At 43.7% G+C, this 144,179-nt stretch overlaps 1 protein-coding gene across 3 annotated transcripts; it reads right to left on the reverse strand.

Moving 5' to 3' along the window:
• Positions 1-6,225: 6,225 nt before the first annotated feature.
• On the reverse strand, positions 6,226-101,932 carry ripor2 (RHO family interacting cell polarization regulator 2). 3 transcript variants are annotated; one of them, XM_078539227.1, is made up of 23 exons: positions 101,853-101,932; positions 73,811-73,934; positions 70,493-70,648; positions 69,974-70,052; positions 64,194-64,217; positions 63,016-63,069; positions 58,845-58,994; positions 54,948-55,011; positions 52,453-52,496; positions 51,996-52,121; positions 49,311-49,459; positions 48,844-48,973; positions 45,335-45,481; positions 41,817-42,509; positions 37,099-37,265; positions 32,619-32,781; positions 25,105-25,240; positions 23,673-23,834; positions 21,124-21,279; positions 19,168-19,370; positions 14,946-15,029; positions 11,814-11,904; positions 6,226-7,366 (listed from the first exon to the last, which is right to left on the reverse strand). In XM_078539227.1, exons 2-23 carry the CDS (start codon positions 73,906-73,908, stop codon positions 7,266-7,268), a joined length of 3,177 nt encoding a protein of 1,058 aa, XP_078395353.1. In that variant the 5' UTR covers positions 73,909-73,934; positions 101,853-101,932; the 3' UTR covers positions 6,226-7,265. The 3 variants fall into 3 exon arrangements, with proteins under 3 accessions (XP_078395353.1, XP_078395354.1, XP_078395355.1); XM_078539228.1 differs by lacking the exon at positions 101,853-101,932 and adding an exon at positions 87,309-87,587; XM_078539229.1 differs by lacking the exon at positions 45,335-45,481.
• Between the last annotated feature and the right edge of the window lie 42,247 nt (positions 101,933-144,179).

The raw sequence follows: 144,179 nt of genomic DNA on the forward strand, positions 1-144,179 counted from the left end.
GTGTAACCAGATACTGTGTGCCCCAAATGGAGCATGTGTTAGTTTGCCTTCCATATTGTAGGGGTGTTGAGGGGTGAATTGTGTTGACTCTAGTCACCATGGTATAGAACAGCTAATTCAGCAGAGGGATCAAACCCAGAACCTTCAATGTTTGAATTCTCCGAGCCATCAAGAATGCTGTAAAATCTTGCTAATTCTTAATTAAACTGTTTTATATATTTCAATTGATCAATGTATATGACTTTGGAGTTTGGTTATTTTATTAAAACAAAACTCCGAAACATTATTATGTGTATACAAATTACGGCAGAAGTGACAAAATTGCAGTTAAATGTGTAGAACTCTTAAGTAGAATAGGATTGATGTTATGGATGTTCTCTTCCACGTTTTATTGTCTGCTGGTCGTATGCAAAATAAACCAAGTGGGTCCCAAATTCATTTTAAAATATTCATCATGGTTTTGAAGATTTGGTGTGACAGTGAGTCACCCAGCCAAGGGCTCAGTGGCACAATGTTCAGAGTTTTCTGAGACAACAGAATTGCCTTGACTTTGAATGCATATCTACTGGCTCTTGTTTTTCTCAATGTTCCTGCTCCTAATTTCCCATATGTTTAAAGGTAGGTATCTTTAGCCCCTCAGCTAATACCTTAGTCATGCTCCAACAGCTGCCCAGAGGGCAAGGGAAATTTGCCAGCAGTGCAAAATGCTGGATTTTATTTCTCATTCCCTTCTAAGAACATAATGACATAAAGAATGGGAGTTGGAGTGGGCCATTTGGCCCTTTGAACTTGCTCCATCTTCAACAAGATCATGACTGATCTTATAGCTCAGCTCTACCTTTTGGCATTAGCCCTATATTCTTTAATTCTGTTAGTATCTTGGAGCTCATCCAAGCATTCATCATGAGGACATCTGACAAAACAGATGTTTGCCTAACTGTTCAGCCTGCTCCTTTTGATACAGTTGCCAGATGGCCTCATTATGAATGTTGGCTGAGATAAGAATGGCTATTGGACTCAGCTCCACGAGGGTTTTATTTACATAGTTGCAAAGGGGCCTATTTGTTTTGTTTGACAGCTTTTTTACCTTGTAATAATTTGATTTTTGTTTGAAAGGATTTTTCAATGCCTTTGTGTTTATTTAGAATAGATTAAAGGTTCCTTCAATAGGAATTTCATTGGCTATGTTTGATTGTCAGTTTTATGTGAAAGTAAGAGGGGGACATTTCTTCAAAGCGAATGATGAATACCTGATTGTATTTTTTAACTTCATGAGCATGTTAGAACATTGCCAGTGTTATTATATGACTCGTGAATTCTGTACCTAGTAGATACTGGGTGAATGGACATGGAGAATACATGGGGCATGGAGGATACATGGGGAGACGAAGGGAGTATGAGGGCATGGAGTGGGCATAGGAAATATAGCAGACCATGGTGGGGTCATTGGAGATATGAGAGGGAAACGAAGGGGTAAGGGAGGGTTGGAGGAGGCATGGGAGATATGTCAGGGCAAGGGAGGTATGAGGGGGCAAGGAGAGGGTAACAGAGGTTTGGGTGGGGGGGTGATGCGAGAGCTAGAGGGCCCAGCAACCATGAATTGAATTGGCTGTTGTCCCAGTAAACAGAGCCAGGTCATCTAACTGCCAGCCTCACCTTCCACTCCCCTCTGTTGCTTGCTCATGCCTGCCTCAGGTAGTGGCGGCTTCAACTCTAGCCACGGCAGACACCCAGAGACCAAAATACTGGGTGACTGGGCTGACTTTTAGAAGTCGGAGCGCTGATGTCAGGAAATGACTTGACTCACGGTGCCTGAACTGAACATGAAAATCCATCCTTGTATCTCTGGAAAGGGATTGGATTGGTTGCTACAGTTGAGCCTGTTCCACCTCTCGTTGTGCACTCGCACCTGCATATTTATAGCAGTAGCCCCTGAACGGCAATAGAAAGTTTAAACCCTTATTGATTTTCCTTTCTCTAAAGCAGGAACAACATTTTCAGTTGTAGCCTGAAATAATTAGGCTCCACAGAGACTAAGGGCTGATTTTTCCCAGAATTGCACTAAGTGCGTTAGCGGGTGGGTAAAATGGAGTCCTACCCGCCGATGAAAATGACGGGTTTTCACGCCGCATCTTCCCAAGCCCCCCTCATTATATATTCACTCCCGCGAAACACGTTGTTTCCATGGCAGGTGGGCTCTCATTCACCCATTCGCCATCACCCCGCTGTTGCATCATGCCAGCCGCCATCTTTAAAAGGCAGCCGCCAGCAAAGCGCTCATCGCCACCAGCTCACCACCACTGCCTGGGAGACATGGCCAGCAAAGGAAAAAAGACTGCAGCCCCCGCTTCAATGACGGGTCCCTCGAGCGACTGCTGGATGCCGTGGAGGCCCAACGGGATGTGCTCTACCCCTGCTCTGGCTGCAGGATGGGTAGCAAAGTCACCAACCCGGCTTGGGAGGCAGTGGCAGCGGTGGTCAGCGCCAACGCCATGCAGAGGAGGACAGCTACCCAGTGTCGCAAAAGGATGAATGATCTCCTCCGTTCCGCCAGGGTAAGTCACTCTTTTCATCACTCCCAACTCACACACTCACAAACCCATCACATACCCACAGGGCCCTCGCTCACTGCCAGTGCAAGGGACATCACCATTCACTCTTTCACACACACCGTCATTGTCCTCGTCCCATCCATGGGACCACTCACCAGGTCCAGGACATCGCTCCTGCCCTGCTGCTCGGGCTCAATTCCATCGCTGATGTCATAGTTGGCCTCCAACAGTGTGTACACGAGAGGGGTGCTGGGCAGCTCGATCTTACTCCAGCTACCCCTTCCCCACACGGAGTCAGCCAGGGGCCCTCGGGCACCCATAGGGAGGAGGATCAGCAGGTGCACACTCCGGGGCCATCCACCCAGGTGACTCTGGGAGTGACCGGCCTATCTGATTCCCCTCTTCCTGTGACCTCTGCAGATCCAGCTTCACGGGCTGAGGAGGGTGCCACTGCCACACAGCAGGATCCCAAAAGCAGGCCGGGGCTCTCCAAGCCTTGACCCACCAGAGGACGTCTGCCAAAGTCATCACAGACAGGGAGCCACAGTCAGCAGGCTGCCTCCACCTCCACTGTCCGGGGAGCACCAAGACGTAGCAGCAGCTTAGGAAAGTTAAGGAGAATTATCTCTTTTGAGTCAATCAAATAAACTAAATTAACAAAATGAGGGACAAAGTAAAAGCAGCCGCTAAATTAGGAAACTGCAAAAACAAAGACAAAATTTAAAGAAAACTTACAAACGTTAAACCAAAATGTGACTAAAGGGATCGATAAAACACCCCAGTCCCCGTGGTGCCCACCGGGCACGGAAGGCCTTGATGGTGCCGGCAGACACCGCATGCTCCCTCTCCAGGGACACCCGGCTGTGAACATAGCCGCGGAAGAGGGGCAGACAGTCGGGTCAGACAACCCCCTTGATCTCCCACTGCCTGAATTAGTTACACAGCCTGGGGATGGGTGTTAATCACTTGTACATAATGTTCACTATTGTCAATAAACTCCCAAGAGAGTCCTCACTGCATGTTGTCATCATCCTAGTGTGATCGAGCGACTATTAGAACCTCCACTGCATCTCCATGACAGGAACATTCTCACGGAAATGGTATTGATGCTGAGATAAGCCAGACTGGAGTCAAACGTTCACAACTGCGATGTGAGGATCTATGGGGGCACTTCACTGCATGTCGTCCATCATCCTCCTCAAATCTGGCAGCTATGAGGGCCTCCCAAATGCGCCTGCGTCGTCTAGCCTGTGCGAAAGCCTTATCCCCATTGTCGTCACCTCCGAGGACAACCTCACCCTCATCCCCGACAGTGTCCTCCTTATCGGAGGAGACCTCCATCTCTTCCTCAGCCAGCTCATCTCCCCATTGCAGCACCAGGTTGTAAAGGGTGCAGCGGATGATGACGATGTGTGACACACTCAGCGGACTGTATTGCAGGACTCCACCAGACCAGTCCAGGCACCAGAACCGCACCTTCAGCATCCCGATGGTCTGCTCCACCAAGTTGTGAGCTGCTGCATGAGCCTGGAAACTGTGCACATACCTGCAGGATGCATTTCTGGTGGTTGCATACCAGCTATAAGTTCAGTGAGTGGAAGCCCTTGCGCTTGATGAAGTCCACTGAGTGTAGCGATGGAGACCTGAGCATCACATGAGTGCAGTTAATTGCACCCTGCAGCTGTGGGAATCCCGAGATCCAGGAGAATCCAATGGCCCTTGCATCCTGGCTGTCCCGGTCCCGGGCAAAATGCACAAAGTTGTGTGCCATGGAGAAGATGGCATCTGTGACCTCATGGATGCATTTGTGGGTGGTGGGTTGTGAAATCCCACAGAGGTCACCTGTGGAGCCCTGAAAGGAGCCACTGGCATAGAAATTGAGCACCATAGTCACTTTCACAGCCACTGGCAGTGGGTGCCCTCCATGTTCCCTTGGCGCCAAGTCCTGCAGTAAGTGGCAGATGTGAACCACCAGGTCCCTAGACATGTGCAGTCATCGGCTGCACTGGTTCTCAGTCATCTGCAGGAATGGCAGGCGGCGCCTATAGACCCTGGGTGTCGCTAGGCACCTACCAGCCATGGCTCGCTATCGCTCCTGGGCAATGTGTGCGGGAGACCCTGCTGCCCCTTCTTCATGAGGTTGCTGCTCCTGCCTTTGCGCAGCCAGGAGCCTCAGTCGCTCTCTCCTCCCATTTCTACTGTCTCTGTAGGTCACCAGGATCTGTGTGACCACCACGTAATGCTTCCCGGAGAGTGCTGGTCACCCCTCAGATGGCCAGAGATGAGTGCGCTGCATGGCTGCCCTGTCAACCTGTGACATGGGGAAACTGGTCCAAACCGGGATGCTGAGATTGCAAGGGGCTGTGAGCACCTCCAGCAGTGACTGTTACATGGCCAGTGTTGGTGAGGAGATTGTACAACGTGTGCAGTCCAACTGCTCCACATTCCAATAAAGTGATGGCGAACTCGAAGTCGGTGCCGGGGTGGGGTGGGGGGCCAGGGCTGGGGTAAGGTACGGAGTGCTTGGTGGCCCTTTGGTGCCTATGTGTTGCTTGTATGGGCGGGCAGGCTAGGAGCCTGACTCCAATCATATCACTGTGGCGGCGCCTGATCTGTCTCAGTTGCTGAGGCCTGGTCAGTTTATACAGGTGTCCCTAATGTGTGGCCACTCCCCTCACTTACCCTGACCTCCCACCCCCACCTCGACTGCCTGTGCGTGGGATGCAGCGGCAGGGCAGCAATTGACCCCCCCGTCCTCAGCAGGCGCCTCCGAGGCTGGCCAGCACTTGCCCCCAAACACCCCCCACCCCTCAGCAGTCACCTGCGGGGCCCCACCCCCCAGAGGCCTGTAAACAATGGGTGAGCTGTGGTGAACACTGCTGCTCACTCACCTCAGTTCCCCCAAAGTGAAGGCCGCCAAGTGCATGTCGCCTGCATGCTGTTGGTGTGCTTTCCTGCTGACATGGGCTGATGATACGGCGAGGTTCCAAGAACCTGGCGGGATGGCCTTTTAATTATATGCTAACGTATTACAATTAGCTCTCCGCCGACCAATGGTGGGAAACGCAGCCCGCTGTTGGCGGGCTGAGTGGAAGATCGCGACCTGCCTTCACACTGTCGTGAAGCAGGTCCCGCCATATGTTCCGCGCACGCCACCTATCATGTCCGCCACCAGCGGGCTCGGAAAATTCCGCCCTAAATTTAAACTTTGCATGACAGAAAATGAAATGTGCTGTTCCCATTTTTTGGAAGGTAAAATAGGTACAAATCATGCCAATCTTGCAGTGCTGATCCATTGCTAAAACATGGGCGTCATTTCAACAAGTGTTATGTCCCTTGAAGGTGTCAGTGAGGAGCCTAATGGCTGTTGAAAGAACCTTTTTCAAAGTTACATCCCGATGAAAAGGATTGTTTAGCGACATCATGGCAAGCAACAAAACGTAAATTGGAAGCAATTTTTGAAAAGAGACTCTTCCTATAGAGCCACAAGTGCTTGGCTGACTTTGAGATTACCCCTTCCTTCTCAGTGCCACAGAAAGCAGCGTGTTTCCTCCAATAAATCACTAAAGGAACCAAAGTTAATTTGTTAAGTTCATCATTTTTACCTCAGGTCAGCATCTGACATGAATGTTCAATATTCATTATGGAAAGGTGTAGTAATAAGGACAAAATACATACTTGAAATTTTATTTTAAAAATGACATTTAGGTAAACAAAGAATTTGCTGCATTTTCCTCCAAAAGACAAGGCAAAGAAATGGAATTTGAATCAAATTATTTAATTATACAATAGAGTATCTGAGCCAGGAAAATCCTTTAACAACTGCACCTATTCATTTGTAGGCATTGTCGTCCTCAGTTTATGTCCATTCTGACATTCCACAGGTAAACTCTGCCTCATAATATTTTATAAATTAATTCCCCAGTCTCACACTCCTAAACCTGTTGTCTCCGACATATGTTGAGCTCCATGTGCAACATATTTAGAGGCCAGATCATGCCTTATAGGAAGGGTATTTTAAGCATGTTACACATACAATATCCCAGGTCCTGCATTATTCACATGATGATTGTCATCTTCTGTGGAATTTTTTTGATTCTAAATCCTAGTGGCTGAAACACAGCATCTGATATGGATGCAAACTTCAAAGGACCAATCCCAATTGCACTGCACTCTCCCTTTCACATAGGCCCTAGTCCATTTGGCTTTTGTTTCACCCATATGGCCAAATCAAGGCTATGGGACACCAGAAAGCTAATAAGAATACATTAACTGGAGATGCAATATATACATTATGTACCCTGATAACCCAAGTCAAAAATGTGCAAATTAAAAAAAAGTAATGCCAGTGTGATCTCAAAAAGAATGATAAGAAATAGTTAATTCAGTAGTTAAACATTTCAATGAATTCTAAATAAATTAACACAAAATAAAGTGATACCAATGGAGTTTGAATAACTTTGGTAAAACATTTGAATGAAATGATTCACTGATTCATTCGCTTCCTCTTTGGATGGTGTCATTATGCGCGTTGTGGTTCGAGTATTGTTGGGGGAGGCAGCTTTTGCCTGGTGAAAGGCATTGTTCTGGTGAGCAGTCTTGCTTCTCTTCGATCTGTCGCTATGCCACATCTTTCACCCTCAGCACAGAATTTGTGCAGCTTCCATTCACGTGGGCAGACTGTAATACTGAGTTGCGTTACAGAGTTCCCTTTTAGAAGGCAGTACTGACCGCATTTCCTCGTCTTCCTGCAAGTTGCACCAGTTCCTGAGGGACCTTATCCAGCTGCTCATAAGCCAAGCAACCTTCTTCTCCTAGGAAAGGCAGAATTGTGGGATATGACTTTGTAATTGGGTTGTGACTGTGATTTGCACATATTTTCAATACATTAAACATTACAACGACCTCCCTTTACATGTGGTGGGTTTATGGTGGATCATAGTATCATTGAATTTTAGAAGAAGGCCATTTGGCCATTGAGTTCTATGAAAGAGCTACACAGCTAGTTCCATTCCCAGTTCCTTCCCCATGTTGTTTAATTTTTTCCTTTTCGGATATTTATCCACTTTCCTTTCAACTGTTGTTATGGATTCTGATTCCCTTATTTTTTATTTTAGAGTGTCCCACATACTAACAACCCTCTGCATAAAAGAAAATTTCCTAACCATTCCCCTTGGTGATTATTTTAAATTTTTGCTCAGACCAGTGGCAATAGATTTTTCTGGACTTAATTATAATTTTGAACACCTCTATCGGGTCTCCGCTTAATCTTTCCTGTGAAAATCTTTGTGAAAAGCACTATACTCTCTCTAGCCTTCCATTGTTTCTCTACTCACTCCATGGCTTTGACATCCTTCCTAAAGCAGGGAAGTATGCATAATAGGGTGGAAATTCCTTTAGGCCCATTTTCAGGACTGAAGTGGGTGCTGTTCATTGGAGCAACTCGGTGACTTGAAACCAGTCAAAAATTAGCCTCAGACTTCAACACTATTATCTGGGCAAGCTCATGGTGCCTGTTGCACCTCCACAGGCAGTTCACTTATTTCAAGATGAATATCGGCTGCTTGACTCACCAGCAGCTTCTCAAAGGTAAGACCCAGAGGGAAACTGGAGCATCAATGGGAGTACGAGGTTGGTTGGAAATACCATAGTGTCAAGAATAGGAAGCAGCAGTCCTGCTCCTCCTGGAACCACAGAAATTTTTTATTTTAAAATACGTACCTTTTGATGGTGGTCACTCCTAGGCTGCAGTGGACACTGAGGAATCTTCAGTCAAGTAGGTCTGGCTCCTGTTCTGTTTATCACTAACTCGCTTCCCAGAGATGGCCTAAAATAGGCAATAAGCTCCTTATTTACATACGGAAGAGCCTAATACCTGTTTTAGACAGTCTCCATGGATGCTTGAAATATGACTCGAACTAATATCGAGTTGGACATGTTTCAGGTGTATAGCATGGGGCGTAGGTCTCCGAAATTGACCCTCGTGCCCATTTTACATCCGTAAAACAGGCATAATGAGGTTCAATTACTATCCCAATATTCCAACTGCAGTCTAACAATAATTTGTATATTTTCAGCATTATCACTTTGATTTTCCACTCCTTGCCCCTATTTATAAAACCCCTAATCCCCTCTGAAAATAGGTGGAGAAGATGAGAAAACAAAGATTTGTGTATTTGCACCTCTATGGCCCTCTGCTCCTCTACTGCAATGAAACTGAGATGTACAAGCATGGCTTAACCTGATTCTGCACAATTTCTAAATTGTGCCCACAAACCATGGTGTCAATTCAGGAACATTTAAATATATGAATGTCAGTCAAACAATCCCCAAGGCTGTTTTTCTTCAGTGTTGATAAAGGTTTTACTAGTTCTGTTCAAATACGACAATTAAAAAATAACACAAATTACACTGAAGAAACACAAATAAAACAGATCCGGGTTCTACGTGACTAATGACAGTACCCTAGAGCTGAATAAGCAGTGCTGTTCTTCAGGGAAGATATATAGTCAGATTTGATCTTACAATACCTCTGCCTCCAATCATCTTCCTCCCACTGGGGCATTAAGCCAGAAATGCCCACCCCCATCAATCCATTCACATACAATGGAGCACCCTGATGGTGCCCTAGTGATGTCACCTGGAGAGGCAATTAAGAAACCTTGCAAGGTTGTAAAAATCAGTCAGCACTTGGTGGAAAATTCAGCTGCTGCACCAGCAACAGTGCTGCTTTCTACTCCCACAGATGGAAGAAGGCACCCACCATCTCCAAAAATCTGATTGACTATTGATACTTAGCTTTGTTCAAATTAAAGCTCCCCTTGCATAGTGCACAATGCCCAACTTCCAAATAAAGAGACCTGTCCTTAGTTTGCAATCCAGTGCCTCAATTGTGATGAATTCCATCCTTGTTTTAATGGTTGTATCCTATTCAGCAGCAAGAATCCCCCTGCTGGTTACTCACCCTGGTGACAGTCACAGGGAGTAATCTGCAGCCACAATTTGAAATAGGCTGAATAGAGTGACCCCACAAGTGCCAGTTAGGATGGAGATTATTGGGTACTACCCCCATTAATCACACCCGGAGATCGCACTGCTGAATGTAACTGGGATCGATGTTATGCACATAATTTGTGACCATGTGACTATCTTCCACTCACTGCATTTTGCTAGAGGAATAATCCTACCGTTCTCAGGTTGGACAGGTTGGGCTTGAATCCCTTGGAGTTTTGAAGAATGTGAGGTAATCTTATTGAAACATATAAGGTTCTGAGGGACTTGACAGGGTAGATGCTGATTGGATTGTTTCTCCTTGCGGGAGAGACTAGAAGTAGGGGACATAGTTTAAAATAAGGGGTCTCCCATTTAAGATGGAGATGAGGAGAATTTTTTTTCACAAAGGGTCATAAGTATGTGTAATTTTCTTCCCCAGAGAGCAATGAAGGCAGGGTCACTGAATATTTTTAAGGTTGCGTTGGATAGATTCTTGACTGATAAGGGAGTCAAAAGATATAGCGGGTAGACAGGAAACTGGTGTCACAATCAGGTCAGCCATGATCTTATCAAATGGAGTAGGCTTGAGGGGGCCAAATGGCCTACTCCTGCTCCAAATTTGTATGTTCGTATAGTTGCTGTAGTTCTGGGTGAGAGCTTGAAGACTCTATAAATTATAACCACAAGTCCCAGCCCTGCTTGCAACCTGTCTGCAATCATTCTCATATACCAGTCTCAGGGATCTATTTCATTCATTTGTGTGTGGGAGAAAGGACAGTGAAAGGACGATGCAAAAAAGAAGCCAAAAAAGAATCCTGCTGCACTGGAAGATATGACGAAGATGTTGCTGATCTATACATCATGTTTCACCTTACACCTATTAGCATATATGAATGTACATACTGTGGCAGAATAGATCCAACTCAAAAATGTAAGGTGGAACTTTCCCTCCCGGGACTAAGTCCCCTGTCAGGGGTAGGGGCTGAGTGTTTTCTGCTGCAGGGACCCCTGGGAATTCACGACCCTGGCCTCAAAAAATATGCATTGGGGGCCTTTGTGATGTTTCGCACGGCGGGGTGGGCTAGATGGCTCATGCCCCGCCATCATGTCCGGGCGTCATTTTAAAAGGCACCCAGACATAACTGGCCCACCATTGAAGGAAGAAGATGGACCTCCTGAAGAGAAAAGATGGACCCCCAGGAACACTCTGAAGCTGGAAGATAGAAGTGCCGATATGTACAAGCCACGTTAGTCCAGACGTGTTATGGACAGGCATGATTTCCCACTGGCCACACAGACAATCAGGCAGGGGCTGGAAGGGGTTGGTGGCGATTCTGGTTGGGCCTTCAGCTGCATTCCATTAGTGGGATGCAAATTGGTTTCATGCTGGTCTCTGGTGGGAATTGTGACCTGTCATGGCAGGCGGGAGTGGAAGCAGAAAATCCTGCCATCATTTTACGCTGGTGTGAAACTGATTTGTGGAGCTCCTGCTGCATTGTTTCCCCTCCCCCACCCCTGCCCACCGTTAAGCCTGTCACCGGGGGCACAGGAAAATTCCGCCCATAGAAGTAATTCCACAATTCCCCAAGGTACAATCTTAATTTGGTTTTAATTTCACTCAGTGAAAACAAAGTTATAAATAAAATGTGGAGAGAAAGAAGTCCTGGTCATTTGAGTGTTAATAGCTCACTGCAATCCATTTCTCAATGCCCAATAGAAAAAAGGACATTTTGCAATGTTGAACACACTACCTCAGTTGAATGCAGTTTTTGTGCTACTCTATGTCTGCATGGAGAAGGCAATAGAATAGTTAAGCATCGGGGTCCTCTGTGTTGGATTCATATCACAATAAAACATCGGCCGCTTTCTGCATGACCCCCGTCCACCTCTTGTCATTGTGAGGAGGTTTGCATTAAAAGCAGTATAGTCTTCAAAAAGAAATGGGTAGGTTTTACAGTTTAATGCTCATGGATCCTGATCTCTGCATGATAAGAGCACCAAATGTAATAACAGGCATTACCACACTTGACTCCTAGCCCGCCTGCCTGATCTTGCATCCATTAATTTCCATGACCAAATAATCAACTGGGTTGTTAATCCACTGCACTGATCTCTGTGGCCAACATTCCAGCTGTTGCTACAACACGAGAAACCTGAGAGCCAGAGCATTGATTGTAAAAATATAGCCCAAACTGTTACCAAAAATTAATGAAATGCTGAGCATGGATCTATGTACTGTGTGGCTCACCCACATGGTGGAGCACTCACCAAGTGAAAGAAGTGATTCAGCAGCGGCTTGCCGGAGAAGTTCTCCATCAGATTGGCACAGACTCACCAGTATGTCAATGCTTTCACAAGCCTGTGGGAAATACATTGAATATTTGGAATTAGTTAAATCAGTATTGTTAAATAACCAACTCTTCATTGAAGGACTTATTATTCTGCATGTAACATCATAATATTCAATTAGAGTTTAATGATCCATGAAGGAACATAGATTTGGTAGCTATGCCCTCAGATGCCATAGATCCCACTTGTGATATCTTTGCAGGGCAGAAACACTGGAGTACACACATGGAGTTCTAATAGTCTACTAGACTGGTTTATTCCAGTTTGATTTTTATATACATATATGTATGTATTATATATTATATATTATATATATATATATACATACACACACAAACGGCCACAAAGAGGGTACTATGAGACACCTCCCTCCTTGATGAAAAAGTTACACAATGTTCAAAATTTCATACAACTTATTTAGATTTTGTGTTTTTCATTTATTTATAAATCCAACTTATCCACTGGTTTCCTATTTCTAAGAGGATACCTCCTTTCTTGACCCAAACTTTCAGGACTTAGGGAAGGACTTCAACCCATCTGGGCCTGAGTGTAAGGTGAAGTTTTCTCCAACAGGAACTGATTTTGCCCTTGACCTTCTATTTAATTTTCCACTTCATATGTCTGTCTGACTCTGACTGGAATTAGTTTCAAGCACCACTTCTGCTGGAACAACTACCGGTAATCTCTTCATATCCCAACTATCCAATTCATCAGGTTCATTAGTACCAACTTCCTTCTTCTTCACGAACCTCTGAAAGTAAGACATGATCTACATGTACAAATCTAACCTTTTCACTACCAAACATCTTGACCAAATATGTGCGATGGCCACATATTTTTACAAGTCTTCCTGGTAACCACTTCAACCACATCACTTACAATAATGTTCTTTCACCTTAACCTTGTGGTTCAACCTCAGACTTCTTTCTCTCACTCTACCCCTATCATGACTCTCTTTCTGCCTGGATTATTTCTGTTCTACTGACTGTGGCTTCAGCAATAAAAACTCGGTCTAGGCCAATTCTAATTTAGCTGCCATTCTGCCAGTGGTGGTGTGAGGTGTGTTATACTGAATAAACAAAAAAATTTGATTCAATGACAACTAATGTTCTTCCAATTTGTATCTAGCGACAAGCACACTTAACAATTTGCACTACGCACTTTGCTGCTCCATTTGAAGCAGAATGATATGATGGAACTAGAGTGTGTTTTACCCCTTTCATTCTAATGAATTTTACAATCTCTTCTGAAGAAAACTAAGGTCTGTTGTCAGACATAATGTCCTCTGGAAATCCATGAGCAGCAAACTACACAAAATATTTAGATTTTTGTTAGTTGTTCAATTCATCGGAAACCCCTCAGCCCACTTTGAATGGCTGTCTATCACATTGAATAGACATTGCCCTTCAAGTTCAGAAAAATCTATGTGCAGCCTCTGCCACACTCTAGCTGGACATTTCCACGGTTGCAAAAATACCGATGGTGGCTTCTTTTCTACTGCTTGGTAAGCTCTACATTGTTTCACTGTCTTCTATGCCCTTAGCTAACCCTGGCCACCAAAGACAGCTTCTTGCTAGACTCTTTGTCAAGCTCATCCCTAAGTAGTCGCTGGTAATACAGAACTTGAGTATTGCTGAAAAAAGAGACATGTCTAAGCTTTACATCTTACATCCATCAGGACGCTCGCAAGAATACCAATATAAGGGGAAAACAACAATTTATACTCTATGTGAAGAGAGTGCTAATTGGTTGGAAAATGGCGTTGCCATGGAGAATGCACCACTGTTGGTGACTGACAGTTAGCTGTCAAACATTATTTGAAATAAGTCATGTGGTATATAAATTTCAATGCCAGTGTGATGTAGGTATGTAGGCCATGTGTCCCAAAGACTGTCAGATCATATCAAACAGCATGTCCCAGCTGCTGTTCACAATGGGCAGGGTACAGACCATACTCAACCAGCCCATGCTTGTAAAATTCTAAACACAATGACCAACATTAGATGTGATTCCATGATTGGACAACATTTGCTAAATAATCCTCTGAGCTAAGAATCATGCTGACAACCAATTTAAGATTGTCAGTCCAACTTGAAATGTGGCACATTTGCGTGTACTGGAAGCTACAAGTATTAATACAAAGGGCTCTGTTCTTTGCAGACAGAAAGAACATGTACATTGCGCCTGTTTCAGATAAACAAAATAAGTGACAGCCATTCGCTGACTCATTCCTCAGGACAATGCCTTGACCAATCAGGGTCAAGCTGCCTGGTTTAAATTTCAAACAATGCTTCAAATAATACTTATCCCTAAGTGTTGATCATGAAGATCACATAACTGCGATCTGTACCTTTCAGGAATTACAACCCTGGCTCCCCACATAACACAACCTTTATCAATAGGCAACTTATTCCTACGTATGAAAAATGGCTTGATTTCTAAATCTAGTATCTGTGTTGGCCACCTGTTTGTGATATAGTCATATACCCTAGCCAACATGACAGGATCTGTACGATTTGTTCTACCAATGGCAACTGCTGTGGCTGGCATCTCACCTACGTGTGAAAAGAAAAATATATCTTCCCTGTTGTGCTCTACCTGGGATGAGGATGGTAATCTAGACATGACAGTAGCATTATAATCTTCCGATCGTCTGTATTTATTAATGTCGTACTGATAAGCACATAAAAATCAAAGTCCATTTTTGCACTCGAGCTGCAGCCAAAGTGGGTACTGGAGACTTTGGATTCAAAACAACCATCAGTGGCCAGACAATGAAAATTATCCTTTCCTATGACGCTATCAAAACTCTTCCAAAAACCTCTATTAAATCTCCTCTTTGTCTTCTCTCCTCCAGTGGAAATAGTCTCATCGTTCAAAAGGGAATTGGATAAGCATATGCAAGGCAACAACATATATAACGATGCAGGGAGTGGTCAAGGAAGTAGAGATGAATAACTCCAACTGAAGATCTGGCATAGCTATAATTATCAAAATGTGCTGTAACTCCTATTATTATTATACTGTGGATTTTTTAAAAGTTGTACATACTTTGATGCATTTCAGTGCAGTGCAAGCTGCCGTTTGGATCTTTATATTGCGTTGGGTCAGTGCCTTGGTGTAGTAAAGCAAAGCCTGTGAAAGAAAGAAAAGCATTCTTTCAAATATACACTTAGTGGTTTTTCTCTTAAGAAAGTACATATGCAATTTTACATCAGATCAAGAGAAAACAATGGGCTGGATTTTACAGGGGGCGGTCTGCTCTCCCCCAGCCCCCAGAAGAAAAGTTAGACCCACACAGACCAACTCCTGCCCCACAGCAATAACACTCTGGGGCCAATCAGGTTGAGGGTCTGACTTCCGCCCCTGAGTGGAAAGGAAGTCACATGCTCATGAGTTGCCAGCCAATCTAATTGGCCAGCAGCTTTAGCAGTCCCAGCAGTGCCACAACTCAGTAGTGGGCACTGCTAGGACTACAAGGAGGTGCATGAAGAAGATCATGGCAACCAGAGACAGGTAAGTCCCAGGTTTTTAATGTGGGGTGTGATCGGAGAGCCTAGAAAGTGGGGGTCTGGGTTTTGGAAAGCAGGCAGGGAAGAATAAAGTTGTTGGGAACATTACATCAGGGGGTTGTGTGCCCTGAGGTGCACAAGGCACCCCCAGATTGAAGTGCCCCCCCTTCCTTCCCGCCTTTTCCCACCGAATTCGCTTCCTGCTCGTAATATGCAGCCCCTAGTGCCTTATTGTCAAATCTGTGATCTATCCCCTGTTGAACTAAGAACCCATCAACTCCTTTAATGTTTTAATAAAATCAGCATTCACAGCACTAGATGGTCTTTTGTTCCATAAACTAACGGCTTTGTAAAATGTTTACCCATTGTTATGTTCAAGGTGTCAGCTGTGGCTCAGTGGGCAGTACTCTCACCTCTGAGTCAGACAGTTGTGGATTCAAGTTCCATCCCTGTAATCTGAGGGCAAAATGTAAACTGACACTCCATACAGTACCAAGGGAGTGTTGGACAGTCTCAGGTGCTATCATTTAATGCAATGTTGAAGTAAGACCCCATCTACACACTCAAGTGAACATACAAAATCCAATGGCACTATCTGTGGAAGAGCGCAATAATTCTCTCTAGAGTCCTAGCCAATTATTATCGCTCAATCAACTTCACGAAAACAGATTATCTGATCATTTATCTCATTGTTGTTAGTGCTTCTATATTTCCTATATCGTAACAATAACTATACTTCAAGACTAGTTCATTGGCTATGAAGCATTTTCAGATGTCTGTTTACTCTGTAAATTGTTATATAAATGCAAATTCTTTCTTTCCAATCGGTTCTATTTCTGGTGAACTCACAGATATTCAACAAGCTGGAGGATATTCATGTAGAGAAAAGGAACATGTTCCCAATTTCTAATGAAAGCATTAAGTACTCAGATCAGGTCTGGTAGGATGTAAAAGAACTCTGCATTTTTCTACTTTTCTGATGTTGTCTCTGAATGGCTGAATGACTCATTGAGTCGCCCATTGCTGCCAAAACATTTAGTCAGAAAGATACTAGTTTCATGTGGAGTGACAAGAGAGACTGGGATTATTCTCAAGAGTGGAGAAGCTTACATGAAAATTTAAAAGAGGTGTTCAAATTTATGTGGGGTTTTGATAGAATGAATAGGGAGAAAACGTTTTCAGTAGAACAAGGGTCAAGAATCAGAGGACACAAAATTAAAATAATTGGCAAAAAACACCCACAGGGAAAATGTAATTTTTTTTAGGTGAAGAGTTGCTATGATCTGGAATGCATTAATTGAAAGGGTGATAGAAGTAGATTCAATAGTAACTTTCAAAAGGGATTTGAATATGGGCATAAACAAGGAAAACATTTGCAGGGCTTTGAAGAAAGGGATGTAGGGACTAATTACTTGGCTCTTTCAAAGAGCTGGTACAGGCACAATAGACCAAACAGTCTCCTTCTGTACTGTTTGATTCCATGATCCTATGATATGTGACAAAATAATGAGGCTGTTTTCTGGGCACTTTCAGCTGGAAGCTTCACCTACCAAAGTAAACTTAAAGGATAGAAAATTATGGACAGTACACCAGATATTCTGAGATCTGAACATTTGTCAACAATGTTAAAAGAAAAAGCCAACTATGAATCCAATGTCATCTTAAGGTTAACTTAAAGACTATTTGAGTTAATTTGCTGTAAATGCAGAGGCTTACGCATTGTTATCCAATATTACCTCTGACTCATTAGAACTACTTCAGCATTCAAGTAACAAGCCTGCGCTTGCACGCAGATATGTTGAAACATGAGAAACATAAGAAATAGGAACAGGAGTAGACCATTCGGCCCCTCGAGCCTGCTCCGTCACTGATTAAGATTATGGCTGATCTGCTTGTATTTCGAATTCCACATTCCCATCTAACCCTGATAACCTTTAATTCCCTTGCCTAACAAGAATCTATCAAGCTCTGCCTTAAAAATATTCAATGACCCCACCTCCACCACCTTCTGAGGCAGAAAGTTCCAAAGTCATACAACCCTTGAAGAAAAATTTCTCCTCATCTCTTTCCTAAAAGGGCGAACCCTAATTTTAAAACAGTGCCCCCTAGTTCTGGACTCGCCCACAAGAGGAAACATCCTTTCCACATCCATCTTGTTGAGGCCATTCAGGATCTTGTATACTTCAATCAAGTCACCCCTCGCTCTTCTAAACTCCAGTGGAAACAAGCCCAATGTGTCCAACCTTTCCTCATAATACAACCCACTCATTCCAGGTATCAATCTAATAAACCTCCTCTGAACTGCCTCCAATGCATTTACATCCTTCCTTAAATAAGGAGACCAAAACTGTACACAGTATTCAAGGTGTAGTCTCAGCAATGCCCTGTATAACTGAAGCAGAACATCCTTACTTTTATGTTAAATTCCTCTCGTAATAAGGGATAGCATCCCATTAGTCTTCTTAATTATTTGCTGGACCTGCATACTAACTTTTTGTGACTCATGTACTAGAACACCTAGATCCCTCTGCACCTCAGAATTATGCAGCCATTCTCCATTTAAGTAATACACTGTTTTTTTAATTTTTCCTGCCAAAGTGAACAACTTCACATTTTCCCACATTAAACTCCATTTGCCAGATCTTTGCCCACTCACTCAACCTATCTATATCTGTCTGCAACCTCCTCAAGTCCTCTTCACAACATACTTTCCTGCCTATCTTTGTGTCATCTGTAAATTTAGCTACCATGTCTTCACTCCCCTCATCTAAGTAACTGATGTAAATCGTAAAAAGTTGAGACCCCTGTACAGACCCCTGTGGGACTCCACTTGTCACATCCTGCCAACCAGAAAAAGACCCATTTATGCATGCTCTCTGCTTTCTGCCAGCCAGCCAATCCTCTATCTAGGCTAATGAGTTATCCCCTACACCATGAGCTTTTACTTCCCGCAATAACCTTTGATGTGGCAGCTTATCAAATGCCTTCTGGAAATCCAAGTGCAGTGTGTCTACAGGCTCCCCTTTATGCACTGTGCATGTAACTCCTTCAAAAAACTCCAGTAAGTTGGTTAAACATGATTTTCCTTTCACAAAACCATGCTGACTCTTCCCAATTACTTTGAGTTTCTCTAAGTGTCCAGCTTTAACCTCCTTAATGATCGATTCCAACACCTTCCCCACGACAGACATCAAGCTAACCGGCCTATAGTTTCCTGTTTTCTGCCTCCCTCCCTTCTTGAATAGAGAGGTTATATTTGCTACTTTCCAGTTTCATGGAACCTTTTCAGAATCTAGCAAATTTTGGAAAATTATCACCAGCGCATTGACTACCTCATTAGCCACCTCTTTTAAGACCCTAGAATGTAGTCCATCAGTACCCGAGACTTGTCAGCCTGCAGCTCTATCAGTTTGCTGAGTACCATTTCCCTAGTGATTTCAATTTCACCAAGTTCCTTTCTCCCATTCATCTCCTGATTTGCTGCTATTACTGAAATTTTTTTTGTATTCCCTATAGTGAACACAGAGGCAAAAATATTTGTTCACTTCTTCCGCCATTTCCTTATTATCTACTATTAACTCCCCACTGTCACTCTCTAGCGGACCAACACTCACTTTACTTACTAGTGCTAGTTAATAGATTATGCATTAAATATAACAGCATGTAGACAATTCATATACTGTTATACATTGTAGTGATTAGGAATTGAACTATACGCTATAAAATTAAAATATCTCTCAATATTGTATTAGAGTTTATACCTTTTCTCTGAAATTGTTGTTTGTTGAAGCCGAAGCAAGGAAGGAAGTTGCAGCCTGCACTAGATCACTGTTAGTTTCCAATAGAAGGAAAGCTATTGCCTTTAAGGTCTCCTCTAAAGGTTGAAGATTATGGATTGGCTGCTCTTCCAGTGTTTGTAACGTCTTTTCCGGCTGCAAAGACGGAATAGTCTGCAGCAGCACAACTACATTTAAAAACAAAGAGATGGTTTTTAATCATCGGCCTTCATTGCATCTCAAAAGTGTAGATTAAAAAAACTATATGGAACAAAGAAAGATGTCACAAAGTGTTTCACAGCCAATTAAGTACTTTTAAAAGTTTAATTACTGCTCTAATGTGGGAAAATTTTCAGCCAATTTACACTTGACAAACATCAATGCGATAAATGATAGTTAATCTGTGTCAGTAATGTTGGTGTTCATGGATAATTGTTGAGCAGGACACTGGGAAGGACTACTATGCTCTTTTTCAAATAGTTCTGTGGGGTCTTTTATGCCCACCTGAGAGGGCTGATTAGGCCTCAGTTTAAAGGCTCATCTGAATGAAGGCACCTCCGCCAGTGCAGAACTCACTCAGAATTGCACTGTGGTTGTCAACTAAGATTTTGTGCTCAAATCTCCGGATTAGGGCTGAAACTACCACTTTCTCACTCAGAGTGAAATTGTTATTTTCGAGCCATCTTTAATTACCACTACATTAACAATTAATCTTTATCTTTTATCATTTTTAAAATTTTATGATAGCATGCTCTTGGTCTGTAGCATTGTTGACTAGGAGTGTATAGGTATTAGAAAAATCACACGGAGGGTGCCTTTGTGAAACTCAGTGAGAAATTCATTTGTAGAGCAATGCTTCTAGTGGTGTTATGCAGCCTGACATCGATTCCCCAGGAGAATACAGCACAAATGACATGTGGTAATCTGTGCAAAAACATGTACACCATGCCCATGTTGCTGAGTCTAGTGAGAAATGTACACAACAATAGCAGCAATTTTTGCTTGCTGTCTACATGATGTGCTTCTCAGGTGTTGCCTGTTTAGTTGGACATAAAAGGTACCATTACACTCTTTCAAAGAATAACAGGTGAGTTCTCCTGGTTATCTGTCCAATGCCAGCAAAATTAACTGATCATTCAGCCCACTGCTGTTTGTGGGACCTTGCTTTGTACAAATTGGTTGCCATGTTACCACACAGTGACCACACTTCAAAAATAATTAATTGACTGTGAAAGATGCCAAATGAAGTCAAATTCTTTCTTCCTTCTTTGTTGGTTCAGACTGTGCATTGGCAATGTAACATCCAAACAGAGCCATAATCGATTTGATGTTGTACTAGCAGACTTGAAAAAGCTGGAAAGAGATGCAGGGAATGATTTTAATCTAACCCACCCAGAGAGAACGGAGGGAGTCCAAGTCAGATAATCATTTTATACCCTACCCAATTATACTCTCCACTGTATTGGGTATAAAAAAAGAAACTGACTTGTATGGGTTAGGTTAAAATTGCCTCTATGGGGCAGATTTAATGAGTTAGCATTCCTGGGGCAGAGCTTCATGCAACAAGAGCACAAGTCGTGATTTCAGGCACAAAGCATAGCTCATCTTACATGACTTTCCAACTGGTAAAGTTTTGTACATTCATAAAATCAACCCTTTAATGTGCTGCACAAAAGACAGAAAATTATCTCAGATAAGGGCTGGATATGCAAATATTTGAAGGCATCAGAAAAATAGAGGGATGAGTCAAAATAGAAAGAAAAATAATGGAGCATTAATGATATTGGAAGAATCCTGTAAACAAAGAGCAGAAACAGCAAAGGTCTGAAGTATGATGAAGTCAGGGTTAAAATAACTTGGCATTGCACACAAGAAGCTGCCCACTTCAGTTTCTTGAGTGTGCACATTGTAAAACAAGCAGCTAAAACCATCATATTGTACCTTCATTTGCCAGCTGTGTCAGGTGATCTCCAAAGTCAGATATGTTGTGACTAGTCAGATAGTTAGCAAACTGGCAGATGGTTATCACTTCCTGTGCATCAGGGGCAGTGAACAACTCTGATTTATCGAGCATCTGATTCACGAGGGTTCGAAAGACTGGGGATCAGAATAATGCATTAATGCATAAAAAAATCAGAAGAGGTGTACACATGATTAGGCTTTTCTTTTCCCTTCCTAGACTCTGGTGCTGTCCATTTGATTCAGTTATGGCTCTCATTCTGAATTAGAAGTTTATCACAAATGCAGAAGTGGAGATATTTGCTGACGATTACTGTATATAGTGGTCAGCTCAATTTTCGATTCCCCTGATAATGAAACAGTCCACGCCTACATGCAACAAGACCTGGACAGCAGCCATAGTTGGGCTAATATGTGGCAAGTAACGTTTGTGCCATACAAGTGTCAGAAAATGAACACCTCTAACAAGAGAGATGCAGGGAATGATTTTAATCTAACCCACCCAGAGAGATTCTAACCACCATTGCCAATTCCCCCACCAGCAACATCCTGGGGTTGGGGGGGTGGTTGAGGGTGGGAGGTGGTATTGGGGGAAGGGAGGTGGACGGGGGTATTGCCATTGACCAAATCACAGAATCACAGAGTGCAGAAGAGCCCCTTTGGCCCATTGTGTCTGCACCGACACGTGAGAAACACCTGACCCACCTACCTCATCCCATTTACCAGCACTTGGCCCATAGCCTTGAATGTTACGACGTGCCAAGTGCTCATCCAGGTACTTTTTAAAGGATGTGAGGCAACCTGCCTCCACCACCCTCCCGGGCAGTGCACTCCAGACCGTCACCACCCTCTGGGTAAAAATGTTTTTCCTCACATCCCCCCTAAACCTCCTACCCCTCACCTTGAACTTATGTCCCCTTGTGACTGACCCTTCAACTAAGGTGAACAGCTGCTCCCTATCCACCCTGTCATGCCCCTCATAACCTTGTACACTTCGATCAGATCGCCCCTCAGTCTTCTTTGCTCCAACGAAAACAACTCAAGTCTATCCAACCTCTCTTCATAACTTAAATGTTTCATCCCAGGCAACATCCTGATGAATCTCCTCTGCACCCCCTCCAGTACAATCACATCCTTCCTATAATGTGGTGGCCAGAACTGCACACAGTACTCCAGCTGTGGCCAAATACTTAACTAGAACCAGCCACGTAAATTCTGTGACAAATAGAATAGGTCAGAGGCTGGGAATTCTGCAGGGAGGGGCTCATTTCCTAACTCCCCAAAGCTTTTCCACCACATACAAGACACAAACCAAGTGTGTGATGGAATACTTTTCACCAGCCTGGATAAGAGCTGTCCTAACAGTCTAGGAACTCAACACCATCAAGGGCAAATCAGCCTGCTTGATGAGCATCCCATTTACCACCTTAAATATTTACTCACTCCACTACTGGCATATCCTGTGCCACTTAGAAGATGTACTGCATCAACTTGCCAAGGCTTCTTCAACAGCACTTTCCAAACCTGCGACTTCTACCACTTAGAAGGATAAAGACAATAGACACAAAGGAACACCACCTCCAGGTTTCCCTCCAAATCCTGCACCATCCTGAATTGGAAAAATGTTCCTTCAGTGTTGCCGGGTCAAAATCCTGGAACTCCCTCCCTAACAGCACTGGGTGTACCTGCACCACAAGAAAGCAGCTCACCATCCATTCCCGAGGGCAACTAGGGATGGGCAACAAAAACTGGCTTTGCCAAGACACCCACATTCCATGAATGACTAAATGAACATTTTTAAAAATTCATCCCACTCAAAATATGTTTGAAAGATGTTCAAGCCAACATCAGAGGGGGCTATTTTTCCAAACATCCCTAGAGGGGATGTTTCAAATGTCCAAAAAGGCATTAGGGTCCTAATTCCTCTTTTAGGCCTCCTCTGCTAAATTATATCCCAATGACATCATTAGGCTTAAAGCTCATGAATTCAAATTATTCTTCAGTCACTAAGCAGCGTCCGGTAACAAAAAGTAAGTTGATGTTTTTAAAAGTTGTTCTGGAGCCAGGGTGCTCCTCACCAACCCACACTCAGTACTCATGAGCTCCATACCCCTATCCTTCAACACTGCCATTCCATCTCCCCACTGGGAACTTAACTTAGGGCTGCTGCCGGCTCCAGCGTGTGCCCACCGACTGAACTATCACGCGTGTTGACATCGGCACGCTTGGCTGATGTCATCACGGATCGTTTCACACTCAGTCAGGTTGAGCAGGCGCCCACCCGCCGAGCTAAAAATCCTGCCCATAAATTCAAGACTGCATGTGACTGAATGGGAGCAACATCATGCAGTATATTTACCCAATAAGCCACTTGGGTGTGCCACTAGTCTATTTTTAGCATCATTTTAGGACAATCTCCAGCTTTAAGGAGCCAGAAATCATTTATTACTTTGGCTTCGTCACTTAAGCCTGAAGGTGTCCTTTATAGGAAGGAGAGTCTACCTGGAGCGGCTGATGGTTTTTGCCTTTACCTGCTTCGGAGTGACCTGGACACCTCTCATTCACACTTTTGCCAAAGCGGAGACTCATTTGTTTTATCAGTCTGTCCACCGGAGCATAAAATGTATTTCCTGAGCTGGAACTCTCTAGCCAGCTGGAGAGCAAAGCTTGGTTTCCCCGTAGCTGTGGAACCACTGTAAATAGATGATTGAATAACACAGCTCAGTATTCACACTGAATATTAACCAAAAAAAATGATGCAAAGCTTTTGAGGGCTTTTACCTCTTTGAGTCAATAGTGAACAATTTTAGCGTTTTTCATCAAATTTTTCCAATCTAATATCTTTTCCCACACAATAATCTTTCCCTAACCAGTAATTTTGATAACTGAAAGGCAACCAGCAAAAACAGTTTGTGAACCACATAATTTACAGAGCAGAAGGGGGACATTCAGCCCATTGTGTCTGTGGCAGCTTCTTTGCTAAGCCTGCATGACTTTGAAGAAAATTGCTGTGCTTATGTATGAATCATTCTGTTTTCTTAAAATGGTGAATTTCATTGATACACAAGTATTACAAATTCACTCGTTGTAGCCCCTACCCTCTGACCTGCCTCCATCAGGATCTGTGCTTGACCAAAGATTGCTAACACCTTTTATTTAACCAAGACTTTTTTAAAACATGAACTTTTTACACAGGGTGATAAGAAAATAGATTTGCAATAAAATCAAACTGGTCGGCAGCCACCCCTTCTTGCATCTACTTTAACGCCAGCAATTTACGATCATAAGGTGTCTTTTTTTCTTAATGTGTTTTTCAGTTTCTTTAAGGGCATATCATCCCCTATTTCAATGTTACTGAGGTAATGCCTGTGGCATTAATGCCTTACTTAAATATTCCTGTCATGTGTGTTTGTCAGACTATCTATCTATTTATTTAAGTATTCATGTTGTATGCCTATGACACTTTCCACTTATTTACATATTAATGTGATGAAAAGGAAAATGGAATGATGGAAATCCAAATTAATGCAGAAAATGCTTGAAACACACAATATAACTCTTGGTATCTGTAATGAGGAAAGACGGGTTAATCTTTGGGGTAGAGGTGGGTGATTTTCCTCCCCTGAACCCCGCAGAGGGTTTGACAGGTGCTGCAAATCTGAAGTGTGACAGACCCCATTTTCCTGGCTCAAGAAACTTGCATGTTCTGGGTGCACACTGGGTGCAGGGCCACCCCCTGGCAGGGCTATGCATTGGGGTGGCAACAGGAGTGATGTAACAGGGCCTCAAAAATCTGGTATTGGCTCCAATGAGCAAAGTTTGGAACACTGGAGAGTGATATTTGGCTCTAGGCGGAACTGAAGAATTGATCATTTTCTAAACGAACCTGGAGGGAATAATGGATGAAGAGCTTTTGTCAAAAACAAACTGTTCTGACTGTTATGGGTTTAATCTGTCACTTACTCTCTAATGCAGGGTTAATATTTCCTGGTTTCTCTGTGCTGATCTCGGCCAGGCTTTCTAGTACATGGGTTTGCTGAGAAATCTTATCCAGGAGGCTGTCTCGAATGACCGGCCATTCTTCAAATGACAAAAGTTGCTATTAAATGAAAAAAAGGCATTAATGTTTCTTTAGGTACATTTTTAAATTAAGCAGTACCGTACTGTATATTAACTTTTCTCCAAAAATACAAGTTCTTTTGAATGAAGTGACAGTAAATGAGACATATCATAATGCACTATATTCTGGTAATAACACATACAATTGGACTGCAAAATTTGTGCTTCTAACAACTATGCATAGTGCAGGATTTTTCAGATGGCAGGGTTCCTGCCCTGTCACCTGAAGAGTCAGCGGGTTTCACAGCTGCCCTGGAGCCATTTAACACTCCGTGGAGTATTAATTGGCTGGAAGTGTAACTTCCGCCCCTCATTCGGGCAGAAGTTCCACCTCAAAGAGCTAGTGGCCAATCTGATTAGCCGGCAGCCGTGGAGTCCCAGCAGTGACAGTGGCCACTGGCCCAGAAGGGAAAACCAGTAAGACTTGGAAATGACTGGTACTGGTAAGAGCTGATCTCGTAAACTTTAAAATGGAACCCTAGTTCGGACCAGTACTAGTCATTTCCAAATTTTACTGGCATTTCCTTCCGTAGGACTGGGACTACAAGCAGTCCTCAGATTCTAAGTTCCAGAGTCCAGCATTTATTGCCCATCCCTAATTGCCTTGAGAAGGTGGTGGTGAGCTGCCTTTTTGAACCGCTGCAGTCCATGTGGTGTAGGTACAGCCGCAGTGCCGTTAGGAAGGGGGATTCACAATTTCGATACAGCAACAGTGAAGAAATCAAGATGGTGAGTGGCTTTGTGGGGAACTCTCAGGTGGTAGTGTTCCCATGCATCTGCTGCCCTTATCCTTCTAGGTGGTAGAGGCAACAGGTTTGGAAGGTGCTGTCAAAAGAGCCTTGTTGAGTTGCTGCAAGTGCATCTTGTAGATGGTACACACTGCTGCCACTGTGGTCGGTGATGGAGGCAATGAATGTTTAAGGCGGTGGATGGGGTACCAATCAAGCGGGCCACTTTGTCCTGGATGGGGTCAAGCTCCTTTTCTGTTGTTGGAGCTACACTCATCCAGACAAGCGGGAAGTATTACATCACACTCCTGACTTGTGCATTGTAGATGGTGGACAGGTTTAGGGAAGTCAGGAGGTGAGTTACTCTGCAGAATTCCCAGCCTCTGACCTGCTCTTGTACCCACAGTATTTATATGGCTGGTCCAGTTCAGTTTCTGGTCAATGGTAACCTCCAGACGCCAACCACCCAGCCCCCGCACAACTCCCCACTCAAGATGGTCTGCTGGGCTTCCACCCCACTCCTGAATTCCTCCTGGCAGCTTCAAAAATTGAGACTGGGCAGGAGGTGGCCCTTAGATGGCCAACAATTGTGTCAAGGAGGGCAGCTCACCCCAGGCCTCAGCCACCGCGCCCCCCACACTCCCCAGGAAAATTGCGGACAGGTCAGGAGGATACAGCAGGAAGGCCAGCTGGGTCATTTTACAGGCCCCACCCTGATTGCAAAACCAATGGCAGGGGATCAAAAATTCTGCCCACAGTATCTTTTTGTTTCTTGTATGTAATGTAACCCCACTATTTAAGAGAGGGAGATAAAACAAAACTACGGACCTGTTAGTTTGACGTCAATAGTAGGGAAAATATTAGAATATATTATAAAGGTTGTGATAGATAATGGGACACTTCAGGCAGTGTTTTCCGTCCTGCCAGCGGCGGGTATCATCGCAGGCAAGTGGCCATTCTCCAAATTTTTCCCGTCCCACCCCCAGTGATGCCCGCTGCTGGCAGGACTGGGAAATCCCGGCCTTAGAAAATAAGGATACGATTGGGCAGAGTCATCATGGATTTATGAAAGGGAAATCATGTTTGACAAACCTATTTGAGTTTTTATGAGGATGTTACTTGTAGTATAGATAAAGGAGAACTAGTAGATATGGTGCACTTGGGTTTTCAGAAGGCTTTGGATAAAGTCCCACACAGGAGGTTAGTAAACAAAGTTAGAGCATATGGGATTGCGGGTAATATGCTGGTATGGATTGAGAATTGGTTAACGGGCAGAAAACAGATTAGGAATAAACAGGTGATTCACAGAATGGGAGGCTGTTACTAGTGGGGTACTGCAAGGATCAGTGCTGGGGCTACAGCTGTTCACATAATATAAGTGATTTGGATGTGCAGACCAAATGTAATATTTCCAAATTTGCTGATCACACAACTCGGTGGGAATGTAAATTGTGAGGAGGCTTCAAGGGAATTTAGACAGGCTAAGTGAGTGGCCAAGAACATGGTAGATGGAATATGATGTGAATAAGTGTAATAAAAGTTATCAACTTTTGTAGAAGAAACAGAAAGGCAGAGTATTTCTTAAATGGTGAGAGGTTGGGAAGTGTTGATGTTCAAACGGATCTGGGTGTTCTTGTTCATGAGTCACTAAAAGCTAGCATGCAGGTGCAGCAAGCAATTAGGAAGGTATATGGTAAATTGGCCTTCATTGCAAGGGGAATTGAGTAGAAGAGTAAAGATGTCTTGCTGCAATCATATAGAACCTTGCTGAGACTGCATCTGGAGTATAGCCTACAGTTTTGGTCTCCTTACCTAAGGAAGGATGTACTTGCCCTAAAGAGGGTGCAACTGATGTTCACCAGACTAATCCCTGGGATGGCGGGATTGTCTTATGAGGAGTGATTGAGTGATTTCCCCTGGCTGGGGAGTCTAGAACCAGGGGACACAGTCTCAGAATAAGAGGCAGGCCATTTAAGACTGAGATGATGAGAAATTTCTTCACTCAGAGGGTGGTGAACCTTTGGAATTCTCTACCCCAGAGGGCTGTGGAAGCTCAATCATTGAGCATTTTAAGACAGAAATCAATAGATTTCTGGAAACCAATGACATCAAAGGATGTGGGGGAAAATGACGTAGAGGTAGATGATCAGCTCGACCTGTTTGAATGGCAGAGCAGGCTCAATGGACCAAATGGCCTACTCCTGCTCCTATGTTCCTACGTTCCTATGTATAGTTATGCTTCACCCTGGTCAGCAAGCTTACTACAGCTGGCTTGACTTCACTAGATTACCTGGAAAAGATCTTAACCGGGTGGCTTCAGTTATTTTCTGCCTGACACTTTTAGCGATTATCTTGAATTTTTGAGATGCAAATCTGATACCACGAGTTGTGTGTCCCTGTCAAATGTCATCATGGGTTGATGAAGTGTTTGGGAAGCCAGGAATAGCCTGCTTTTCTTCACCATCAATACGCTGTTGGCATACTTAGTGCATTTTCACTTGGGTTCACCAAGAAAATACTTGCACAAACACGATCAAGGACTTTAAGGAAAATCTGGATCGACTAGAGGACACTGATTATGGTCTGGGAGCTATGCAGTGAAAAACAATCAAAAGCACCATGGCCTGAATTTTTCCCTCATCAGGCACATGCGATCGGCGGGTCCAGGAGCGGACAGGAAACGGGCCCCCAACTGCAATCAGGCCCCGACTGCGGTTTCACACTGGCTGGCCAATTAAGGCCCGCTCAGTGTGAAATGCCTCTTCTGAATGGTCGGGAAGTGCTGGGCAGGGGCAGGGGCAGGGGCAGGGGCAGGGGCCTATCGGCCGCCGGATCCAATGGCGACTCGGCGGGGGCTTTAAAACTGGCATAGGCAGCTCCCTGCAGGCTGCCAGGGGAAAATCTTTAGTTGGCCCGGAGACTGGAACAATGGCCTCACCAGCGGCAGGAAACGGCAAGCGGAAGGGCAGGTCGGGTGGGCACTCGGCCCCCTGTTTCTCGGATGAGTGCCTGGCGGTCCTTGTGGAGGAGGTGGGTGTCAATTGGAACGCCCTTGTACCCAGGGATGGCAGGTGGAGACCACCACACCAGACAAAAAAGCTTGGGAGGAGGTGGCAGCTGAGGTCAGCAGCCACAACATTGTGCGTTGCACATGGGTGCAGTGTCGCAAAAGGTTCAACGACCTGCTGCGCTCGGCAAGGGTGAGTACCATGTTGGCATGGATCAGTGTGGAGAAGTGTTAAGGGCTGGCCGTCCCCCCATGGAGCTCAGGGGTGTTAGAGTCTGAGTGCCAACTGTCAATAATGCCGGAGCGAGCCAAGGGGGTGAGCCCTGGCTGCTTGGACTGAGTGCCTTGCAGCTCGAGGGCCACAAATCTGATGTGCCCTGCAAGGTGCTCCTCAGGTGAGGTTGGCCAGGCTGCAATAGCGCTCCAGGTAGAGATTGGACTAATCAATGCTCCTCTGTCACTTCAGGAGAAGAGGAGCCATAACACCATCAAGAAGTCAAGGAAAGACAGAGGTCCCCCAGACCTCCTAATCATGACGAGGTATGAAATGGATGATTTGGAGCTGGTGAGCCGCCGTCCACCTCAGTTAGCCAATTGTGGAGAGGAGGGGGCTCTGACGAAGATAAGAGTGCAGTGCACAGAGGTGAGAGGGTTGGACTGTACAAACATTCTTGTGTAGTCTCATCATTAATGGGGGCCTCAAACCTGGAGTCCCATTGATCATTGAAAGGCAATGGCACCATGATGCAGATCTCCATTGTCTCACCAGGGTGCCTGACATGCACAGTGACAGTGTGATCACTTAAGCTCATGACCTGTTGTTGTTCTCCCTTAGATTCACCAGCAAACACTCAATTGCAGGACCCCAAAGAGCCACCCCTGACAGCAGAGGATCACCAGGCTTCAGATGCACCTACGTCACACCTGCTCTCTGAACCAGGCACCAGCGCAGATATCGGTGGGGGTTAGATCATCAGCTAGAATATTGGAGCACAGAAGTGAGGGCACTTCACACTCGCCTGAGGAGCAGGCGGAGGCAGAGAGTGCCCAGGGTGCCGGCACTCAGAGGACTGCTAGAGACCAGGATGATGCTAAGTCGATGGCAGATGATGAGCCTCTGGAGTTGTCTGTTAAGGTGGCGGATGCTGGATGCCCAGTAAGATGTGTGGGAGGATCTGGTGGGGATCCATGAGGGTCTGTGTGCCATGATCTCTGTTGTGGAGGAGTCCATGCAGAGCGTGAGCATTGCGTTGACCCTCATTGCCGAGCGCACTGCCTCCTCCATTGAGAGAGTGGCGACTCTCATGGAGAGGCAGCTCCAGGAACAGAATCAGGCGTTCATCGGGCTGTGCTCGGACCTGCAACCCTCACACAGGCACTAACCTCAGGTGGTCAGTGTCTGTGTGGGAGATGGATGAGCCACCCAGTATCCCAGCAAGGTGCCCGTCCATCAATGGCGAGCAGGGAGGTCCAGAGCGACCTCACGTTGGCACATGGCCTGCTTGTCGTCTCTGCAGGCTCCTCTCAGGGCACTCTGGATGACGGCAGCAGCTCCTCCACCCCTCTGCCAGTGACTGTGGCCATTAACACCAGATATGGTAATCTTCATTCGTTGCGAGTGTCAAAATGATTTAAATTTTGCTTTTGTCTGAATGGCCTGAGTATGCTTCACTTTTTTGTTTGGTGCAGGGTATGCCAGTATCGCATGTTAGATATGAGTGGCTCTAAACGTTATTGAACAGGCACTGAGTGGACTTTGGGTTCAAATGAAAGTGTCATTTCAGACATCCTGGCTGGAGGCGGCAGCCCTGGATTGAGGTTGAAGCAGATCTTTGACGGCTTAGCTGAAGGAGCGTTGGATCAAGGCATCTCTGCTGTCCCTGTCTCCCTGAAGGTTACCGAGGTCTGGCTCCATGCCCTCAGTGTTATCCTCACCTTGCTCCTCTTCTGACTCACCACTAGATTCATCCTCTGTGGTCTGTGCAGCTGCGTTAATATCCTCTTCCTCCAGTGGGTCCCCCCTTGCTAGTGCCAGATTGTGGAGAGCGCAGCATGCAACCACGATCAGTGACACCCGCTTTGGGGGGTATTGTAGTGCTAGCCCTGAATGGTCCAGGCATCGGAAGTGCATCTTCATCAGATCTATGGTCCTCTCTATCACTGCCGTTGTGGAGGCATGACTCCTATTATAACGCCACTCTGCCTCTGTTCTTGAGTGGAGGAGAGGCATCAGAAGTGAACTTTTCAACGGATAGCCCTCATCACCAGCAGCCATCCATCCAGTCGGGTTGGAGAACTGAAGAGCCTCGGCACCTGGGGGTGTCCCAGGATGTAAGCGTCATGGGAGCTGCCAGGGTACCTTGCACAGAATCTGCATCCTGTGGTCACGCACTATCTGCACGTTCATGGAGTGGAAGCCCTTCCTGTTGACGAAGGCACCCGGCTGACCCACTGGTGCCTTGATAGCCACATGTGTGCAGTCTATAGCACCCTGGATGCGGGGGAATCCAGCAATCGCTGCAAACCCTCTGGCTCACTCAGCCTGGCCGGCCTTGTCCGCACGGAAATGAATAAATGTCATTACCGGCCTGAACAGAGCTTCTGCCACCAGCTTGACACAACTGTGGACAGCTGATTGGGAGGCTCCTCAAAGATCCCCCACTGACTCCTGGAAAGAGCGGAGGCATAGAAGTTGAGGGCCACTGTGACCTTCAGAGCCTCTGGCATGGGGTGTTGGGGTGTCCACCCGCACAGTTGGAGGTGACCTCGAGCCCAATCATCTGACAAATGCAGGTCACTGTCTCCCTGCAGAGGCGGAGCCTCCTTCGGCACTGTACCTCGGACATATTGAGGTAGGTGCATTGCCGCCTGAAACCCTGGCAGCAGGACAGTGGCATCTTCTGTGGCCCCTTCCACCTTGGGCTACCTGCTGCCCCTGTGCCTGCGCCTGTCCTCCCACAGGTCCCTCCCCTGGAAGCTGCATTGGGACACTTGGCCTCCTCCCCCTTCTGCCCCTCTCTTCCTCCTCAGAAGAGGTGCCTCCAGCTGAAGGCACAATCCCCATTCCCAGGGTATGGGAAGACTGTCTGAAGCCTGGAAGGGTCCACATGGTCAAAATCCTCCGGGGGCCTTGGAGACACCAATCAACCCTGAAATGAAGCCTGGAAATGCTAAGAATGAAGCTCAGAACTGAGGTGAAGCTGTCAAGTTTCAATATGCAACCAGCAGCAAACTATCTCCTAAATTCCTCACTACTCACACTGGCAATACTGCTGACCCTTTTTATCACACCCTTGGATGAGGTTTTGTTAAAAGTGGGCTGCCCGCCTGCCCGTTTTGCCTGTGCGACGAGCGCAAAATCACACGGGCAACATAAAATTGAGAACGATTGCCTTTTTAATGGCTTTAAGTGGCCTTTTAATTGGTGACAGGCACAGCTCTGACACACGCACGCCCACCGACCTGAAGATTGCTCGCGTGTGGGATGACGTTAGGATGCTCGCCCGACATCATCTCACGCTATTTCACATCCGTTCGGGTCGGGCATGTGCCCACCCTTGAAGCGTAAAATTCTGCCCCATTTGTTAATATATGGAGTTGTCATATACATCTGGGCGCATTACCTGGATGAGCTGTTCAGAATGCTGTAAGTGTTTGACGATGGTGAGGTCGATATTTTCGTTTCCCGTGGTGAGTGGGAGAGGGCTTCCAGCAACACTAGTGCCAACTCCTGTGTCTTCTGTTAATGCCTCACTGAGATGACCTCTGGCATCTGGGTGTTCTGAGCTGTGGTTATTAAAAACAAACCCAATCAATTACACAAATCTTAGAAGTTTGAATAATGCTTGATATAATGTAAAACCACCACACTGAACAGAAAACTATATCAAAATATTGCACTCTGAAGAGTTTTGTGCTCTGAAGAAGAGCCATACGGACTCGAAACATTAACTCCATTTCTCTCTCCACAGATGCTGCCAGACCTGTTGAGCTTTTCTAACATTTTTTCGTTTTATTTCACTCGAAAAGGAGTTTGCCATTGCCAAGTCCAAATTTTATCTACAGCTGACCTGCTGGTTTCTCCATACTTTGGATTCCTGTCCCTCCTATAGCCCTGAATAGGCCTTCAAAGTTTCCTCTGTCCTATGCTATTTCATTTCTCATCCCCTTTCCAGATTTCATTCTCTTTGGAAGTTGGCCTAACCAGCAGCTACCATCCTCCATTTTGATGACTCTGCTTTTAGTTCCTCTTTATCTATTGACATTGGTGACCTCACTAGCTCCTCTGACTTCAAACAGAGTGTTCGCCACTTTGGTATCCTCCTTTATTTATTTTTTTTATTTATTTATTTATTTATTTATTATTATTTATTATTATTTTTATTTATTTATTTATTTATTTAGCGTGAAATTATTTATTATTATTTATTATTATTTATTATTTTTATTTATTTATTTATTTATTTTTCCATGATCAACTCTCACTCTCTGTAGAATCTATCCAGGGCTTGTGTATTGATCCTATACTGAGAAAACTCTACTAATTCCTGTTTATATCCTGACTGTAATAGTGGTTTGATTGTACCACAGCATGCAACATGTTTGACAACCATATTTTCCTCCACCATCAATCTCCCATTGTCCATCTCTCTGGCACCTTCCTTATTTGCTCACTGTCCTATCAGTCTCAGCATAGTCAATAGATATCCTACAATACCTCAAACAATTCATATGCACAACCCCTCAGGAGTGTCCTGGAATGTCCTCAGGAATGTGTCCTGAGCTGTCCTCAGGAATGGCCTGAATTTCCTCCACCTTAATATCAACAAGGCCAAAGCTGTCCTATTCAGCTCCCACCAAAACCTCCAGAGACCTCTGGTGGCATCCAACAGCGCACAACTTGGACCTAGCAACCTGTTTGACCCAGAATTAAGTTTCTATCTTCCATATTCTATCCATTTCTATGATCAACTATTTCCAGGTCTATAATGTCATCTGTCCCCAATCTCGGATCATCTCACCACCATTGAAATCCTCATCCATGTTTTTAACACTTTCAGGGTCAATGTCTCCATTGATCCCCTCACTGACCTCCCATATCCCGGCCTATTGATTGTTATTATAATTGCAATTGTATCTGTCACTGCTGCTGACTTGGATGGAGACAGGGTCGGCTTGATTGGGATATTCTATAAACAAGCATTAAAAATGAATAAATACATTAAAATAAGATCATCCGAAGAGACAAGAATACCTGATCCACCATTTCAAACATAAAAAGAACCATGCACTCTTTTTGCTTAATACATATTTGATTTTTTTCGAAGGGGGTTTCATTGAGAATGGCAATTGTTTAAGTGCAAAGATAGAGGAAATTTATTCTAGTATGTCAGTCATCGCACAGGGTTTTTAAATAGATGATTATAGTCAGAAGGCTACCCATCAATTGAATATGACAAATAGAGCTGGGACTGACTTCATCTGTTCCTAGTTTTCACCCTAGATGGAGCCCTTGTTCCATGTGGCTTGTTTCAGAATGAAGGGAGATCAACATTCCCATTCACATCATACAGCAATTGTTGATTATATATTCTAAATTACAAAATTGAAAAGGCCTGTACTTTGGAAGACAAAGGTGTAAATAGGAAAACAAATAAAATGAATTCTATACCATTTCATCAGGAGTATGTTAAGGACAGTCAACCCATAGTTTTATAAATCCGGGAGAACAGAATTGTAAACAAAACCAAAAATTGCTGGAAAAACTCAGCAGATCTGACAGCATCTGTGGCAAGAAAGACAGAGTTAACGTTTTGAGTCCATATGACTCTTCTTCAGATGCTGTCAGACCTGCTAAGTTTTTCCAGCATTTTTTGTTTTTGTTTCAGATTTCCAGCATCTGCAGTATTTTGCCTTTAGCTATGGAATAGAATTGAAGCTTTTTTTATGAATGCTAAAGCTGACTCACAGTTGAGCTCCTTTGCTAATGGGACCAGTAAAGTATTTAACTTTGAGCATTAGCCAAGTGTTCAGCACTTGTTATAAATATTCTAACTTGCTACATTAATAACAGTGGTAATCTGAGGTGTAATACACCTTTAAGAGACTGTGAGCAGATTGACCACGTGACTGTAAGACCCAATAGCTGTGAAGTTATGGCTACGAGGTTAATGTTAGCAGGGTCTGGTTGGAGAAGCACACAACATGTTAATGCTATGGTGTTTGTGTAAATAAATAGTATGTGCTTCATTTCATATCAGTCTCTGCATCTGCCGTATATTGTAATCAACTTGCCTGCCGACAGATAAGCATGCAATTGGTTCGCGAGTAAAGCAACCCATAGTCAAAACATGACAATAATGCTGTCGCAAAAACAGAAAGTCTTTCAACATGGCACTGTGCAGTTAAACTGAGGCTCAACCTGCCTACTTGCATGGAGATAAAAAGTCCCATGGAACTATTGGAAGAAGAGCAGGAGAGCTCTTTTCGTACCTTTACCAACATTTATCCTTCAAGCAACAGCACCAAAACAGATTAACTGACCATTCATCTCAGTTATTTTTGTGGGACCTTTCTCTGTGACTGCACTTCAAAAGTAATTCAATGACTGCAAAGTACTTTAGGACATCCTGAAAGTCACCGAATAAATGCCACTTCTTTCTTCCTTAGGTTATTTCCAACCTTCAAGTCACCTCCAGCTTTCCTCTCATTCAAATAGTGTTCCTATGGGCAGCCACCAATTAATCAGTTGAACAATTCAAGCTACAAATTACATGATACCTGGTGGGCTTTAGAGACACAGACCAACCAGGCCCACTAATTATTCATTCTGTCCCTAGATAAAAACTTAAACATTATAATTAGATATTAAGTGGCTTTATCAGCTGGACTAATCAGAAAAGAAGTAACCTAAGGTTGAATTAGATAGAAACTAAATTCAAGAAGCAAATAATAACTGAGAACTTCAGTACATTACATTAAATTTTGCAAGATTGGGCTCCGTGAGCAAAGCATTGCTGAATAGGAGGGTAAATTGAAAAAACTGAGCACAAAGATCATTGTATCGGACTGGGGAGTCATTAGCACCATGAATTCGGCACACTAATATCCACACCAGACATTGTGATTTGCAATCCTATGGAATGAAACTTTGAGCTTCACCTCAAAATCTACCCTATTATATAAATTATTATCCCAGATATAAAATTGTGAATATAACTGAATCTTCCTCCATTCAGTGGCTTATTGTGCAAATGTGTTAAGTAATGTTAAAGCTGTACAGACATCACTGAGAAAGGGCTTTGGGCTTTTCTGTCCTCCTTCAGTGACAACTGAATCTCTACTGCCAAGAACCTGTGTGGAAACTGGGCGGGGGATTATTAAAACGGAGAGGGACATTTACCTGCTGGTGTCCTGCCCTAATTTCCCCCAACAGCAATTTTAAGTCATAGGCAGCAAGCCCACCCACACAAAACTGGTGGGGCTTTCCTTTAAATATGCAGATCAGGATCCGGCTACCATTTCAGCGTTGGCCTGTGCAGCTAAGCGATGGCAGTTTTCTCATTAGTCTGAAAATAGCAAGGGGACTGATGAGCAGAAGATGATGTACCTCCAGGTGTTTATTTATTTCCCTTGGCGGGCCAGGAAAAGCAAGAGTGTTCCACTAGGTCCTGCAGGGAAACACAGGCCCTTCCTGCTTGGATTCCCCTGTGCCCCCCCACCTCCCACACCCCCACCTTGACTCCCCACATCAAAAAATTGCTGACACCTCCGAACCTGTTGCCGTACATAAATTGTCTGCGGTCTTGTGGCCTCCAAGGTACTTGATTTTAACTAACAGGCAGCCATTTCCCACCAATTTCCCTCTGGATTTCACTTAGGAAGTTGGCCAGCAATGTGTTAATTGGGCCTAGCCATCAAAATTGGCTAGGCCTTCCACCTGCTGGGCTATTTTCCCATCAGGGAGTTAAAATTATCTATAAAAATTATTCATAAACACCGTGATAAATAAAAACTGATCTCTCTAAAGTCACATCTTCCTTCTGCTGGTTGTGAAGGAGATTGGTATAATCATTGTCCTGAATTTTATCTCAACAAACTTACCAAATGTTTTTCTGAGCCTCCACATCAGAGCATTCGGAGCCAGCATCATCATCACCACCATCTTCCTCATCAAAGTCTGAAGTGTTTAGGAAATCAAAGCTTTCTAAAGCACTTTCCACAGTGAGACTGAAACTGGATGATCTGCTTCTGTTTGTATTTGGTTTGCACTGTAAGCAGAATGAATCAATGAAAATCATGAAATAAAAATATGACCAGGTTGACTAATGTAGAAGCCAAAACAATTAACATTTTGTTTAGCAAAAACCAAGTAATGAAAATTGAGGCAAGAATTTAATTAACAAGGCCAACAAATTACTATAAATCTCCCAGAAAAGGGCAATCAAGGTTAAACAATTGGATTTGGTGCATTAAAGCAGAGGATGGCAGAGAGGGTTGATATGGGAGCCTGTCTGCAACTGTCCAGGTAGCTGCACTCCTCTGAATCCTGAATCTCTCCAATCCATCATTGAGAAGCGCTGGTAAAGGCTGGGGAGGTTTGAAGGGAGAGTCATCGCTGATCTATTCTTGCTGGTTCAAAGCAGAGACTTAGAAGCAGGTCATCTGTATTCTTTCTCAGCTATAATTGGTGCATAGCTTAAAGGAATCAGGAAAGGCTGGGAAAATGAACTCGGCATTGCTCTCAATAAATTCTATTGAGTGATTATATACAGCAATGAAGACAGGAGTTTTGATAGATTTCCAATTCTCTTGATAGAAAAACTCTTTATAGTCTATATTGACAATACTTTATATTTATTACAAATGACAGAACTTTAAGGTTTGGTGCAAATTGCTTTTGGCGACATCACTATATCAGATTAATATGCTTGCCATTGGCTTTCGTACAAGTTTTAACTTCTGACCTTAAGCTGGAGAATTGGGTGTGAGGCCGGTGGGCCCAATTTTCATTAATACTGTTTTCTCCATTCATTAAAATCAATGCCGGAAGATTAGGATTGCTGTAAATTGGGTGTGGTGACCGATTTCCTGATTAGTGCACCCATCAAACGCAATTCTGTGTCGGGAGCAGAACCTCAGAAAACCTACCGTTTGTGTGGCAATTTAGTCACTCTGCCCACATAACAACAGTGATTGCATTTCACAAATAATCTATGGGAAGAAGTGCTTCCTGACATCACCCCTGAATGACCTCCCTCTAATTTTAGGATTACACCCCTAACAGAGGAAATAGTTTCTCTCTATCTACTTTATGAATTCCTTTATCTTAAACACCATATTAGATTACCTTTTAACCTTCTATACTCAAGGGGATACAAGCCTGTAGTCTGTGCAGCCTGTCCTCATATTTTAATCCTTTTAGCCCCAGTATCATTCTGGTGAAACTATTTTACAATCACTTCAGGGCCAGTATAACCTTCCTGAAATTTAATGTCCAAAACTGAATGCAGCGCTCCAAATGGAATATAACTAGAGCTTTATATAACTGTAACAAAGCTTCGACCCCTTGAGATAATGGCCAACATTCCATTAGCCATTTTAATTTTTTTGTACTTATCTACCAGCTTTTAGTGATTTCTGTGCTTTAATACTATGGGGCTGAGTTTCGCCATTGAGCTGGGAGGCTCAAGTCGGGAAATTTCCAAACTCAGCAGGCCTACCTGCAGGCAATATTTTTGCTCCAGGAAGGTGGGAACTGATCGAGTCAGCCCATCAACCCTAGAGGCAGGCAAGTGCTGGGGCGGGTTGGTTAAAAGGCCTGCCTTGTTTCTCTGGGAATTCTTTGCAGTTGTAGTAAAGGCTGTTAGGCCCTCTAGACCTCACTCCTCACACCCACTCAGTGCTCCGCCCCCATCCACCCTCCATGCCACCTCCCTGTTTATTTGGACAAGATGAAGAGGTATGAATAAGGTAAAGCATTTGTTATTTTTAATTATACATTCACAGGACGTGAACATCGCTGGCTAAGCCAGCACTTATTGCTCATCCCTATTTGCCCTTGGGAAGGTGGTGGTGAGCTGCCTTCTTGAACCGCTGCAGACCATGTGGTGTAGGTACACCCACAGTGCTGTTAGGAAGGGAGTTCCAGAATTTTGACCCAGCGACAGTGAAGGAACGACGATATATTTCCAAGTCAGGACAGTGTGTGACTTGACGGGGAACTTGCAGGTGGTGATGTTCCCATGCATCTGCTGCCTTTGTCCTTCTAGATGATAAAGGTCATGGGTTTGGAAGGTGCTTTCAAAAGAGCCTTGGAGGGTTGCTGCAAGTCCATCTTGTGGATGATACACACTGCTGCCACTGTGCGTTGGTGATAGATACAAACATGCCAACAAAGAGCAGGAATAGGTCATTCTTCCCCTTGAGCCTGCTCTTCCATTTAATAATATCATGGCTGATCTGATAGTAACCTAAAATCTGCATCCCACCTACCCCCATTAACCTATCACCCCCTTGCTTACTAAGAATCTATCCGCCTCTCTCTTAAAATTACTCAAAGACTCTGCTTCCACCGACTTTTCAGGAAAAGAGTTCCAAAGACTCACGACCCTCTGAGTGAAAAAATTTCACCTCATCTCTGTTTTAAATGGGTAACTCCTTATTTTTAACAGTGACCCTTAGTTATAGATTCTTCCACAAGAGGAAACATTCTCTCCACCCTGTCAATACCCCTCAGGATCTTATATGTTACAGTCAAGCAGGCTGGAGTGAATGTTTAAGGTGGTGGATGGGATGCCAATCAAGTGGGCTGCCTTGTCCTGGATAGTGTCAAGCTTCTAGAGTGTTGTTGGAGCTGCACTCATCCAGAGAAGTGGGGAGTATTCCATCACACACCCAACTTGTGCCTTGTAGATGGTGGACAGGCTTTGGGGAGTCAGAAGGTGAATAATTCCCTGCAGGATTGCCAGCCTCTGATCTGCTCTTGTAACCACAGTATTTATATGGCTGGTCCAGTTCAGTTCTGGTCAATGGTAACCCTCAGGATATTAATAGTGGAGATTCAGTGATGGTAATGCCATTGACTATCAAGGGGCGATGGTTAGGTTCTCTCTTATTGGAGATGGTCATGGCCTGGCACATGTGTGGCGTGAATGTTAATGAACCTATAATGGTGCTTTCTGATTAGCACTTTTATAGGGTTGTAAGAGCATCAGTTTTTTCAAAGCAGAGTTTTGGATGGGTGTCTTTTAATTGCATTTCAAGGCTTGCCATTGTTATTACATGGCTCATTGGTTCTATAGTGCATTCTGAGTGAGTGGGCTATGGAACTGGCACGGGAGGCATGGAGGGCATGGAAAGAGTATGAGAGAGGCATGGAAAGGGCACAGGTGACATGTGGGGGTATGGGTATGACCTTTTAAATATACCTGTCAAAAGGCTCCTAAATCCAGACTATGGTTCACAATCCCTCTGAGGGACCGTGAACCATGTGTCCTCAACAGGCTGGCCAGACTCCACGAAAATTGAAAGGGGGAGCGGAGTATGAGATGCCTATCCCTGCAATATAACCGGCCAGGTCATGAGTACAGGGTTCGGGCTTGCCACCTGCATCCTTATCCCGTGCTGGTGAAAAGTTCTGGCACTGGGAATGGGGCCAGGGATCCAGGAAATGTCCATCATTTTTAAAGGCCTTTGGAATCAGCCCAATCTCGCGGAAATCCGGTCTTAAAACTCAGCTCTGCCACAGCTCCTCACTTCCCACCATTGAGAAATTATTCCGATCTATCTTTCTCTGGTCTAAAAGTGGATCACCTCACTCTTCCCCATGTTGAACACCATCCGCTACGATTATGTCCCGTCACTTAATCTATCAAAGTCCCTTTGTAACTTTCTGCTTCCATCTACACTATTTACTGTTCCGCCTAACTAAGTGCCATCAGAAAACTTGGATATACGGCTCTCTATTACTTTATCCAAGTCGTTTATATATATAATGAAAAGCTGAGGCACCAGTTTAGATTCCTGGGGATACCACTAGTCACATCCTAACTAATAAATTTCCCATTATCTCTACTATCTGTTTCATGCCTCTTAAATAAATCCCCATCCATGTTAATAGGTTGCTTCCAATTTGATGTGCTCTCATTTTTCTTAAGAGGCTCTTATGTGGGGCCTTATCAAATGCATTCTGGGAGTCCATATAAATAACTTCCAGAGACACTCCTTTATCTATTATGGTAGAAAAAATTCAAACAGGTCCCTTAAACATGACTTACCCATTAGAAAACCATACCACCTCTGATTAGTTCCTGTTTGCCTAAGTGCTCCATGCTCTTATATTCTAATAACTTCCCCACAACAAATGTTAGACTAATAGGCCTATAATTTTCCAGTTTATATACCTACCCTCTTTTAATAATGGATTGGCATTGGCAATTTTCCAATCTAAGGGCACAATTCCTGAATCAAGAGATTTCTAGGAGATCTAACCTGTATTGAGAGTATGACACACAATAGGCTGACAAGGTAACATTGCTGGATGGAAGGATAAAAGGGGAACATTTTAACAAAGAGACCGTGTCGAATTGTAAGTAATCTGAATGGTTTACATCAGATTAGTGGCACTTGTTATTTTCCAGTCATCTGGGATTAGGAGTGCCATCCTCACCTGATTCCCCAACCTAAGCTCGTGTGGACTGAAATTCTATGTAGAGAGCTTTGTCTCTCATGGAGATTTTTACCACAATACCATTCTCCTAAAACAATAATAGTATGCCTATTACACATATTACTAATCAGTTGCAAGCGAAAATACTGACCTTTAACAGGTCCTCAAGTCGCATGGCTTCTTGGTCCAACTCTTGAAGTTCTTTATATTGCTCTTTGTGTGGCTCCAATGATAGAAGGAGACCCTGCAGAGCTTCCTCCAGGCTCATCCCTGAGGTTGACCTGGTTCCTCTATAATCATTGGATAGAAAGGCATCAAATTCCTGTCCATTAGAGGTCGGCAACATTTCTGTTGAGGTCAATCTCTTCACCAGTTGCTTGGTTAGATTGCCTTCATAAGCATCCAATTCAACAGGTTTTAGGTCAGACATCTCATCTGAATCTTGAAGGATTCCCACTGTGTCATTGTATTCTGAAAATATATCATTTTCTTGGCCTGATCCTTGTTGGTGGCATTCTATTTGCATGGGTGACAGGTCTCCAATATCTGATATCTCTTCTTCCTGGTCAGATTCAGGTGAATTTGGACCACCAGTTTGCTCTGTTTTGTTTGCTGGCGTTGAGACATCATTTGCCTCAGTAGCTGAAATCTGAGATTCAGAGTCTTCATCTTGAGTATCAGGTGGAGTCACAGTGATTTCAGGATTGGAGTAGACTCGGCTAGTGGGTGTCAAACTGGGCTGGGTAATGCATGTGCCATTTGCAAGGTTACCATGGCTGAGTGAAATGGACTTCTCACTGGTTAAGTTCTCATTAACAATGATGTCATCCTCAAGCTGTGAAGACTGGAATAAAAAAGGTCTGCTTTAAAAATATGCGGACTGAAGCAGTTTACAGAAAAGGACCACCTTTACAAATATCATGGCAGGTTTGGGAAACAATTGATCAAAATGGACCTAAAGATATCAAGAACTAGCACACAGCATAGCAGTCCAAAGGGTCAATGTCATAGGGAAATGGCAGCTGGCAAGATCTCACCTCAATAATTGGTGGTGGTAACGGTGGAAAATTACATGATATAAACTGCAATAGTTTGGAGTAGTGGAGATTCAAGTCTGCTTTATTTTTAATAATAGCCTTTAGACTGTTAGACCTTCTGAGAAAAGATATTATTTGAAATCAACTATTTTAAACCTTTACTGCAAAATAATTATGGTGTCAAATCATGGTGAGTTCTCCTTTCTGTCACCATCATCTTTGATACCAGAACGATTGGCTGTTGCACTCAATTCTGCAAAATAAATATTAGGATCAAAGTCAAGACAATAATCTTCCTAATATCTCTGCATCAGATGGACTCTGCTTAGGTCAATACTAATGAAAACCGGAAGAGAACAGGAGTTTGAGTTGATATTACCTGTTTTATACTATTGTCCAAGGTAAAAATTACTCCCTAGGACTTTTAAGGGGCTTCTAGAAAAGAATAGAACAAATGCAAAAAAGACTGAGGTCCATTTCAATAAGTTACAGTTTTGAGCTGCTCTTACAGGTAAGCACTGTCAGTACTTATTTTCCAATTTAGAACTAAGATGAAACCAAGAAGCAAGATGCAATTAACAGCAGACATTGCAAAAGTGCTGTAATTCAGCAGGCAATGAGTTTAGAAACTAGTGGAGACTTGTACAAATGGGTTACGAAGATGTTAAAATGTTTTTTTTGTGATATTACTAGCAATCAAGTACTGGAAAACACCAACACTATCCGCAATCAGCTTTTGTACCAAGATGTTGAAAACAATTCTATACAGTTTTATTTAGTAGTTAATTTACAAAGAAATCAATGAGATATTTTTTATAAGTTAAAAAAAATGTAATTTTACTTTTAAGCAAAATACCATAGCATTCTGAATCTCATTTTTTCTAAAACAAATTGAAAGAATTAAGCTACAGCTATGGTTTATAATATTTAATGTCAAATTCATTAAATTTTGGTGAAAAATATCTACATCTGCAGCATTTTCTTTCCAAAAAAATGAAGAGCAGTTTGATAAATATAAAAAAAGTCACCATCTACTTTTTGTAGGTGGAATTATCATCTCAAAGATTGGAGCTTCTGGTTAAGAGCTTCTCGAGTTAACTCTGCAATCAGAAGCCAAATGAGTGGCTGAACACTGTAGCTGGTAATGTTGGTGTTTAAACAGCCAAAGGTAGTTCAGGTCAAACAATACAGATGTGATGTTATCATGCATGGTATAAAGAGTGGAATCTGATATTGATGCCACAGCTACTGGAAAAGGAATATAGTCCCATTTCCTAAAAGTAATAAATTTAGAAGCATGCATTCCATCATTATTTGAGTACATTATGTAGCATAAATAATGATATAAACAAACTTCTTTGATACTTCTCAAATCAAAGCATGTAAAAGTACACACCAATCCCTCAAGGAATATACCTGAAGCTGACATCCATTAGAAATCAATGCCAGGGGTAGCCTACTAGCAGTACTAAGAGGTCCTGTAAACTTGTAGGCTCATTCTTATACTTGTCAACACAAATGTTGGCAGGTGGGATGCAAGGAACTTTGCTAGAGTCATTGTTACAACAAAGACCGGGCAGATAGGTGGGGGTTAAGGATAAGGTTTATCCTTCAATCTATTGTCTCAGTGCCCAGACAATAGAGAGATCTATTTTTCATAACCAGAGATCAAGTCAATTTCAGCCAAAATTGGAAAGCAGTAAATTATAGATTAGATTTTATCTGCATTGCATCTGGGGAATGCCCTGTTTGTTGGTGTGAAGTAGGTGATAAAGGGCCGGAGGCCCATAATTCTAGATCTCCACCCCTTTTATGTGACTGGGGTTTCCTGAGGATCCTCTAAGGAGGATGCAGAGCTTTCTCCCAGAACAAATCTGGGCTGTTTATGTAAATTATGTTTATGTTAATTATGTAAAATGGGCTTTAACCACCCATCCCATCTCAATTTCTTGCAGGGCCCATCAGGCCATTAGAAGGAGTGTTCTTAAATAGCAGGGAGCAGCTCTTGTACCTAATCCCCATCAGATTGAAGGATCTGAGGAGGGCAGACAACTAGGCCATAGATGTTATAAAATCTAAATAGCACCTTTACTGACCTTTGAGAGTCTGCATGTCTTTCAGCTGCTTTTCTGCTCCAGAGCCTGAGACCAATCCCAGCATCAGGATTTCTATCCCTGAATTCTGGGTGCAGGTGTCTACCATGGTTTGGGTTTGTTGCCGGGCACATCAGACCCATGCTAAAGATATGATCTTTCAAATGCAAGTGGGTTCAGGTGATATTAGGTGGGTGAACTGAGTAGCGCCAAATGGGGGAGAACAGTTAGAGCTTATCTGGAATCCAAAAGTCAGGTATATCCCAATACATTGTGACAGTTGGCTAATAAGGAAAATCTAAAATTCATATCTGAAAATAATTAGGCTTCCTATCAGCTACCATTGCTTGCCACTGGTTTATTCATAAAGGAATTTGGTTATCCAGGAAGACTTTTTGCTTCTTCACACCAGCACAAGGGAATGGAATGACGCACACAGATCTGTAAGATCAGCAACTGCTGTAACAGGAACACACACACGCATGCGACTGGCAAAATCCCAATCACAGAAACAGATCACTCCCACAAAGGGGACTCACATAGAGCTCCAGCCTTTCCCTAGGCCGCAGCCTAAGAGATGGCAGGTCACTGAATGAGCGACTCCGTCGCAGTTTGTCAAAGAACGTGTCCCGAAGAGCATCTATGAATGACAGCCGTAGTCTGTCTGGTGATGGCTGCAGGCATTTCTTGGCACATCAAAAATCAAACAGTTAATGTGGTAAATGCTTAATGGAAGAACTGGAACGTTTTAAACAAAAACTATAGCCAGTTTACTGGGGGTATGCTCATTAAGGGAAGGACATAGCAGAAGGCAGAGATTAAAGGAGTACAAATCACTTTTTAAAAACTTTGAGATGTAATTTAATGAGATTTATTGACACAAAGGCCATAATATCACAGTACTTTTCAAAGTTACTTCATTGGCTGTAAAGTGTTTTGGGACATCCAAAACACTTTACAGATAATGTTTAAATTTAACCTCTGACTTCCTTTAACCTTAAACAAAATCTCATTAAATTATTGTATCATAATTTGGGATACCCTCTCTGTAAACATCTCAAATCTAGATTAGTTTTCCTCTCCAAAATCTGTAAATTTATCACATTTTAAGTACCCGGCAATTCAGATTTGTATTAAATCAGCTCTAATTTGCCTCAACATTGCAAGTATCTGCTCCACGTGTAGAGTCTCATTCTGTGGGAGGTACAGAGGGCATTCTATCCAATTAGCCTCAATCAAAAATGAAAAATCAAAAAAATCTTGCCGTCAAAAATGAAAAATCAAAGAAAAAAGAAAATGAATTGGGTGCCCAATTCTCTGATTTGCACTCTTTTCATCCAGTGGGGTGAGAAATAGGTTAAAGCTGGATTAGGGTCTGGTCATGAGCCACTGTCCTCTAGAATCTGCACCAAAATTTTAAATATTTGTCTTTGGTGGTGGTGCTGGCTGGAATCTTCTGCCCTCTCTAGTAGTGTGTTTGGAGGTGAGGAGGAGGTAATTGGGCAAGAGCATCCCCCTGCCTTCCCTCTTCCACAGCCTCCGGCCAGCCTTCCTGTCCCTCTGCTAATTGAGGCCCTTAAGTGGATAATTAAGTTGACAATTAGGAGGCTCGTCAGCAAGGGCAGGGGTTTGGCCCTCAGTGATGGAGGGATGAGGACCTCTCTGCCCTTGCTGCTGACCCCCCCCCCCCACCACCCAAACATCAACGCTACCCCATGACCCATGACCCCCCAACTCGTGAAAGCCCTCCTGCCATTACTTAGTTGTAGCCTGGATTGCTCCACGATCCTGGCCCTCTGTGGTTGTTATTCCAGTAGCAGCCACCACCCCTCTAGTGGCACTGGTGAGTAGAAGAGCTACTGGCCTCTGATTAGCCACAGCTCTCGGTAAGTGGGGCCTCTACTCCTGGGGACCTGATTCCGGGGAAAGGCCTGCTAATCGGCTCATGATTCAGCAGACTTTCCCCAAAGGAGGCAACACGGATCTCCAGTTGGTTCTCCAGCCAGCACGCGAGACACCCATCACCTCCGCCAAGATTCCATCTGCTGAATTGATGATACTGCATAGACTACCTGCTGTACACCCTGCCTGATATTCAGTTCCATTGAGAACAATGTTACTAAATATGGGACGAGCAGTATAACAGGCAGCTGAATTGACCCATTTAGCTTTTGTTTCTGCCCAAGAAGAATCTCTATACTGATGTGTCTCCTCTAAGAATTCTCACAGCTGCATAAGCCTAATGTCCTATGGTGCCCATTCGCCACCAAATTTCCGCCTGCCACTTCCGACTGTCAGTGACTCCACACCAAATCCCAGTGACCTAACCATTTAATAATGGGGGCAGCTGCCCATTACCATAACACTACAGGGCCAGTTGACACAAAGACAAATTGGATGGATTAGAACCTCGGAGTAGCAGTATGCTCCATGAAGGGGAGCAAGAGACTGCTCAGGTATTAGAAAAGGTTATGCAGTGTCAGTTGTTTTCCTTTACCTTCACGACATCTGACTTCTTTGGCAAAGGCAGTCAATCCTTCTGGATGGATTACCATTTGCCTTTTCAACCTTGCATCCCACTGTGGCCCCACAAGGGAACATATGCACCTGCCAATAGCAGACCTAGGTTCTGCTGAGTCTAGCTAGGTGCTTCTGGCAGAATCCCTGTGAAAAGCCAAAGATTAACCCATTACAAGAATCCTGCCGCCCCACCCACCCCAAAAGCAATTTTCTGGATAGCTTTAAAGAGGTGGACAATCAGCAGATTTTGATTTCACCTAAATTCTACCCCACTAGAATTACCCCAAAGTTATATAAAAATGCTCAGTCAGTTTCTTAACAATAATATTCAGAATGCCTGTAGTCTGAGTTAGTTCAAAGCTACCTGGTCCAGCTATTTACAAGAAGCCTTCAGCTCATACACAATGAAGCTGAAAGAAACCTTAATATTTTAATATTAATTATTCAGATATTCAGAGTTGTTATCATTTTAATCATACAAACATAAAATAAACAGCAAAAGGTCAATTAAAAAATGGAACAATTCTGTTTGGCCTGTCTTCCCTTTTTTCCATTGTTTCTCCACCTTCTATTTTCATTATACTGACTCTATTTGTAACTAACATACATAAATCGGCCTTTTTTCTTCGGAAAAATAGCCTTCAGCCAGTCGAGTTCTAGGTGTGACTATTTTGACATTAATCTTGATTTTTTAAGCACCAAATTCAGAAGCATTAGCTCTGGAAATGCAGGAGCGGGTTTCACAAATGAGTGATCCTGGCACAATGGGAACTCACATTGGTAATATGGGCACAGAGGTCATGCAGTTATCCACACAATACTCCATCCATTACAATTAGCACACAGAAAATCTACTCTGGACCTCATCTGAAGTTAAATCAGATAATTAAGCAACATAAATTGTATCTACCATGATGAGGGATGTCAATGTTAAGAAGCAGAATACTTCCTGTTTTCTGTCACCTTTAGTTGCCTACATCATAGATAACTGTATAGATCCACAAGAAACCTTCCTCTACTCAGCTTCATCCACAAGAAACCAGTTCCTGTTGCGCTATTGTGACAGTTCTACATTTCACATCAGTCATGCCTTTCTAGTGAGACAAGTAAAGAAGTTATGCCCACCGTTATTCTATAAACTGCGTTGGGACCTATGATATCAAGTTGAACCCTTACAGTCAGCAGATGGCAGAAAAATTCAACCTATCAGTCTGCACGGACTTTAACTTAGGTCCTGAAAAGACAGTGCTCTAATCCACTTGACTACTCCATCTTTATTGTGGACAATTATAGTATCGCAATAATAGGACATCAGAAACATCACAAGCTACATTCTAGTATCCCTACTTAATTTTACAATATCTTTGCATTAAGACACTAAGTACAAAGAAATGGAAAAAAAGAGTTCAAATCTACAAAAAAGCAACGTGCTCTATTGAAACTTTGAACTCATCTATTGCTTACTATGGAACATGTATAATATTTTATCTAACTTTGTACAGGCTTCATAATGGAGCACATTACTTACAAAGAAGGAGAAGTCTTCAAAGGTGGGTGTTTCTGGGGTGCTTTGGCTATATATGGAACATCGTCTTTGTACACAGGTGGCTTTGTTCAGATTGCCTGTGGATGGAGTCAGGTCTTCCTGGTCAAATGGACTATAGTTAAAACATGAAAATAATAATTAACATTCCAAACTTCTCATATATTACCATTTAACACAAATATCCTATCATGTTAGTATTTTTTCATGATATGTTGTCATATAATAAAAAAGTTACTTTGAAATATTTCTTTACACTGATAAGAAACAATAACTATCATTGAATAGAGGCAATGACACCAGTGACCCAGCAACACCACTGCCATCAATGGGACATGAAGAGCATTGCAGCAGTTAATTAATCCACTTGACTACTCCATCTTTATTGTGGACAATTATAGTATCGCAATAATAGGACATCAGAAACATCACAAGCTACAAGTAACACTTACTACCAGATGACCTCAAGATTTAGTTTAACAGTTCCAAGATCATTGATGTCAACAGCAACCATTTGAGGTCTGGCTGTGAACAAGTCCTTAGTTTCACATGTTACGCTGCCAACCAAGAGATGAGTAGTCAGTCCCTTCAACTCTGACACCTGAAAATTACAGAGAGCGAGAAATAATGTCAGTTCATGGCATTACTTAGAGTTAAAAGACTTCCATCAAAATATTGGCTAATAACTATATCACCTTTGCTAGTAACTCGATAGTCTGTTTTCTATGTAGGTTTCTTTTCTTGATATGTCACATACTCAACATTTTCTACTCTATTTTCACCATGTAGGGCCTTTCCTGGGGTTGGTGAGTCTGCAGCCAAGCAGCAGGGTGGGAGTGTGGTGGTCCCAAGCCCCAGCCAGCCTCTAGGAGTCTGAAGCAGCAACTCAGAAAGAATCCTTGGTCTAAATTTACCCTTTCACCTGCTAGACAACATCAGCTCCTGCCAGTCATTTGTCGGTGTAGTACAGTTTACATTATAAACCACTTGGTGAAGGGAGGTCCAACTAGCAGTTTCCACTCATTAGCATCATAGGTTGGTGTTTCAATGAGTATTATCACCATGACACCTTCAGCAGTTTAAGTTTTTAATATCTGCATGACAGTTTTCAGAAGAAATTTAAATATTTGATGAATTCTAACACGACACTGTATAATGCCTATATTTATCTAGCAGTTTCTCACAAGCTTTTTGACACAACAAAGCTACTTTTAAAGTGCTATTTAAGCAAAGAGAGCAACCATTCTGCAACATTAACATCCTACAGATATCAGTGAGAGAACTAACCAATAAATCTGCTGTGGGCGGTCATGGTTGAGAGAGGAATTTGACTAGGACACCAGTTAAACTTTCCACTCTTTCTTAAGTACAGTAAGGCCATAAGATCTTCAATGTCCAACTGAACTGGCAGGCTGGGTCTCAGTTTAATGATTCCTTTCAAGGACAGCAGCACCAATAATGCAACTGTTTGATGCAACATGAGACCTGTGAGTGCTCAAGCCTGCAACCTTTTCAGCCAGAGGAAAAATGGAGCCAAGGGAAAACCTACTGAATGCATAACCCATGAAAATATACTGGAAACTGGGAACTTAAAAGAGTTCATGTTGAATTGACTGAGAACAACCTGATGTGAAACAGAGATGTCTATTAAGGAATTCTGCACTGACACCACATAAATTTGGAAGCTTAATAGTCAATTACTTCAGCTATAGAATTGACTGCTGGGTTTTTGCAGCAGGTTGATAAGACCAGACAGCCTGTGGAAAGTAATAATTTAGCTGCTGGACCTATTCCCAATGTCAGCAGTAAGTTTGTCTTTTGGAATCACCGAATATTGCAGCACAGAAAGAGCTGGTGTTGATTTTCCAAAAGCACTATCACTTAGTCCCATTCCCATAATTTTTCCCTTTTAAATTCTTTGTCAAATATTATCCGTTTTCCTTTTTAAGAACAAATATGGATTCTGCTTTCATCATCTGGTAGAAAGTGGCAATGGAATATTCATCCATTTCTTTGTCTATTCTCAGCATTGCTTCAAATGAAGGGAAGCTTGTGGAGAAATATTGGCTTGAAAGAGAAAAGCAGCAGGGTATTTATTGAACTTTGGAGCAGATGGTGGGTTAGTGAACAAAATGAACAGGAAGTTTTTGAAGTGTCACCGTGGTCAGAAAGTTACATCAAACTATAATCCACATGTAGGTTACAAAGCACAGAAGCTAAAACACTTCTGGCATTTCTCTGTTCTTGTGGAGTCATATTGTTTGTCTGCAGTAGCTTTCTTAGAAAGAGAAAACATAGCTCAAACAAAAGAATGCTGGAAGCACTCAGTCAATATCTGTCGATATCTGTGACAAAAAATGTTAATGTTTTGGACATAGTGAAGTCTTCATCAGAAAATTGAGCTATTACAATGAACAACTTAGAAGAAGGAATAAAGTAAAGCAAAGGGGTACAGGAAGTGGGAAAAAGGGGACCATGTACACAAGAAGCGAAACATAAATGAGTTGTTAAATTGATTGGGTGATAAGCAGGAGGAGATGGTTGACTAATGAAGTCATAAACCAAAGGAGGTGTAATGATCTAAATTAGAGAAATAAAAGCCATATCCAAGAACCACTATGAAATCTTGAAGCAGATTAGTGAAAATGGAGAGAAGGGTATGAAAACCTGAAGAAGCAGAGTAGACCTAGTAGACTGGTGGAAGAAAAATGTGGGTGAACATCAAATCAACTCCAAGGGTCTACCTGTGTTGTTATCAATTAGGGCAAACCCATCCCCAGCCCATGGAGCATTCTGGTTAAGGTCAGGCCATGGCTGAAACATTTTCCTTTCATGACTGATACTGCCTGATTTTAGCTGAGTTGAGAAAGATGTGTCCATCACTATGTGTACCACTGGAGAGGTGGTTATAAAACTGTTCATTAAACTACAACAGATCTAACCTTTATACAAACACTGCAATCAGATCTCACATTATCAGTTATCATGTGATCAAATGACATCTGATCAAATCTCCAGGACTTCCATCCAACCAGAGATGGTCATCCTTGAATGCAGTTCTCAACATGCAATCTGATTGAATAAAGCACTAATTTGTGAGAGTCATCCCTATGACTATGCGTGTCTGCTTCAAGTACCTTAATTGAGAATAATTCATTAATCAGAGGTACAAAAACCATCTCCTCTCCGTCCCAGCTCTGTCGGTCATTTGCTTCTATTTTGCCTTTTAATTTCCACCTTTGACGGCCAAACCGCATAAAGATCTTGTTGAAGACAAAATGAACCAGTTAGTGTGTATTTTACATATGAACATTTCTAATTTCATTTCAAAACCCATAACTTCTCATTCTGTTCTCCCCATTCAAACTTTACTGGTGCCGCATTAGCTGGAATGGACGCCGTGTCACTCAGCACTGTCACTCAGATATCCCGAGCTACAAGTGACACGGAAATCAGAAAATGTGTTGCAAAACAGAAAGGGGGAAATAAAGGGTCAAACGCCCTTTTTTTTAAAATTCTCATTACCTATTATCACCTCACTGAGGGTCAATATGACCTTGCAGTACAAGGACCAAAATGTCCTGTCCCACTTACCTCATATTGATCTCCTGGACAAAGGCGTGCAAAACCGGCTAAACCTGTCAAATGAAAATTACATCAAGATCAAGTTAGAGTTTCAAGTTTGACTAGAATTTACTCAAAAGCCTTACCTTCCTAGCTGCTGGATGTAACGCTTGAAAGCTTTCAATTTGCATATAAATTCTATTTTATAAACATTTAAAAGGAAATTTCTTGGATTCCTGCTATGGTGGGAGCCCTTGCTCACAAAGAATATATATTGGAAATTTAAGCTTGCACTTAGTACAGTTTTGGTCAGAAAATCAGGGGTGCCCAAAGATCTGAGACATGCTCTTGGTAGGGCAAAGCTCACCAATGACAATGGAAAATTGGAAGATTATACCTTTTAGTTTGATTTTTTTTTATTGAAAAGAAGTGCCAGAGTCCATTTGATGTTACTGTGAGCTTCAACAGTCGTGTCCTGGTAAAAAATATGTGTTGATAATTTTATCACGTAGGGCGCAATTTTACAGCCCCGTCATGGTGGGGGAGGGGCCGGAAAATGCCGCGAGCCGTTCAAAACTCCATCAGCTTTGGAACCAGAAAATCCGCCGGTGCGAGGGGCTGTAAAATTCTGCCCATAGTTGCTGAATCCTGTTACATCCAGCGCTGACAGCACAAAAATAATAGTGGGTTTCCCTCTTTTGCACTTTGGCATTAAATAATCACTGAGGTGGAGAGGAGAATTGGGTGGACAGGATTGCATCTTCATAATGGTGCCCATTCCTCCACGTATCCCACTTGGGTGATTACCAAATGCTCCAGCACCAAAGAGAAAAAGACACCCCATTAAATCTGTATGGAAAATGTCATGCTTTAATTAACAAGTGTATTATTGTGCAGCCACTCAGGCTGTTTAATATGTACATGTAGTATCCAACAGCAATATTCTGTCTTGTTATTACATTGCATACTACCATTCCCTAATTAAAAAAACCAAACAGTATGTATTTATTTTCATGACTTCAGGATGTCCCAAAATATTTTCCAGCTAATGAAAATTATTTTAAAAGGTAGTCATTGTTGTAACATATGGAACACGCAACTCATTTGCACTCAGCAAGTGATCACAATCAGCAATGAGATAGTGACCAGATATCTATTTATTGATGCTGGTTGAGGGATAAATATTGACCAGGACACTGGGAGAACTACCCTTCCCTTCTTTGAATAATGCCATGGGATCTTTTACATCCGCTTGGGAGGACAGACTGGGCTTCAGTTTAAAGTCTCAGTCAAAAGTCAATGCCTCCAACGCAGCACTGAAATGTTGCCTTGCAGTGGGACTTGAACCCACAATCTTGTGACTCAGAGGCGAGACTGGCTGAGTTCACATTTCACTCAACATTCCCACTGTGGAGCTATATTTCTTTGTTAGAAAGTAAATGTTCCTAAAAATGCTGCCGTCATTTACAAGCCACCAAGGGAATGGCAAGTGCATATGTGTTTCTCAAACAGACAATTTCTCTTCAGGTTGAATCTGTTACTGCAAACATTATTAAAAAATGATGCTGTAAACACTTCTGGGGCAGTTAAACAACTAGGTAATTGGCAGAAAATGACAGAAAGCTGTTGAGTGATTGCTATCTGATGACTCCTGCTGGAAGATGTAGGTGTGTGGCTGGTGAACCATGAAGCTGAACTACACGCTGACAATAACGGCCAGTGCATGATGAACAGTTACATTACAAAAGTGACTACACTTCAAAAGTACTTCATTGGCTATAAAGCACTTTTAGATGCCCTGAGGTCCAGAAAGATGCTTCATGAATGCAAGTCTTTCTTCCTTTCTACATGGACTAGGTTTACTAGTCTTGTGGACATGTACCCCCAGCAAGAAATCCTCCCAGTTGGCATCCCAATGAGTGCAATCTTTGAGAGGTAAAGGAATAACTGTTAGTCAAAGGCATACACAGGCATCAGCACACTGCTGCCTTCGGGGTGAGGATGGGTGGGGAGAGGGTGGAGGGGTGGTGGAATTGTAGGGAAAGGGCTGACAGAAATCTCAGCAAACTAGCCCTGTTTAGAAACTCTCAGTGAAATCTGCTGCGGTCTAGCTTGTTAAAGTATACTATCTCAAAATAAATATTTTGACTGTCAGGTAAATATCAATATTATACAATTTTGCATAAATGAAAGCTCTCTTTCTCTCTAAAACATATATATATCTTATATATATCATTGGTTGACAATACAGAGGTGATTTTGTGAGACTGTTATTGACAGGGGTGCATATCTGAAATTCAAGCATGTAATTTTCTAATTTGGACTGAAAGACACGGGTATTATGTACTCAAATTTGTAATAGGCTGCAGCTCCTAATAGGTAGATACCACATCCTGGCCCCCCCGCCGCCCCCCACCCGCCCCCCCGCATCACTCCAATGAATAATGCCAACTCATAGAATTATACCCTCATCCCTCAGGCAATATATTAAAAAGATTTGTGGCTTTTATTCTGTTAACACTTACCTTTCATCTTAATGTGAAATTCTCCCAGCAGGTTTCCAATCTCTCCCTCCAGTGAGCACAATGCCTGAGGGTGAAAGGAGTTACCATCATTATAAGGCACACACAGAGCAACAGATTAGATCCAATAATATCAAGGTGAACAGTATAGAATAGCTTGTGCAATGTGGAAGATCCAACAGAGATGTGCTCGTATTGTTTAATGAGATGCGCTCATATTGTTTAATGAAATGCTTTATCCTGGACACTCACTGGAAAATCAGCTGCTCTCTCTCCTACCCAAATAAACTAATTCTTGCAGCACGTCAAAGATAAGCAAATCATTAAACATGCACCTGTTTTTTCACCAGTTGGGTGAAAAGTACTATAGCAAGGAGTGGTTATTTACAATTTTCACTTCTAATGGTGTGTGAAAAGCACATGGTATCATGCTGTGCAGAATAAACTGTGGACTGTTTCCAATCAGAATTTAAGTGGGCAAGCCTGTCTGGATCCAGCATTTAGATAAAAATAGAAAGTGCTGGAAATACCCAGCAGGTTTGACGGCATCTGTGAAGAGAGAAACAGAGTTAACGCTTCAACTCCAATATGACTTCTTCAGAACAGAACTCCAAGTGTTTAGATGTTATGTCAGTCACCCCAAAAGTAATTGGCTGTGGATCCTTACAGCTGAGATGCTTTTGGATATTGAGCCTTAGACCTGGAATGTATTCCCAAATCAATGGCAGGCCTTTGACGTAACTTTTTTAACAATGACAACTTGACAATGATCAAAGAGATTTATTTGTAATATAAATAATGATTTCAATGCAACTATTTCCAATAAAACGTAGAAAAAAATCTGCTTCTTAAATATGAAGGCCAAATTTGCGTGGGTACATAGTGTATCTAGGAATTATCCATTTGCATTGACTTATTGCTATGGTTCTACTTAATGGTCATTGTGCTAATACAGTTTGTCTTCCTAATGGCTTCTCTAAGAGTTGGAATATTTTTCTGGAGAATGTTGATTTTGCAAAAGATTTTTTTTATCACAGAGTTTCTGAAGTACAAAGTGTAAGAGTTTCTAGCACTGCAGTGGAATGACTAAGGAGAGGTCAACCATGCAAAGATAGCCTTGCAAGATTATCCACATGTCTTAGCTTTTGTATGGTGCTACTATACATTCTGAGCAGACTTCCATATAGCTGGCAATCCTCTACCCCTTCAGGAGTCCTGCATCAATCGTTTGTAACTCTTGCCTTTCCTGTATGCAAGCATTCTGTAGTGCAAATTCTTTTCCCTCCTTTCATCTTACCTCCTCTGTATTTAACTCATTCTCTCCTAGGTTCTCAAAACTATGTAACTCCTTACTTCCTTCAGTCTCCATTTCTTCCTACAATCCACAGGTTTTTTAAACCCAGATTAATCATTACAATTATTAACTGCCAAATCCTGATCCATCAGTTCAGAAGCATTGATGAGGCCAAATGAATTCACTCCACTATTATCAGTTCTGACCTAGCCTGTCCACTTTAATCATCTATTCTTTAATCATCTTCTATGACAAGTCAGTCTTGGCAATATCCATCCAACACTTACTTGGTCTTAATTGGTTTCTTGTTCCATGTACGTATGAAATATACACTAGCTGCTTCCATTTTTGAAACGTGCCCACACCACTGCAGTCGACTTTCTTGGATTTTTAAAAAAGTATTAGTTCTTGTCCAGACCATGTTCTTATAATATAATTCTTGATTTTTTGTATGCTTGATGCTCCCAACATTCCTCTCAATGAACTCATCTCTATTAGTATTTTCTCATGAGTTCTTATGTAACACGGGTTTACATAGCAACTAGATAAGGCCAGCCAGCCCCTTGAGCCTGTTCTGCCATGCAGATAAACCAAGGCTGGCTTGTATCCTAACCCAATCTACATTCCTTGGTTCCATAACTCTTATTAACTTTGCCTAATAAAAAATGTATCTAACTCAATTCTGAACTTTACAACCGACCTAGCCTCAACAGTTTTCCAACATCTGGATCCATGTAATAATATGGAGATAGCCATCACTTCATAAACTCATACCTTTGTTTCTACTGAACTAGCTTTGGTCTTCCCCATCCTGCTTAATCTTCAGCAAAAGTGCATCCAATTTTTCTTTTTTCAATAACTCTCATCCTGTGACACTAACCCACCAAAGCATACAAACTTTCCCACTTGTTCAACTATATCCTCTCCAATTGTAATATATACATAGTCTTGATGATTCCCAAATGACATGACCTTTCTCTTTATGTAAATCAAAAATTCTACACTCCATGTACACCTTATCTGTTATTCTTGGCAAATCTGTTTTATGCGTAGCTTTAAGGACAATGGCATCAGTAAATCTGAGATTGTTTAAAATCTTGCCACATACGGAAACTCCTTCAATATTATCTTTTGGTACCAGATGCTTTGCCACTTCCAGTACTGAATTAAATAAATCAAGAGACATAGTACATCGCTGTATAACCTCAACTGTTGATCTAAGCCATTCTGTCAGTTTGCTATCCACAGCAACAGCATCGAGGGACTTGCTAAAAGTATTTTCTATCAATCTGGTGAATTTCTTTTTAAGACATGTCATTTCCCTTCTCGCCATGTCAAAGGTCTGCTTACAATGCATGAAGTTGTAACAATGAGTGGCATGATCTATAAATTTCTCTGAAATCTATCTTATCACAAACAGTTGATTTATCATACTTCATCCTGGCCTGAAAAAAAAAGCTTCTATGTATTTTTAAATTTTCTACTGCAATTTCTCAGTAAATATTTTTCTGGTTATACTCAGTAAGCATTAGTTCCCCTCCTTCATTTTTATCCTCTCAATCTTGATAGGGTCCTGCACAACAAACCTTGTCCTTATTTTCTCAGTAATAACATCTCTCCCCATTAGAAGGTATTGACATAAATCTTATGAATTAAAGTTCATGGCACCAAGCTACTGGCAACGGCAGTGTTTCTGTACAGAGGCCAGTGTGCCTAATTCTCAATTCATTAATAATAGCACTTACACTATCAAGTCAAGGACAACTTATGTTTATATAGCACTTTTAACATAGAAGATACTCCCAAGCCATTTCAGAGAAACATAAGGAAAAGAGACGCTGAGCCACTGAAGGAGGAATGATCAAAGGCTTGGCGAAAGAGATAGGTTTTGAGGAGAACCTTAAGGGAGAAGATAGAGAAGCAGAAGGGTTAAGGAGGGAATTCCAGAGGGTTGGACCTGAAAGTTTCTAGTAACTGGCAATTCTATGGCCAGAAATTTACGTGCCATGATTGGATAGCGGCTGACCATAACTAGTGCAAAATCGTGCGAGAAAATCTTGGGCGAGTGTCCCGATGTCATAGTGACGTTGCGCCATATCACGGTCGGCAGGAGTCTGAAGCGCGCCTGCTGAAAATCAAAGTTCCAATTAAGCCAATTAAAGCCCCAATCAACTGGGATTTTGAGTGGCCCGTGCGCTTTTATGCTTTTTGCACGGGCCAATTGGCCAGGCAGCCTTCACGTTTTTGCATCATTCATGATCCAGGGCAGAATAAAATGCCCAGAAGATGTTTGGAGGTTGAGGAGTTATGAGTACTGCCGTCAGTTGTTTGAAGCTGCATTAGAGATAGTTTGTGGCATTTTTTGCGTGTAAATATTGTTTGAACAATACTACAGCTCCCTGAGAAAATTCTCCCCTCAGTGTCAGACTCCAGGATCACCCACCCTTACCGACTTAAAACAGCAACCTATCAGTCATACCTCTGCTTTGTGCAGCATTAAACAGAATTACTCTTGTTCAATCTCTTTGCTAACTGGTTCTGCTAGAATGTAATATTTTCTTCAGTACTGCTGCAGTTCCATGAGCTGATGCCATTAAAGACTGTACCTCTGTGTTTTCTTTGTAGCTTCTGCTTATTTCTGCTAGGCTTTCCCGAGCACCTTTAGTGGAAGGCGACATTGCAAAGGCCTGTTTCATTTTGGAAGCTCCATCTCGAAGCCTTTTCTGGATGCAAAATGTCTCGTACAATTCATCTACCTGTAAGGGCAACATGCAAAAAAAGTAGTGTTAATCAACTGCGTGCTTCATGAACTGTCGATTTTTTTTCAAATTGCCAGGAGAGTGTTGCCTTAATCAGTTTGCTGTAAATATTGAAGAGGGATTTAAAGAGCAGAACAGTGCTCAGAACATCCTTTTACATGCATTCAAGAGATATCAGAATGTTAAAAGGAAAAACATAAGGGTCATACTCAGAATCATAGAAATTTAGTATCACAGATGGAGGCCATTCAGACCATCATGACTGCTCCAGTATTCCATCCATGGCCGGAATCACAGGTGCAGTGCTCGTTATTTCAGTCCATTCATCTTAGTGGATAGAAAATCATGAGCACTGCACCCATGATCTCCTAACATGTACAGCTGGGACACTCTGCCAGTCATACAAACACAAAAATACTGTTATTTGGATTTATAGTGGTTTAGAAAACAATTATTTCTACTTATCGTAACAAGCATTAACATGTTGTGTTCTCTCTCACTTTAATTTGTTTATTCTGAGTCAAACTTTCAGAATTGAATTTCTAGAAGAGGAAATAGGATGTTGAACTCTGTGTTTGTGAAGTAAATTGTCAGTGGAGCATTCCATCTTATGCTTGCCCCCAGCTACTGCTGTTTTCATGTGCTACGCACCAAATTCAGAGCCCTCACTACAGCATTCCCGTGGATTATACCATGTCAGGGGCTTCCCTATTTGCAAAGGCTGGTTTTCTACACAAATCAAATTTTGCTGCACAGTGTTTACAGAATTGCACAGAACAGCAATTCTTAAAAAACCTTCTAGATGATGACACATGTGCAATGACTGGAAGTCAAATGAATCATCTTGGTGTTCAAATGACCGCAGGTATTGTGTAAAGCCACATGTTAGCCCAATGGACTAAGAAATCAAACAGGAAAATGAAAGAAAGTGGAAGTCAATTTGGTCCTCCTCTAAAGCATTATTTTGCAGCATAGTTATTACAAAATAGATTTTTTTTAACAAGTTTTTAAACAAACTTGAGCACAAAATCTCAGCTGACACATAGTGCAGCACTGAGCAAGTGCTGAACTGACAGAAGTGCTGGCTTTACAAAGTTTGTAGAGGGTACAAAACTTGGCAACTTACTAGATAGTGATGAGGATAGTTGTAGACTTCAGGATGACATAAGTAGGATGGTGAAAAAGACAGAAGCATGGCAGATATACTTCAAAGCCATGAAGTGTGAAGCGATACACTTTAGCAGGACGATCATGGAAAGACAGAAGACTACATATCGCGTGATATTGAAAACTGGGGACGAGCAGAAATCTTGGGCCTGAACTTTTCCTGCGTCAGGCGGGCTCAGCGGGAGCGGGCGGGGGTGGTAGCAACGCCACCCGCAATCGGCTCTGCACCACCATTTTACGCGGGTGGGTCAATTAAGGCCCGTCCAGCGTAATACGTGAGCAGGAGAGCTGAGCGCTACCCGTGCAGGCAGGGGGAGGAGGGAGAGTCGGGCTTTGCCATTTCGCCTGCCCACCAACCGTAAGGTTGGATGGGCAGTGTAAATTTGTCATTAATTACTTCATTAATGGCCTTAATAGGACTATCAATTAGCAGCGGGTGCCCAGCCGACTCCGACACGCACCCGCCGAAAGAAACATTGTGATGACATCGGGTCGCATGCCCGACGTCATTTTACGCGCCGGTGTGTCGGGCCCGCCCCCCGCAAACCGACTGTAAAATCCTGGCCTTGGTGTCAATATGTACACATCTTTAAATGTGGCAGTGCAAATTGATAATGTCATTAAAAAACAGCATACGGTCTTTCTGGATTTATAAATCAAGGATGGAATATAAAAGTAACGAGATCATGCTAGAACATTAAATCATTGTTTAGACCTCAGCTGGACTATTCCCTGCTACTCTGCCTTGAAATTTCCAGCCTCCTGAGATCTGTAGCAAAGTTGAGTGGCTGATTGGATTTACCTAAAAGATCAAAGTGCTTTGATTCATTAATTTAGCTATGTATTTGATATGAACATGTATCATATTTTTTTAAAGGCCAACACATAAATGTGTGTGGTGGTCATGTTATCTGGGACTTATGACACATGGGTTCTCCAGATCGTCTGCTGTAACATCATCAGACAACTGGAGAAATGGAATAAATCCACTGAATTTATCACAACAATCTTTACATTGTTAATTACACATTTGTTTGAAGTGCTTTAGCAGTTGTCCATGTTGCCATTTGTTTTAGCTTTGCCTTACAATAAGAAAATGTTGCTGGGTCAAAATCCTGGAACTCCCTTCCTAACAGCACTGTGGGTGTACCAACTCCACATGGACTGCAGCGGTTCAAGAAGGTGGATCCCTGCCACCTCTCGAGAGTAGTTAGGGATGGGCGATATTTGCTGGCCTAGCTGGTGATGCCCACGTCCCGTTAAAGAATAGAAAAAATTCCTGAAATGATAAAACCCAAATGTGTACATGTCTTATCAATATGGTAAAGTTCACTCTTTTTCTTAAGAAAGCATTTTTAGTGTCCATGGCGAGCTAGTGTCATTTAATAGAAATGATATTAATGGCTTTGTCTTGAACTGACTAGTGTTAAGGACTAACCCTGCTGGGAGCTTTGTAACCACTGCCAATCATTGGTAATAGCTGCCACCTGTTGCACCATTTCCTCTTAGCTACTTCCTGCTACTAATTGTACTTGGACACTTGTCACTTTAGTTGGGTATGTTCAGTACTGATATGATTAACACAAATCTTGTGCAACACATGCTGATGAAACACTCTTGTACTTTCCAAGACCTTCCTGGTATCATAAATGAACCCACACCCTAGAGGTTATGCCCAGTTCAAGGCATCAGGGTACGCTCATAGTGATTATCACAATTCCAACTTGAGAATATTGATGAGTGCTAAAATACATTTTAAAAAGTAATGCGCAAAAAATGTTTAACCAGAGGAAATAAGTGCTAAAAAGGAATTAGATTGCACTGGGGATTAAACAAGGAGCTGGTGAGTGAAGGCGAGCTGCAACAGGTCACAAGACAGCACACACAGGAAGAAGATGGAGGGAACAGCAGATTGATTCTGCTTGTGAATTACTTTGTTTTGCATATCCTGTTTATTGTAGGATTGGCTATGGTAGTACGAGTGCCCCTGGGGTCTACCCTGTAAAATATGCAAAGTAGCACAGGTGCTGCCAAAGGCAGCGAAACCCTTGGCAGGGCCTTTCCCCTTGCTGTCTTGAACCATTTTGAATGGCCAGTGTCAAACCTAAACAGGTTTTGCAAACATCACATAGGTTACATTGCCATCTTGCTTCTGGGCTACTGCCAGGCTGACCCTTCAAGCTATCTGTAGGTCCAATAATTAGGACCTGCACAGTCCTTTCCGCCACATTAGGGAAAGTCCTAATCAGAATGGCGATGTTGAGATATTTTGTGTGAAAAGCTGTCCATTGCTGTTGCTAAATATGTCCTGCAGCATAACAGGGCCTCTTCTGGCAGGAAAGGAACTTTATTACAGATCCACTTCCATTGGGTTTAACAGTGTATCAGACTGACAAAAATGGAAAACAATTTCCTATTGGCTAATCAGAAAATGAAATTTACCAGACTCACCAGTCATATGTAGCTACACTACAATTGGCTGGGACATCTCACGCTCTTCTAATAATACCACAGGATTTATACCCATACCTCAGAGTGCAGTTGGGACCTCAGTTTAGCATCTGTTCCTCAGTGCTTCACTAGAGTGCGAGCTTAGATTTTGTGCTCCTGAATCAGGACTAGAACTTACAGCCTTCTAACTTGAGAGATGAGAGTGTTAGCACTCAGCCACAGCTAACACCCAAAAAACAGGCCACATAATATTCATGAAAAACCAAGTGGTAATGATACTGCTCTCCCAAAGCATCTGCCTGTGAGCTCATTGGTTTTGGATATACATTGAGTTTTGTCTATCAGTTGTTATATAATCTAATGTCAATTTAAGTTGAATTGTAATACTATTTACATCTACCTTACTGATGTGGAACTCCAGCCTTCTGACATATCGCTCTATTGCTTTGATTTGCTGCAATGAGAAGTAAATGTATCATTAAATTCTGCAATTAATAGCAATGCACTGACCAGCAGGTTAATAATCTAAGTAGCCACAAAATCAAAGTAAGAGCAGAAAACTGGAGAGAAAAGGAGGAATGGTCATCAGAATATTGCTCCCACATCTTCATTGGTCATGTTTGGCAAAAGTATTTCATCATTAAACTTGTTCAGTTGTGGAAAATCACTTCTGCCTTCTTTAACAAATTCCTGTAGCAAGTGTGTACATAGAACTCAAAACATTAAAGCCAAGTAAATATTGTGAGTTATAAATAAAAACCATTTGACTATTTGTGCCACTGTGAAGTTCCAAAAATGATTACATTGTTACAGACTCCACCATATTCCTCATTATTACTTGTCACCTAAGTAAATTATATCATGGCGGTGATTAAGCACTTCCTCCAGGAAAATCACATTCATACTGAGCACGAGTAGAAAATGGGTGCCAGGAATTTCCTCAGAGGAGTGGGTGGGGGGGCGGGAAGGGTCTCATGATTGGCAACTGCAACTTTGGCAGGAACTCCAGAGGGACACACAAGCAGTTGATCTTCTGCCAAAGTTAAGGTGACTGGCTGAAAGGACCACTGAGAGAATTCCCAACAAAGGTTGCAATACTGTCACTCAATCCCCCTACCACTATTCCTGCAGGCACTACTTCCAGCCAGGAACATGGGATTGTCCTTTGCAGGTTTCTTCAGCTAATTTCGTCATTACAATTCTGCATGCAGTTGTTCTGATGTTGTTGAGTGCATCTCAGTGGGGACCGACTCATTTTGCAGAACTGCTATCTAATGTGGCCTGGTTCTGCAATATGACTCGGTTTCCACTGTGCCAAACTGGACTAAGTTCCACAGTAAAAATGGCCACTAGGAATTCAAATGGAGGTCTCCAACTGGCTTCTGTAACTTCAGGAGTAGCTCCATTCAGGCATTTCAAAGGTTTCCCTTTAAGATATGGGGACTGATCTGGGCAACCTTGCCCCAACCCCAGAAAATTCCTGGCGGGAGTATCACACAGCAGAATTTATTATAGTACTAATCTATATAGAACAGACAGGAGAAAGTGGCATGTTGAATAGGTATAATAACCACTCACCTTATCCAAATCATACAAGACACCCTGTGAATAAAGCATATAAAGTATTATATGATGACATGTTGTATTCAATTTCCAAATCCTATAAAGTGTTTATGATGCTTCACAAGTCTGGGGGCTAGAGCTGTTTGTAGATAAACAAGCTGGATTGTGGTTACTCCTGCAACAAGTTTATTGCTGCAAAGTTTGCACATATAAATGTGCCATTGACAGTGACAATCTACTATTTAACAGCAGTGGTAAGTAAAACACAAGGAAGATCCAGCAACTGGCAGCAAAGAACCTGTCTGCTGCAGAAAAGCAGCCAGTTGGCAATCTGTTAGAATGGCATCACACACAAATGTTGTGATAACGTGGATTGACATGGCTTATTTTCATTGTATCTCTATAAACACACCAGAGGTTCCCTAAAATATTTATTTCAAAAAGACAGCTCTCCTTTGAGAAATGACATACAAACATACAAAATAGGAGCAGGAGTAGGCCTTTCGGCCCCTCGAACCTGCTCCGCTATTCAATAAGATCTTGGCTGATCTGAATGTAACCTCAACCCCACATTCCTGCCTACCCCCAGTAACCTTTCACCCCCTTGTTAATCAAGAATCTATCTAGCTCTGCCTTAAAAATATTCACAGACTCTGCCTCCACCACCTTTTGAGAAAGAGAGTTCCAAAGACTCACTAACTTCTGAGAGAAAAAAATTCTCCTCATCTCTGTCTTAAATGGGCAACCTCTTATTTTTAAAGAGTGACCACTAGTGCTGTGATAATGTGGATTGACATGGCTTATATTATAGTGTGCCCATAAACACACCAGAGTTTCCCTAAAATATTTTTTTCAAAAAGGCAGCTCTCCTTTCAAAACTGACATATGAAATAAGAGCAGAAGTAGGCCATTTGGCACCTCAAGCCCGCTCCACCATTCAATAAGATCATGGCTGATCTGTTTGTGTTTCAAGTTCTACATTCCCATCTACTTCAGATAACCTTTGATTCCCTTGCCTAACAAGAGCCTACCTCTGCCTTAAAAATATTCAGTGACCCCACTTCCACCGCCTTCTGAGGCATAGAATTCCAAAGTCACGCAACCCTCTGAGAGAAAAAAATTCTCCTAATCTCTGTCCTATAAGGGAGGGTGACCCCTAATTTTAAATCAGTGCCTCTAGTTCTGGATTCACCCACAAGAGGAAACATCCTTTCCACATTCACCTTGTCAAGACCATTCAGGATCTTATATACTTCGATCAAGTCACCCTTCACTGTTCTAAACTCCAGTCAAAACAAGCCCAGCCTGTCCAACATATCCTCATAATCCACTTATTCCAGGTATCAATCTAGTAAACCTCCTCTGAACCGCCTCCAATGCATTTACATCCTTCCTTAAATAAGGAGACAAAATTGTACACAGTATTTGATATGCAGTCTCACCAATGCCCTGTATAACTGAAGCATAATCATAATCTCATAATAAAGGATAGCATTCCATTAGCCTTCTTGATTACATGCTGTACCTGCATACTAGCTTTTTGTGACTCATGCAGAAGAACAGCTAGATCCCTCTGTCTCTCGGGACTCTGCAGTTGTTCTCCATTTAAGTAATACTCTGCTTTTTAATTCTTCCTGCCAAAGTGAACAACTTCACATTTTCCCACATTGATCTCCATCTGCCAGTTTTCTGCCCACCCACTCAATTTATCTATATCTGGCTGCAAATTCCTTACGTCTTCTTCACAACATACTTTATTACCTATCTTTGTGGTATCTGCAAATTTAGCTACCATGCCTTTGCTCCCCTTATCCAAGTCATTGATGTAAATTGTAAAAAGTTGAGGCCCCAGCACAGGCCCCTGCAGGACTCTACTTGTCACACCCTGCCAACCAGAAAAAAGACCCATTTATGCATACTCTCTGTTTTCTGCCAGCCAGCCAATCTTCTATTCAGATTAATATAGTACCCCCTACACCATGAGCTTTTATTTTCTGCAATTATCTTTGATGCAGCTTCTTATCAACTGCTTTCAGGAAATCCAAGTACAGTGCATCTACAGGCCTCCCTTTATCTACAGCACATGTTAGTCCTTCAAAGAACCTTAATAAATTGGTTAAACATGATTTCCCTTTCATAAAGCCATGCTGACTCTTCCCGGTTATCTTGAGTTTTTCTAAGTGCCCAGCTATAACTTCTTAAATTATCGATTCTAATACCTTCCCCACGACAGACATCAAGCTAACTGGCCTATAGTTTCCTGTTTTCTGTCTCCCTCCCTTCTTGAACAGAGGGGTTATATTTGCTACTTTCCAGTCTGATGGAACCTGACCAGAATCTAGGGAATTTTGGAAAGTTAACACCAATGCATCTACTACCTCATTAGCCACTTCTTTTAAGACCCTAGGATTAAGTTAAGGACAAAGGACACATCAATGGCTGTACGGGGAAATGCACTGCAGCATATCATATCTAGTCTATGCAGAGTCAGCTGGTCTTGCTAGGGTTACAGCAGTGCTACAATTGTTGGTGGAAGGACAGATTAGGCAAAGTTTCCACTCCTGATCACTATCTGGTGGCCCTGGCTGCAAAGTCTCAAACTTGGTTGTGATGTGTTCAATGGTTGAATTGTCTGCAGACACTCTTTTTCTAGATTCTTATCTGAGTAATAAACATTTTGAATAAGTGCTAGAAGCCTGATATAGGGCTTGTGAACTCCCCCCAGTAAGAATTTGCCATTTTCAGACAAGGAGAGATATATTTTAAGTCAAGAAAAGCCTTTATTTGGATTTCTCACTACTGTACAGTTCTGGAAAAATATAAAGGTGGAGTTTTGATAGTGCTTTCCCTAGGTCTTCTTGATTGCCCTATCCTATACCATGCATACTAGTGGTAAACCGTTGTTGCTAGTGTGAGCACAATTCAAAAAACTGTTTCGCCTAGGGGATACCACTGCCAGTTAGCACCAGGTAAAAGCATTGCAAACAATAAACACCCAGTATTAGATCCATTACATTTACAACTCCCGGAATGGGGTCTATGACCTCTGTTATAATTTCCTTCTGCATATCTCTTATGGTTTTGCACATTTATTGCAACTTATTCAATGACTAAGGAAAAACATAACATGAAAAATTCAGTTCACAGCTCAGCAGGTACTAAATGTCCCCATTAGCTGAGTTGCTAATATTTTCCAAGTTATTAATAAGGTAAATTCTGTAATTCCATGCTCCCGGTACAAGGGAATAAGATCAAGCTAGAACATTGTAGACCCATTTCTCCAACCCATGCTGTCAGTTCCTTACTGGGATTACAGAATTTCCCCTAATACTTCAGTAAAAACCCATCAAGTTGCCTTTTATTGGAAAGGAGAGGATTAATGTTAGCTACAATTTAAATTAATATAAATACAAGATACAGAATTTACATAATGGTTCATCTTATGAATTTACATAATGGTTCATCTTATGAATTTACATAATGGCAAGGAAAGACTCACTCATACAGTAAACACAAATGCCTGTGTGTTTCTCCTGTGACAGCATAAAAAGTGCAGCATTTTTCTTGTGCTACGATTGGCTTAAATATTTAATATTATCCACTTTATTTTAGCAATTTTGCCTAGTAATAGGCAATAAATATTATGAATTTCCAATGACAAGGTCAGGAATCTCTACACAATGTGTAGAAGGGATAAAAATCTTCACAGGAACTTGAACCTTTCGTCACCTTGTGGTGTCCAAATACATTTCTATGATCTCACAATACATATGAATATATATGAACTAAAAGAGAAGCTGTTTAGCTCGCTAGAGAGTTCAGAAATTAAATGGTCTGTGTCCCAGTTTAATCCCAGGTCTGTACTGATCTCAGGTGAGGTGGTGCTGAACTACAAATGGATAACATCCTTTGTCTGGGCGGGAGGGGAAAAATCAGTTGAGTCTGCTTCCAATTCTTGTCCAGTGACCAATTTTAGAAGAGTGTGTGTGTATGTGTTTGTGTGTGTGAATATTGCAAGAGGGCAAGTTAGGATTTGACTGTGAAGTCCCCTTGGATGAATACACTGCCAAATATTCATTATCCAGATTCAAACATGCAGAATTATAAGTTTCTGTAAGAATCAACCATTTCAGGAGGGGAGGAGTAAGGGAAGGAAATGAAAGATTTACTTCACATTAGCAGCACCAGAATTCATATTAAGTGGTAAAATAAAGAGGAAGAACTGGAAGTTTGAAATAAAGCCAGAAATTGCTGCAAAAGCATAGCAAGCCCAAGAGCATCTGTAAAGAGAAATAACAGGTTATGACATAAAAAAAAGAAAATGCTGTAAATATTCAGCAGGTTTGGCAGATTTTGTGGAGAGTGAAATAGGGTTAACTTTCCAGATCTGTGATCTTTCCTTAGACTTTTTACTTCTGCAACAGGTTATGACATTTGATTCTGATGAAGAGAGCACGGCCAAAAGCTCCTAATCTTTCTTTTCTATCCACAGATGCTGACTGACCTGTACTGGGGCTGGAATTTTGCAGCCCTGTTGGCATAGGGCACCATGATTTTGGGGGGGGGGGGGGTGTACAATATGGAGAGAAGGCCAAAAATTGGTTTCTTGCCATCGTGGAACCAGTTTGTGATCGTCCGCTCCACCCGTCAATGGCGGGCTGCATTTCCTACCGCCACATGTCGGGAACATCTTTTCAATGCTTTAGCATCTCATTATAAGCCCTGCTCACTGGAATCATCTCTCCATGCTGGATCATCTGCGCATGTTGGCGTGATTGCACGCCGACATGTTTCACAACTGTACATAAGCGGCATGCACCTGGTGAGCTGCTCTTTGCTTGGGACTGTTTGCCTACCTTGCTTCGGGCAGCACTCATGATCATCAGCGCCAGGCTTCGCAGGCAGCACCACACCACTTTTAGGGGGGCTTGCAGGCAGGTCTCTACCTACCAGACCAGTCGTAAGTGGGGTGGCTTTTCAATGGCTGCAGGGATAGGTCTTGCTTGGGGAAGGGGGAGAAGTGGCCTCAGGTAAAGGAAGAGGCTGCAGGGCGAGGGCTATACTGGGGAAGAAGGGTATCCCATGGTGTGTGCTCTGTGCTAGTGGCCTAAAGATGGTGAGGACTGAGGAGGCAGTCTCCAGAGGAGATGAAGCCAGATGGAAATGTGAGGGTATGTGTGAGAGAGTGAGTGGTGATGTCCCTTGAGCTGGCAGTGAGTGAGATGCCAGTGAATATGTGATGGTCTTGTGAGTGTGTGAGTTTAGAGTGATAAGATGGTTGTCTTACCCTGGCCGCACGGATGAGATCATTCATCTGTTTTCTGTACTGGATGGCCGACCTTTCATGTGCAGCATTGGCACTGACCACCTCTGCCACCGCGTCCCAAGCCAGAGTGGTGAGACTGAGGGGCCTCCTGCGGCCAGAGACGAGGTAGGGAACATTGTGGTGGGCCTCCATGGTGTCCAGAAGGTGTCCCAGGGATGTGTCACTGAATTGGGGGGCTGCACGCTTTTGAGGTCATGCCTTCACTGGAGCAGCCCTGGGCTGCAAGCTTTGAGAAGTGTGCATGCAGCTGAAGTTTAAGGAAGCGGTGTGGCAGGCAAATCGGAGGCTGCATAATTAATGAAGTGGAATGGGGCGATACAGCACAAAAACCCGCCATTGCAGCCGACGGGTAAAACAACTTTTTCTCACCCACTACCACGCTTTGTGCTAATCTGAGACAATTCCGCCCTGTGTCTTTCTACCACTTTCTGTTTTTATTTCTGTTTTGGTTGTTTGGGCTCCCACTTACCAGTCTGGAATTGCGCTTCATGTCTTTCAGCTGGGTAGTTAGTTTCTCCAGCTCTGTTTGGTGCATCTCCAGGTACTCACTGTTTAATACCAAAAGAGAAAGGGTTGAAACAGAACATGACTTATGTGCAATGGCTGTGTCACATTTCTTTCCTAGCATCTGTTTTAAATCATGTAGCAGACAATGTATTATTCTTCTGCTCAAATGGTGTATAATCTGATCCCAAGGTCTACTGGCTATAAATATCTTGAGGTCAATTTAAAGGCTAATTGCTTCTTGGTATATCTGTAGTCACTTCAAGGTTAATTGATCCTTTTGGATGGGCAGGAATTTCTAAATAACTGGCTCTCCTCCAAAAACAGGAAACCTGGCAGAAAATGACTGTAATTCCTTTTGAGTCTGTAAAACTCAGATATGTTGCTTATCATGTCTGACCTGACAACAAACAGAATCTATAATTGGCAACGGTCAATCTTTAATTCATCTGTTTGGGAATTTTGAACAATCTCAAGTTCTTACATTAATCCTTTCTTCAGGGCCTCGTAGACTTCCTCCATTCGCTTTGGCTGCACGTCTTTGGGTGTGCAATTGTTCTTATAGGATGAAGCATTCATTTTCTTTAGTTTTCCTTGTGGTTTTTTGAGGGCTCCGTTATTTCCAATGAAGGACTGAGACCTGTGGGGAGATCACATCAGTGAAATAGACTGGAAGGAGCAGTTACAAGTAGCACCTTCAGTGAAATCCAAATGTGATGCCAGATTTGGAGATTTGTTTGGGGGGGTGTGGTTTGTGAATGTAGGTTAGGCAAGATGATGGCTGAGGTTCGGAAAGGAATGACAGAATGAAATTGTTCAGCTCAACAATGATGTGCCCCCAAGCTAGGAAAAGAAAGAATGACTTGTATTTTTATAGTTGCTTATGTTGTTCCTTTCATCACCAAGACTCCTGAAAGTGCTTTATAGCCATTGAAGTATTTTTAAAGCATTGTCACTGTTTGTAATGCAGGAAACATTTCTTAAGGAAAAATAATCTTTTTAAGGACACATCAAAGCCAGACTGGGAAGAGGTACAAGAGAGATGATTTGGAATGGGTGGAAGAAAGAGGACAAGTTCCCCTCGCCTCCTCCAGCCCCCTAACCCCCTTGGTTAGTCAACTGCAAATCGACTGGCTTAAAAAGGGCCGCCCCACAGCGGGAACATGCTGTCGGCAGCCTAAGCAAGCAGAGAATGAGACTTCCGCTCTTCAGCGGGAGGAAGTCATGTCCTCGGGAGCTGCTGGCCAATCTGATTTGCTGGCAGCTCTAGCAGTCCCAGCAGTGTCAGAACTCAGCAGTGGGCACTGCTGGCACTGCCAGCAGCCCCACAATGAAGAGATGATGGAGACTGGACTCAGGTAAGTCCAGGAATTTTGGTCAAGGATCAGGCATCCTAGGGAGGGAGGCAAGGGGGGTAGGCAGTCAAGTTTTGGAGAACAGGTGGGAGGCACAAAGGGTTGGAGGGGGGTGTGAGTAGCCACGTCTTCAAGAGATATCCTTTTGTCCCTTATATCCTCCCACGATGTTTGAGGGGAGGAATTAAGAGTTGTATCAGCTTGGCCTAGAGGAGTATGAAGGAACCATGGCAGCTACCAGGAAACCAAGCACACATATAGGGCAGAATCTTCTGTTCAGCTTGCAGGGGCGGTCACCGCATGCCGATATGTAAAATGACGCGCGGTGACATCGGGCATGTGTCCCAACATCACCACGCATCATTCCGATCTTTTGTTCGGCAGGCATGCACTGGAGGCGGTTGCATGCCCGCCGAACTGTCAAAGGCCTTTTAAGGCCATTAATAAAACAATTAACCAATTTGACAAGGCTGCCCATCCAACCTTAAGGTTGACGGGCAGGTGAAGAGCCCAGGTGGCCTTCGGGCGGGATGAGGTTTCATGAAGGGTTTATTAAACTAATAAATATTTTTTACACATTTCATAAATATGTCCCAGCTCTTGTGATGCTGTCACATGAGGCGGACATGTGTAAATGATTTTTAACTTTGTTTATTTTAAACTTTAAAACTGAACTTAATCTCCCTGAGGCAACTCCATGCGCGAAAGAGCGCAAGCCCTGACTCTCCCTCCTCCCCCCACCCGCACAGGTGATGGCGGCACGCAGCCGATCGGCTCCATGCCTGCTCCCGACCGGCCCGCCCGACGGGGAGAAAATTCTCCCCGTACAGAAAGGTCTTGTTCTTGTCATAGACCAGTTGAAAGTTGAGGGAGTGTCACATGGGTGTGACCAATGATGCCCGGCACCGGGGAGAATCCAGAAATGGCAGCGAAACCCACTGCCCTTTGTGCCTGTAAGACCCATTTATCTGGAATTGAATGTAATGCCCAACTCTGACAACTAGTGCATCAGTGCCCAGCGCAAGATGCAATGGTGTGCAGCCATTTGTGAAATGCCACCAAGGTCCACAGTTGACCCTTGTAAGGAACCAGAAGTGAAGAAGCTAAGGCCTTTGTGACTTAGCCAGCTACTGGCAGGGCAGTGCTGCAAGGTGTGAGATCTTCAGCTACGATGGCACAGACCTCTGTGGCCATCTGCCTGGAGAGCTATAGTCTGCTGTGTTCCATTGGTTGTCGGTCATCTCAAGATAGTGATGATAGTTATGAGCTTCAAGGTGATATAGACAGGATGGTGAAATGGGCAGAAGCATAGCTGATGACATTTAACAAGGAGAAGTGTGAAGTGATGCTCTTTGGAAGGAGTAATGTGGGAAGACAATATACTATAAATGTCACAATTTTCAGAAGTGTAGATGAACAAAGGGACATTGGTGTCCATATACACAAATCTTAAAGGTGGCAGGGTAAGCTGACAAGGTGGTCAAAAAGCATATTATTTGGATTATTTGGATTCATAAATAGAGAAATAGAAATATAATAGAATAGAATATAAAAGCAAAGAGATCATGCCAGAACTTTATGAATGACTGGTTAGGCCTCAGCTGAAGTATTGTGGATAATTCTACAGCACAATTCAGGAAAGATGTAAAAACCTTAGGGTGAAGAGGAGATTTACTGGAATGTTATCAGGGATGAGGGGCTTCAGTTACGAGGAGAGATTGGAAAGGTAGGATTGTTCTCTTTGGGCCAGAGATAGTTAAGAGATGATCAAGCCAATGTTTTTCAGGATGATAAGTTTTGATAGATCAGAAAGAGAAAAGTTATTCCCTCTGGTGAGTGAGTCAATAATTAGAGGTGATAGACTCAAAATCATTGACAAGAGATCTAGAGGGGAGATGAGGAGAATTTTTTTTACTCAGAGCACTGGTTGCGATCTGAAACACTCTGCCTGAAAAGGTGGTGGAAACTGATTCCATAAAATATTTGAAAAGGGATTTGGGCAGATACTTGAGGCTGAGGAACTTGCAGCAGTATGGATGAAAAGCCAGGGTGTGGGACTAAGCACAACCACTGTTTCAAAGAGCCAGCTCAGGCATGTCTGCCCTATGATTCTATGAGCTCAACAAGCCTGCTTACAGCAAACTGTACATGAGGAGCGCTAAGAAAAATGTCAACTGCTTTAAACCAGAGACAGTGAACCTGCTTGGCTCACATCATTTTTGTTTCACACTTAATTGAGCTTTTTAGGCTTGGACTGGGCTGCCTTTTAACTGCTGGTTTTCCGGCTGTATTTGAATGTCAGCAATTTAACCAGCTGTTAAACATCAGTGAACTGAGTTCTATGTACATGTTTAAGTGTGAAGGCACGGAACTCCATATATGTGTTGAAATGTGAAGACATATACCACTTATTGCAAAACAACATTAGACCATGCTCATGTACCTACCTAGATCTTCTTTCCAGCTGTGTGCTGAAGCCGGCAAAAGATTGGCTTCTAATGATACCATTGGGCCCGCCTGGTGAGGAGGGTGATCCTACTGACATGACGCTCGGTAACCTGGAGGAGATTTCTATTTAAAAAAAAAGAAACAGACCTGAGTAAATCTTAAAGCCACAGTACTTACAAACAGATAATTATTTCTTGAGCTTTCGGAGAACAGTGGGATAATGCTCGTTTAATGAAATCTGAACTGCTGAGACAGGAACAAGTGGGTATGATTAAGAGAATGAGAGAATTGCATGAATTATACAGGATAAGGGAAGGGATGAGCAAGAGAGCAAGTGAGAGGGAGTATGACAGTGTGTGTGAAAAAAAATGAGATACATGTGTGAATGAAAGAATTAGAGAGATTGAGTGCAAGACAGGTGAGATTTTGTCTTGTAATATCATCCAGTAAGAGATAAACTTCAACCTGGTGCTAGCCCAGCACATTAGAAGGAGTACAAACATTTGACACGCTTTCAAATTAATGTTTGACATTTAAAATAAATGAAGAGAGAACATGAGATAAGGGTTAACAAAATACAAAAGAAATGTGCGACATGGCAGTTGTAGTCAAAAGTGGATTAAAATCCACAAATTCCATTGAAGTTATATAAAAAGAGTTAAATTTGAGGTGAGGAACCCTTAATTTGACAGGCATCTCACTGATTTCATATATCATTGTGAAACTGTATGATTGTCTTTTGATGAGGCTGGGATAGGCAACACTAATTGCTGAAGCCTTCATTCCTGCCTTTGTCACCTCCAGAATTGACTATTCCAAAACTCTCCTGGTCAGCATTCCATTTTCAACCCTCACCACTCCCCTTCCCTGTTAGTTCCCTGTAAACCTCAGCTCAGGGAAATTCTACTGTCTCTCTCCTATCCCACACCAAGTCCCGCTCACACATCAACCTTACCATTGCTGACCCACATTGACTTCCAGTTCCCTAAAGCCTCAAATTTCAAATTCTCTCCCTAAATGTGTTTAAATTCCTTTATGGCTTTGCTGCACCCTACCTCTATAATCTCTTCAAGCACTACAATGACTCCTCTAAATTCTCCATTCTGACTCTGGCCTGTTGTTGTGCAACCTCTCTCTCTTTGTCCTGTCACTGGCACCTTTGGCTTCAGAAACCTGGGACCCGAGCTCTGGAACTTCTTTTCTAAACTCCTCAAATCTCTCCAGCTCCCTCTCCTCTATCCCAGAACCTCCTAGAAATTGCACCTCTTTGATCAAGCATTTGGTCACCTCTCCTTATCCACATTTTGATTGCATCTCTGAGAAGGGCTTTGCAATGCTTTCTACTGCTGAGGCCTTATATAAATGCAAGCTGTATAATTGCAGCAGGAATTTTCCCCTCTCGGCCTGCACTTCTGGAGGAAACCTACTCGTAGTATCGATTTTAGGACCTGATGCTAAGAATAATGCCTGAGATTTTGCCCTATTTACTTGAGAGTGTGGAAACTTGTGCTTTAAAGCAAGAATGTAGCACAATACAGCCTGTTATCTCTTTCAATTGAAGCTTTGTTTCACTCTTGGAGCCACAGTATTTGATACACAGCTCTTTTTATAGATTTCACATCTAATATTCAATAAAGCTCACATTGAGTACACAGAAAGGGCCATTCTTATGATGAAGGGGAGTAGAAGAACTTAAAGGGTGATCCGCAGAGAGGCAGATATTTCTTTAGACAGTATTTTCTCCTCACTCTACCCAAGCTTGACCTTGAGTTTGTAATTGGACTTGTTCAGTGCCCCGTTGCTTGGCTGGTGATCAATGTTCCCTCTAATTTCCCTTAGCTGACTCGTTGCATTGCTCTGTCCCTTTAAGATTGACGCACAGTGCGTGGCCTTCTTGTTCCTTGTGTGGTACGTTACAGATTGCTACACAGCCATGCACCCGCGCAGCTTAGAGAGTACATTGTTACCAGTCACTGATGACATTACACATTGGTGACATGCACAAATGTTTTGATAACTCGATGTAATGTTCTTGTAAAGTGTTGCGTGAATGAAGCATTACACAATTTTACCTTCCATATGTACCTTCTAACTTTCATGCTAAAAACTGGCTCTCTTGCTTTGTACCCCATTTATATTGGAGCGCTTCCAGTGATTTTGTAATATGGTCCAGTTCCCTGAGTGCACACATGCCAGATTCTGTAATAATGCAGCATGGTGCCTTTATTTTAATTCATTCACAGGATGGGGGCATCACTGGTAAGGCCATCATTTATTGCCCTCCCTAATTGCTTTTGAGAAGGTGGTGGTGACCCTCCTCCTTGAATACAACTGAATGGCTTGCAATAAAAGCAGAATACTACGGATGCTGGGAATCTGAAAAAAAACAGAAAATGCTGGAAAAACTCAGGAGGTCTGGCAGCATCTGTCGAGCGAGAAACAGAGTTAATGTTTCGAGTCCATATGACTCTTCTTCAGATGACTTGCAAGGTAATTTTAGAGGACAGTTTAGAGTCAACCACATTGCTGTGGGTCTGAACTCGCATATAGGCCAGACCAGGTAAGGAAAGCAGATTTATTCCCTAAAGGACATTATGTATCAGCTAGTTTTCTGTGACAATCTGGTAGTTTTATTGTCACCATTATTGAGAATAGCTTTTTATTCTATATTTATTTTATTAATTGAATTTAAATTCCCTAGTTTATACGTTGGGATTTCTGGGTCATTAACCCAGGCTTCTAAGGCATTGCACATGTGCCAGGTTCAGCAACAATTGAGCACTGTTGTGCCAAAAGGCAGGTAGCAATACACATATGCCATGTTCAAAATGATGCAGCACTGCAAATGTGTAAGATTCAGCAACAATGCAGCATGGGTAACAGATTTGGCAGCAACGAAGCAGTATGCCAAATTCAGCAACACTGCACATGCATGAAATTTGGCAACAAAGGGGAACTGCATATATACAAAACTTGCACATTATAATTGCCCCAAAGTCACAAAAGCAAAGTAACAGTGCATGCAGAGAGTGCAGTGTTATGGGATCATCCACGTCTAAACTTCAGGACAATCTTATAAACCTATGCTATCGATGGGGAATTCTGTCCAGCAGCTACGCACACTGGGAACATGGGCAGATGCTCACAATTTTCATCCATTAAAATGGAACGGACTGGTAACCCTGAGCAGTGTGAAAGTGATCTTCCAATATGTCGCAACAGCAGCAGTGGGCACTTGTAAAACAGACTCTTTACAATCTTCAGTCCTGTTCACAAACAAGTTTTATCCCATTCTTCATCAATACAGTTTGTTTTAGCTACTCTGAAAAATACTTCAGAGATTTTTAAAAGAATGTAACTAAAATGTATGAATTTTTAGTTTTAAATTTGTAATTTGTGCATTTTTTCCCTTGCAGTTCTGTTTTGTAACAGTATCAAAAATAGTTTGAAATTCAGCAATGGAAAGCAGGGTCTGTTAAAGACCCTGGCATTAGTAGAGAACTATGCACCTCAAGAATTAAAATTAAATGCTAAAGCATTTAAACAATATTTTTAACACTTGTCATTTCCTGAACTGTATTTTGAGGTTAGGAAGAGGTCAAGGCTGGCCTAGTACGATCATCTCACTCAAGTTTGTTTGTGAAATGTGGTAATTCTTTCATGTTCCTGTTGCCAGTTGCACTTATGCACAAGCTAACATTCATCGCCACCTGTCACTTCACGAAGTCTGCTTTGTGCCAATGTTATTTTAAATCACACTATATCCTAACATAGTACATGTACATACATAAACCAATGCTATGGGACGTGAATGCCTTCAGGCTTTTCCTTGGTGCTGACACTAAAGAGTATTGGTAAGTGTTGCACCTTTTCAGGCTTAAAATGGACACAAACCAGGACAGACACTGCCCCAGTAGTCGTTGATCCTATTCTGCTTAGTCATGGGACCATTTTCTAGACGTCATGAGCAGATGCTGACAAGAGGCATATGCCTTCAGTACATGAATGAGGGGCCTAATGCCTGCTTAAGGACCCTTCTACAAAATTTGTTCCTGATGAGTGGGGCAGGCATTAGGCTCACTCCACTCAAGATTCTTTAGCACCTTCCTGCCCGCCAATTCCACATAAGATTTGAATTTTAATAAACCTTAAGCCAAGAGGAGCAGATTCGTTCCCCCAAACTCCACATTGCTGACAATCAGATCCTGTCCCCGCAGTCCAACATTAACTTGGCCTGTCAGGCAGGTTGCCTGTGGAGGTGTCCAACGTCAGCAGCTCACTCTGAAGATGTAGATGAGGCCCAAGATTCAATATTTCAAGTTGGCCTCCACATCCATGCTTGAGCCCAGAATAATATCTAATTTAAGGTGCTAATATGATTCCAGTGTAAGTGCTGGGATAGACCAATGGGAACATCCATTGCGAATATTAGAGATTAAAGGGGAAAGACAGAAGAAGTGGCAGACGACACCACTTAAGTTCACCATGGCAACACCAGTCAAACTAATAAATTTAAAAGGGTCTATCAGCCCCATTGTGGAGGGGACTGATGAGACCTGAAGCCAAGGTTAATTCTTCAAAATCCGTTTTACCTGCTGGCCGCAATGGCGGCTTTTCACACTGTATTGTCCCAAACCCGCTGCATTAATTATGCATTCCCAGTAAACACACCCGTTTCAATGGCAGGCAGGCTCCAATTCACCTGCCACGCCATCACCTCAACACTTCATCATGCCAGGTTCCATATTTAAAGTACAGCCGCAGGCACACCTTCCAGTGCTTCCAGCCCAGGACTGCTGCAAATAAGATATGGACCCAAAAGGCAAGTAGACTGCAGTCCCCAGGTTTAGTGATGTGTCCCTTGAGCTCCTTTTGGATGCCGTGGAGGCACACCGTGATGTCCTCTACCCCCGTTCTGGCCGTAGGAGGGGCAGCAACATCACCACTCCGGCTTCGTAGGCAATGGCAGGGGTGATCAGTACCAATGCTGCACAGAAGAGATTGACCATCCAATGCAGATAGAGAATGAATGATCTCATCTGTGCTGCCAGGGTAAGGCAACCATCTCATCACTCTAAACTCACACTCTCAAGCTCATCACACATTCACTGGCATCTCACTCACTGCCAGCTTAAGAGACATCACCAATCATTTCTTCACACACACCCTCACATCTCCTATCTGGCCTCATCTCCTCTGGAGACTGCCTCCTCAGCCCTCACCATCTTGAGGCCACTTGCACAGATTAACTTGTGCCCCCTAACACACCCTGGGATACCATCCTTCCCCAGTACAGCCCTGGTCCTGCAGCTCCTTCCCTTGCCTGAGGCTACTTCTCCCCCTTCGCCAAGCAAGCCCTAGCCCTGCAGCTGTACAAAGCCATCCCCACTTTACAGCTGGTCTGGTAGGTAGAGACCTGCCCGTGAGCCCCCCTAAAAGTGATGTGGTGCTGTCTGTGAAGTCTGGTGCTGATGACTGTTAGTGCTGCCCGAAGCAAGGTAGGCAAACAAACCTCAAAGTCCCGAGCGATGTGCAACTCACCAGGTGCACGTCTCTCATGCGCAGTTGTGAAACATGTCCTTGTGTAATCAGGCCGAGCTGGGCGGACAATCCAGCATGGGGGGTGGAGTCCAGCGGACTAGCCTTATAATGATATGTAGATGTATTACAATGAAGTTCCCGACGTCCGATGGCGGGAAACACAGACCGCCACTGACAGGTTGAGCAGACAATCGCAAACTGGTTTCATGACGTTGTGAAACTGATTTTTGGCCTTCTTGCCATATTGTCCGCTCGCCTGACGCCAGCGGCCACGGAAAATTCGACCTTGTGATTTTGCTAACATATTCTTTTAACGGTACGAAAAAGTAAACACAAAAAATGGAGACATGCAATTCTACTGCAACTAACAATCTAGAAAGTCCAACACAAGGGTCTAAGAATTTGTCTCAGGCTCTGATGTAAAATGAGCAGTGCTGGTTCAGCTGTCTGTACTACACAACCGCCTACATTTAATTCCATTAACTGCAATCAGGCACTGTGTATAATAGCAGCTAACCAGCACCACCCTTTTTGTCTCACCAACAAGATGAATTTCTAGCCCAAACACTTCTCCGATATTGAACACAGAGTGACTGGAGCAGGTCTTCCCCCAAATTTTGAGCTCATTTTCTTCCACCTCTTCTATCTCCACCTCCCTCTCTTTCTGCTTAAATTGACACACTGCTGCTTTTCTTCCACTTTTTTCATGAAGTCTACAATTTATTTGTTTTATCAATTATTTAAGAAAGGTCTCTGAATTACACCATAAATAATTCACAAGAGTCAGTCACAAGGTCAGGATCACAACATTAAATGCAGTTATTATTTTCAATCATACACCTTGTGACAATGTCAAGCAAGCAGCAGGGAATGCCAGATTAATGCTACAAGGAGAAGAGATACAGGACAGTGTGATAGAACAATTACACCCAGCAAACTCTGGCCAAGTGGTCTGTGATTTTTCCTCCCTCCCTTTAATGGCTGGAACGGAAAAGGGAAAAGCTCTGGAGATTCCTTGATGCTTCCAGCTGACAGCTGCAGACTTGGAAAACCAGCCCTCACGTTTGAACCTAGATTGTTGAGTGTTGGCAGTCTATTTGACCATGTGGCCCCATCCCTGTCACCCCACCCAGGCAAAACCATACATGATCACTTTCAGATATCACCCCAAAGCAATCAGATGTGGGACCTGTGGGCGTCTTTCTTTGCCTTCCATAAGTTAAAAGTATGGATTTTCTCGGGATTTGCTCACTCCACTATGGCAACTTTGGCAGAAATCTAACGGTAACTTGTTGTAGAGTGGCCGAGTTGTACTATTAGTAATTGAGTTGTTCTGCAGACACTTCTAAAGTGGAAACATTAAGCTTATTTACAATATACTCAGCAGCAACTACACGTGTGCTTTCAACTCCAACTCTATCTCTACACTGACTGCTGAGGTAGCCCACGCTACTCTCCTATTGGTTACTACAGATCATGAGATCCTTCCTAAAAAAGTATTATTCTTAAAGGTACATTAGACACTAAATAAAACCACAATTATTACATAACTCCATTCATACAGATAAAGAAAAACTTGCATTTATATATTGCCTTTTAAGAACACAGCACATCACAAAATGCTTTGTCATAGAATCATTGAATGGTTACAGCACAGAAGGAGGCCATTTGGTCCCTTGTGTTCGTGCTGGCTCTCCACAAGAGCAACTCAGCTACTTATACTTCCCTGTCTTTTCCCTGTAGCCCTGCAAATCTTTTCTCTACAAATAACTATCCAATTCCCTTTTGAAAGCCACAAATGTAAATGCCTCCACCACACTCTCAGGCAATGCATTCCAGCTACTAACAGCTTCCTATGTAAAAGATTTTTTACTCATGTTGCCTCTGGTTCTTTTGCTTTTCACCTTAAATCAGTATCCTCTGGTTCTTGACCCTTCCACCAATGGGAACAGTTTTACTCTATCCAATCTGCCCAGACCCTTCATGACTTTTATCAAATCTCGTCTCAACCTTCTCTTCTCTAAGGGGAACAGCCCCAGTTTTGCCAATCTATCCACGTAACTGAAGGCTCGCCTCCCCGGAACAATTCTTATAATATTTTTCTACACGCTCTCTAATGCCTTCACACCCTTTCTAAAGTGCAGTGCCCAGAACTGGACAATACACTTGACCTAGACTTGGGTGTGCAGGACACAATTTCAAAATTTGCAGATCACACAAAACCTAGAAGTACTGTGAACTATGAGAAAGATAGTGATATATCTTAAGAGGACAGGCTAGAGGAATGGGTGGTCACTTGACAGTTGGAATTTAACACATAGAAATGTGAAGTGATACATTTTGGTAGGATTAATGAGGAAAGGCGATAGAAAATAAGGATACAATTCTAAAGGTGCTGCAGGAGCCGAGGGACCTAGGGGTATATGGGCACAAATCATTGAAGGTGACAGGGCAGGCTAAGAAAGCCAATGAAATACTTTTGAAGTGTAGTCGCTATTATAATGTAGGATACGTGGCAGCCAATTTGTGCATAGCAAGCTCCCACAAACATCAATGTGATAATAACCAGATAACCTGTTTCAGTGACACTGGTTGAGGAAGAAATATTATCCAGAAGACCAGAAAGAACTACCTGGTCTTCTGTGGAATGTTGGTATGGCGTCTTTTATATTCATCCCGGAGGGTAGACAGGGCCTCAGGTTAACATCCCCTGTGAATGTTGGCTCCTCCAATAGTGCAGTGCTCCCTCAGTCCTGCACTGAGGTGCCAGTCTGGATTATTACATGCCCACAGCTCTGGGGTGGGTATTGAATCCACAATCTTTGAATTCAGAGGCAAGAGTGCTACTAACTGAATCATTACTGTGTAAGCAGGGTTTCTATTGAGCTTTTACCAAAGTTACAGCGGTGGAGCGAGAGAAACCCAGAAGAAATTACCTAAACCAGGAGTGCTGGGTCAAAATAAAAACAAAAATACCTGGAAAAACTCAGCAGGTCTGGCAGCATCTGCGGAGAGGAACACAGTTAATGTTTCGAGTCCGAATGACCCTTCAACAGAATGTTACATTCCAAAGTAACATTGCCCCCGGTCAATAATAGTTCATTCAACACAGGCCGCAGAATGAACCTGGGACCAATCTTAATATTTTTTCTTAATCATGACTAGTTGTAATTTACCTGAAATTAATTATTAAAATTGAATTTGCTTGCATACAAAGTGAAGTGGAACACTCCGCATTAACCGATCTATAAGAGGAATTGTATTAGCCTCTCACTCCAGCATTTCCACTTCAATCACAAGGTGCATTAACTTATTAGGAACCTTAATAGAATTCAGTGGGATCGTTTTGGCCTCAATAATTCGCTATATGAGAGCACATAATCATTTTTTGTGTCACCTTGAGTCCTCAAAATGATCTAAGAATTAAAAGTGATGTAAGGAGAAGGTCAGACTGTTGTGTGTTTTTCCTCAGCAAGAAGAATTGGGAAGCGGATGAATATCTTTTTGTATGTGCGCAGATGAGGTGGCAAAGAATGTGGGAATGAAGGAAGGAAAATCCCCCCACTTGACATGAGAATTAATAATGGTGTTTAGATGTGTTGGGGCTGAAGCTGCTTGACTGGCTCACAACCTTGGGCAGGAGAAGAAAGAAAATGGCTTTCATTTATAAAGCTCATTTCACAACCTCAGGACATCCTAAAACACGCCACAGAAAATGAAGTACTTTTAACGAGTTGTCACTCTTGTAATGTACGAAATGCAGCAGCCAATTTGCGCACAAACAGCAATGAGATAAATGACCAGATAATCAGTTTTGATGATCTTGTTTGAAGGATAAATATTGGGCATGACACCAAGGAGAATTCCCATGCTGTCCTTTAAAATAGTGCCATTTGGATCTAATATATCCACCTAAAAGCTTGAACTGTCTTAACTGAAATACACTACCTCTGATAATACAGCACTGTCTCGGTGCTGCACTGGAGAGTCACCATAGATTATGTGCTCAAGTCTATCAGCACAATTGAATGTACAACCTTCTGACTCAGAGATGAGAGTGTGACCAGCTGTACCTCATTCCGCCCTTGTTTTGACATTCATGTCAGAAGCGACTGAAACTTGTTTATTTTTTATTTATTTGTTCACAGCATGTGGGCGGTTTTGGCTAGGCCAGCATTTGTTGCCCATCCCTAATTGCCCTTGAGAAGGTGCTGGTGAGCTGCCTTCTTGAACCGCTGCAGTGCATGTGGTGTAGGTACATCTACAGTACTGTTAGGGAGGGATTTCCAGCATTTTGACCCAGCAACAGTGAAGCAACAGTGTTATAATTCCAAATGCTGGTGTGTCCCCTACAGCAGACCACAGTGAAACATTGAAAGCTGGTAAACTAGGAGAAAGGAAATAAACTGGCCTCCATTCCAGTCAGTGCCATCAGTCCAAGAATGGTGAGAAGCTGACTCTTTTTACAACAGAACTGGAGTGGGCCGTCTAGCACCTGGAGCCTGTTCTACCATTCAGTTAGACCGTGGCTGATCTGTGTCTTAATCCCTACTATCCAGCTAGGTTCTGTAACGCTTAATACCCTTACCTAACAAAAATCTAAAAATCTCAGTTGTAGAATTTTCAATTAGTCTAACCTCAACAAACTTTTGGATTCCGAGTTCCAGATTCCCTCTACCCTTTATGCAAAGAAATTATTCCTGAAATCGCCCCCAAACAGCCTTGCTCTAATTTTAAGGTCGTGCCTTCTTATTCTGGACTCGCCCACCAGAGGAAATAAGTTACTATTTTTACTAGAATAGAAAGAACTGGAGCTCCTCTGTGGGAAATCAATTCCATTAATCATGTGCCCCACTGAGTATCAGAGAATATATTCTGAGGTGCATAACAGTGTTTACTTAATGACTGACTGACAACAAATATGGATTCCTGAGAAAGCAATTTTTAGAAAAGAAGGCATATAGTAGATAACAGAGACAATTGCTGGCTGACACTGCCAAGGAAGTTGTGCAGTCCTGCTCTGTTGTTCCATTGTTAATCCAACACTTCATTCTTTCATTCACAAGCCTATCTCTTTCTTTTCACAACTTTGTCCTACAGAGATTCAAACATAAAATCTAGTCAGCTTCTGACATGTTACTTAAAGGGGCAACCTACACACAAACGAAAACATATCTTACAAACAGTTCCTATTTTATTTCTCCACAAGAACAAATCAAGGGAAGTTGTGTCAAACCATCTGTGGGCGGGCTATCAGCACGGAAGAAATAACGCATAGCTCTCTGTATCAAATAAAATGGTTTATCATAACCTCTTCTTTAAATGATATGTTTAATGGTGCAGAATCCTTGATTGCCATGAGGGACTGAATTTTCTCAGGCTTCCCCACTTTGCCACTGTAACTTAAATGGATATTTGATGGAAACCCCAAGTGCACAAGTAAATCTGCATCCTGACGAAGTTCCGCTGAAGTAGTGGTGGCGGAGTGGGAAAAGGAGCAAGGAAATCCAGCATCCATGTTTCTAATGTCCATACACTCTGAACAGACACTGGAGTCAGTTTTAATTTCACTCTTCTATAGTCAAAGACATGACCAGATAGTATAATTATTACCCTCTAATTCTCTCTCTCCTCCTTTAAGACATTCCTTAAATCCTTCCGCTTTGCGTCCTAATATCTCCTTATATGACCTGGTGTCAAATTTTGTATGATAATTAGTCCTGTGAATTGTCTTAGGACCATTTACTACACTAAAAGTGCAAATAAATATAAGTTGTTGTTGTTATTACTGGGTCTAGCCCTGCCTTGCCCTACCTGACAGTCTGACTAAATATATGATAATGCTCATAACCGCTCTAGTTCTGATTTAAAAAGGTGAAATGCTGGAAATACTCAGCAGGTCTGACAGCAGTCTCTTCGGCAAAGGAAAAAGAGTTAACATTTCAGATCGATGACCCGTCATAATGGTCCTTCTCCTCTTTAAACACTGACTAGTCGGTTCACTAATCCTAATTTGTCTGATCTGCCACTGCAGTGGTGGAGACCTTGCCTCTCCTTTGCTGTTCTGAGAGGGGTAATGAACTGAAAGCAAACCTTCATGGAGATGCCATTTGTGCAATCGCTCCCTGATCCCAAAGGGTAATCGAAAAAGCTCTAGAACAGAGGCGTTGAGTTTTTTTGGCTTTGCAGGCTACAGAGTGAAAACCATGGAGATTCTAGGGTGCATACACACCTCAGATACTGCTCCCCACAGAATTTGCTTTGTCTAAGCTGACCTGAACCCCAGTGTATAGGCAGTTTCAGTTAGTAGCCTGGGCACAGTGCACCCTAGGTGAAAGTGTTCCTATTGGCCGAACCTTGCCTGGAAATGAGGATGGAAACCCAACCACGGCTGTAGGCCTGAGAGGCCTTACGATAATGTTACTACCTTCTGGCTTGATGCCTTCTGGCAATTGCCCACAAAAAAAAATGCAAACCTGCTTTTTCAGATTCCCCACTGCTTCCTGCCTCGCCTCAGACCTTTCAATCTGTGTGTAGCCGACTGGGCACAAAACACTATAGCAACTTCTTCAGACTGCCTGTGCTTGGGCATGGAATCATACAGCATAGAAAGAGGCCATTCAGCCCATCATGAATGTGATATTTAATTAACCTAATTAATGAAAGACACATCTTATTCATCCCACCCTGCCATTGGCTCTTTTCCCATAGCTCCTGTTCAAGTATATGTCCAATTCCCTTTCGAAAATTACTATTGACTCTAAATTTACCAGTTTTTCAGAAAGTGTATTCCAGGTCATAATATCTTGTTGAGTAAAACAAATTCTCCTCATTTCCCCTCTAGAATTTTTTCCCCAGTTATCTTTTATCTGTATCCAGCTGGCAACCTGGAGAAAATTGGAGGTGGGAGATGTCATGATACCCTGCCTACATCATTTGTAGACTGGGCTAAGTGTCAGCCTTGGGGCTCAATGAGTTGGAAGGCCCATCTCTGAGTCAGAAAATGGTGTGTACGAGCCCCATTCCAGAGTCTTCAACATATAATCCAGGCTGGTTCCTCAGTGCAGTATTGAAATAGTACCATATCATTGCAGAGCCTCCCCCTTCTTCAAAACAGGGATAAACTAGTATCATAACAGTGCCCCCACTAAAAATACTCTTTGCTAAATAAGTTGCAGGGTTAACTGTCTCTTTGGATTGACATTGCAAGGGTGTGGAATCCAGAACATTCCTACCCTCCTCCCCCATTCCACCTCCGCATGCTGAACGGCAGCAAGAATTACTGGCCTTGTGAATCAATGTCACAACCCAGAATAAAGCAGGAGGGTCAATTCTTGACTTTTGTCAAAGTCACCACCACTACCATCTTGCCACAGTCCAATGAATCAACTGACATAGTGAGTCTTCGTGGTGACACCATAGAAGTGTTTCCAATCTATTCAATAAAGCTATCGCTGACTAAGGTTGATGACTTCAATTTGGATTTTGTAAAATTAAAAGTCTTTGCCAAAGCACTGAAAACATTTCCCAAATGTTTCAGTAAGGAAACAACAACAAATTCTTGGTGGATATATGAATCAAACTATAGCATGGTGTATTTTTAATGCTCGTGCAATATGGATCATGTCAGTGCAAACTACCCAGTACTGAAAGGACATAACTAAGGATCTGAATATAAAAGTATGACTAAAATAGCTTAATAACAACCTGGAGTCTCTCTAAACATCATATAGAAAGCAAGTATTAGTGAGGGGGGTGGGGAGCTATTCCATTTTATTTTGCTGTTAAACTGGTGGCATTTCATTGAACAGTAATGAGAGGTCTACCCTGTTTACTGCAACTTGTGATTAACTCTGGTACAGAATCACCACAGTAGCCTCTCAGCTTCACTGTAAATTTAATGTGAGCTATTGGCACAGACTGTATCCATTAGTTGCAGATCAGAGACACGCTTACCTTCAATATTCTTGTACAGCAGGAATTCTGGGTTCCCATTAACAGGATGGTGAGTGTAACTTAACAGATATCTTCACGGTGTGGACATTTCTTTGGCTAGCACAGTGTTCAGCTGAGCTCCCTTACACGGAAACCTTTTCTCATCCAGACGGTGAGATACTGCTACCCACAGGCAGGCACCAGTGAGTCTCGCTGTCCCACTCCAACAAAAAGGCCAGTGAAGATATTTTTTGTCTTCTTCATCCAGTTGCTTACTGTGAAATGACTGAAGCTATAAGTGGCTCTGTCTCAAGGGATAATATAGGGAGATAGATGGGGGGAGAGAGAGAGAGAGAGCTGGGTGTAGCCTGAGATTCTGCGTCATCTGTTACACAATGCGAGCAACTGGCAGCTGCCTCACAGTACAGCAAGCTTCAGCTTTCCACAGCTGTTTATTTAGACAGTCCCAACTACTTAAATCGTTTCATAGATCACAAATAGCCCATTCTGCACACATTGTTGTATAAGACCTATAATCAACATCGATCAGGTAAACAAAAATTCTTGCACACTTTATCTCTTTCTTTGCGACATCCATGGAAACTGCCAGTGACCATCTATTATTGACCAGATCTCAACTGCATTTCAATGTCCATTTGTAAATTATTCACTTGTCTTGGGTATTAATCTGTCATTATTTTGTACAGTAGGGTTATAAAATGAAGATTCATGGTCTCTTTGCTGCTGAAGTAAAATAAACACTCGGACAGAAATTACCTCAGGCTGCCATGCAAGGTTAACAGATTGTCTACTATCAGTACAGGCTGATATTATTTCACCAAAGATGCTGACTAAAGCTGCAATGGCAGCCACACAGAAGATTCTTACAGAGTTCATCAGCATAATTGGAGGAGTTTGTGGAATGTGTGTGATGCTTATTATCCATTTACCTGCATAATCATTTTATATTTGGTTTGATTTATGCAAATATTGGGATACTAAAACCAATCATTTTGAAACATTCATTGTGAGCTTTAAAACCATTGTTTGAAATGAATAGCTGTGAACTTATGAATTGATGAACTGTATTCCTTAAAGGTATAGGACCCCTTTGTGTCTTGTTACACAGCATGACTTCAGTGCAGACTGCTGTTTAAGCCCAGCCATTCACACCACCCCCACCCTCACCCACCCACCTCCACCTCCCACCCTACCCCATACAACCAGCCACAAAAACACCTGGCAAGGCAAGAGTCAGGTAAATACTCATTCTGTGCTCTTTCACTCAAAGCTTTTGCCTGGAAACAAGGGAGTTTAAATAAATGTTTTACATTTCCATGCTAATTTCAGACAACTTTGATGATGTCACCATGTTTGTGTCTCTGCAGTTTCTCACTAAGCCTGTGATGGTAAGTCTAGCTGAAATTTGTGGAAAATGGCTATGCATTTTGAATATAAATCAACTTTGCTTGCAAAGAAAACTATCTGGAACTAGAATGTTTCAGGATCATCGGCTGACGGAAAATTCTACCAAGCTGTTGTGCACAGAGGCTATAGGCCGAAATGCACCTGATGATTTATTTTCCGTAAACCACAGGTCCCTGCTGTATTATCGCTGTGTATTTGAACATTTGAAAAATATAAGAAGGTTGTCTCACCTGGGATGGTAAGCAATGAGCCAAACAAACTAAGCAGAGCACCAGTGAGGCGCAAAGGTCTTTGGCACTAGTGGAAGAATATCCTTATCATAAGCCGAGTGATTTATTTCCTGACTCACAGAGACTGTCAGAAACTTAAGGACCTTATTCCTTGTTACTGACATTGGCATTCAGTTCAACTACACTGACGGCCTGCTGATAACTCACTGTTAAACTATTGCAACAACAACTTGCATCTGTACACCCTTATTACATAATAATATGTGCCAAGGTGCTTGGGAAAGAAAATTTGACATTGAGCCACAATGGGAGATATTAGGACATCTGACCAAAGGTTTGTCCAAGATGCAAGTTTTAAAGAGCATCTTAAAAGGGGAGAGAGAGAGAGGCGGAGAGATTTTAAGAAGGGAATTCCAGAATGAGGATACAATCAATTGAAGCCAAGCCCTCAATAGTGGAGCGATGAAAATCGGGGATGCACAGCCAGCCAGAATTGGAGGAGAGCAGAGACCTCAAAGGGTTGTAGGACTGGAGATGGTTACAGGAATAGGGAAGTGCAAGGCCATACTGGGATTTGAAAATAAGTAGAGAATTTTAAATTGAGGTGTTGCTAGACTGGGAGCCAATGTAAGTCAGCGAGGGCAGGGTGAAAGGTGAACGGGACTTGGTCCAAGTTAGGATACAGGGAGCAGAGTTCTGCTTGAGCTCAAGTTTATGGAAGTTTCATAATGACTGAGAAATGGTCCATCTGCGAACTTGAGCATTCTACTCAACACTCTATTCTAGGGTGGATTTGAATTCTTGGGCAGGAAAACTGTGTTGGGGAGGGTAGGTTTCCGATCCCCTTCCCACGCGGGAGTGTCTGTGGGAAACCGCGACCAATTTTACTTCCCAGTTTCATTTACATGTCTTGCTACTCAAAATAGGCAGGCAGTAAGCTGGAGACTGCTCTGTAGCACCAAGGTAAGTTATGAGGGGGGATGATCAGAGCTGTTTCTTGAGTGGGAAGGGGAAGTGGGGAAACCTAAGGTAGCAGCAGCCCAGTTTTTTCTTCTGAGCCCTGGGGGCGAACCCCTGGTTGCACCAAGCGGAATTTTTGCCTTACCTTAGAAGGTCTCCTCTATTCTTCCCTGTCTGCAGACTATCAAAATGCTATCAGGTCCTAATGACTCCCCAGTTGGTTTGAATCCATGAGGCCCCAATCTACGTTTAGCAGGCACTTTGGCTGCCTAAAAAAATACAACTGCTTAAAATGGCAGCCGCTGGAACCCCGCTGGAAAAGGGTGGCAACCACGTCCACATCCTAGTCATTTTAATTGTGCTTCTGCTCCATTCTTGTCAGATGGAGTGTGTTAAAATTTCCTCTTTCTGTTCTTATGCTTCAAAATGAGCATCATATCCAGCAATCTTGGGTGAATTATTCTCTTTGGAGCAAATGTTCAACAAACTGGGCAGGAAGGCCTACTCTGATACTGACAATGTAAGGTAAGATCAGGTCGTTTCTCATAGTTTATCTATTGTCTCTTTGAACTAATTTAGGGTTTTTGTTAAAGCTTCAGATCCTTATTAGGACCCCATGTTTGAATGACAGGTTTATAACAGTACTGCCAGGATCCATTAGGCTGCAAGTCTCCTGCTATCAGTCTTAGCCATGTTCACGTACAAACCCTCGCACATATTTGAAAAGTGTCACTTAGTTTGTTAAGTAATGCACACAATTCTTCCTTAAGAGACAGAAAGCAGAAAAGTCTGCGACAATTTGTGACATCATTTATCACTCAGATGATTGAGAAAGCTGCCTTACTAAGATATTTTAGCAACCAGCCGATGCCAAAACTAATTTGCTCTGATTGTCTAAACATTCTATTACAGAATCACAGAATTTTAATGGCACAGAAAGAGGTCATTTGGCCCATTGTGTCTGCACCAGCTCTCCAAATGAGCATTATGACCTAGTGCCATTACTCTGCCTTTTCCCCGTACCCCTGCACATTGTTTCTATTCAAATAATTATCTAATGTCCTCTTGAATGCTTTGATTGAACCTGCCTCCACCACACTTCCAGGCAGTGCATTCCAGACCCGAACCACTCATTGAAAAAGTTTTTTCTCACATCATATTTGCTTCTTTTGCAAATAAATATTTTCTAAGTTCAAATAAACTTTAATAGATCAGCTCTTCAAAATAATGGGGTATACTATGAACGAAAAGTAAGGTCTCTCTCCAGTTTAGTTACATTAAACAGGTTTAGTGTTAATCTGAGTGAAGTTGTAGACAGACAACTGAGTTATTCCTGGCAGTGTCCCTGGTAACCAGCCTCTGTTCCTATAGATAACACAAAACAGATGATTTAACTCTTCAATGCAGTTCTCAATGTGCTGCTAAAATCATTTAATTCTTCATACCTGTCTGAAAGGCAACATCCCACAGAGAATGAAATAGTTGGGCCAAGTTTAACTTCAAAAAGACTTTTTTTTCTCAATTTTGAAGAAGAAGATGTGAATGAAAGACTTACATTTATATAGCGCCTCTCATAATCTTAGTAATAGCCGAACAGGATTACAGCCAATGAAGTACTTTTGAAGTATAGTCACTATCGTAATGTAGGAAATGTGACACTAATTTGCACAGCTTCCACAGACAGCAATTAAATAATTGGTCAGATTACCTGTTTTAGGTATTGTTTGAGGGATAAATGTTGACTAGGAGACCAGCCCTGTTCTTCTTCAAATATTGCCATGGGATCTTTTATGCCCACCCAAGAGGCAGACAGGACCTTGTTTGATGCCTCGTCTGGAAGATTGCACCTCCAACAGGACAGCACTCCCTGAGTACCACACTGAAATGCCCAGCCTATGAATCCACCACCTCCTGGCTCAGAGGCAAGAATTCCACCGATTCATGGCTGGCGCTGTATGTAAAGATGCATCAGCTACCCAAAAATGGCTTTGGTAATTATCCTTTTAGGTAAAACAAAAAAAAAATGGTATTCCATAACATGGTGCTCTGCACCTCCAACTAAAGGTATCCAAACAGTGCCTTGAGATGCTGGGACAGGCAGCACGGGGCTGTCAATACCATATATAGTTCAAGACTAAAATTTAGCCTGTGGGGCAGAATTTTACGCTGATCGGGCAGAGACACGCCCAATCCAATCAGATGTGAAATCGTGCAAAACGATGTCGGGCAAGCGTCCCAACGTCATCCTGCGCTCGCGTGATATTTCGGTCGGCGAGCAGGCGCAAATGTCAGAAGTGCGCCCGCCAACAAGTAAGAGGGCAATAAAGCCCAAAGGGGCAATTGACTCCAATTTTCCGTGGTCTGTCCAACCTTAAGGTTGATGGGGGGGACAAATCAGCCGAGCGGACTTTGCATTTTTTAATAAAATCTCATTCAAGGGCGGGATGAGGTTTCTGTTGTTAAATAAAATAAAAATAAAAATCTATTGGCAGCATTTTTAATCATCTATATGTTCAGGCGCCTGACTGTGATGCTTGGATGTTTTTTTCCTGATTTTCAAAACTTTGTTTCATGGTTTACGGGTCTGCAGCTCCCTGAGGCGGCTCTCTGCCTTCAGCAAGCTTTCTCTCAGCGCTCGCCCGCACCTGCGCAAATGTCATCACCCGTCCTCCTCCCGCACACCCAACCCGGCAGCGCTGAGCATTTCAGCGCGTGTTTCACGCCAGTCAGCGTGAAATCACGGTCGGGGCGGGGGGGGGGGGGGGGGCGGGGTGTGATCGCAGTTGGCGGTCCGTTTCCTGACTGCTCCCGGGCCTGCTGATCATGCCCGCCCACCGAGCTGAAAATTCAGGCCCATGATTCGCACAGGGTCGCTAACTCTATTTGGAATTATTTCTTGAGCTTTCACCATATAATCTTCTACCTCCAACCACACCAACGCACTCAAACAGCCATTGTTCCCCATCCCCTATATTTCTATAATAAATGAGAGTGTTCACAGAAAATGAAAAAGAAACACACGGGGCAGAATTTTTGTCCCGCGGGCGGGCGCGCGCCCGACCTGAACAGGAGCGAAATAGCGCGCAATGATTTCGGGCGAGTGTCCTGATGTCATTGCACACTCTCGCGATCTTTCAGTCAGCGGGTGCACGCAACAGGTAGCAGCAGCGCGCCCGCCAACAATTAAGAGGCCTATTAAGGCCCTAAAGTAATTAATAAATTGTATTTTTCACTGCCCGCTCAACCATTCAGTTGGCGGGCGGGCGAATAGGCTAGGCCCGGCCTTTGCATTTTTAATGAAACCCCATCCACAATAAAAACTTTTTAACACCTTTTTTCACATGTCCCTCTTCATGTGACTGAATCACATGTGGGGCCATGTTTATATCGTTTTCATTTTAAAATCCTTCACCTCCCTGAGGCAGCTCTGTGCCTTCAGGGAGCTTTCACTGAGCACTCCCCCGCGCATGTGCACACTTCAGCGCTCACGCTTCACCCACGCCCCACCCCCACCCCAGCAGCACTGAGGTGCTTAGCGTGCCTTTCATGCTGGCTGGCTGTTAATTGGCCAACCAGTGTGAAATCACGATCGGAGATCAATTGCTGGCAGTGGTCGGTCTTGCGGCCGTTCCCGGGCCCACCTGTCACGCCTGCCCGACGAGGGGAAAATCTTCTCCACAATTTTCTTTTTAAAATTCTCATATGGACTGTCACAACATGAAAGCATCATGGCAGCTTCCAGGGAATCTGACATGACCAGCATGAACCCCTCCTTGCAGTTGCACACCAGCTGACCACTGATGAAATGAAATGCTTTGCAGTTGAGGAGTATAACTGGTTGATCCATGGGTTCTTGGGTTGACATGTATATGCAGTCAATGGCACCCTGCACCAGTTGGAAGCTAGCTACAGATGAGAATTGGGTGCCCACTTGTTCTGGTGCTGTCAATAACAGCCTATTTATACAGCATCTTTAACAAAGTAAAATGTCCCAAGGAACTTCACAGGAGTGTTATCAAACAAAATCTGACACTGAGTCACTTCAGGAGATATTAGCACAAATACTTGGCCAATGACGTAGATTTTAAGAAGTTTCTGAAAGGAGAGAGGCTGTGAGCTTTACAGAGAGAATTCCAGGGCTCATGTCCCTGGCAGCTGAAGGCATGGCCACCAATGGCGGGAATGCTCGAGATGAGAATTAGATAAGCACAGGTATCTTGGAGGAGATTACAGAGGTAGGGAGAGGAGAGGCCACGGAGGATGAGAATTTTATAGTCAAGGCATTGCTTAACTTGGAGACAATACAGGTCAATGAGATCCGGGGTGATAGCGAATGGGCCTTGATGCTTGTTAGAACATCAGAAACAGAGTTTTGGATGACATCAAGTTTACAAAGGGTAGGGCTTTGGGGACTGGGCAGGAATACATTGGACTAGTCAAAGCTAGAGGCAGAAAAGGCATGGATGAGGGTTCAGTAGCAGATGAACTGAAGCAGGAGCAGAGTCAGACAATGTTAGGGAAGTGGAAATAGGCAGTCTTAATAATGGACCTGATATGTGGTTGAAAGATCATCTCGAGGTCAAATATCATACCAAGGTTGTAAACAATCTGGTTCAGCCTCCGAATACTGCCAGAGAGACGGATGGAGTCAGTGGTGAGGATACAGCATTTATGATGGGGATTGAACACAATGGCTTCAGTCTTCCCAATATTTAATTGGAGGGAATTTCTGCTCATGCAATGCTGGATGTCAGACAAGCAGTCTGACAATTTAGAAGTGGAGTGGGTGAGACAGGTGGTAGTGATGTAGAGCTGGCTGTGATCATGTGATGATGCTGTGTTTTCGGACAAGGTATAGCCATAGATGAGAAATAGTATGGAGCCAAGAATAGAACCTGGGGGCACCAGAGAAAACAATGTGAGGAGATATTGCAGCTGATTCTCTGGCTATAACTGGATAGCTAAGAATCGAGCCAGGCACACCGCAGCCCCACCTAACTGAAAGACAGTGGAGAAGTGCTGGAGGAACATGGTACAGTTAACCATGTCAAAGACTGCAGACAGGCTGAGAAAGATAGTTTATCTGTGTCACAGTTACATTGAATGTCACTTGTGACTTTGCTAAGATCCATTCTGGTATCATGGCAGGGACTAGAGGGAAGGAAATCTGCTGTCCTTACCTAGTCTGGCCTGCATGTGACTCTAGACCCATAGCAATGTGATTGACTCTTAACTGCCCTCTGAAATAGCCTAGCAAGCTATCAGTTCAAGGGAAATTAGGGATGGGCAACAAATGCCGGCCTTGCCAGATACGCCCACATCCCATGAAAGAATGAAAAAACCTGACTGGGGGGGTTCAAACATGGGGTTCTGGGAAAGGCAGGCACAGACTTGGAAAGCAGAAACATATTCAACAACTTTGGAGAGAAAAGGGAGATTGAAGATGAGGCAGTGGTTTACAAGGTTTGGTTTTTGAAGAGATAAATGATGCCAGCAGTTTTGGGGAGAGGGGGACAGTACCTAAGCAGAAAAAGCCTTTAATAATAGGAGTTAACATGGGAGCCAGGAAGAGTAGTTAGGTGGCCAGAATAGCTCTCAGCCCTGTCAAACAACCTAGCAGGTCTTCTTCGACAGGGCTGCAGATGTCTGTGACCACCTGACATGATGATCAGAGGCATTGCTCTTCTGAAAGGTAAAGAAACCTGAATCTGAAGGAAGCCGCATGTGATTAAAGTTTCCACTTTTATTTTGAGTATTATTAATTTCCTCACTTAGGCGAGTATTGCCTTTGGCAAACTCAACTCCTCTGTTGCTTCATTCTCTGATATCCCCCTGCACAGCCCTTCACAGTATGCCCTTGCTGCTGTGGATGCTGATTGTCTCCCTAGCTGGTATCCAATTAAAAGCAGCCATAACACCACCCAGCCTGGGTGTGAACACCTCCAAACAGTACAAATAAATTCTTCATAACACCATACTCTCACCAGACTCTTTCCCAGAAGGAATTAAGAAAGCAGCTGTGAGCACTGTGTATTAGTATCGGGCACTCCTAGCCTTTATCCACCACATGCAGTGCCACTTAATCACTTCTCCCTTTCAATGCCACATTTCTCGAGTCCTGGGAAACTCATGCTGGAAGCACTAATTCCAAAGAGCTGACAAAATCTGAGGCATGGAGCCTTATTTAAATATTATAACTACCACCCCACCTCTCCAGCACGGGTTACTGGCCCACAACAGTTAAACAGAAAGTAGACACACTTATAGGTCGTTGGTGTCAGGTTTACCAGTTCCAACAATTTAACCCACCCCAACCAGTGCTGGGAAGGTGGTTAAAACAGCCCACTAAATTTGGCTTTTAAAGATGGGAATGACAAAGGGAAATGTGGAGTTTTGAAACCTAGTGAAAAATTGGTTTGTGTGATGAATCTTGATTTCAACACAGTGAGGAGGAAGTGTGTGTCGATCAGTTTTTTTGCAGCTTCACATAAACAAGAGATACGATCGGTATTGATAAGATAGCAAGAGAAAAGAGAGGCTGTGTTGGAAGGAAAGAGGCCAAAGGAGAGGGGAATCGTCCAAAAGGTGATCAGTATTATGAATGTATAGATGATGAGGATGCTGTGAGCAAGATAAACAATTCAGCGTTTGAAATACAAAGTGGTACTTGTAAAGGAGAAAGGAGCAACAACATACATATAATGGGAACAGGTTGAGGTGTGACTGTGAGGTCTTCAGAGTGGCATTCATTACATCACTTGGTGTTAATGGAAAGCTAAAGTCCTGTGAGACAGACGCTTTCATGAATTTTTATCCTCTCCTGTTATGAGTCAGCTGATCTAATCACTGACATCTGAACTCAATTACCATCCACAGATAAATCCATTCTTCACATGGCACATGAGGTTAGGATGCAACAAGGTTATACAGTAAGATCAAAGACTTATGTGTAATAGTAATGATCTCTATCTTATTTACACTTCATTAAAAAAACAATATCATAGGTCAGGTAGAGTTATGCTTCATACGGGAATTCTGTTCATCTGTAAAAGAGGCATTCATGTTGATTGTCATTGTACATGGACATACATTGGTCTGCATTGTGGATGAAAAGCATTACTGCTCCCAACTCTACCTCCCACTGGTGCTTCAGCCCCTCCCCACCTCTGTAACCTCCTCCAGTTCTACAACCCTCCTCCACTTCCAAAACCCTCATCCACTTCTACAATCCTCCCCAACTCCACAACCCCTCTCACCAAATCCAACAACCCACTCCAGCTTCACAACCCTCTTCCAGTTCTAGACCCTCCTGCAACTCAGGCCCCTCAGTGCCTGTCAAATACTGCCTCAATGTCAAGGGCAATCACTGTCACCTCCCTTCTGGAATTTAGCTCTTTTGTCCATATTAGGACCAAGGCTGCGATGAGGTCTGGAGTTGAATGGTGCTGGCAGAACCAAAACTGTGCTTCAGTGAGTAAGTGCTGCTTGATAGCACTGTTGACTACTCCTTCCATCACTTTGTTGATGATTGAGTGTAGGCTGATGGAGTGGTAATTGGCCATATTTGTCCTATTTTTTGTGCTCAGGACACACCAAGGTACTTTGTTAGGCAGATGTCTGTGTTGAAGCTATACTGGAACAGCTTAGTGCTATAGGCATGGCTAGTTCTGGAATAATTCTTCAGCGCTACAGCCAGGATATTTTTGAGGCCCATCGCCTTTCTTGTGTCCAGTGCACTCTGCCCTTTCTTGACATTATGTAGAGTGAATCAAATTGGCTGAAGACTGGCCCCTCCGATGATAGGGACCTCAGGAAAAGGTTGAGATGTATCATCCACTCAACACTTCTGGCTGAAGATGGTTGTGAAAGCTTCAGACTTGTCTTTAGCATGACTTGCTGGGACTCCCCCATCATTGAACATAGGGACATTTATGACTCAATGTGGTAGGATTTGATCTGAGCTTTTAGTTGTGGACTCTTAAAGGTGCCTATTGTATACTGCTTTTGCTGTTTAACATGATGCATGTAACATTGTAGCTTCACTTTATTTTCAGGTATGTCTGCATTTCAGAAAGCAGAAAATTGCGCAGGTCAGGTTTTCCTGAGCCTACACGAAAATCCAGCCTGTTGTCTCCCTAGACTAGCCCCTCAGAAACCTTTCAAAGAGGGGTACTGCCAAAGGACTGAGAGGAGAAGGGAAGAGAGAAATAATAAGTCCTTTAAAACAGAAAAAAAAGTTTTGATTTGCATACAAACAACTTTGAAAACATCAGTGCAGGATGTTCATAGACATGCTGTGTACACTGATTACACATGACTAAGAAACTTGCTAATTTGCTAAGTTTGTCTTTTCATGACTATTACTGAAAAGAGAAACATTTTTTTGCTGAAGCTTTTCATCTTGCACTCATCAGGACAATTTGCAAGAAAATGCCAATGTCATTTCTTTAATTCATTCAGAGCATGTGGGCTTCGCTGGCTAGGCAGTATTTATTGCCCGTCCCTAGTTACTCTTGAGGTGGTGGTGGTGAGCTGCCTTCTTGAACCGCTGCAGTCCATGTGGTGTAGATACACCCACAGTGCTGTTAGGAAGGGAGTTCCAGGATTTTAACCCAGTGACAGTGAAGGAACTGTGATATATTTCCAAGTCAGGATGGTGAGTGACTTGGAGGGGAACTTCTAGGTGGTGGTGTTCCCATCTATCTGCTGCCCTTGTCCTTCTAGATGGTAGTGGTCGTGGGTTTGGAAGGTGCTGTCTAAGAAGCCTTGGTGAATTCCTGCAATGCATCTTGTAGACTGTACATACTGTCGCTACTGTGCGTCGGTGGTGGAGGGGGCGAATGTTTGTGGATGTGGTGCCAATCAAGCGGGCCGCTTTGTCCTGGATTGTGTCAAGCTTCTTGAGTGTTGGGAGCTGCACTCATCCAGGCAAGTGGGGAGTATTCCATCACACTCCTGACTTGTGCCTTGTAGATGGTGGACAGGCTTTGGGGAGTCAAGAGGTGGGTTACTCGTCACACGATTCCTAGCTTCCGACCTGCTCTTGTAGCCACAGTATTTATATGGCTAGTCCAGTTCAGTTTCTGGTCAATGGTAACCCCCAGGATCTTGATAGTGGGGCATTCAGTGATGGTAATGCCAGTGAACATCAAGGGATGATTCTCTCTTGTTGGAGATGGTCATGGCCTGACACTTGTGTGGTGCAAATGTTACTTGCCACTTGTCAGCCCAAGCCTGGATATTGTCCAGGTCTTGTTGCATTTGGACATGGACTGCTTCAGTATCTGAGTCATCGCAAATGGTGCTGAACGTTGTGCAATCATCAGCGAACATCCCCACTTCTGACCTTATGATGGAAGGAAGGTCATTGATGAAGCAGCTGAAGATGGTTGGGCCAAGGACACTACCCTGAGGAACTCCTGCAATGATGTCCAGCAGTTGAGATAACTGACCTCCAATAACCACAACCATCTTCCTTTGTGCTAGGTATGACTCCAACCAATGGAGAGTTTTCCCCCTGATTCCCATTGACTCCAGTTTTGCTAGGGCTCCTTGATGCCGCACTCTGTCAAATGCGGCCTTGATGTGAAGGGCAGTCACTCTCACCTCACCTCTGGCATTCAGCTCTTTTGTCCATGTTTGAACCAAGGCTGTAATGAGGTCGAGAGCTGAGGGGAGTCAGGGGAAACAACAAATTTATTCTGTATGAGAAGAGAGTGCTGATTGGTTGGTAAGTGGAATCTGATTGGTAGAGGCGTTGCCATGGAGAATGCACAAGTTGATGGTGACTAACAGCTAACAGCCAAGCATTGTTTGAAATTTTAACCAGGCAGTTTGACTCTAATTGGTCAAGACATTGTTCAAGGGAATGAACCAGCAAATGCAGTCACTTATTTTGTTTCGCTGAAACTGGCTAAACATAACAGTGCGACAAGGAAATGAATCTGCAAAAATAGTTTGAACTGTTGTTCTGTGAACTTTGGTGGAAAGAAGATGGGGCACGGTGAAAAATTAGCTATCAATTGGCTACTAGTCCATTTTATGCTGCTGCCAGAGACCAATTTCACCCCCTGAGCATCTAAAATAATAACACCACTCCCTACAGGGAGAGTGGAGGAGTCATAAGCAGCATGCACTGTATAACTGGTTCATCATTATTGGACAAACACATTAAAAGCTTTTAGAATTTAAATCTGCTTTATTTCCTAAGATTTTTCCCAAAATTTTATGCTGTTTCTTTCTTCATTCTAAAATTTTCCCTCATCCTTCCTCATATGGATGTGGACACTGATATCAGGGTACAGTTCTATCGATCACAGAAGTTATCTTTGTACCCCTCTGGACTAGCAACTCTTTGTGTAGGAGTTCAGAACGTTAAGAGTCAGTAAATAATTTAACCAAGGGAGTCAGCATGTGCCAAGGCAAGTTTTGCACTGCTCTGACATCCCAAAGCTGCATAACTGCCAGGAATGGGTCAGGGATGGCAGCCTAGTTGGTTTTTTCATTCCCTAGGCTAGGTGCCCTGATGTCAATTATGGTGCCCACACTGAAACCTTGATTGAGATCTATTGGACCACACACTGAGGATCAAATCTGGAGTTGTCTGCTCTAAATGGTTCAGTTTTACATCCTTCAGGGTCCCCCAGAACCATTGGCATCCAACGTTTCCTATGGTCTCCATCTGCATCTCAGTGTAGTATTGGGACTCTATGAGAGGGATATTTAATTGCATGCCAAAGATGCCTCCTTGAGACTTCCTTCTGTGCCATGATAACTTATAGTCTAAAAAATGGTCCTGACTTTCTAGCTGAGTTCTCTTAATCTCCTGCCCTAACTGTAGGGTAGATTGGCCAAACCGCAGACAAATGGTCCATTTAGTTATTTTTGTCATTTCTTCAGCAATTCGACCAATCTCCCACCAGAGCTGCAGCTGGAAATTGAGTAAATTCTTCCTCTCCCCAAGAAATTTCTAATGATCACATCAGTCTGCTGGGACACCATCAGGACCAGAATTACAGAATAGCCCTGCTTGCATGTATATACAAATGCACACACCTGCGTTGCACACGCATGTACATATACACACATTCACTCAGTCAGTATCCTTGAAATTCCTACTGGGCACCATTGTGGGACCACCATCACCATAAGTGGTTCAGTGGTGCAAAGAGAAGGCTCATCCCTATCTTCTCAGGATCTCAAGGTATAAATGTGGTCTTACCAGCAGCACCTGTATCCTGGGAACAAATCATGGCTCAAAAAAACACACACATATTTTTGCAAGCACAAATATGTAGATGTGCACATGCACACATGGAGATACAAATACACAAACACACAAATACACATGCATAGTCACACTTCTTTGCAATGCTTACTACAATATAGGTGAAGGCTCACAACATCCTTAACAAAATTGAAATTAGATCACTACATACTGGCCAGCCACATTGCAACAAACAAATAAACCGCTCAAATAATTCTTAGTAAAATACTGATAAGTGTATCAAACAGGCCTGAGAAGAACACGATGTGCAGTATATTCTTGTACAATGCTTCTTTACAAATATGAGTATCTAATCTTGTAGCCCATGTTACTGAAAAAAATCTATATAGCACACATGAAGGCAGTATTAAGGAAACAAACTAAACCTCAGAACAATCTTCTTTGCATCACATGGAGTAAACACAACTACCCTGTTATTATGCTGTTTATGTTACCAAGCCACTATTGTTATCCCAAAGGGTTAATTACAGGTCCTAGAGAGTGGCCTGTTTTATTAAAGTAATGACAATTGATGCAAGGTAGTTTAGAAGTCAAAGTTGTTTTTCTCCTCTATTTTATGATCAATACTTCTGCTAATACATTAAAGGCTCTTAAACATGAATATAAAGCAAATGATTCAAGATCTATAATCTGACACACAAGGTGTCTGTACTACATTACCCGAAGTGGCATCCGTGTCTTCATGAACACGTCTGCACTTGAGCTGGTGCAACAGTCTGCAGCTGCCCTGCTAGCCGAGACTCTTGAGTTATTTATAGTGCTAAATTTATCCATTCCTCGTCATTTCCTCCTCACAATTTCAGCAAATGAAAGATAACTGGGGCTTCTGCTTCTGAGTTGCTTTATAATGCAAAGACCGTGAATATGACAACAAAGTGTTTTTTTTCTCAGCTGGTGGCCATTGAGCTGCTTCAATAAAAGTGGCTGGAATTAAAGAGACAATTTTTCACTTTTTTGCTCCTGCAGAGCATCACATATCAGGGGATAAAGCTGACTTAGGGTGGAAATGGTCCAGATTTGCACAAAGCGCAGTAGCGGGCAGGAAAAGGGACACTTTGCCTGCCAGCCGCAAAGGCAATTTTTCGCGCCGTATCATCCCATTTTTGGTGCGTTCCGCTTCATTAATAACACATTCCCGGGAAACATGCCAGGTCCCTCTCCACCGTCACCTCAGGCCTTCAGTAATCCAGGCACCATATTTAAAGGGTGCTCCTGCACAGAGCTCGCGCTCTCCAAGGCATCAGAAGCTGTTGGAAAGTCATGGTCACCAAAGGGAGGGAACATGCTGCCCCCAAATTTAGCAATGCCTCCCTCGGGCGCCTACTGGAAGCTCTGGAAGGCTGCCATGAAGTCCTCTACCCCGCTCTGGGTAAAGGCCAGTGAGCAAGGTTAACAATTCAGCATGGGAGGCAATGGCAGCGGTGGTCAGCACCAATACCCTGCAAAAGAGGACAGCCATCCAGTGCTGAAAGAGGGTGAATGATCTCCTCCGTTCCGCCAGGTTAAATCACTATTCTCATCACTCTCAACTCACACACTCACAAACCCATCACACACCCACAGGGACCTCACTCACTGCCAGTTCAAGGGGCATCACCATTCACTCTCTCACACGCACCTTCACCTGCCCTGCAGATCATGTCCTCATTCTGTCCATGGCACCACTCACCAACCACACATGCCAGGCATCCTTCTCATCTGGCTTGGCAGGCGTCCTGCTTACATTCTCTCCATCTGTATTCATGCAGAACAAGCTGGCACACAACAAAAGGGAGAGGTCGCAGACTGGTGAAGGGATGCTCAACATCAAGGTCCTCAAAGACTTTGAAAATAGAGTCACCCAGCTGGCTGGCCACAATCTGGACTGTTCCTCCCTGTGCTGACAGTGAGGTCAGCGCTGCTCAACCAAGTGACGATCCGCAGTGCAATATCCATCAGACAACCATGCTGTGAGTGAGTTCCCCTGTTCCGCTGTCCCCTGCCACACACTAATTATCTCTCCTTCATTTCGCAGGCACATCTGGGAAGCAGCCGAGGGAGTCCATGACCCAGGTTCTCGACTTAAGCCCCAAAAACACCTCAGAAGAACAATCTGATGACACCCTAATTGAAGATCCATCACAGCGCTCACCCATGCACTCTACCAGCGCAGAGACACATACCTCGGTAGGACCTAGTTCTAAAGTAGCCTCGGGGTCACAATCTGATGAGCACTGTCTGATCCACAGCAGGTGACGGCAGGAACTTCCCAGGTTTCCAGCACTCGGAGGACAGCTGGAGGCCGGACATTTGCTGAGTCCGACTCAGATGAGGAGCCTCTGGACTCAGTCATGCCTCAGTTGCTGGAGCTGCAAAGGCAAGATCGGGAACATCAGGAAGGGATGTCCACTGCACTCCTCAGATTGCAAGGCACAATGGAGGAGTCTGTCCGTCTTCAGTCTGAGGTGATAGTGCCAGTATGCCAACACACCAAGGTCAACACTGATAGGATGACGGCCGTCATGGAGACCTTGGTACGGGACTTCGCTCCTTAACTGCTACGCTGGCTGAACTCCAATGCTGATGCCATAGTTGGCCTCCAACAGTGTCAACACAAGAGGAGTGCGGGGCAGCTTGACCTCCCTCAATCTTCCCCTTCTCCTCAAGGGGTCAGCCAGGGGCTCTTAGGCACACATAGGGAGGAGGATCATCAGGTGCACACTCCGGGGCGATCCACCCAGGTGACTCTGGGAGTGAATGGCCCACCCGAATCCCCTCTTCCTGTGACCTCAGCAGTTCCAGCTCCACAGGCCGAGTAGGGTGCCACTGCCACACAGCAGAACCCCGAAAGCAGGCCAGGATCCTCCAGGTCTTGGCCCTGCAGTGGACGCCCATCAAGGTCATCACAGACAGGGTGTAGCAGTCAGCAAGTTGCTTCCACCTCTGCTGTGGATTTCAGGGGAGCACCAAACAGTAGAGGCAAAGTTAGGAAGGTTAAGAAGATGGAATTGCACAGCCTGGGCATGGGTGTTAACCACTTGTACTTAATTCTCACTATTGCAAATAAACTCCCAAGAATGTCTCCTTGCCTATGGCTCCTTGTTCTGATGAGCAGTGTTCGTGTCACTCTGTTCCTACACAAGATAAAGGCAGGCGTCTCAGTCCAGGGCCTCTTCCCTGTGCAGTGTGTAACCTTCAGACCAAAGTGATGGTCCGGCTTCACCCTCACTGGACACATTACTGATGCCTGCACCTCGATGTGGCTTGTCATTGCTGCCAGAGTTCCCTCATTCTCTCTGTGTGCTCTCAGTGCTATTAAGCTGGGGCTGGCCAGTCAGGAGCTGAAGGCAGACAAAGGATCAGATGCACTTAAAGTTTCCCCACTGCGTCTCCATGATATGACCCTGATCACAGAGTGTAAGTGAGCTGCCCTCAGCCAGACATTCACAGAGGCTATGTGAAGATCTATGGAGTGTCCTCACTGCATGTCGTCATCCTCCTCCTGTAATCTAATGACTATTATGGCCTCCACTGTGTCTCCATTACATGAGCCTGAGCACTGAGGGTATTTGCGCTGCCATCAGCCACACAGGAGTCAAATGTTCACAGATGCAAGGTGAGAATATCAGGTCTGTTCTTAATGCATCTCGTCATCACCCTCCACGAATCTTACGGCTATGAGGACATCCTGAGCGCGCCTGCTTCGTCTGGCCAGTGTGATGGCCTCATCGCTGGCATCCTCCCCTTTGAGGACATCATCACTGTCATCCCCTTTGATGTCCTCCTCATCGGAGGAGAGGTGAATCTCTTCCATCTCCTCCTCAGCCAGGTCCTCCCTCCCGTTGCAGCGCCAGGTTGTGTAGTGTGCAGCAAGCGATGATGATGCGCGACACCCTCTGGGGACTGTATTGCAGTGCTCCATCGGACCTGTTGAGACACTGGAATCTCATTTTTAAAATGCCTATCATTTGCTCCATTAAAGTCCGGGTTGCAGCATGATCCTGGTTATATCGTCTCTCTGCTGCAGTCTGAGGCCACTGCATGGGCTTCATCAGTCACATCATCTATGGGTAACCCTTGTCCCCGAGGAGCCAACCCTGCAGCCTCTCTGGACCCTGGAAGATGCCAGGGATCTGAGACCTGCTAAGGATGTCGGAGTTGTGGACACTCCCTGGGAATCGTGCGCAGACTTGTAGGATGCATTTGTGGTGGTCGCAGACCAGCTGAACATTCAGCGAGTAGAAGCCCTTGAGGTTGACGTAGTTGATTACTTGTTGCCATGGAGATCTAAGCGCCACGTGAGTGCAGTTGATGGCGCCCTGCACCTGTGGAAAATCAGAGATCTGCACAAATCCCAGTGCTCTTGCTTCCTAGCTTTCCTGATCCCGGGTGAAATGCACTAAGTTCTGTGCCTTCGCGAAGATGGCGGACGTGACCTCCTGGATACACATGCATGGAGGCTTGTGAGATCCTGCACAGGTCACCTGTGGAGCCCTGGAAGGAGCTGCTTGATTTTTAAAATTGAGTGTCGTGTTCACTTTCAGGGACATTGGCAGTGGATGTGCTCCATGTCCCTGTGGTACCAAATCCTGCAGCAGGTGGCGGATGCAAATGACCAGTTCCTTAAACCTGCACAGTCTTCGGCGACACTGGTTCTCAGTCATCTGCAGGAATTACAGGCACCGTCTAGAGACACTGAGTCTAGTGAGGTGCCTATGAGCGACATCTCGCTGTGGATCTTCAGCTGCATGTGCAGCAGGCCCTGTCATCCCTTCATGTTGAGGGAGGTGCTCCTCCCTTTGCCGAGCCAAGCGCCTCCACCGCTCTCTTCTTCTGCTTCTCCACTCCCTGTAAACCATGAGGCATTCCGCTAAATCACCAGGCTCCATGATCCTGATGTTCTCCCCCTGCAGGATCAAAGAGAGAGACGTGTGGGTTAGCTAGGGTGTAGTAGAACCTCTCGGTTAAGTCTGAAGGAGCATGCAGGAGGTGCTGGCCATCACTTGATGGTGCTCATTGGCTGTCTGAAACCCCACCCACCTCCGCCCACTCCACCTGACCAGTTGGCGGCACTTTCGACCATTGGACTGCATGCTGTGCTCTCAGCTCAGGCGCAGGCATTCTCCAAACCCGCACTGCAACGCTGCGCTGTTAGCTTCAACCCTGGTGGATACTGGACCAAACCTTAATAAAGACATCGCAAGGCTGTGAGCACCTCCACCAGATACTGCGCCATGGCCACCTTTCACAAGTCACCCAATTGCTCTGCTGCCCACTAAAACACACATTAATTTGCAGTCTATGCCTGAGGGGTGAAAAGTTCTGGAGCATTTGGTGGCACTTTCATGTTTTTGTGTTGCTTGATTGGGCAGGAAAGCTTCAGAGGCCTGACTCCAAGCACGTCAATGGAGTGGCAGCTGAACGGTTTCAGCTGTGGAAGAATGCTCACTTTTGACAAGCTTTTCAAAGTGCATGGCCACTTCCCTCACCCCCACCCACCCCCCAGCATGTACTTGAGTACTTCCTTCAATCTGTTTGTGCTGCCTTGCCCCCCCACCCACCCAGTCTGACCCGCACTGGAGCGCTTGCCCCGGCACCGCGCTGAAAGCCAGCCGGGGAAAAGTGTGTTGCCTGTGCCTGCTATGAATATGGGGCGCCTCTTCCTTGATGTCCTACAGGCGATGCTCGTGGGCATTGCGCAAGTTTTTGTGCACTCACCACCGAGTTCCCCTCGAAGTTCAGCTCGCCAGGTGCATGCAGTTGTGAAGCACACCGTTCTGAAGTCACACCGATGTGGACAGTACATTTGATGTCGGGGGGGATGATTCCCGTGAATAGGGCTTATAATTAGATGCAAATGTATTAAAATTATGTTCCTGATGTCTGGCAGCGGGAAACACAGCCCGGCATTGACGAATGGAGCGGACAATCGCAAACTGGTTTCATGACAGCGTAAAACCAAATTATGGCTTTCTCACCACATTGTGTCCCTCCCCCACCCGCCATGACGTCCGACACCAAAAGTTCCAGCCTTAGCCTGCAAATGTGAAATGGCTGACAGCGAGACAGCAGTCCGTTTTACATCCCCCTCCCCACCCTGATTTTCATTGAAATCAATGGAAACAGACATCGGGGAGAGATGTAAAACAGGCTGCTCATTCACTATCAGCTGGTTTACACTAGCGCACGGAGTAAAAACTACCCCCAGGAGCCCCAGCAGTTTTGGGCCTGGAGGACACCTTGCCCATTATTAAACCCGTTCACTTTTGTGGCCATTTACAGACGGAAGTTGAGCAAGCTGCATACCAGGCTCACCAGCCGCTGTGCCCCTTATTCCCAAAATTTCTAGCCTTTGGTAGAAAGTTGCGCTCTTTGTTTCATTTTCCATGCGTTTCTTGAATAACTGCCAATATTAATGGACAAATATTTAATACGTTGAAGAAAAGAATGAACAAATTTGTGATTCTGTACTGCTTTTCACAACGTCAGGATATTTACAAGCAACGAGGTGCTTTTGAAGTGTGCTCACTGCTGTAATGTAAGAAACACAGCAGCCAATGTGCACATAGCAAGATGCCACAAACATCAATTAAATTAATTACCACATTATCCATGTTAGGTGTTGGTTTAGGGATAAATATTGCCCAAGAAAATGGAGAGAACTGTCCTGCTCTTCTTCAGTTAGTACCATGGGATAATTTACATCCACCGAAGAGCGTAGAATCTATTATAGTGTGACTATAAATCCCAAAGATAACTAAAGATTACTGTCCAGGTACTACACATTTGCATAAATGGTCCCAGAAAATATTACGGAGCTGGTTTCTGAATGAAATTAATACGATGTTCTTCTGTTATTGACAGATGCACCATCCCTTTATATTAAATGGGCTAATCTAACCAGTTAAAATAGCACACAGAAGAACATAGATGCACTAAGCATTTGCCTACTGATATCAACAACTAACCTCTTACTTTTCTCACATACTCTCAGGTTTGGCAATTACCATCATTCTAATTAAGGACTCATGGACTAATATTACATTTTGGAACACAAAGTGGAAACAAATCCTGCTTTATGAATTTTTTTATGTTGTAGTGCCAAAATCTATGGACAGTTGGAGCTTTTGATCATGCAGACCATGAAAGTGCAATTTTACTATTAACTGTAGAAAAGTGTCTACCCATCATAATGTACCAATAATGATCATTTGAAGCTTCTGCAACAGCTGATGACCCCATTGGTCTCTGTTAATATTTGAAATATTTCAAAAGCCATGTGCAGGCCTGCATGTAAACAGCTGGAGGTAGCAAACCAAAAGCTTAATTTCAATGTCTTGGACCTGTGAGGAGCAAGTTTAACTATTGGCCAACTGGCCAGCCTAACCAGTAGGCTGCCGTCCTTTGCTTTCTGGTGAGAGGCCTGGTTACATGCCATGAGCAAATTGTGTGTTCTGAATGAGAGTCACGCTGCATCAGAAAGAAAAGTGTTATATTGTTCAAAAAGAGTTAGGAACTATATTGTTATGTGCATGTATACATAAATATCCAGGATGCCACATCACCCATTACTGCACTACAGTCTGTGTACCAAACTAACTATGTGTCATTCTGCAGCACATGATAGATGTGAGAAATACGTTCAATGTCAGCTCCAGTAACTTCATTAATAGTGTGATTATTTCAAACATCTGGGAGCTGCAAGGCATAATAAAAAAAAAGGGAGATTATGGAGGAAATTTAATCCAAAAACAGGTCGATTTGGGTTGGGTGGGCAATGAATATTTTACAAATTTCAAAGCCGAACTTAACCTGTCTGAAAGCCAACCACTTCTGGTTTTAACAGAGGCAGTTTGAGTTGATCTTTGAAAGCTTACATGCCTCCATTTTTACAAACTATTCTTAACAAATGTCGGCCTCGTTTCTCAGGCCTTCAACAAGAAGGCCTGGATTCATAAGTACCTTTATAACACTGCTTGTGGACCAGGAGGAGCAGGAGTGTTTCTTCAGGCCTAATAAGCTTACCTGTAACCACCCCCCCCCACCTTATGATCTGCCTGACCCTCAACTCCATGATCACCGATCCCCCAATTTCCCCCTAACCACCTGCATTCACTGACCTACCCATGATCTCACCCTTGCAACCATCATCTGTCTCTCCTGCAGCCACCATCTACCTGGCCGTGACTACTATCTCATCGCTCACAACCACCATCTCCACCCCAATTATGCTGTACCCACTACCACAACCTCACAGTCTCAGCTGCAGTCTCTGCTCCCTGCAACCCCCAACCATCACAGTCTCTCCTCACCCCACGCCACAACTAGAACTACCTGCTCCTCTGCTGTGTCCTTCAGATACAGGCTTGCCCACCCACCCAACAGCCAGTCTGTCAATCAGGTTGGCTGTTGGAACAGGCAATCTGGGAAAAAAAAATAAAAGAGGACCTCAGCCCTTCTTGACTGCAATGATTCTGGGCTCCTCCCAGGGCTGATTTTATATACTTCTCTTTTTGTTTTTTTTTCCATTTTATTGCTTCCTCTCCATGCACTTTTACATCTTTTCTGTAAATTAATTATTCAGAAACAGGAACACAAGCCATATTGTGCACAAATAAAGATTAGTGTTACTCAAGAGCTTTGCAGAATATATAATAATGGCAAAATTGTTAGCATGAATGTAGCTAGCTCTAAAAATGAAAAAGCCAGGGTTATGCACAGTACATTAAACAAGCTATGATGCAGAAGTGAAAGTACTGCAGAAGGAAATTTCAACGGGTCAAATCAACCTGTCTTATCCCCACTGCTCTTATGTTTAAAGGAAAATCATACATAAAAATCTAAGCAGACACTAGGGATGTGCTACAGACCACCACATCATCGTGAAAAGGTGGAAAATATGTGTTCTAGCTGGGAAGATAAAAAGGATATGCAAGAAAAGAGAAGGTATTGCCTTGGGAGATTTCAATCGACCAAATGAGTAGGAGGAAACCCAAGTGCTTTAGAGTCACAGTTGATACATGTAATGCATGACTGTTTCATGACCAAGTGCATCAAGGAAGCCATGACAGGCGGTGTTCATCTTGACCAGGTTTTTAATGAAGGACCTGACAATGTACAAGAAGTGAAGTCTAGCATCCCTGGGACAATAGCTACAGAATGATTAAGTTTAACATAATTTGAGATGCAGTTATGCCAGGTAAATATTTTGCTGACACTCCCAGTGTACGGCTCTGATGAAGGGTCACATGGACTCGAAACGTTAACTCCGCTTCTCTCTCCACAGATGCTGTCAGACCTGCTAAGTTTTTCCAGCACTTCCTGCTTTTATTATACCTAACAAACAGATTGGGCAGAATTCTCAGCTTGGCGGGCGGACACGCCGAGTGAACCGACGTCAACGCACACCCTCGTGATATTTCGCTAGGCGGGTGCGCGATGGAGACAGAGGCGAGTCCGTTATTAATTAATTGGCCAGTTAAGGCCCTTGAGACACCAATTGTCTCTGACTTTACGTAGCCCGTGCAATTTTCAGGCCGCCACACAGGCAAAACGGGCAGGCCACAATTTACAAAATCTCACCCACAGACGGGATAAGAGGGGTCAGTGGCCTTGTCAATACGATTAGTGAGGAGTGCAGGATATCACTTGCTGCTGATTGCAACTGTGAATGGGACAGCTTCATTTCTCTTCACAGCTACATTCAGAGAATTTAGAGGCTTCAGTTCAGGACTCAGAGTTGTTTTCCAGGCCCTCGGAGGATTCAGATCGTGTGGACCCTTCCAGGTATCAGACAGCCTTCCCTTACCCTGGTAATGGGGATTGTGGTCTACGCTGGAGTCACCTCCTCTTCTGAGGAAGAGAGAGCCAGAAGGGAGAGGAGGCCAGGTGTCCCTATTCGGCTTCCAGGGGAGTGACCTGTGGGAGGAGAGGCGCAGGCACAAGGGGCGCAGGGCCAACAGGAAGTCCAGGGTGGAAGGGGCTGCAGAAGACACCAATATCCTGCTGCCAGGGTTTACAGGCGGCAATGCAGCTACCTCAATATGTCTGAGGTGCAATGCCGAAGGAGGCTACGGATCTTAAGGAAGACAGTGACCTCCATCTGTCAGAGGATCAGCCCTGAGATCAGCTCCGATTGTGTGAGTAGACAGTCCATGCCAGTGGCGCTGAAGGTCACGGTAACCCTCAACTTTTATGTCCCCAGCTCTTTCCAGGGGTCAGCAGGGGATCTTTGTGGAGTCTCCCAATCAGCTGTTCACAGTTGCACCAAGCTGGTGACAGATGCTCTGTTCAGGCGTGCATTGACTTTCATTCACTACCGCACGGGCGATCCCGGGTGGCGGTCGGCTTCCTGACTGCATGGCGCCTCTCCAGCTCCAGGGCCCCCTGCTCGTATCACGAGAGGATTAGGAGATGTGGAGGTGCCCCGCCGGTCCGCGACCTCTCAGCATTGTTATAGGATGTTTTCTCCTGGAAGGACAGAGGAGCATTGATTAGTCCACTCTCTACCTTCAGCGCCATTGCAGCCTGGCCAACCCCACCTGAGGAACACCTCGCAGGGCTCAGACCTTTTGTGACCCTGGAGCCACAAGACACTCAGTCCAAGCAGCCAGGGCTCACCCCCTTGCCCAGATGCTGCCTCATTGACATTTTCCACTCACACTCTAACACCTCTGAGGTCCAAGGGCAGGGTGGGGGGGAGGTGGTGGGCAGCTCTTAACTGTTCTGCAAAGTGACCCATGCCAACATGGTACTCACCCTTTCCGATCGCCGCAGATCATTGAAGTGCTTCCACACTGCACCCATGTGCACCTCACCACATCGTGGCTGCTGACCCTGGATGCCACCTCCTTCCAGGACTTTTTGGTGAGGTGGGGGGGGCCTCCTCCTCCCGTCCCTGGAGACAAGGGTTTTTCTCCTCGCTGCCACCCCCTCCAGGAGGGCTGCGAGGCACCCGTCCGCAAAACACGGGGCTGGCTGCCCCGCTGGCCTGCCCTCCCGCCTGTCGTGTCCACCCGCTATGGTCTCCATTCACAGGACTTCCGTGCCCTTCAGTGGCAGCCTTCCAGGGGCTGCCGAGGCCGCATTTGAATCTGCCGCTGGGTTGCCATTGGACGAGGTGGACATCATGCCCCCGCCCCTTTGCGCATATTCCAGGCCACGTATCTCGCTGGGCGGGCCTTAACTGGCCCACCCGCGTATAATGGCGGAGTGCTGCCGATCCCAGGTGGCGGTCGGCTTCCTGACCACTTCCACCCACCCCCGCCCATCCTGCTCACCAAGGGTAAAATTCTGCCCATTGTGTGTGTGCTGCATTTCCTATATTAAAACAATAACCACACTTCATTGATTGTAAAGTGTACTGGGACATCCTGATATTGTGAAAGGTGCTGAATAAGTGAAAGGTTTTCCTTCCTGTATGCCGTTGACAGGCCCACTCAATTCTATATCCATATCCAGTTTAGAAGAGGCAACCGGCACACTTCAAAGCTGGTTTCATTATCACCTGCTGTGACTGTTCCCACCACCTCTGCAATATTCACCCACTCACCCAATGCTTCTTCATCGTTTGCATGAATAATGCTTGCAGGTGCAGCTTCAATTGTTGGTGGTGGTGGTGTTCTCGGGTATGAGGCGGTCTTCTGCTGATGCAGTTGACAATCCACTGGCTTTTCTTTGCTGTGTGCAGAGCCAATGGTCCTGGAAAATTGGAAGCAACGCTTGAGATGCTCAGTAGCCTAAAATGCGGCTATCAGCATATGGGTTATTTGGAGCTCACATACGAAATACACACAAATCTAAGTAAATCTCTAGGGACATACACATTAAGGGTCTGCCTCATAATCTAACAGGAACACCCAAGCGGAGTTCCAGTTGCTCAGTACATGATACCCCACTGTAATTAAAAAAACAATTTTTTTGGGTAACACTAACCTTGCAATAGGGCCACACGCCTACTTTCACAGCTAGACTCATATGCCTTCCCTGATCTGAGCAGATTTGCCCTCCTCCTATGAATCTGTCCTGTTTAACATTTTGGTGGTGCCGGAAATCCTGAAAACGTGGCACAATTCCAGCATATTATGAGCCGTATGAGGTCTGAAGAAGGATCATACAGACTCAAAACGTTAACTCTGCTTCTCTCTCCACAGATGCTGCCAGACCTGCTGAGTTTTTCCAGCATTTTCTGTTTTCATTTCAGATTTCCAGCATCCACAGTATTTTGCTCTCATCTTACTGCTTTTATGTGTTGGTTGTATGATAAATATCGTGGGGTCATTGTGGAGAACTCTCTTGTTCTTCTATGATATAATACAAAGGGATCTTTTATGTCCAGCTAAGAGAGCAGAGTTTATCATCGAGCACATAAAATATCACATGGCATTATTGTATAAGACTGAACTTGTGATATGAAGCCTCAGTGTCTGTAAATCAGGATTACAATGTTGTGGCCCTCTCTTGGCAGTCACATTCACTCTCGTTATCAGAGCTTTATACTGAAACGTTTTCTTTGATGATATAAATCCATTGAGATCCTCAGTACTGAATAATGAAAGCTACCACGTCTGAAGAAATAGAATTAAGTGAAATAATTTGATTTATATTTTAAAAATAATTTTTAAACCAGTTTAGATTTTGGAATTTCTTTGGCTGCTCCAAAACACCAGTAATTGCTCTAGCCCTGAAACCAAAGGGGTTCTAAGCTCCAGTCTTTAGTAAAGCTTTCCTGCAGAAACTATTTGATTTCTTATACTGAAGAAGAATAAGGATATGTTATCCTTATGCTGCAATCTCAGGAATCAATAAAGAACAGCATATCTGATTAACCTTAACCATCTGTTGCCAGCCATGACTCAGTGGTAGCATTCTTGCCTCTGAGTCAGGAAGATTGTGTGTTCAAGTCCCACTCCAGCAACGTGAGCACTGATCTGGGCTGACACTCCAGGGCAGTACTGAGGAAGTGCTGTCTTTTGATGAGACATTAAACCAAGGCTCTATCTGCCCTCTCACATGAATGTAAAAGATCCCTTTTAAATGAAGAGCAGGGGAGTTATCCCCAGTGTCCTGGCTAATAGTTATCCTTCAAACAAAATGGCAAAAGAAAACTTCTGTCTCATTGCTGTTTGTGGGATCTCGCTATGTACAAAATGGCTGCCATGTTTTTTACATTACATCAGTGACTACACTCCAAAAGTATTTAACTGACTGTAAAACACTTTGGATCAAGCAAACAAGCACAAAGACAGCAGTTCATCACTGAGCGCATCTGATCACAGAGTGTGAACTTGGGAATTTGATGAGTGTCGGAATTTGGTGCAGTGAGGGAGGATGGAAGCAATTAAATGGTTGGTGAGTATTTTGCTCACTTACCTTTCAAAAGTTGTGTAATTTATTAGTAGTTATAAGGTTTTATTAGTATCAGTAAGGTTTACTAGTGTGATGAAACTCAAATACTTACCTTAATCTGAAGTGGGAGGTTGGGAGCTCTAGTTCCCGATGAGCCTCGGGCCTTTTGCACATGCGGCAGTCAGGAAATGGTCGCACGTGCGTAGTTCATTTATTTTACCTTCTTCAGGCCAGGAACTGGTTCTGCATGCCTGCACGGAAACAAAGAAGAGCAAATGGCCCAAAAAGCAGGTCAGATGAGCTGAACTGGAGCGCCATTATCCAGTTGGCGTCCCACGGAACAGAACACAGGAAGGGGGCAGGAAGAAGGCCCCAAACAGGGAGGGGGACAGTGAGAGGTCCCAGAAGGAAGTCCCAGGTAGGGGACAAAGACAGGGATCAGCAATAGATCCCCTTAAGTTAAGCTAAAAGAAAGGAGCAGAGAAATAGGCTCCAAGTTAGAGAAAGAGCTGCAATGAGCAGAATTGAAGTGAAGTGGGCTTCGGGAAGCCCTGAAGATCCGAGAAGGCAGCTGAAGGTTGGTGACTCCATGCTGCGGGCTGTTGGGGCAAAGGTACCCCTTTGAAGCTTTGGTGTTTTACTTGGCACGGCCAAAGATCTGAAATTGTGCTTGGAAGGTGACACTTGAGTGTACTCAGAAATCCAGGCGAAAAGAATCTTGCAAAGTGAAATTGAAACCCAGTGAGGTGGGCCATTGTTGAGACTACCAGAGTAGGAGCAACTTTTGGAAAAAATTCGAAGGCGAGATCTGCAAATGTGGAGATTGGAAACCCTCATGACAGAGATGAAGTTTCAGTGAGATTGGTTGGCTCACAATGTGACAAACGTCTAGATGGTTAAGAGATCCAGGGAATCCGCTTTGGTCACACTTGTTACGTATTGGGGTGTGTTCAGTGTGTGTCAGAGAAGACAGGGATTTCAAGCTTTCTGAGAAGACAAACTGCAAGGCTGTTGGGACAGTGGTTAACTGAATAGTCAGTTTTAGGACTCAATAAAGTGATCAGTTTAGCAGAGGTGCTACTGGAAGACTGAGTTTAGGGAACTCAAATGTTTGCTCTGCAGTTGAAGGAACAGTGAGTTTAGAGTGCGGATTTTGGGTGTCTCAGGGAAAGATATGAGTTGGGTGAGAAGCATCAAGTGAATGCTCAGTAATTCACCAGAATAAAACTGTTTGCAACTGTGCCAGCCCCAAGCAAGAAGCCTTTATGTCAAGCTAGTGGTAACTCTTCACTGGTTTAGGTGTCTGTAAAGATATTGCTGGGGTAAAGGAATAGTGGGAATTTGAATCATTTTCTCGTGTTCGTATTGAGATCTTGCCAACCTTTTTGTCTGGTGTAATATAGTTCAATTTTCTTGTTTTAATAAATATTTTATTCTTTGTATTAAAAGTTCATCAGCAGACTTCTGTGAATTTGTTCAGTTTCTAAAAAAAAACAAAGTTATGATCTATCAAGTCAGGTGTCACTCTGGGATCTGACTTGTCCAGTATTAACATCAGCTGGGATCATAATATTAACAATAGTAAAGCTCATTGGGAGTAGTATAGGGTTTATTAATTATAAGTTAATTAAGAAAATAATTAACTAACATATAATAAAGATGGGAAGGCAGGTGATGTGTTGTGACTGCAGAATGTGTGATCCTGGGCATCAATGTGATCCAGGGTAAAGTAGTAGGAAGTGTCAGCGCTTGAGGAGCTTCAGCTCAGTGTCATTGAGCTGGAGGCTGAGCTGCAGACACTGCAATGCATCAGAGAGGGGGAAAGTTATCTGGACATTTTGATCCAGCAGGGGGTCACACCTCTTAGGTTAGGTTCTTATGATTTGGCCAGTGCTCAGGGACAAAATGGTCTGATTGCGAGTGAGGCAGGTAAGGGGATTGAGGGGTAGAAGTGGAGGTGCCTCAGCCCTTGCAATTGTCCAAAAGGTTTGAGATTATTGTAGCTTGAGGGGATGAAAGCAGGGACTGCAGGATAGATGAGCGAACTGACCATGGCACCATGGTGCAGGAAGCCATTCCACTGCGGGGGAGTTAATAGGAATGTACTGGTAGGGGACAGTATAGTGGATTGGCACAATTCTCTGCAGCAGAGAGCGTGAGTCCAGGTGGCTGTGTTGGCTGCCGGTGCCAGGGTGCGGGACATCTGCTCGGGACTGGAGAGAAACTTGGGGTGGGAGGGGAAGGTCCATGTTGGGGCCAACGACATAGATAGGACTAGGAAAGAGGTTCTGCTTAGGGGTTTTGAGAAGCTGGGGCTAAATTAAAAAGCAGAACTCCAAAGGTAATAATCTCTGGATTATTACCAAAGCCACGAGCAAATTGGCATAGGGTAAATAAGATTAGAGAGGTGAATACGTGGTTCAAAGACTGGTGTGGGAGAAGTGGGTTTCAATTCATAGGGCACAGGCACCAATACTGGGGAAAGTGGGAGCTATACTGTTAGGACAGGCTTCACCTGAACCATACTGGGACCAATGCTCTGGCAAGTCATATAACTAGGGCGTAGAGAGGGCTTGAAATTAAATAGTGGGGGCAAGGGAGTGTGTGAGAAGCGATATAGTAAATCAAAGGGTAACAATGAGGTACTAGAGCAGGGCAACGATTTGGGTAAAGATAACCAGAGTGTGGCAGGAAGGGACAGAGAAAACAAACTTAAGAGTGCACCAGCGGATAAGGCCAGAGATGGCAAAAATAGTAAAAAAAAACAGAATTAAAGGCTCTGTATCTGAATGTGCACAGCATTCATAACAAAATAGATGAATTGTTAGCACAGATAAAAATAAATATGTATGACCTGATAGCCATCACAGAAGCATGGTTGTATGGTGACCAAGGCTGAGACCTGAATATTGAACATTATTTGAAATTTTGAAAAGATAGGAAGTGTAGGAGGACATTCAATTCAGCAAACTTATGGGTTGTTCAAAACTGATCATAAACTGACTGGCCTCAGCAGATTGGTACTTGATACACAAATGGACATTGCTAAACTGCTGGACCTGGTCAAACAATGGCAGAGAATTGACTGTGTTACTGAGTTGTTACAGAATATGATGGGAGACATGCACAGTTAATTCCAGCCCCACTTCTCCACAGTTCATAACAATAGTTTAAATGTTTAATTCACACACAAAACTGGCCAGTTGTTTACTGTTATTCCCAGCATAAAAAAGCTCTAACCAGGCTTCTTTCAGTGAACACAAAAAATAATTGATTTATTATAAAACAAATTACTTTTAAAAAACAAGTTAATAAACTGGTTAACATACAAGTTGTAGTTTAGAAGTATAATGATTTTCCCCTTCAAAAAAAAGATATTTGAACCCTGATACACACACACACACAAACACAAAACAAGACATAACAAACATAGTCCCCTGCAGAGGGTGGAGTATGGGAAAGTTTCTTTTAAAAGGATAAAATTTGAAGAGGCCTCAATGCTGTTGATCTAACAGAATTCTAGTCACAAAAGGTCTGGAAATCCCTTCAGAAGGACTTTTTGATGAAACTACTTGATGACTCTTATTTTTCACAACTTGGCAGGCTTTCAAGAAACAGATGAGTTATCCTGATGAGATGTTTCTGAGGAAGATTTAACACAAAGAGAGGGCAGGGAGAGGGAAAGAGAGAATTGATTTCTGGAAACCTGTTTCTAAGGCACACCACACAAACTGCCTGACTGAGAGTCTTTTAGACTAAGATGTTCAAAGAATACTTCTCTTAGGCCAGGTTTTTAACCAATCAGCAAGAGTCTTTGTCCAGGCAACAACAGTTCTTTGTTAACTTAGATATACAAAGTATCTTTTTCCTCTCCATGTGTTCTCTACTGTATCTTTACCCATGGTTGCATGAAGAATGGCATATTCACAGCCCCAAATTAATATCGCAAACTTTTTTAAACATAACTCTGGAGGAAGAATGTCCAAATTCAATGTCCTTCAAATTCCCAAAAACAGGCTCCTCATAGAGTCCTGGGACAATTAATTATGTTACTGGGTCAGGCAACAATTGATTGTGTTATGGGTTGTGCGACGATTGATTGTGTTACTGTCTTGAGGAACCCCTGTCTACACATAGACATTTGAAAAGCAAGTAACTGCCGAGATGACAAAGAAAGCAAGGTTGAGAAACAATGGTGTGATAATGCAAAAATGACCCTATATAATCTGGCCTCCTCACAAGCAGGAGAGAGGAAAGAGACAAGAAGATGACATCAGGTCCGCGGACAAGCAGGAAGTGACAATGGCTGGTTATCTACTGTCATGGACCTACTCCATCACCGGAACACTTACTAAACAGTATATATGTAGGGGACTTGATTTAATTGAAGAACTTGCACTGTGTTTTCAAGAACAATAAAGTAGATATTGATTGAACCAATCTCACCTGTGCAGTCTACATTTGTTCCCACACATCTCAGTGGTAATTCTAGTGTCCAAGAGCACTTGATGCTTGCTAGCCTGCAGAAGCTAGGAAAAGGTGGTGAGGTAGCGCTGTTAATTAAGGATGTCATTAGTACAGTAGTGAGAGATGACCTTAGCTCGAAAGAGCAAGGTGTAGGGTGGAATTGTCCCAGATTTGCACTAAGTGTGGTAGTGGGCAGGAAAAAGGACGTTCTAATCATTGGCCGCAATGGTGGGTTTTCACGTCGTATCATCCCAATCCCATTTCATTAATCATGCATTCCCAGGAAACACACCGTTTCGCTGACGGACTCCGATTCGACCGCTACACTGTCACCTCACCGCTTCCTCACGCCGAGCGCCATATTTAAAGTACAGCTGCACGCACAGCTCTCAGTGCTTCCAGCCCAGGACTACTACACAGAAGACATGGTCCCAAAAGGCAAGAAGACTGTAGCCCCCCCGATTCAGTGATGCGTCCCTGGAATGCCTTCTGGATGCCGTGGAGGCCTGCCATGGTCTCCTCTACTCCTGCTCTGGGCAAAGACCAGCAAGCTAGGTCACCAATCCTGCATGGGAGGCAGTGGCAACAAGGGTCAGCGCCGATGCCCTGCAAAAGTGGACAGCCACCCAGTGTAGAAAGAGGATGAGTGGAATTATCAGTTCCACCAGGGTAAGTCACTCCTCTCAACACTCTCAGCTCACACACTCACAAACCCATCACACATCCACAAGGATCTCACACCTCAAGGGACACACACCCTCACATCTCCATCCCTTCCCGGATGTCCAGGTGAACGTGCACATTCCTTACCTTCCTGAGAATCCCACCCCCATCCACATTGACCACCCTGATCTCCTGCTTCCCACTCCCAGGGTCCGTGTCTGCCTCCGAGTCCCCACCAACCACTGTCACCATCCCTTCTACCGCTACCGTTGCACCCTCCCGGCTCACTCTGCTCTCTCTCATACTCACCATTCCCTCCTATCATGCCCACCCTCATTTCGCTCCCCAGGAGGCAGTCATCGACTTCACAGACCCCTCCCCTGCACATTCACCTGGTCATCCCCCCCTTACTCCATGCCTACTCCTTTCTCCACCCTTTCTCCTTCCTCCCCCTGCGAACTCCTTCCCCCCTGCAAATTCCTTCCTCCCCCTGGACTCCTCCCTCCCCCAGGACTCCTTCTCCCCTTCGAACTCCTTCCCTTACACCTTCCTCTCCCTTACACCTACCTCCCCAGTTGCTGCATTCGCCCCCGTTACAATCTCCTCCCCCTGTACTCCTCCCCGCCAACCTCACCATTTCCAGACACCATCATACCCCACTCCCAACCTCACCCTCCCCCGGTACACCTTCCTCTCCCAATCAAACCTATACCTCTTTCTCCAACCCTCCCTGGTACATCTTCCTCTCCCACTCACAGCTGGACATTCCTCTCCACCCCCTCCCCCGAACATCATCGTAGCAGACTATGGCCAAGACCGTGATGTACTGAAGCAGACCCGCAACCATGACCTTCCACCTTCTGAGACCTCCTTCACAGCAGAGCCATGTCCATATAAATCCACCCAGCATGCGATGTACGTGTTCCTCCAGGTTCCCGTTGCTCCAGCATCTTCTACTCCTTGGATGTCCATAATGTGAGCAAGGCCCTGGCAGTAAGTCTCGGCTTCTGCATGCCACACTTGTCAAGAGTGTTCTGCACCGGCGACATAGGCGGTAAACTTGACGTGGGGGGATGATTCTGGCGAGCGGGGTTTATAATTATATGCAGATGTATTAAAATGAAGTCCCCAAAGTCTGGTGGCAGGAAACGCGTCCCACCATTGACGAGTGGAGCGGACGATCGCGAACTGGTTTCAGGACATGGTGAAACTGATTTTTGGCCTTCCCACCATTGTCCGCTCATGCCCGCCATGAAGCCTGATGCCAATGGGACATGGAAAATTCTGCCCAAAGACCTTCACAGCATTAGATTGTGCCTGACATTCTACTCATCTTATAGGGGCTGTCAATTCATTTTCAGAATAGAGGGAACTGAGGAAGTGAAGTTGGTGCCTTCCTAAATGAGCCATCACCATTCTGGCTGGCAACAAGCCAGGGTCTCCCATGAATCGGCAAGTTTGTTTAACCTCTTCAGGGATGCTTTGAGGAATCAACTCCCAATTGCCTAGCCTTTTGTCCTCCATTCACCATGATTCTTTTGCAGCTGGTGATTTGGTTAACTATTCCCTGGCCTTTGATGTCCTGGTTAGCTGCAAAATCCTCACTATCCCATTCTGGTCATACCCCAAGTATGACCCTCTATCTTCGCTTCCTTAGCTCCAAAAGGGTGCAAATTTAATGCACAACTGATTCAGTCATCCATCACGAGATCGAGCTGGACCGCATCAAGCCCCATCAATCCTCACTCTCCTCTGCCAAAAACCACCCACCACTAGACAACAAAAATAATCCTTAACTTCTTTTCTCTATTGTCAATCATGTTTTTAACCCCTCTCTCCTGCATCTTCTACTCTTGTCTCCAACAACGAATGTGAGGAGCTCATCGATATCTTTGTCCCTAACATTGATAACATTCTTTTTCTGTTTTCCTCACCATCCCTTCCCCTTTTTCACCAAGCCAAACCTCCCCACAGACTCCCCACTGTTCTAGCTCTTTCTGATTTCTCTCCCTTGTGCATTTTGCAAGACTACAAGACCAGAAGACTCTTTTCCTGCTCCCCTGTCCATCTTCTTCTTAGGCAGTCTCTTAGGATCAAGGATGACTTGTTCCACTATGGTTCGATGGGTTCTGAGATGGCTGATAAGTCCAATGTGGGACCTGCAGACTCTGCGGGGCAGGTGGTGCTTAAAGGGTTGGGTACATTGGTTGTTTGGAAGTTTGTGTACTCCCTCAAGTGCCTCGACATTGCCTCTGCAAGTTCCCAATGAAGGCTCTCAATGTGTTTAGTGCCTTCCTGAATGAGTCTTCTCCATTTTGGCTGGTCACAAGCCAGAGTCTCCCATAGGTCGGCAAGTGTGTTTGACCTCTTCAGGGATGCTGTGAGGACATCCCTTGACGACTAAACTGCTGTCCAGCCAACTTCTGTTTCTGGCTCTCAATCCAACTAACATTGTAAATGGGTCCCTTACCTCAGATATAGTTGCCCTCTCATTCAAAGTTGCCACACCACCCTGTCGCTCAAAATTTACAACTTTATCTCCTCCATCCTTGCAAATTACTCCCAGACCTCCAATCTTCTTTTCCTCTCAAAGTCCCTCTCGCCTCCCAAATTCCATCATTCCTACACTTCCTCTTTGAATCTGTCCAAACAGATTTCTGCCCCACCCACATTGCTGAAACACCCTCAACTAAAGTCATAAATGTCACTTCTGTGACTGTCTTCATAGTGTATTATCCTCCCATATCTCCTCAACCTCATTGCAAATCTTTATACATGTGAACACACCACTCTCTTCCAATGACTCCTCTCCATTGTCCAGCTCTTTGGAACTTCCCTTGTTTGATTCAACTCATACCTATCCAGTCATAGCCAGGTCATTTCCAGCGAAGGCTTCTCCTCCAGCCTCTGGAGTACCCCAAAGATCTGTCTGACATCCAGTCTTGGATGAACTGTAATTTTCTCCAGCTAAACATTGGTGAGACGGAAGCCATCATCTTTGGTAAATACCAGAAACTACCCTCGACAGTAATTCTGTCACCTTCACTGACCTCTCTCAGTTATAACCAGACAGTTTGCAAGGGCAACTAGGGATGGATAATAAATGTTGGTCTTGCCAGTAATATCTTATCCCAGGAATGACATTTATAAACTGATTTTGTCTCAGTCAGATAATACATGCAGCAGCAAAACTGGAATTTTGGGTTTTCACTCTGAATCTTAAATAATCTTAAACTTAGAGCTACATCGTTCAGGAAGCACTTTTTCAAACAAAGTGGAGTAGAAATTTGGATCTCCCACAATCAATCATGCTAACAAATGGAGCTTTCAAGGCTGAGAAAGTTTTTTTATTGGTGAAGGCATCAAGGGATTTGGAGCAGAGGCAGGGAAAGAGGATTTGAAGGTCTGATCGACCACGATCTGATTGAATAACAGAGGAGGCCTACAGGGCTAAATGGTCTATTCCTATCCATGAACATAATTTATTTAAGCAATTCAGTGTTTAAATGTTTGTAAGATAATAGAGCCAACAATCAACTTTCTGAGGGGGTAAAACTGGTAGTATCTGACCAGTTGCCTGTTATACACCCGGTCAGATTTTCCATTTCGTTGCCTAAGCTTTGAGCTGAATGGATTTTCAACCAAACACCTCCACAAATATTAAGGCGACTTTTTAAGATGAGTATTTTTGTGTGCTAATATAGGTCAGCCTTAAATATTTAAGGACGGGAGAAAATCTATTCGAAAATATGGGCTTGGATCTTGTTCTCCTGGGTCGAGTTCATGTGGGATGGTACCACTGCCCTCCTGTGTCTGCCTGCGTTAGTGCTCGTTAGGAATGCAGATTGGGCTTTTGGTGGGATTCAAGTGATTACCATATACCACGCCACCCCACCCCCGCAGCTGATGATTCAGTACTCATCCATGTTGAACACCACTTGGAAGAAGCACTGAAGGAGGCAAAGGCGCAGAATGTTCTCTGGCTGGGAGACTTCAATGTCCATCAGCAAGAGTGGCTCGGTAGCATGACTACAGACTGTGCTGGTAGAGTCCTAAAAGACTTAGCTGCTAGACTGGGTCTGCGATGAGGGAACCAACATGAGGGAAAAAAATACTTGATTTCATCCTCAACAACCTGCCTGCAGCAGCTGCATCTGTCCATGACAGTATCGGTAGGAGTGACCACTGCACAGTCCTTGTGGAGACAAAGTCCTCTCTTAACATTGAGAATACCTTCCATCATGTTGTGTGGCACTACCACCATGCTAAGTGGGATAGACTTCGGACAGATCTAGCAATACAAGACTGGGCATCCACGATATGCTGTGGGCCACCAGCAGCAACAGAATTGTACTCGAACACAATCTGTAACCTCATGGCCTGGCATATCCCCTATTCTACCATTACCATCAAATCAGGGGACCAACTCTGGTTCAATGAAGAGTGCAGGAGGGCATGCCAGGAGCAGCACCAGGTATATCTAGAAACGAGGTGTCAACCTGGTGAAGCTACAACAAGGACTACTTGTGTGCCAAAGCATAAGCAGCTAGTGATAGACAGACTAAGCAATTCCACAACTAGCATCTGCAGTCCTGCCACATCCAGTCGTGAATGATGGTGGACGATTAAACAACTCACTGGAGGAGGAGGAGGCTTGACAAATACCTCCATCCTCAATGATGAAGGAGCCCAGCACAGCAGTGCAAAAGTTAAGGCTGAAGCATTAACAACAATCTTCAGCCAGAAGTGCCGAGTGGATGATCCATCTCGGCCTCCTCCGGAGGTCCCCAGCATCACTGATGCCAGTCTTCAGCCAAATCAATTCATGACACATGATATCAATAAACAGCTGAAGGCAGTGGATACTGCAAAGGCTAATGTCCCTGACAATATTCCAGCAATAGCACTGAAAATTTGTGCTCCAGAACTTGCCACACCCCTAGCCAAGCTGTTCCAGTACAGCTACAACACTGGCATCTACCTGACTATGTGGAAAATTGCCCAGCTATGTCCCGTACACAAAAATCAGGACAAATCCAATCTGGCCAGTTACCGCCTCATCAGTCTACCATCAATCATCAGTAAAGTGAGGAAAGGGGTCATCAACAGTGCTATCAAAGCGGCACTGGCTTAGCAATAACCTGCTCACTGACACTCAGTTTGGGTTCCACCAGGGCCATTCAGCTCCTGGCCTCATTACAGCCTTGGTTCAGACATGGACAAAAGAGCTGAACTCCCGAGGTGAGGTGAGAGTGACTGCCCTTGACATCAAGGTTGCATTTGACCCTGTGTGGCATCAAGGAGCCCTAGCAAAACTGGGGTCAATAGGAATTAGGGAGAAAACTCTCCACGGGTTGGAATCATGCCTAGCACAAAGGAAGATGGTTGTGATTGTTGGAGGTCAATCATCTCAGTTCCAGGACATCACTGCAGGGTTTTCTCAGGGTAGTGTCCTAGGTCCAACCATCTTCAGCTCCTTCATCAATGACCTTCCTTCCATCATAAGGTCAGAAGTGGGGATGTTCGCTGATGATTGCACAATGTTCAGCACCAGTCACAACTCCTCAGATACTGAAGCAGTCCATGTCCAAATGCAGCAAGACCTGGACAATATCCAGGCTTGGGCTGACAAGTGTCAAGTAACATTCGCTCCACACAAGTGCCATCAACGACCATCTCCATCAAGAGAGAATCTAACCATCGCCCCTTGACATTCAATGACATTACCATTGCTGAATCCCCCATTATCAACATCCTGGGGGTTACCATTGACCAGAAACTGAACTGGACTAGCTATATAAATACTGTGGCTACAAGAGCAGGTCAGAGGCTAGGAATCCTACGGCGAGTAACTCACCTCCTGACTCCCCAAAGCCTGTCCACAATCTACAAGGCACAAGTCAGGAGTGTGATGGAATACTCTCCACTTGCCTGGATGAGTGCAGCTCCCGCAACACTCAAGAAGCTCGACACCGTCCAGGACAAAGCAGCCCACTTGATTGGCACCAAATCCACAACCATTCACTTCCTTCACCACCAACATACAGTAGCAGCAGTGTGTACCATCTACAAGATGCACTGCAGCAACTCGCTAAGGCTCCTTAGACAGTATCTACCAAACCCACGTTCACTACCATCTAGAAGGACAAGGGCAGCAGATTTTTTTTTCATTCATGGGATCTGCGCTTCGCTGGCTGGGCCAGCATTTATTGTCCATCCCTTGCTGCCCTTGAGAAGGTGGCAGTGAGCTGCCTTCTTGAACTGCTGCAGTCCATGTGGGGTGGGCACACCCACAGTGTACCCACCACCTGCCAAGCCACACACCATCCTGACTTGGAAATATATCACCTTTCCTTCACTGTCGCTGGGTCAAAACCCTGGAACTCCCTTCCTAACAGCACTGTGGGTGTACCTACACCAATGGACTGCAGCGGTTCAAGAAGGCAGCTCACCACCACCTTCTTAAGGGCAATTAGGGATGGGCAATAAATGCTGGCCTAGCCAGTGATGCTCACATCGCATGAAAGAATAAAAAAGTGCTGTTAAGAGTGAATTTGTCAGTGCCAGCAAGGAAACTCCAGTGGAACTGCAGTCGAAACATTGCTGAAGAACCTGAAAATCTAATGTTGAACTTAGAGAAAACGAAGCACTCTGAAGATCAGAATGTGAACTCCTACTAACGACTTAGCTCTTCAGCAAGTTAATCTGTAGTCATCTGGAAGGAGAGGGGCCTGCTATAGGAAGCACTCTACCTCAAATTTGGTATTTACTGCCACTTCCCGGGGCCTTTGTCACCTTCGACAGGGCAGCCTAAGGGAGCAACGCTAAGTATGGTAGAAAGTATGGAAATCCCCAGGGACAGCAGGCTCCAGCCTCCTCCCCTCTCCGTCATTTACATGTAACAGAAGGGGAAGGGAAGGGAAGAATCCCACTCCAGCAGTGGGCCAGACTGTCTGAATCTTCCAACATTCTCTGCCAATACGGGGTGGAATTTTAGACAAGTACCCCCATTGTGCGTGAATATCAGGTCATTCTCCTGGGTCAGCTCATTTGTTTAATTATTCCTAGCTCAGGCTGTAGCTTAGGTGTTGTGCAAGGAGGTAGCTTAATATTGGACCAGGAAATTTGTAATTCAGGTTAAAATGAAAGGGAAGTAGACCTTTAAAGGTAAACAACAAGATGGAGCGCATAAATTTGCCTAAGACCTTTTGAAAATTTTAAAAGGCATTTCAAACAATTAACAAGCTTCCCTAAGGTTGAAGAGGAGATGGGAAAATGAAGTTCAGGGAACGTAGAAGCCTTGAAGTGCCGGAAAGTGCAGCCCAGCACCCATCCCACTGTCTAGCAGTGGCTAAATTGAAGGTGGTATTATATATGATGTGTGCACAGGAGTGTGCTCATTTGCTTCTGGACTGCAGTATTCCCACAGATCAACATTACAACAAAGAGATAGAGGCATGTTTAGCTGACCATTGCTCTCACTGGCCCCACCAGCCCTGTGGTAGATTAGTTCATGTGTTTTTATGGCAGGATATGAAGATAGTTCCGTGTGGTTTTAGCAGGAAGGCATGCCAGGGCCTATAGATATGGCTGCACCAATCAGGTTATGTTGGTGCTGACCACTCAGGTGTGCCTTCTTTCAAAGTAAAGTGCTCCTGACAGCATGACACACTATGTTTGAAGTGCTTCCAAAAACACATCCAGCATTAAGATGAGCCAAGCCTTCACATATCGTATTTGTGTCATCGGATTTGCTGTCAGGACCTACTTCATGAATTGAAGCCTCTGAATGCTAATCCAATGACAAAGTGAGGGAAGTACACATTTACTCTATTCTTGTAAGTGAGGGTAAAAGTTGTGGGTACAAAAAAAAAAATCTCTCGTGCAGCCTAACTGCCTGCTAAACTTCCTTCCTAATCAGATATTGGAGGCTTCCCACTGAGAAACTCATTGTGGCACCATTGTAGTTACACAAAAGGTAACAGCAGCATAATTATTTCACAGTGTGAGCAGAAACAAAAAGACAAATGATGTTGCAATGGCCTGAGCATTGTTCATTGAGTCACCTTACTCAGCCTTTTAAACTTAATTCCACATACAGCTCATTCCCTACCAATTGTGGTAAAGTGGAGTGCTATGTACTTTTAAAAGAATGGAGTTAACTGACCACACGACTGTATCGACCAATCGCTATACAGTGCAGACTATTTGGGTAACTGTAAGTGTGGAACTAGAGGAGATTGAAGAAGCACACATTGTGTTAGTGTTCTGTCCTTAGTTCCAATAAACTACCGGTGTTTGTTCAGTTAATCGGTCTCTCTGCTTATGTTGTTTCAAGCACCAACTAATGTATTAATATCAAGGGCGCAGCTCGTGTTTGCTGGACAAAGCGAACATAACAATCTAGAACTTAAAACTGGCGGCAAGGATAAACCAGATCAATTGATGACAATCAAGAAAGCTGCAGCAAGCCAGCTACGTTACTTCACCACTACCTTGAAGCTGTTTGAAAGAGCAGTCTCTTTAGTCATCAAGTATGCCGTGGCTTGGTCTCATTACGTTGAACGGTGAGTGTTCTTCTTTACTGCTAATTACATCGTTGGGGAGGACAATTCTTTTGTCCACATGCGGGAGCAAAAAGCAAAATATATATTTCACCTCTCTTCTATTTTTACTTAGTTCTGTTGAAGGGTCATTCAGACTCGAAACGTTAACTGTGTTCCTCTCCGCAGATGCTGCCAGACCTGCTGAGTTTTTCCAGGTATTTTTGTTTTTGTTTTGGGCTGATCCGCTGCCTCACATCACCGAACACCCCGATATGAAGACTTTCAATGAGTTAGTAACTATTGTAAAAAGAAACACCTGAAGCCAAAGCCCACAGTCACTATGCAGCATTTTAAATTCAATTCGAGGAATAGGCTTCTAGGAGAGACAATCGCTGGCTATGTAGCTGCTTTAAAGGAATTAACGGAAGATTGTGAGCTCGGAACTTCAATTAATGACATGTTGAGAGACTGATTGATATGCGGAATCGGGGACGATGCTATTCAAAAGCGATTGCTGTCTGAAACTAATCTAGATTTCAGTAAGGCATTAGAATTGGCAACAGCCATGGAGAGCGCTGTTAGAGATTGTGATTTCCAACCCCATACTAAAGATCAAATTTATAATCTCAACTAACATTTGGTACAGGATGAGGGTCTATTGAATTGTTCTATATGCTTTTCCTCAGATGAAATGCTTAAATGAAGTCAATTTGCCTATATTGGATGTCAAAGATTTGAACAGAAATGAGAGGTTTCCCCCGACATGGGGCCCTTCTTGGGCACAATGTTCCTTTTCCTAATAGATGCCCACTCCAAACGGAAGGATGTCTACAAAGTCCAGTCACCCATGTCTGCTACCACTATAGACCGTTGGCGACAGAGTTTTGCAGTGCACTGGTTACCAGAGGTGCTCGTGTCAGATAACAGGACCACAGTTACCAGCTTTACAACCTTCAACAGAATAATTCATATCAAAACCTCATCTTACCACCCCACCTCTAATGATTTGGCTGAGCGGGCGGTCCGAACTTTTAAGTCTGGGATGGAAAAGCTGAACGGGGATTCCATTAGCACCAGATTGTCACGGTTCCTGTTCACATACTGGACAACGCCACCCACGGCCACCGGTATTGCTCCCGCTGAATTACTAATGAAGAGACCTCTCCGCACCCGTCTAACTCTTATCAGGCCGAATTTAGCGGGGAGGGTAGAGAGAAGCCAAGAGGCCCAGAAGACTGGCCATGGTGGCCATAATCATGAAAGAAATTTCACGGTGGGAGACACAGTTCTCGCAAAGAGCTTTGGAAATGGGCCCAATTGGTTATTAGATGAAGTGAGTGCCACGACAGGACCTCTCTCCTATAATGTATAGATAAATAGCTGAATAATTAGATGACATGTGGATCATCTCTGGAGAAGGGAAACAGTCCCACAAGAAGGAACGCAGTCATCACTAGCGTTTAAGTCTGCACCGCACGTGGAAGAAATGTCACATGATTTGGAAGTACTGGTGGGGCCTGTTGGACGCCAGAGGGTCGAAGACACAAACTTGCTCACTTCCACTAAAGTAGACAGTTGACCCCTGAGGAGGCGTTCTCAGAAAAACCAGTCGAGGTCGTTGAGCTATGACGCTCGACATGTCCGAGGAAGCCCCCTGAGAGTCTTGACTTGTAAATAGTTATTCATGTAAATAATTGGGATGTTGTGATGCTTGTCAATTGTACTTTGAATTAAAAGGGAGGGGTGAGGTAAAGTGGGGTGCTATGTACCTTTATGAGAATGTAATTGACTGACCACGTGACTGTATTGACCAATCGCTATACAGTGCGGACTACTTGGGTAACTGTAAGTGTAGAGCTGGAGGTGATTGAAGAAGCACGCATGGTGTCAGTGCTCTGTTCATGTTTCCAATAAACCACCGGTGTTTGTTCAGTTAATCGGTCTCTGCCTATATTGTTTCAAGCACCAACTAATGTGTTAATATCAAGGGCTCAGCTCACTTTCGCCGGATAAAGCGAACCTGATAACCTAAGACATAAAAGCAACCATGAGCATGAAGAACATGAGGAATAAAACCAAATGGACCTCTTGGCTGCAACATCATTAGATATGCCGAAGGTACACACATCAGCCCAGTTGACCCTGCAAAGCTCTACTCGCTAACACCTGGGGACTAACGCCAACATTGAGAGAGCTGTTCCACAGATTAGTTAAGTAGCAGCTTGACATAGTCATGCTCATAGAATTATACCTATCATGCAATGAACCAGAACTCCCATTGCCATCCCTGGGTATGTTCTGTCCTACCAACAGGGCAAACCCACCAGGGGTGGTGGCACAGAGAAATACAATACAATTGGTTGGGAGTGGTCCTTGGAATCCTCAAGATTGAATCTGACCCTATGAAGTCTCATTGCTTCAGGTCAAATATGGATACAGAAACCTCCTGCTGATTACCACCTACCACCCTCCTTCCGTATTGAACATGACTTGGAGGAAGCACTGAGGATAGCATAGGGACAAAATGTACTCTGGATGGGGGAATGGTAGTACAAATCTGCCTGATTGACACCCCATCCACCAGCCTAAACATCCACTTGTTCCTCCACCAGCATTCTACAGGATACACAGCAGCAACTCACCAAGCCATCTTCAGCAGCACCTCCCAAACCCATGAGCTCCATTTGGAAGGGCAAGGTAGCAAACATATTAGAGCACCATCACCTCCAAGTTCCCATCCAACACACAGCGGGCTGAATTTTACCAGCCCTTTCAGGAAAGGCTGTGGGGCAGGCAGGCTGGCAAAATGGTGTGGGAAGGTAGTGAATGGTCTGCCTATCATCTTCATGCCTCCACTCCATATTGCCAACAGTGGGCAAGGTAGCAAATGGCATGTGTGCCTAACTGAACCACTGAAGTAGCCAAGTAAGTACTTCTTCCTGTTTGCACTGGCATTTTACCAGCGCTTGGGAGGGGGGGATGGTAGTGCCACCATCAGATGGGAATACAACCAGGTAAACTCTGGCGGCCTCCCAGCAGGTTCCACAAAGGGCCTTCCTTTTTGGACACTCTTTGGCCTACAGAGGGTACCTCCGGCACAATGGCCTCCCCATACCCCACTCGCCTGACTTTTATGGTGCACAGCCACGGATGCGGCCTTATCTTGAGCTGCAGTCCCAGCAACAGCTACCAGTAATGGTGACGCTGGTGAGGCTGCTGAGGTGTCTGGTCTCTGATTGGGCCAGCAGCTCTTGGGGCAGACTGCTGTCGTTAACAGGTTACCGTCAACAAAATGTGGCCCTCAATCTGATTGCCCACTGAAGCAGGGTCACACACCCCACTTTTGGCCTCAGCAGTGAGACCCCTGCAGCCCATATAAAATCCAGCCTGGCATCTCCACTTGGATACATGTTGCTGTTCCAGCATTGTCACTGGCTCAATTTCCAGGAACTGCTCTACCTAACAGCACTGTGGAAGTACCTTCACCAGGTGGACCGCAGTGGTACAGGAAGAAGGCTCACTATTACCTTCTCAAGGCCAACTAGGCCATTGTAAGCAATGTCCATATCTTCAGAAATATTTCTTTAAAAAGTTGGTCAGAATAACTGCTAATGAAACCCCGTCTTTGAAACTTATTTCATGGAAAGTTCAACACAAAGGTAGAATCCCACTCCCTGTTGGTGTGAATGTTTGTTGGAAGCTGCTGCATGGATGAGTTAATAGCTCCCCTATTGTTCCCAATTCTCATAAGTGAAAATATTAATTTCCAGTTTTAATACATATTCTCCAGCTTCATGCAGCTTGTGGTCTTCCTTTATAAAGCTGTCAATTACACATTTTTCTTTAAAAAAGCTAATATTTGAAAATAACTCTTATGCACAAGTCTTTTCTGTAGCAAAATGGTAACTCTGTGAGCCTACCAGCTGGAACTATTCCTGAGAAACATGTGACTGTTTTGCCTAGGGCAGCGACAGCAATTACAGTTCACATACTGTGCAGTGAGGCAAAGCTGCAGCAGCCTGACTGGCCCAAAATTGCCTGATTGGCCCCTGCAGTTGGACAATGTCTCCTCAGTTTTGATTTGCACTATAGCTGGGTGTAGCTCCTGAGTGGACAGTCGACTGCCTCTGCATGACCATTTGCCATCTAGATGCAGGATCGCCAATTCTTTTTTGGACATATTCCTGGAGATATCATCACATGACCTCCTGCCTCCAACTACTCCAGCCCCACAATCCTACAATTGATCACCCAGTATGTCCATATTCGCAGTGCAACACCTTCCTAAATAGTCTCTTCATTACCCAGTTAGATGATTCTTGACTGTCAATCAAAAAGCCTATTTTCCAATGTGCAAGAATTTTGTAACTAATAAACAAAAGTGTTCAAAGAAAATGAAAATAAATATTTTTATTGCCCCTATGATTTATATCCTGGGTCACTTGTAGCAATGTCCTTCAATTACAGGAGACATCAGGGCAATCTTACCTAGACAAATGTAAATGATCCTAAAAAAGTTTGCAGACATCGCCTCCCATGCCTCGCCCTTGGTTGGGTAATGGATACATAGGTTATTTCCTGCTTCATAGGATGTGCTGCAGATGTGTTTCCCAAACACGCCAGCCTGGATTTTCGCCACCAAGGTGAGCAACTTAAGGTGGGAAATTTCCAGACAAGAAGGAGCAGCCTTGGTAGAAAGGCCCCCAGATGTCACAATTTTTGCCCTGGGGAGGCAGATTTGAGATGGAGTTGGTCCCACCAACCCAAGAAACAAACTATAGGCAGCCAAGGGGGCAGCCAAATTCCGAAATGGTTTAGTTAGAAGGTCCGCCTTGGTTCTCTGGGACTTTGTCCCAACTGTATCAGAAGTTGTAATAGGCCCTCAAGCCCTTGCCCCTCACATCCCCTCACCTCATAATGAGGTGATCCAGTTCTACTGAAAGGGCAGAATTTTACGAGTCGGCGAGCGGGGGCGGGGCCCGCTAGCCGACGCGTAAAATGACGTGCGATGACGTTAGGGGGAACTCCCGATGTCACCGCGCCCAATTTAAATTTTCAGGAAGGCGGGAACGCAACAAAATCAACTGCGCGCCCGCCGACCTGTCAATGGCCAATTGAGGCCATTAACAGGGTCAATTAAGTAATTAAAGGACCTGCCCATCCAACCTTAAGGTTGGCGGGCAGACCAAGAGCCCCGGCGGGAAGTAGAAAAAACATAAAACCTTATCCACGGGCGGGATGAGGTTTCATGTAGGCTTTTAAAAAATTTTATAAAGATTTTGTAAAAATTATAGACATGTCCCAACTCATGTGACTTTGTCACATGAGGGGACATGTAAGGGAATTTTTTTTTCCATTTTTCATATTTTTGAAAGTAGAGGTGATCTCCCTGAGGCAGCACTTAGAAAGAGCGCATTCTCGATTTTGGGAATCCTCCCCGGCCCGCACAGGGAGCGCATAGCGCTTCCCTGCGGACATCACGCTGGGCGGGCCTAAATTGGCCCGCCCACATAAAATGGCACCGCACCCCCAATGGGGGGAAGATTCAGCCCAAAGAGTTCTTACACCTGTCTTCATTATGCATGCTTGGCTGAGAGCCCAGACTTATAAAAGGATTTTCTCAGTTTTGTTTTGACAACTGGAGAGAACTGTCAATTTTGCTTGAATTACATCTTTAAGCAGTAATGGTAAATTATTCTATGATTTGTTTGGTCAATGTCTCAAAGTTTATTTGCACAATATTAGGAGGTGTGAAGTGTTTAAAGCCTTTGTCATTAATACTTCAATCATTTGTCTGATTGACACTTTTATAGAGTTGTAGGAATAGCAGTTTTTTTCAAAAGATGATTTGTGAATGGGTGTTTTTTTTTCTGAGCAGTTCCACACATGCCATTGTTACTATATAGCTCACTGGTTCGGTAAATAGTGTATACTGTGTGAATGGGTATGGAAAGGCCATAAATTGGCATTAGTTGGCATGACAGTAAAAGAGGTGATGAGGTGAGTGGAGGGCATGAGTTGGCATGAATTGGAATGGTGGGGGCTTGGAGGACATGGAAGGGGTATGGGGGAATGGGCAAGACCTTACCTTTCAAAAGGTTCCCAAATCCATACTATGGTTTGCGACTCCTCTGAGGGTCTATGAATCATAAGCCTTGGAGAAGCTGGCCTGCCTCCATGAAAATTGCGGGAGACTAGGAGATGCCTACCCCCACAATGGAGCCACCCAGGTCAGGAATGCAGGGTGTTGGCTCGCTACCTGCACCATTATCCCCGAAGAAAATTGCGGGAGCCAGGAATCCCAGAGTTGGGTCCTCAAAAATCCAGGCCATCATGTCTCCTTTAAGATCACTGGCAACACCTGAATTTATTGTCCAACCCTATTTTCCCTCAGAATGTGATTTGATTCACCAAAAATACAATTTTTTTCTAAATTATGGAAGTCCTTGATGGCGTGAATAGGCAATAGTGAAGGGCTGGGGTTGGGGTAAGTGACAAGCAGCCATAAATTCAAAATTATTACTGACCGTGAAGAAGAATTAAGGAGAAATTTATTTACATTAATGGTTGTTTGATGCTTTGCCACTTGGAATGTTTGAGGCAAAGTCCAATGCTATTTTAAGGAAAATTGGATAAATATTTGAAGTAGAATAATATGCAAGGCTATAAGGGGAACACAGGGCAATAGGATTGGTGTTGGGTTGTGCTAGCTCCTTGCTGGCACAGTTCTAATGGCTTCCTCTGTACCGTCAAATTCTATGATTCAAGTTTACTGTCACCAGTCCAGAAAGTTTATTTTCCGCTATTTATTCCAGTCCCTATTTATTCATGTTTTGTATGATCGTAGAACGGCTGTACTAAATTGATTTTCTTGACTTTCAGATTACAGCAATATGCTTGTTCCTCTTTAGCACTTGCAGAAGTTTACGCCGGCCATGGGAACGGAATCAGTGGTTGATTTTACCTCACCACAAATCATCCCCACCCTTGTGCCATAGCCTTGCACTTCAGTGAAAGATGTCCTGTTTACAACATTAAATAATTGAGAAAATTGCTTCACTGTCACACATTTTTTTTGGCCTTGTGTAATGTGCTTCTTTATTTCTCTAAGCTGAGATACTTCAATTGTTTTTACAGTGAGGCAACATACAATAACTTGCATTTATGTAGCAAAATTTGACACCAAGCCAAATTAGGAGATATTAGGACAAGTGACCAAAAGTTTGGTCGAGCAGTTAGAATTTTAAAAGTGTCTTAAGGTGGATGATTAAGGTTAATTCCAGAGTTTGTGAATTAATCCAATCTCCTCCTCTGAGTTACAATGAGCCCTGAACCACAATCCTTCTATGCCTCAGCCTTTCTGATCTCAACCATCTCCCAGCACAACCCCCTCCTCAAGCCCCAGCCTTTCCAAACCTTCCCTTCCTCCTCTCTGCTCTCTGGGCCTGGCTGCAGCCTCCATTTTCCCTTTGAGCCTTCCAATCTCCACATCTCCCCCACCCTCAACCCTCACCCCCAGACCCTGATTTCTATTCCCACCTCCGGCTTCCAATCTTCCCCATCCCAACCCTTCTAATCTCCACCTCTATCTACTCCTAACAACCTGACAGCCTCTCAATCTGGCAGACTCTGGCTGGGAAAGAAAGACAACAAATGTTCATCATGTCCTTCCATTCGATTCTTTGGCTGGGCCTGGGGCAAACACATTCACCTGAACACAAAATTTCAGCCCCCAAGCCCATCCCCACCTCCCCATTAATATTGGAATCTCGCCATTGGAAAGGGCCATTTTTCATCTTTGATTTGATTTGACAAAACTGAGGAGCTAAATCGGCAAAATAACAGCTGGGAGGTTCCTACTGGGGCTAAGGAAGTAATCTCAGCCTTTCTTTCAGTGAAGAATGGCATTTGTAGCAGGACTTATTGAAAAAGTGTCAGAACACAAGAGTAAAAATTTCATTTTAACAGTCACCCTAAGCAGGTTTCTAGACTTTGTTAGAATGCTCAGTTAGCATATAAATCTGCCTGTTATTTCTCTTCAGCACTGTATATGACAAGAGAATGTGATTATCGGTGGATGTATGAGTGAATTATTCCCTTTTGCTGTCTCATGAATTATTTAACTTGCATGTGGTACATCACCTATTTCATGAACTTTAGTGCAGCACTGAAGTAAGAAGATATGATTTTAAAATAGAAGTAAATGGTTGAATTTATACAATCTCTTATTGTCTCTTCAACAATCGTATCAAAACCAGTTCCCCATCAACAGCCTAAGTTTAATCCTGAGAATCTCAGACGCCTGTATCTTTATTCGTTGGTTTCTCAAATGCCTATTTCATAATTTTATAATAAAAATATCATGCCTGTTATGACCGATGCAGTTGGTAAAGCGGAGTTATTTAAAAATCCCAGAGGGAAACTTTAAATAACTGTCATAACCTATAATTTTAAGTGTTATGTTTGAGATGTGACTCTAAATTCAGACCACCAGTTCTTGAGGTTTTACATTAAACTAATTGAAACATTTTATTAATTTACACAGGTTAAAATTATAAATGCACATGGCTACAAATTACTACTATCATAACTTTTAACAAATTCCCAAACTAATCTCCATTAAGACAATAGCAACCCATAGACTTGAGCAGACATCAGGCAAAGCATTTTCACCTTACAAATTCAAAATGAGATTCTTTTCACTGTGGAGCCAGTTGGAGGCTTACAGCTGCCTTTTGATCTCACATTGCCTCTGCTCTGTACACCCAAAAACTACTGAAGTTATACCTACCACCACTGATTGAATTCAAATTCTCATCGTCCCACCAGCCTCTTTCAACTTCATCTTTTAACAATGAAACCCCTTTCATAGTACCAATTTTATTAGTACTATAAACATATTGCTTGATACCTGCTAGAAAGGCATCAGTTTTTACGCTACTTCTTGAATGCTCTATTCAAAAAATGCAAATGCATGCTATGTCTCTTACATATCAAAACTAGTGCTCATCAAAGCACCCAGACTAGCTGGCTTTAATCCAATTAAGACATACCCACAGACTAAACCTCTATTTTAAAAGAAGAATATTTTCCAAAATATTATATGCATTAATAGCTTCATGACATGCCTCATACAATATTTTTGCAGTTACTTGATTCCAACCACACAGTTTGGTCATCTCAGTGGCACTAATGCTGTCTATTTGGTCATCCTGAAAGCACTGCCCTAATGTTCTGGATACTAATAAATTGGATGAAGCTCTCTGAGTTGTTTCTGTTCTAAAGTAGGCTTTCCCCCACTTCTCTTTATTCCTATTCACAACAAAGTATAGTTTACATTGGCATATCAATATCTTACGTTCTAAAGCTTGCTGCTTATATGCCCTACGAATGGGAGTTGAATGGCTCAGGATTAATAGTTAACCTGTTACCAAGTTCTATGCACCAGAGTTTACATGCCCAGTTCACTGTGCTGTTGTTTTTTTTTACCAAAAAACATCTTTGCTGTCAGATTGTGATACTCAAGTTAAAATTAATAACTATGTTTATTTACGTGGTTACAAAAATATAACTTTTATAAGTACACAATCTCAGAGTGGACCCTCACAAAGCAGGAAATTACACACATGCTACCCACAATTTTTTATTCAAGTTTTGGTATGTGCCCCCAGTAGGTAAGAGTGCACTCTCATAAAAATTATCTTACACAGCAGATAATTTGCAATATGTGGGAGAATTTTCACATCAGCATACAGGGCCCCGCCCTGGCCCGCACGTCGACTTGTAAAATGACGCAGGATGACTTCGGGCAGGCATCTAGACGTCACCCCACGTAATTCCGATCTTCTGTTCGACAGGCACGTGCCAGGGGCGGCTGCGGCCCGCTGAACTGTCAAAGGCCTGTTAAGGCCATTGGGAGAGTAATTTAAATAATTGACAGGGCTGCCCGTCCAACCTTAAGGTTGACGGGCTGGTGAAGAGCCCAAGCGGCCTTCGCGTTTTTAATGGAACCTCATCCACAGGTGGGATGAGGTTTCATGAAGGGTTCATTAAATTCATAAATATTTTTTGTACATTTCGTAAACATGTCCCAGCTCATGTGACACTGTCACATGAGGGGACATGTCTGAATAATTTTAATCTGTCTTTATTTTAAACTTTCAATTTGAACTTAATCTCCGTGAGGCAGCTCCGTACCTCAGGGGCATTTCTGTGCTCTTTTGCGTGCATGTGTGAAAGAGCGCAGGCCCCGACTCTCCCTCCTCCACCCACCCACACAGGTAGCACCTTAATTGACCCACTCACATAAAATGGCAGCGCGCAGCCGATCGCGGGCAGCGATCGGCTCTGCACCTGCCCGCGCCTGCTCCTGACTGGCCTGCCCGACAGGCAGGAGATTCTGCCCTTGGTGTTTGACTTGCACATTACATTAAGCTCTTCCCAACTTCAAAATAATGGGCCTGCAACTTCTCACTTTTTTTGGCATTTCTGTGAAGTAGAATTAGTACAACCCAATTTGCAGGGCTGCAAATTGTGCATGGTCATTCCCAACAGATATCAGCTCCAAAAATGGATGTGGTTAAACATCCGATCCTTGTGTTGGCTTCCACATGATCTCACCATCAAGTCCCCAAACAGTTCAATCATGAGCAAAAAAATATTTTTTATTCTTTCATGGGATATGAGCATTGCTGGCAAGACCAGCATTTATTGCCTGTCCCTAATTGCCATTGAGAAGGTGGTGGTGAGCTGCCTTCTGGTCTGCAGTCCATGTGGTGTAGGTACAAGCACACTGTTGTTCATGAGGGAATTCCGGGTTTCTGGTCTACCAACAGTGAAGAAACGCTGCTATAATTCCAAATCAGGATGGTGTGTGACTTGGTGGTGTTCCCATGTGTCTGCTGCCCTTGTCCTTCTAGATGGTAGAGGTCACGGGTTTAAAATGTGTTGTCGAAGGAGGCTTGGCAAGTAGCGGCTTATCAATGTTACACATTTCTGTCGCTGTACGTCAGTGGTGGAGGGCGTAAATGTTTAAGGTGGTGATGGAGTGCCAATCAAACAGGCTGCTGTCCTGGATGGTGTTGAGCTTCTTGAATGTTGTTTGAGCTGCACTCACCCAGACAAATGGAGAGCATTCCATCACACTCCTAATTTGTGCTTTGTAGATGGTGCACAGGCTTTGGGGAATCAAGAGGTGAGTTACTTGCTACAGAATTCCCAGCTTCTGGCTGCTCTTGTAGCCAGAGCATTTATATGGCTTAGAGAAAATACTGCGAATGCTGGAAATCTGAAACAAAAACAGAAAATGCTGGAAAAACTGTGGAGAGAAAAACAGCGTTAACATTTTGAGTCCGTATGACTCTTCTTCAGGACTGAAGAGAAGTAAAAATGTGATGAAATTTATACTGTTTAAGGGGGGTGGAGCAGGTAAAGCTGGATAGAAGGCCAGCGATAGTTTGTGGCAAAGGGCCTTCAGTCACAACCTATCACCGGCCTTCTATCCAGCTTCACCTGGAATAAGCTTCCAGGAAAAGTAATTGGAAAAAGTATAAACAGATTAAAAATATAAATTTATGCCTGGAAAAAGAAGCAGTAGAGAGATATAGTTACCTTCCAAGATTAAAAAAGGGATAGACATTGTGAACACTAGTCTTTTACTAATCCTAAAAATGATGGTATGATCCATGTTTTCATTTCCTGTTTCCTTAAACAGTATAAATTTCATCACATTTTTACTTCTCTTTGGCTCTGAAGAAGAGTCAGACGGACTCGAAACGTTAACTCTGTTTTTGTCTCCACAGATGCTGTTAGACCTACTGAGTTTCTCCAGCATTTTCTGTTTTTGTTTCACTTATATGGCTGGTCCAGTTAAGTTTTTGGTCAATGGTAACCCCCAAAATTGATGGCAGGGGATTCAGCGATGGTAATGCCATTGAATGTCAAGGGAGATGGTTAGATTTTCTCTTGTTGGGAGATGGAATGAGGGATGAAATCTCAGAGATTCACTCACAATGCACAGAGATTACTTACAGTGAGATAAATTAGATGTAGCTGCTGACAGTAACAATTGAGATTGATAGAAGTGAGGAATCGATGACCCTGACGAGTACGGCTGCTATGGCAAATATTTGCTGGAGCTGGGAAAGAGCTTTTGGAACTGGTTTTGTTTGGAATTTCACCTAGACATCATTGATGACTGGGATATCATTGCACCAATGAAAGGTACTGAGGACCAAGTCTGGAATTCTTCACGAACATTTTTTTTTTTGCCTCAGTCCTAGGAGCAGGAGGAGAAGTAACAGCAGGAAAGGATGGAGGAAAGAAGAGTGAAGCAGTGTTATAGAAGATGAAAACTCTGTGATATCACCTGTTTCAGAGAATTTACAGGTTGCACAGATCTGATAAAGTTCTTAGGGAGGAGCTTGGTATTGGAAGGGTGACTTCACCAAAGAGGTGACAGAAAACCTATGCACCCAAGGAATACGCCTTGCTCCCAAGTAAGAATTGTGAGAACAACTGCTGAGGAATGCTACAATGAGGCCTATGCCTCGACCAGAGATTCTACTGAGAGGGTCCAACAATGCTAGCAATTCTTTGATAGTTTGAGGCTCTGCAATATGCACCAGATTAAATGTTCCACGTGGTTGTTACATGTGTATCTTTGCCGTTCAAAAAGGCCAAATGTGGACACTCTACTTTAGAGGCGGAACAACATAATGAAAAGCACCAGGATAATTGACACTCTGAGGAAACCTCAGTGTCTGGAACTGTTCTCATTTGACACAACTCCTGTAACTCCTTATCTCCTATCATCAAATAAATAACAAATCCATTAATCAAGTACTCATGCTCTAACGTCACTTCATATCGCATTAGACTTCTTTGACCGTACATGATCATGCAACTCAGCATTAAATAAATGCACCCTTTTCTGTATGCCTATTATATCCATGAATAATGAAGAAAACATAAGTGCACATTCTGTTTTAATTTTAAAATGTGGCTGTTCTATGGGTACAAAAAGATCCTAGGTCTGAGGTGGCCCTCCTCTGGCTGCAGCTTGTCTCTGGAAGGCAGTTACTGTTGGCTGCATCTCTGGAACTCTGTTTGGACAACTTGGTGTTGCATCCTATGTGCCACTTACAGGATGCTTGGAGGGTGACGGTCAAATGCCTGCCTTGTTGACCTGAGAAATTGCCGCCTTAAGCTGATTTACTTCAGCTGATCCACTGAGCCCTTGATGGGTGTCCCCACTGATCAGCAGGGTAGCTAGTCTAATACCAGCTATCAGATCCTGCTGAGACATAGCAGCCTAGGTCCCATCCACCAAGATCAGAAAGCTGGTATCATGGTACTATCCATTCTCTCTCCTAGTACCATCAGAACAGCAGTCGTTTCTTCCATGGAGGAGAAGATACGAACAGATCCGTGGTTGCTTCTTAGATGTGAGGCTGCTGCTGATTCCAATTAAGCTGCCACATGTTTCACTGATACCTAAAGAGCTCCTCGGATGTTTCTACAGCTAAGTCATAGCTAACAGTTGCTGCACATTCTCGGAGATGTAGGTGTGATACCCCTCCAACACATTCCTTTCCAGGTGACTACCCACAACCTCTGGGTCACCTGACTCCCAAGGGTGCCCTTAATAAGCTAGCATAATACATCAGTTAATTGTGTCCTGCTAAAATGAAAGGAGTTGCAAATCTTTGCATGCAAATAATTGTTGCTGCGGGTGGTGGTGGTGGCAACACATATAGTTAGATCTTGAGTAAATGACCATACCTTGATGACAGTGTAGTGTGAAGGGTTGCTGTCCTTATACAGCTGTTAATTTTACAGGATGGACTGTCTCTCAATACCTTTACTCCTAAGACAAGAAAAGGGAGAGTGGTTGATGTGTTAACTGTTTTGTGCTGTCACCATTGTTTGGTTTGTTGCACTTTATTTACATGGTCTACTGGCTCGATAAAGTTCCCCTTCCTTTATGAGTGACTTGGAGATAAGTAGTATTTAGTTTTTCTAAAAACTATTTACCAGAACTTTTTACATCCAAGACCTCATGGTAAATACATTATTCTCTGGACACAGAGTGTTCTGCATATTGCTCCTCAGAGTCTCTTGGTCATCATCATTAACATCATTGTCTAATTAACACAACATTAACCCTTTACTCTACATTAACCTTTCCTGCCCTCATCAGGTCTGTGAACTTTTTCCATCAATGGTCTACAGCTTTTGGGAACAAGAGAGATAGCACTCAGTAACTCTGTCTCTTCTTCCAATAACGTCACATCTTTACAGCTTTCTTTGATGATCACCAGCAGCACTCATCACAACCTAGATTCAGAAACTCAATCCAAAATAGTCAAAATGCTCCGTGCTAACAAACTAGGAGGTCAGTAGAATCAGAGGAAGCAGCTCTAGAATACAGATTAAGCTGTGCAAATGCGAGTAAGCCGAACAACGGTAAATGAAATTAAATGCAGCCAAGTGAAGCAAGAATAAGCGACAACATACTCCATGAATGACTTTGAAGGGCGAAGCTGAAAGACACCTAACAGACTTAGTAGACTAAACGGGACTAACCAATTCCAACCAGAAATCAAAGCCATTAGAATGTTGAAGTAGACAACCTTAATAGTGGAATGTAAGCCAGATAAATGTAAACTGTACAGTGTTCTGCTCACAACCACACCTTGATTACTGTGTCCATTTCTGGTCTCCAAGGCACAAGCAAAGCAGTGAAGGCATTGCATGGAAGAACGATGAAGCTGATCCCAAGTGTTAGGGATCTGAGTTATGAGGAAGATACTTGGGTTTGGCGCCTGTGAAGCAAGTGTTAGAGGAGTGATCTTATAGAGATATATAAAATAGTAAATAGCATGGAAAATGATAAAATCAGAATATTATTTTAAATTGCAAGTGTAGGACAAGGGAACACATACTCAAACTAGGAATAGGCAAATTTTGGATTGATATTAGGCAATTCTTCACAAAAAAAGCAATCAACTCATGGAACAGAGTCCCAGATAGAATAGTGAAGACAAAACCCCAGGAATCAATTAAGAAACAATTGGATGCTGCAGTAGTGGGAACAGGAGCCTGACTATGGGCCAAATGGTCTCGCTCATTTGTAAGTATCTGGGAATGTGTCAAATTTAAACATAATTCCCAATATCACACACAGCATTCTGATCATAGCAGGTTCTCCCATGATCCTAAAATCAGCAATAGAGCAATGGAAACAGTTAAACCCCAAATTGCACAGTCTCCTCAATTCCCACACAGCACCAACACCTAATTCTAATGAAGAAATACACTATGAAATATTAATCAGTTTTTACTTCTCAGCTACTGACTAATCTATTGCACAGTTCCAGTATGTTTTATTTTGTTTCAGATTGCAGCATTTTCCTTTATCTCTTACAAAATGAGCGTGGAACTTCATTAGTCTTTCAAGATTTGTGCATAGCATTCATTTACAGAAACAGTTAGAAGCATAGGCGCATATACAACAAAGAGCAAGGGCCCTCAACACTGAGCCCTGTGGAATATCACTGAAAACCATTTCCCACTCGCAAAAGCATCCATCAACCATTACCCTTTGCTTCCTGTCGCTGAGCCAATTTTGGATCCAACCTGCCACCTTCCCCTGTATCCCATGGGATCTCACTTTTCTGACCAGTCTGCATTTGGGACCTTGTCAAATGCCTTACTAAAATCCATGTAGACAACATCCACTACACTACCCTCATCAATCCTCCTTGTTACTTCCTCAAAAAATTCTATTAAGTTAGTAAGACACGATCTTCCCCTAACAAAACCATGCTGCTTGTCCCTGATCAACCTGTGCCTTTCTAACCCACAAGTTACCATGTACATCTCTGATAGGCCCTACCCTTTCCTTAGTTATTCTCTTGTTCTCAATATACTGGTGAAACATCTTTGGATTTTCTTTGATTTTACTTGCCAATACTTTGTCGCA

Source organism: Cetorhinus maximus, chromosome 3 (assembly GCF_964194155.1).
Source record: "Cetorhinus maximus chromosome 3, sCetMax3.hap1.1, whole genome shotgun sequence".
Taxonomy (NCBI): Eukaryota; Metazoa; Chordata; class Chondrichthyes; order Lamniformes; family Cetorhinidae; genus Cetorhinus; species Cetorhinus maximus.

Bases quoted from the DNA above. Each gene is read 5' to 3' on its own strand.
- ripor2 (XM_078539227.1), bottom strand. From the start codon at position 73,908: ATGTCAGTAGGATCACCCTCCTCACCAGGCGGGCCCAATGGTATCATT. The intron at 58,995-63,015 runs GTAGATGTAAAT...TTGCCCTTACAG, and splicing joins TGGAGTTCCACATCAGTAAG to GTAGATGAATTGTACGAGAC. The intron at 32,782-37,098 runs GTAAGTTTGTTG...TAATAACCACAG, and splicing joins GAGGCTCAGAAAAACATTTG to CTCAGAACACCCAGATGCCA.